The sequence below is a fragment of the Ochotona princeps genome, chromosome 1 (assembly GCF_030435755.1).
Source record: "Ochotona princeps isolate mOchPri1 chromosome 1, mOchPri1.hap1, whole genome shotgun sequence".
Taxonomy (NCBI): Eukaryota; Metazoa; Chordata; class Mammalia; order Lagomorpha; family Ochotonidae; genus Ochotona; species Ochotona princeps.
Window position 1 is genome coordinate 36121238 of NC_080832.1, and position 144179 is coordinate 36265416.

The 144179-nt window shown below is 39.6% G+C and overlaps 2 protein-coding genes and 1 pseudogene across 5 annotated transcripts; 2 read left to right on the forward strand and 1 right to left on the reverse strand.

Annotated features, from left to right (window-relative positions):
* Window positions 1-59521: 59521 nt before the first annotated feature.
* ECHDC1 (ethylmalonyl-CoA decarboxylase 1) lies at window positions 59522-88143 on the forward strand. The gene is made up of 7 exons (XM_058677379.1): window positions 59522-59544; window positions 60030-60251; window positions 67714-67856; window positions 69921-69973; window positions 72566-72646; window positions 86277-87489; window positions 87572-88143. Exons 2-6 carry the CDS (start codon window positions 60032-60034, stop codon window positions 86683-86685), a joined length of 906 nt encoding a protein of 301 aa, XP_058533362.1. The 5' UTR covers window positions 59522-59544; window positions 60030-60031; the 3' UTR covers window positions 86686-87489; window positions 87572-88143.
* Window positions 60346-61630, forward strand: LOC118758259 (large ribosomal subunit protein uL22-like; annotated as a pseudogene).
* A 657-nt stretch (window positions 88144-88800) lies between the features above and the next one.
* Window positions 88801-111208, reverse strand: RNF146 (ring finger protein 146). 4 transcript variants are annotated; one of them, XM_058677435.1, is made up of 4 exons: window positions 111057-111208; window positions 109042-109144; window positions 103301-103410; window positions 88801-90521 (listed from the first exon to the last, which is right to left on the reverse strand). In XM_058677435.1, coding segments are annotated over exons 3-4 (1050 nt in total). In that variant the 5' UTR covers window positions 103303-103410; window positions 109042-109144; window positions 111057-111208; the 3' UTR covers window positions 88801-89473. The 4 variants fall into 4 exon arrangements, with proteins under 4 accessions (XP_058533418.1, XP_004587284.3, XP_058533479.1 ...); XM_004587227.3 differs by lacking the exon at window positions 111057-111208 and adding an exon at window positions 110747-110841; XM_058677496.1 differs by lacking the exon at window positions 111057-111208 and adding an exon at window positions 110669-110798.
* Between the last annotated feature and the right edge of the window lie 32971 nt (window positions 111209-144179).

Genomic DNA, 144179 nt, shown 5'->3' on the forward strand with positions numbered 1-144179 from the left:
CTTGTGGCCTGGGAAAGCAGTCGAGGACGGCCCAAGGCCTTGGGACCCTGTGCCCACATGGGAGACATAGAGGAAGTTCCTGGCTCCTGGCTCCGGATTGGCACAGCACCGGCCATTGCGGTCACTTGGGGAGTGAATCATTGGACGGAAGATCTTCCTCTCTGTCTCTCCTCCTCTCTGTATATCTGACTTTCCAATAAAAAAATAATTTTAAAAAATTTTGCCTTATTAAGTAATGTTTTCACAATCATTTATGTCTCAAGTCCATTTTAGGAAGGAATAAACACATTCAAAGCAAAATCTAATTGAAATATAGATTTTAAAAGAATTAAACATTTGAGTCTTTGAAAATCAGAGTTAGAGTGAGAAACAAAGAGAGCAAAAGAGAAGGGGAGAAAGTGATAATTCGTCATTGGTTCACTCATCAAATTCTCACAACAGCTGGGGCTAGACCAAGTCAAAGCCTGGAGCCTGGAGATTCTTCCAGGTTTTCCGCTTGGGTGCAGAAGCCCAAAGACTTGGGCCATCTGACACTACTTTCTCAGGTTCATAAGCAAGGACCTGAAAAAGAAGTGGTGCAGCCCAACGTAAACAGGTGTCCATATGGGATGTCAGCACTGTAGGTTGTGGCTAAGTTACTGTGGTGTGGGTAGCCATGCAGTCAGGGCAGAGGGAGCAAGAGTATAACGAGTATGGCTCCCCAGTTAGTTTCTGGCTGTGTGGCAAGGCCCTATAGAATGTCTCTCTAATCACCTCATTGCTGCCTGACCCATGTACGGACACTTATCACCTCTCTGATTTTTCATGGAATTCTACTGAGGATGTTGTTGTTTTTCTGCAAATGTGAAAGGATTTCTGTAACTGGTATAATACCCAAAATTGATTTTATCAATCATGTTATAGCAAAAGAGACTTTAGCAACTTAAGACAATGGCATACAGCTAAAAGCATACAATAGTACAACTGAGTCCATATTGTTTCCAAACATCCTATTACGGGCCCACCTTTGTCCTGGAACTTACTCTAAGATATGTGATGTTCTTCTTAAGAAATGGCTTGATAATATCTTAGAATAGATGACAATCATGGAGGTACAGAGTTTGTTTATCATGCAGCCTCCAACTGCTACAACACACAGAATGATGCAATCATTTTGGCTTCTTAACATGTAAGCAAAATGTCTATGGGAGATAAATGTTGTGAGGAAAATGACTTGAAACTTCTACCTTATATTGGCATTTATATTTCAGGAAACAAAATAGTTTAAAAAGATAAAAAGTTTCTCGTGAAGGCTCTCCATTCATAGAAAGGCCGAGCTACCATGATCCTTACCACTGTCCTTTCACAAAAGAACAAATAACAATTGAATCAGTACTAGATGAAAGTGATGGTAATTAGTACATGATTGATTATAAGATTTAATAAAGAATCTAAGATATATGCCTTTATAAACTCTGTTCATTTGTAAGCTTTTTAATTTTGTATTATTGATATCCTAAGTAATTTTACTTTAAGTTTAGTGAATTTATTTTGGATATAAGTAAACTTCCTGTCACTAGATAACTGCATGTGCTGGCAAGCATGGAGTTCCTGGCTTCATCCAGGTGACTACAGGTTTGAATGAGTAATGGTTTGTTGACAATGTGTTTTTTTTTTAAGTAAAATAATAATAATTTTTTAGGATTATTTTTGTATTCTTTTAACCATGAAGCAAAAATGAAGCAATTGAATGTTGTGCAAAAGCTTGTGATGATTTCTGTATAAATAAAGAAGGCAATTTCTTTGAGTTGTCCATTAGGAACTTCATGCTATAGTGGTCCACATCTCTTCTTGTCTTCTTTCCTACCTAGTCACACATCCTTCCCAAGCTCCAAACTCACTGAGCTGGTCTCCAGCACGGTGTCACAGCACAAACCCCTTTAAAATATTTCTTGTTATAAAGAACAAAGGGAGATTTTCAGGGAGAAAAGTGACAGCAATGGTTGGAGCACTGCGGACTGGGGAGGGGGCTGACACAACATCGAAAGCACTCCGGAAGTAAGTCCACCATGATACTACCACTCTACATAAAGAAATGAGAGTAAGAGCCATGGGAAATGGCTACTTGAGTTTGACAGTCCAACAAAGGCGGTCTTCTTCAACACTGCTCTGGGACAGTAGGAGCCTTAGTGCTCCAGCGCTGCTGTCAGTGTGCTGACTGAGCTTGGTGTCTAGCTGAACTACCATAAGTGGGAGGAAATGAGTTAGCAATGTTAACCATCTCAGGTTAGACTTCTGAACCATAACAGCCAGGTGAAGAGAAAGGAAATGCAGAAAACTGTGGAAGATGTAAGTACTTCTCTTTTAACTATAGGGTAAATGATGTTATATTGTAGAATGTTGAAAAATTAATGGAATCACTTTTACATAGAAAAGCATTTTTGTATTTTCTACTCAAAATGTTTTTGGAAAGAGTTGTGAATACGGAAAATAAATTTTAAGAGACATAAACAAAATGATTTTTTAGCCCTTTAAACAATGTTTTATTATTTAGTGTCCAAATTGGAAAACTAAATTTTCCGCAAATAATAAGACAATATGTTTTGTATCTTCTAGTCGCTTACATTTCAAGCATATAGGCATCAATCTTTGCTTCAAATTTGTTTAATCTATTAACATGTTTTTAAGCAGTATGCTGTAAATGCTGATCTTTTTACTATATTTGTTGCTTTAAAATTATCATCCTTGGCATGGACATTTAAGTTACTGGTTAAGACACCTATTTCCCTCATCAGTGTTCAACACCCAGAGCCAACTGCTGCTAGACTACCATTTCCTAGAAGGAAGCAGGGATAGCTCAAGCAATTGGACTCCTACCATCCACATGAAAGACTGTTCCCAGACTCCAGCTTCAATCCTGCCTACCCTTCATGTCTTGCAAGCATTTGAAGAGTGAATCAGTACTTGGGAATATATATATAGCAAGATAGATAGATAGATAGATAGATAGATAGATAGATAGATAGATAGATAGATATGTAGCACCAGGACTTTGTCTGCTGCTTGGCATTCCAAGGTTATTATGTGTTCTGGTTTCTGATAAGCTTCCTTGTCCTCTGTCTATCAGGAATCACTTTCTGAACAGCCCAAGAATTCAGAAGAACAAACTTAAAAAAAAAACTATTTATTTATTTGAAAGGCAGAGTTACAGATGAACAGGAAAATACACAGAGAAAGATCTCCCTTCTGCAATTTTACTTCCAAAGTAACAGCCAGGGTGTGTGTGTGTGTATATATGTATGTATATGTATATATGCTGGACTTAACAGATAAGAATTAGGAATGTCCAGTAACATTTGCATTTCAGCTAAAAACAAGAAATGTTTCAGTATAAGTATGTTTCAAATGTTGTAAATATGTTTTCCATCACGGCTACTATTTTATTAATAATTATTTCATAATCATATTAGTGGGTTATTAACCAATAAAACACTACAATGTGAGCTATATATAGATGCTCCCAACCCAGAATCCACTACACATTTGCCTAGGACTGTTCTGGTTTGAGTATGATTTCTCAGTAATTATTAACCCCCTTTCTCACTTCAATAAATGTCCCACTTTAAACATTAAATTGTAGCAAATTTATGTACATCCTACATAAAACATACCTCAGAGCTTTCAAAGGAGCATTAGAAAATAAAAGAAAGAAAACCAGAAAGCAGAAACCAATGGAAGTGTTATCTAAAACTAACGATGAAGCGGATGCTTTGAAAAGCAGGGAGGGCTTTAAGTTGATCTCCATGGGTGGCTATAGCTCCTGGATATAGAAAAATGGTACTGATCTATTTGCCAGGCATATACCTCCAAACAACAGCTCGAAAGAAAACTGAACAGTGTCCAAGTCATCAACGTCTAAGTAATTTATTTGTAGGGCACAAAGGGACTTACAGCTTACAGTAAACCAATACTGTGTTTATAAACTGATTGGAGCTTTGAGATTCACCAAAAGATCAGATTTATTGCAGATCACAATTTATTCCTGAGCGTCCATCTTATTAGGACAACACAGAAAAGGCCTACAGCACTATGGATCTTTTCACCATAAATCAGTTCTTTTATTGAAATTCTCTGTCAGTCAAGTGTAAAGGCAATATAGGGACCAAAAGGAATCGGTGAAATTGCTCTTAGGGGAACCCACATTGTGATTTAGTGGGTTAGACCATTTCAAGTCCTGGCAGCTACATTTCTGATCCAACACCCTGCCAGTTCCCTGGGGAAAGGCAGAAGAGCGTGGACAGTGCTGGCAGACCCACAGGAAGCTACTAGCTTCTGGCTTCAACCCGGTTCAACCCTGGCTGTTACTTTGGAAGTAAAATTGCAGAAGGGAGATCTTTCTCTGTGTATCTTCCTGTTCATCTGTAACTCTGCCTTTCAAATAAATAAATAAATAGTTTTTTTTAAGTTTGTTCTAAATTCTTGAGCTGAGCAGAAAGTAATTCCTGAAAGACAGAGGACAAGGAAGCTTTTCAGAAACCAGAACACATAATAACCTTGGAATGCCAAGCAGCAGACCAAGTCCTTGTGCTATATCTCTTTCTTGCCTTCCTCTGGCCATAAACAACAGAACAAAGTGTCCCTAGCCTCAATGTTATATTTGCTGAGGTCAAGCTGACACTTCCATCCACAAATGTATGAAATGCCAAGTCTGCCCAGAAGATCAACACCCACCACGATGACAGATCACAAGCATGTGCAGACTGAGGAAATGAGAGCTTCCCCAATCCCACACCTAAGACGTATAAAAGCCCAGTGCTGTACACTGTGTGTGGCCATTTCCTTCACATGGTCAACGGCCATGTGCAAGTGGTCCTGGGCTGTCTCCCACCAGGAAGCAGTCCGTCTCTCTCTCTCTCTCTGTGTGTGTGTTCTGATTTATAGAATCCTTTGTTTACACTAAAGAATTCTCTCTCTCTCTCTTTTTCAGTTGTCTTTATATCACTTTCATCCTCTACCAATAGGCTGCTGCTCTCTTTTTCTCTGAGAGCTAACCTAGCCGGTAGGCCCTGGCTACCAACAATCAATGTTCTGTGCATTTCCTGGCGCATGGTGCGGGTCTGTAGCTCAAAAAGCTAGCACGAATGCTATACCAACTTTATGACAAAATTCAAAAGCAAGACACGTTTGGTAGAATAAGAATAATAGCATTCTGAAATGTCTTCAGTGCTTAAATATTTTGAAATGAATAGTGAAGCAGTATAACAAAAAGTTTCTCTTTCAATAATTATTTTCCAACTTTTGTTCCCACAGTTTTGAATATTTTAAGGATATGCAATATTTATTAGATCTTTAATGAACCTTCAACAACTTGGTATAGTTGATAATAATATTATCTTAGTTTATTTTATATTACTATAATGAAGCACTATAACTGGGATAATTAATATAATTATGATTCTGGAGGCTGGAAAATGCAATATCATGGTGTTGGCATCTAATGACAGCCTTCTTGTCATATCACCCCATGACATAAGCCAGAAGGACCAAGGAGGATAAAAGAAAGTTAACTTTCCATTAACAGACCTCTCAAGGTAACTACTCTACTCCTGGCTGGCTGGTAGAATCCTCATGACATAACCACCTTGTAAAGGTCACATCTCTCAATGTCACGGTACTGGAGAAGAGGACATTTCCAGCATATCAAATATAAGACACACATTCAAACCACAGGATGATGCATTATGATTAGAATTTATATGGACTATTTGACATCATTAAAAGGCAATCAATATGATACCAATTTATATTTATTAAGCCACTATGTACATCAATTTGGACATCATAGAAAGCTTGTATTTTGTCCTGAAATATTAATTTATACAAGAAAAAAATGTTCATGCCATGAATCACTTCAAATGTTAGCAGGTCAGTGAGTATTAATATTGTTATTATACAAATCAGATACAAAGAAATGGTCTACAACTTATGAGAGTTCAATTCATGATATTTTAATTTAATATGCAGAATAATCTTAAAATCATTGCTTTTAACATTAATAACAGTATTTACTAAACTCCATGAGTGATTACACATTTTATAATAAAATAGCCTTTGTGTTAGATGATTATGCCCAATAGTTGATTAACATAGGTGTTCTAAGCACATGAAAAGTAGGCTAGACCAAATCATGATTCTGGTAGGTTAGATGTGATAACCACAATTCTTTATTTATGATGAGTTTATCAGGATATAACATTACCATAAGTGAGGAACATCTATACATATATAGTTAGGGCAGATATTTTTTGACTAGTGATTAAATGTCCATTAATATGACTATGTCCCACATCAGAGCACCTAGATTTAATAATTCTTTCCAGTTCATGACTACATATTAGTCATGTGACTAATGCTGACCCTGGGAGGCAATAGTGATACTCAAATGACTGGGCTCCTACCACCCACATGGGGGACCTGAATTGAGGTCTTCAGTCACTTGGGATTAAGCCAGCAGAAGGGAGAGCTCTTCGTCTTTTACCCACATCTATTTCTCACACTCTCTTTTTTGGAAAAAAACACGTAACCAGAATGGAAACAACATACTAAGAAGACTAATAATATTGCTAATCACAGATGGTGTCCACATCCCAGTAAGCAGATGGAGGTTCTGCAGGGTTCAATTTGTCCTTATCCATTCTATGACCTGGAAGAAACAGATCCTCTGTACTCAGTCTGGCTAAAACCCCGGTGAGACTTCCAAAATACTCAAAAGGATAAATTTCTTTTAGATTAATTGAAACCATCAAAATTAATAGTTTCTTTGACAAGTCAAAACATCTGAAATAATATGCCCAATCATAATAAAATAGAGACTTAATTTGTGAGTATCTCATTCAATAAATATTTATCCAAGTCCTTGGATTTGAAGCTTCTTGCAAATGTTACCCAGGGAGGCAGGAAGTGATGGGTCTGGTATGTGGGTCCTTGTCACACACTGGGAGATCCATATTGAATCCTCATCTGCTGGTTTTTGCCTGACCCAGTCTTGGCCAAAACCTGGCTCAACCCTGGATGGTGTGGGCATTTGGAGATTAAAGTAAAAGATGGGATGTCTGTCTCTCTTTCAAATAAATTAGTTAAATAATTTTTAAAAATTGTGAGAAAGTGAGGGGATAAACTCTAGATGTTTGAGGGAATGGTGTTAGAGGAAAAGGGCATAGCAAGTGCAGATATTCTGAAGCAATAATGTGCCTAATATGTCTAGTGTGGCTAGAGAAGAGTGAGCAAGAGAGAACGGATTAGAGTTAGCATGGGTCATGCTGTGCATAGCCTTTGGGATATTTATAGATGTAAATAATTTTTTAAAGCCATTGTAGGTCTTTCAAGCAAAAGGATAGTATGAATTTCCATGTGCTTCAAAAATATTATACTGACTGCTACATTGAGAATTTGAAGAAAAAAACAACTAAAGAATTATTTTTGGCTCTCAAAACAAGAAGCCTATGATAGTACTACGTCTCAACTGAAAAAAAAAATTCCTTTTCCCCTTAGTCTACAAACATGTGATTTTAATCCATGCATACCCATGTGGATATGGGGAACTGATCATCTTCTATCAGTAACCTTTCCACCCTTTTGACACTTCTAACTCCTCATTAATACCATCAAAGAGTCAGCTGGTCTGGATTAGGCACTTCCTTTCCACACCAGAGACTGTCAGGAAGGAGTGGGCAATGGAGTCTTTTCATGGTCAAATGTAGGTTGAACTACTTGTTTCTCATCTGCCTCATAGTAAGAAAAATAGCAGTCTCCTCTCAAGGACAAATAAACAGTAATTCAGTAATAAAGCATACAGTTAGTTTGATAACTTTTGTAAAATGTTAAAATTCACTCATCAGAATAAAATACCAAATCCCAAACCTGGCCTCCAACTTTTCCTAAACAGATAGCTGGCCTTTCCCCCACTTTTTTTTTTTAATTTATCATGAATGCAGAACTTTAAGCTTCAGCCAAACCAAGCACTGCAGTCTGCTTTGCTCGCTCTTGTTGTTCAGCCTAAAAAGCTTCCCCATCTCACATTGTTCTTGGCCTGAATCACACCCAAGACAAAGCAAGTTGAAAGACAAGAATTTAGGATTTATAAGTGTATGGATTGAATAGGTAGCAGATGCCAGGCTGACCAATGTAAATCTTACTGTTGTAAAAGCGGAACAGGAGGCCTAGGTTCAGCTGAACCTCGCTCACGGCTGTGCTGTTTCCTGAATTCTCCCCCTTTACACGGAGTCACTAAAAGACTGATTACTAGAGTGTAGGCAGAAAAGTGAGGAGAAATACGAACCTAAACTGGCTATTTGAACAGGAACTACAGCAGAACCTGGCAACGTCAAACACTTGGACAGAATTTCCTCCTAAACTAAAGTCATAGCAAGTTTGAGACAGGATTCAAACAACTTCCTATAAAATTTGATTTCATGCTGTATGGGAATGTGTACGTATCTTATATAATCAGACATCAAACTTCTGAAAACCCTGAATTTGAAAGGAGTTGTAAATGACTTGTAGTCTATAAGATTGGGCCTTATTCGTTGCAGCATTGTTATGAATTACTGTAATTAATGCATGTAAAGGTAAAAACTACTCAAAATCTAGTTTCAATATTTTAGATCGCTTTCCTTTTTGAATTTGGAATTAGAATTTGGAAATAACATGGGGAATCAAAACACACAGGATGTGTGAACACAGAATAGGGTTTCAAGATCAATTACAAAGGAAAATAAAGTGAATTTCCTCCCCACCAAAGTGGAAAGTTTAGGGGAATGGTGATGAGACATCTATCTGGGGCAACTGCAAAGTGGAGAAAAAACCAGGGTCTGTGTATGCTTCTAAGAATGGGCTTGAACTATGACTAAGATGACATGGAATGAGGAAAATCAGAACCTAAGAAAAAAAGAAGAGAGGATATTCTCAGTATCTCTTGCACACATGCATATAAGGATACTTCAAAAAAACTAACGGAGGGGCCTCACCATGACATAGCAGGTTGGGCCTCCGCCTGCTTTCCCATGGGCACTGGTTCGAGGCCTGGCTGTTCCACTTCCAATCCAGCTACCTGTCAATGAAGTTGGGAAAGCTGCAGAAGATGGCCCAAATGCTCGAGTCTCAGCACTTTCACAGAGGAACGGGAATAATCTCTTGGCTCCTGGCTTCAGACTGAACAAGCCTCAGCTGTTTTGGCCATTTGGAGAGTGAACCAGCAGATGGAAGATCAGTTGATGGATCAATCCATCTATCTACTTATTTCTCTTCTCTCCCTCTCCCTCTCTGCCTTTCAAATAAAAACAAATGAATCTTTTAAAAATTGAAAATTCAGGAACAATTGAATTAAAAAAGCTTATTTTAGTGCAAAACTGTGGAAAATTCATGCACAAATTTTCTATCAAGTGCATTTTCCATGAATTTTTCAGGATTCCTTGTAAAAGAATCTCAACAGGCACAACATCTCATGTTTCTCATTCTTCTGTTTAATATATGTTGAGCGACTTCAAGGTGTTTACAATTAAATGGGAAGGCATACATTAAACCAGTAATTACATAGCTTATCATTTAATTATATTCTAGTAAAAGCTATAAAGAGAATGTACACGATGCTGGGAGCATATAACAGAGGTGCATGCCTAAACTAGGGCATCTGTAAAGGATTCCTTGAGAAAGTACTATTTAATTGCTTGAACATGCTGAGTAGGAGTTAGTTAAGCAAACGGATGGAAAAAGAGTCTTCCAGATGAAGTAATAATAAAACACAGACTCTAAGTTGGCAAGAAAATTAATAAGCCTTCAGAACTGAAAGCAGGTCAGTGTATCTGGAGCTGATCTAGGAAAAGTGCTAAATGTAGGGAAGCTGGGACTGTGCTTGGAGAACAGCCTACGATTTCAGTTCATCATGTGGGAGCTTGTCTTAAAATCATGGTTCACAATCCATTCTCAAATTTATCCATCTTTGTAGCCTGATACACCTTATCAGATATGTTTTCATTAATAAATAGACAATATTTTATTTTTAGAAAGATGTCTCTATGAAATCATGTAATAAAGATTAGATTAAGAAAAAATATTTGGTACTACACACAGGTTAAAATCAGTGACAAAAGCAAGATGATTACTAATAGCAGAAGGCAAAGAACTTAACATAATCAGATTTGATAGATGTATAGATTTAATAAGCAGCAGATGCTAGGCAGACCAATGTGAATTTTACTGTTATTCCATCATTTCAGTAAAACTTAATTGTGCAGTCAGTACCTGAATCTTTATTAACACACCCTAGGGATCACAGAAAACATTCTGATCATTATGTCTCTAATTTACAAATTTTATTACAGATCTCAGTGTTAATTTTTTAAAAATCTATGAAGTGTGATTAAACACACATATATACCAACACTTCATACTTTTAAAATTACAACATTTCATTTTTTCAGTGGCATATCAAGTGACAGGGAACATATCAGAACACCAGAATAAGACTTAATGTTTTAAGGTTAAAAAATGCAGTATCTTTAAATTTATCTCATCTGATAAAATAAAACACCTGATTGCAGGGTTGGAATCAAAAATTCACAAGCTTTTCCTGGAACCATTTGTTGCATTAGAAATCAAGGAAGTGCTCATCTTAAAGGACACAATAATTGACGTATGAAGAAATACCACAAGAGGCATCCTGAAGTGTTTTGCCCTTTAGCAATTTGTGTCCTAATATGAGGATAGAAATATCACTGACCAGAATAAGAATCACAAGCCTACAATGGAGACAGATGGAGAGGAAAAGACACTTGCATTGGGCTGGTTGATGACTGATAAACATGGAGTTGTAAAATTATCACCTTACCTGCCTCATCAATATTTATATTGATTTGGTCATGAATAATCAATATGTGCTAAATATGAAGTCTGATGAGGGAGATGAATTTGATAAATAGAATACTTCCAAGTCCTCAGGAAATCTATGATTTAATTCACAGTTGTAGAAGACAAGTTAATAAGCATATGGTAGAAAAATTAACTAACACATAGACCAGTGATCAAAGTAAGCATCACTATAGTGACCCAGGTGGATATTAGATGCTTCAAGAAATGACTCCTTAAGAAGCACACAGCATCACTTACAGGATTCTGACCAGCATGGCATTACTAGACTAGAGCTTTGAGCAAACATCAGGGGAACAGAGATTCAGATAATAGGAAAATGCAGAAATACAAAAAACTTTTTGAGATACATAATCTTATACTGGCTCCTTCTGTTATATGTATTATGAGAAACTGCCAAATTATGACATAGGTTATAGATTTGAAAATTTATGCATCAATGTTAAATTTCCTCAATTTAACAACTGTGGTATGGTTACACCAGGCAAATATTGTTGTTCTTACAGGACACTGGGGGCAAAGAGGTGCGATGCATTCAATCTGTCTTCAAAGGCTACAGAAAAAAAATGATTCGCTATATATTTGAGAGAATGACGATGTAAATATGGAAAAATGAAAAATTCATAGTAAAAGTCTGTGAGATCTCTGACATTTTCTTAAAAATTGCACAATTTGAAACTTTGAAAATAGTTTTTAAAGTACATGGCAGTTTATGTTACTTCATACAGACACATTTATAGACTTACAAACTACCACATCAAATCATCAGAAAACCTGTGGCAGAAATACTAGAATGCCGCATTTTACCAAGTGAAACCAGTCAGCCAAGTGCTGCCAAAAAAGTCTTCCTCTGAAAGATTGCATTATTCTTATGCAGCCATTGAATGTAAGGTGGATTTTGACTCTGTGACATCCATGAATTTTCACACACTTTCATAGCACAGAAGACCTTGCTCTGCCTTGTATTGGTCCCTGCCTGCCTTCCTGCATAAGTGAGAGTCACATGGTCTCATGTATAAAACCGTGTAGCTCTCACGTACCTAGATTCTTTGAAGATAATGTGTAATTTGCAAAATCCGTCTCACCCCGATTAGTGAGAGACTCTGTATTTTCACCAATACCAGAAGTCTTTCCTCTTGTCAAAAATTTTAAAAGAGGAACTCTGATGACCCAAGAATTCCCTTCTAGTTCTGAAATTACATGATTCTAACATTAGTTGTGGTAATGGAAAGTAGCAGGACACAATGTGCCATGTGGCAGCTAGTTAAAGTTACTAGTCTGTACCATGCAAAACGGATGTAAAAACTTTTGTAGTGACCTGAAAAACATCACATAGTCCTCATGTACTGCCTAGCCTGAATGTCACTGTGAGTATCAGGCTTTACTGAGCCAGAATGGCAGGCAGAACTGAGATAACCTAGTACATCCTAGTCTCAGTTCTTGAAGATTAAAAAAAAAAAAAAAAAGTAGTGAAGTGTTGTGGATTAGAAATTTTGTAAAGCAAAACCTGGAAATACCAAAATATGAACTTCCTCTGGAGAGAACAAATAGGAGTTTGCTATCTGTGTAATGTGAGGCAGGCAGCAAGACAGCCAATATATCCATTATAATGGGGTGGTGAGCGCATGCTATTAAATTGATGTGTTTTGATGTTTTTTATTTCAGTTTGGTTCATTCCAAATAATCTCTTTTCTCTAATTGAACTCATTACGGGCTCATGAATTATACAATGGCATCTTTTTTCCCAAGAGACTTCTGTGTTTCCTTTTTGTCACTCATGTGTTGGTTACTCAGTGGCACGTTTTTGTTTGTTTTTTTTTTTCACATGGAACTGTAATTTGTTGTTGATGTTGTTGTTGTTGTGGCTGTTCTAACTCATACCAGTTGTTGACTTTGTTTCATGGCTTCTCACTTACGGTAATATAGTGATGGAGTACTGGGTCTATCGTATACAGACGTGGGGGTACAATGGAACATGCATCCCTGCATCCAGACAAAAGAGGAAATCTCAGTGAAACTGTTGGACATGTGTAGAAAATGGGATGCTGGACTGTCTGACATTGTCTGTACCAACAATGTCGGGGTACACTTAAATAAGAGACTGATAGAATTATGATTCCTTATGAAGGACTACACTATTGTAGTAACATGGGGAAATTCTGTTGAGGGGTGGGATTTGTGGGGGAATCCCATCCTACATAAAATTGTACCACACAATTCAAAATTCAAAATAAAAATGTATTTTTAAAAAATTGAGCTATAATAGAGTTCTTTTGAATAAGTCCTGGGTCATATTTATTTTGACAGTGCCAACATGCCAATTAAAAAGAAAACTTTATAAGTGAATGGAAAATGTCTACCAATTTGATCATACACAGTCAACATGAATATATATTTGATTGAATGTTATACCACCATATAAAATTATTCTTGATTATTACACAGATCAGGCCTCAGACTGTCAGAGGTGAACTTTTCAGGGGATAATTAGGAGCTTTGGGGGTCAGGGGAATGGATGAATTGTTTGTGAGTTGGTCATCGTTCTTTTTACTCTGTGGCTCTAAAGTGACAGTAGGTAGACACCAAAATGGAGTACATATGGTATGGTGCCAATGAGTACATGTGGGTTCCAGGACAGCACATGCCGTATCATAGAAACAGCTACAGCGTTAGAGATTGTGCCCCTTTTTACCCAATACCGATTTAGTGTTCTGTTTCCCATTCAGTCACTTTAGTCCTGTTAAGGATGTTCTTAATCAAAGACAACGTCTGGCTTGCTCTCATTTTTCATAAAAAGGTATTTTGAGCTCACTTATTAATTCTAGTGGGTAAAACAATATCAAAATTTGCCTGATATGAATTAAACTCTAGAAGTGTTAATAAAGACTCTTTAAAAAAGAAAATGCATTAAATTATATAGTTTAAAGGCAGAGTGACAGAGAGGGAGGGAGAGAGATCTTCCATCTACTGGCCCACTCTTCAAATGCCTGCACTTCAGGGGCCAGACCCTGTGCAAGCCAGGATCTAGCAACAGATCCAGATCTCCCAAGTAAGAGATAGGTATAAAAAGACCTGAGGCATCAACTACAACCTCTTGGAACCTCAGCAGGAAGCTACATTAGAAGCAGAGTTGCTGGGACTTGAAACTGTATCCCAACATCTCAAGCAATGCAGTAACCTGTTGTGGCACAACACCCACCCCAGATTTTTTTTAATGAGATAACAAATATTAGTAATATATTCTCACACACACACACTGTCTCTCTCTTTCTCTCTTCAAAAAAAATTGTGGATAATGTTGATTAAACATAACTTCAACTTGGTGCAAAATATTTTTGAAAAATTAATTTTCAAATTAATTCACAATACACATTTTCTGTGAACTCTAAAAATCCTTTACATGTATGTATGTTAACTTCACTCTTCAACATTGTTTTAAAGATTTATTATTTATGTTGAAAAGCAGGATTACAGATAGAGAGGGTGAAAAAGGGAAGAGCCTCCAGTCACTGGTTCACTCCGAAATGGCTAAAATGGACAGGGCTGGGCCAGGTCAGAGTCAGGAGCCTGGAGCGCATCTGAGTCTCTCCTGGGTGCAGGGACCCGAGCATGTGGGCCATCCTCCACTGCTTTCCCAGGTGCAGTAGCAGGAATCTGGATCCCAGACTTGAACCAGCACCTTGTGGATGCAAGCATCCCAGGCAGAAGCCTAATCCTTTGTATCACAATGCCTGCCCCTCTTCAGCATTTTTTAAACTAAAACTTTTCTGTTTTAATAATGTGTGCCACTATGGCTCCAGAATACAGATATAATAACTGTTAATGTACTAATTTTCATTTGCTTCATACATCATCAGTAACTTCATGGTTAACTTGTGAATATTCAAAATGAATTTTAAATCAATTTTGCCAAAACGAAGACAGAAATCTTATAAAAATATTCATACATGGGAAGATGACCCAAAAAAAGAACAAAGACAAAACAATTAAAAAAAAAAAAGAAAAAGAAATAAAAAAAACAAAAAATACAAACAAAAACAATAACAAAAAACAAAAAAAAATTCATACATGGAAAGAAAAATCAATGCACACTTAGGTTCAATCTTAATGTTGCTACTTACTGGTTCCTTGCTTTGGAAATAAAGAGTTCAAGTCTCTGGATCTATTTCCTCTTCGCCTTAAAAATATGGAAACAATTTCTGTGGGAAAATGTCTTTCTAAAGATCCAATGTGATTACATGAGAAACTGCTACTCTGTGAGAGGTAAAACTGCCTTCAGTAAATGCTCCCTTCTTCCAGTGACCTCAGATTTTGTGAGACCTTCACTTTGTCCCTCTTCTTTTTGACATCAAGTAGAATAATAATTGTTCCTAAGCTATATTCATTATTCAGTATTGTCTTCAAAGTCTCACAAAGGAAACTGGTTTGGAAAAAAAAAGAATAAAGAAATCGGTTTGCAGTAGTGTGTCAAGCAGCTTTACCGAGAGAACACTGAGCTACTATGTTATCAATAACTTCGCACGCACCAGTTCACAAATGCAACCGAAGCTGTGAAGTTCTCATACTTGCACTGTACAGAATCTTGATGGAGTCCATGCAGTAGGTGTGAATAACACGAAGGTGTGAAGAGAACAGCTCCCTGACTGGCAGGGCCCGGGGAGCTACCAGCTGCTTAGCAGGGCTAAGTGGATTCATCTCTGACCACCTTGACGCAGTTTTCACTCCCCTTCGCATGGGCACTCAACCACCCCACTAAGAATTTTGTAATCTATTGAGGCATTGTCTGCCCCTGTGAGATGGCTTTTACAACCAATGTGAGCTTAAGAGTTAATGTTACTGAGGATGTCCTGGTGAGTGGGCCTTTAACTACACACAGGAGTATAATTAAGTCTGTGCTGTTTACCCATTGCCAGAAAATCTGGCCCAGATATTTATCATGCTTTCTAGGAAATGGCTTGATAAGAGGAACCCTAAAAGTTATCCTGTTACTGTGACCCTAAAGGTCATTCTGCTATGACAAAGAATATAGTTACTGTGACCCTGAAGGCCATCCTGCTATGAGGAAGAATATAGCTACTGTAACCCTGAAGCCTATCCTGCTAAGGCAAAAAATATAGTTACTGTGGTCTTATAGGTTAGCCTGTCCTTGCAATTCTTTAGAATATAGAAAATGTAGTTGTTTTAGTTGTTTTCATAAAATTTTAGCTAGAGGAAATATAGGGTGATTTCACTAATATCATAAAGATATATTTTTGATTATTGTTTGATCACTTATGAAGTTGTAGAGCCTGCAGTTGTAGAGCAATGTAATGTTCATAACTTTTTGTTTTAGATCTTCATGTTTTTTCTCTCTTGATGTATTTCTCCCATTTAGTGATAGATAAGTTGAATAAGAATTGTATTAGGAGTGTATTACTGCATAAGATGTGTGGTCTACTGAGAAACTCTTGGTTGCAACGTTGGAATGGATAATGCCTTGTTTAATACTGAAACAATTTGTAGAATTGTCTTTGGAAACACTCACTCATCCATTGTAGAGTTGAAACTTAAATAGAGTAACTTAGCTCATTGCTAACTGCAATTCTTTCCGCCGTTATTTCCCTTGCTTTAACAGACTGTGTGAGCTTACAGACCTAATGGCCAACTAATGTCAATAACCCCGATCCCCATGGACCAAGGTCCCAGGCCTTTTAACTCATACAAGATAGGGGTCTGGTTGACACAGGCGGCGCCTAGGTTATAGTCCAGACCTGAGGAGAGCAGATGAAGACTGACAAGCCAAGATAAGCAAGGAATATGGAATCCTTACTCAATCATTTCTCAAAAAGTTGTAAATTGTGCCCCCCTGAAGCTATGTCAGTATGCCCCTAAGAAAAAACTTTGTACTGCTTCTGTATAAATAAAGCGGACAGCTTTCTCGCTTGGTCCACTACGATCAAGGAATCTGGTGGTCCGTCTCCTTTCTTTCTCTTCACGCCTCATCCACGCACCCTTCCCGAGCTCCAAACCTCGGCCGGAGCTGGACTCCGGCAGAATCTCCTTTGAAGAAAATTTTTAGAGACTTGCCATGAAAAGTTGTTCTGGTCTCTGGCCAGGAGTTCAGTGAATCCTGTATCTTATTACTCAATTCTCTAATTAAGTGAGACTATTTCAAATGTGATTCATGAAGATTCCTTATAATGTGCTCTTTGCACAAGTTTTCCCTCCATCTAAATTATTTCTTAAAAATGATTTCTTTAATATAACTTGAAACTGCAGTATGAAGGGTATGCTGCTTTTGTCCAAATTGGCACACTCAAGGAAAGACCAACAGTGACTGAATGCACATGGTGAGGGAAGCAGGAAGAGAGGCTCCTTCCACTGTTGATGTATATAGTTCATGATACAGTTCCATAGCGACAGGGACTTTCCCTTCCACACTCCCCATTCCCCTCCACTGTTTGTGCCCACATTACAATAATAGTACAGTCCTTCAGTGACAATCACAAGTTCAACATTCTGCTATTCAAGTGTATCATGGCATTATAGGTACAGACAACATAGAAAGTCTAATATCCTATTGTCAAGATATATTTAACAGTTTTATCAGGGAGTCTTCCTTTTACTCAGGAGTAGATATGCATTTTTTGTCTAAATGTATGCATTATGTATGAGATAATACAGGTATGGGACTGATTTAACACCAAATCACATGGCTACTACGTATTGGATTATAGACAAGCATGTTAATGAAACACAATCAACCTCAAGGAAGTTAAAACCCTTAGGAGACACAAAGGAATGTCACAATGTAGATCTAACACCATCATCTAGTTCTGCAAGGAATATTCCTAAAATTTCTGTTACTACATGTTTATAAGCATATACATAATTACAAATCATTCATAAAACTTATTGTTGAACTTAGTTGGTATACTGGTATTATAAGCACAAACAAGGCTCTGAGAGTGAATTTCTGATTTATAGTTTAGGAAAACAAATAGTGTGGAACTTAAAAAAGTAAAGGTCAAAGATGTTGACCAAACATAAGTAAAAGTCCACTCAAAAGCAAAAACAGAGTGTGTTTTTCAAGGCAAGGGAAATTTTCATCTGAAAACAGAAGATTTAAGTCTTAAGTGGGCCAGACAGGGAGACATAGGACCTCAGAATGTAGACAACATGAGATATGTGAACTGTAATTATAGAGGTGAGGACATCTATAAATAAGATATCCATTTGGAATTTAATGTAATAAAATAAACTGGCTAAGGAAATGAAGTTGTTTTTCCTCAAATAATCAGAAATACACTTATCAAATGCTCCAGAAATTCCACTACTAGGTTTCTATCCAAAGGAAGTGAAAACAGAGTGTTGAACACACACCTACACTCCCATGCTCAATGTGGTACTATTTATATTTACCAAAATATTGAGTCAATCTAAGTGTTCACCAATCAATGAATGGATGAATGAAGTGCAGCTTACATATGGGGAAGAGAAGGAGAGTTCAAACTTTGTGGATAAGTTACACTTTTAATTCTATTTTTCCATGATTACTTGGAACTCCCTCCTCCCATACATAATGGAACATTATTCAGGTTTCAAAAAGAAGGAAATCATATAAATTCCAACAACATGGATGAAACTGAAAGATATTATGCTTAGTGAAATAAGCCAGACACAGCAAGACAAATATTTTATTAACTCATCATGTGTGGGATTTAAAATAAGTTGAGATTATACAGAATGAAATGATAGTTATTGTGGGCAGGAAGCAGAGGTGGGGAGCTGTTGGTCATTATCAAATTTCAGTTAGATGGAATAATTTCATTACATTTATTACAGAGCATGTAAATACAGTTAACAACGTATTATAACCTTTAAAAGTATTGAGTCTAGGTTTACAATGTTCTCATCATAATGCATACATATTTCAAAACATCAGATTTTACATGATATATATATAAATCTTATTTGTCAATTGAAAATAAATGTTTTTGCATTACACTGAAAAAAAAAAGGAAAAATAAGACGACTGCCTCTTTTTTTTTAAAAGGAGTCATTATTTTTTTAGCGTGAAAGGTAGATCTTGCAAGCAGACAGAAACAGGTCTTTCATCTGCTGCTTCACTTCCCAAATGGCTGCAACAGCCAGAGCTTAGCTGAGCTGAAGCTGGGAGTCAGGAGCTTCTTTCCCATCTCCCACGTGGGTACAAGGTACCAAGGACTTAGGTCATCCTCCAGTGCCTTTTCAGGCCCTAAGCAGAGAGCTGGATAAGAAGTGTAGCATCCAGAACACAAGGTTGGTGTCATCGGCATTTAGCTATATCTGAAGAGCCCACTTGGAATGCCCATATCTCAAGTCAAATGAGGACCCTGTGAGGCAGCAGGTGATGGCGCAAGTATTTGGGCCACTATTACCTATGTGGGAGACCTGGACTGAGTTCACAGCTCCTGGCTTGAGCCTGGTGGAATCCCAGCCATTGCAGACATTTGGTGAGTGAGTGAACAGATGAGAGCTCTGTTCGCTTCACAGGTTCTCATACAAGAGTTTGATTCTATTAACAGACATGAATCCTGTGGTTTTCAAAATGGTTAATGTTTTTATTATTTCCCCCTCTCCTTTTTTTCTTCTGTTTGATGTGAAATATGCGTGTGTATAAGGTTTGACTAAATGATTAGAACTGATCTAAAGAATGTAACTACTGTTGAGGAATACAGGGAGTGGCCTCCGTAAGCTATGTTGTTTCCTGCTTCAGATGACAAAGTACTTGACTGCGATTAATTAATGGGTTCTTCCTTGCAGAAGAGGAGGGTACTCGTCATGGAAAACTACTTTTACCCAGGCTGTATTGGTCTTTCTTATCTGTCTCGTTACTGCATGCATTCTAATAGCTGTGATACTTTTGGCACCTCCTGAAATTATTTCCAATAAAACGTTATGCAATGCACCTTGCTAACTCATGGTGAGAAGCATTTTATTTGAACTATTACATTAAGTTAAATGATGACCACAACGGGATCTTTCCATAGACATAAAGACTGGGCTCAATTCTCAATGGGAACTTATAAGCAAAAAGAAGGGTGAAGGCCAGGGTTAGAAAATTACTACAAGAAAGTACTAAGGGGCATGGACGAGTCTGTCTCAATCAATCTAACAGGGTTCTTATTGAAGATATTCCAAAGTAACAAAGCATCTGGAGGGGGTGGAGGTTGAAGCACCAGTTTAGCTAACAAGGTCTACTGGATATGAAAGATGACAGATAATTGGTGAGCTGACTTATCAGTTTTATTTACTAAAACTATATTTTACAAAACATCACCTGGCTGGGAATAGGAGAAAGTTCAGGAGCTTAATATTAGCAAAGGATTATTATTATAGGATTCATAAGTCTTCTTTTCTAAAGAGCTAGCAACACTGAAAATTAAGGGAATATAAACACAGTGTTTGTAAGAAATTCCTTTTCAACATAGCCACAGCTGTTTGGTGCATCTCTGAGGTCTGGGCCAAACTGGTAATCAGAAGAGAGAATCGGGTGACTGGGAATTAAATTAGTTGAGTTCTTTAAATGACAGGGAGAATCCAGACAAAATGTTCCATAGTTTCTGGGTTCCTGGATATGTCTTGCTCCATCCCTTATTTCATCCTTTTTTGATCTTGTGTGATATGTCTATGGTCTTCCAACAAATTATCTATCTTGTTTAGACTAGACATAAATGGTTCTCATTGCTCCATGCTAAAATGATTTCATAAATGCTCTTATTACTGAGAATATATTGCTAAATAAAGGCACATTCTTAAAGTTGCATGGCTGAGATAGCATGCTTTGTTGGTGAAAATTTAAAGCAATAATTGTGTGTTTCCCCATAAGTACTTTTGGGTTTTCCACAAGACTGCAAACCTTAGACAGGCAACATTACTGATCTGCAGACCACTGACTCCTATGCACTTACCAAAGAGCCAATATTGTAACCATGTTAAGTTCTTTGAAGAAGTCTAGGAACTTATCATTAACAATTCAGTCATTTAATGAGCATGCTTTTAGCAACTTTGGTGTACCATAGATAGGGAAGTATTTGATTGTTGACACTATTATAATAATAATAAAAAAGTAAGTAAATGATCATAAAGGTGGATACAGAAGCAGAGATGGCAGGGAGAAGGTGGTTGGCATGGTGGTTAAGCCAACACTCTGATGTCTTCATTACATTTCAAAGGCCACTCTCAATGCAGCTTCCTGCTAACTCACAGTGGAGGGAGGGAGAACAGCAGTGACAGCTCAAACAGTTGGGGCCTTGTTATCTCTGTAGAAACCTCAGATTGAATTTCTGACTCCTGGCTTCCACCTAGTCCACCCCCGACTTTTGGAGGTATTCAGGGAGTGAACCAGTAAATGGCATATTTCTCTTACTTGCCTGCAATTCAAATAAATAAAAATAAGCAAGAGGAATAGAATAGTGATGGCACATATAGAAGCTAAAATCCACACTATTCAGCAGAGCTTACAAGACTCATGGTTACAGAGTCTTTTCCTCTTTTAGACTCTTTCCTGCTATATCATGCAATCCATGTTCCAACCTAACTAAGCATCTGAAACTTCTGCAAAATTTTCTTTTCTATTCCTTGCATTGAAACGTAAGCCTTCTTTCTTCAGAATCAATGATACTACATATTTCCAGATAATATTTTTGGAGGAAAAAAAACCTAGATTTTACATTCCCTTTCTTTCTGACCTTTTATTTTTGCCTTTTGAAAAATGTATCAATTTATATGATTTTTCACATTGCATATTAAAATCTATTATTTGTTCAGCAATTGTTCTCATCTCACAAGAATTGAAATCATTTGACTTCTTCAGAAAAATGTCTTGAAATGATTTGAAATGATGTGAAGTTATTGGTAGTAAACAGTTTTTCTATTGTAAATGTCTTAGTTTTTGTTAGTCTTTTCTAAGATTCATTTTATATAATTGATGAGCAGAGTGACAGAGGGGAAGGAAGATACACACCCAGCAAGAGAGAGAGAGAGAAAATGATCTCATCTGCTGGTCCATTGAATAAATGGTTATAATGCTAACTGCTGGGCTGGGTTAAGTTAGGAGCCAGTAGCCAGGGACTCCATCCAGGTTTTTAAGTGGCTGGCAGGGCCTGAGTATTTGGGCCATCTTCTGATGATGGATCAGAAGCAGAGCAGCCAAGACAAACTGGTCGTCCACTCTGGGATGCTGACATGGTATTCACCATAAACTTTGGTCTTGCATTTACACACTTTGCAATCCCTGAGAAACTCAGTCTCAAAGTACATGAAGCACCATTTTTTTTAAAGATGTATTTGTTTTTATTGCAAAGTCAGATATACAGAGAGAGGAGGAGAGACAGAGAGGAAGATCTTCCACCCAATGATTTGCTCTCCAAGTGACCACAACGGCTGGAGCTGTGCCAATCCGAAGCCAGGAGCCAGGAACTCTTCTGGGTCTCTCATGCTACATCATTTTTTGTTTTTAATTTAGCTGTTGTTTAAAAAAGATTCTAAAATGCTGCCAACACTTAAGAGATAAAAAGCATTTTTCTATTGATAATGTCATTATTACCTTATTTGTAAAATCATGAAAATATTTTAGCTCTTTATCATTGCAAAATGAACTTTTTACACAAGGGGTTAAATCATTTCTGATTCACAAGTATTTATTATAGGTGTATGATGTCCCCATTTGTACTAGACACTATGATTTGTAACAAAGTGATTAATAAGCTCAAAATAAGAAATTAGCAATTAAAAATAAACAACCTGAATACAGTTCTAAGTATGCCCTTGTGAGTTACATGTAAACTAAACAGATGGATTTCTGTACATACATTGTGTAAAATATCAACCTGAGGGTAGTTGTTCAGGGTAGTACTTAAGACACTATGTTTGGGTCTTGTGCTGTGGCATACCAGGTAAAACCACTGCCTTGCACTGCCAGTATCTTATACAAGCTCCAGCTCAAACCCTGGCTTCCTGATTTTCAAACCAGCTTCCTGCAAATGTGCCTGGGAAAGCAACAGAGGATGGCTCAACCGCTAGGACCCCTGCACCCACGTGGAGACCCAGACGCAGCTCTAGGCTCATGGTTTCAGAATGGCCCACCTCCTGCCATTGCAGCGATTTGAAGAGTGAAGCAGTGGGTGAAAGATATCTATATTTCCCTCTCTTTTTCTCTCTCTTCCTCTCTCTCTCCTTCCATCTCTCCCTTTCTGCCTCCCTGTATGTTGAACTCTTTGTTTAATGCCACTGTGTGTTTCCCCCACATTGCATATCTGAGTTCCCAGGTTACAAGTTTCAGTTCCATTTCTGATTTCTGCTTTCTGAGAATGTGCGCTCTGAGAGGCAGCAGATGCCGGCTGAGGCGCTTGGGTCCTTGCCACCTACATAGGAATCCCAAATTGAATTCCAAGGCCCTGAACTTGGATCCAGCTGAGCCCAGAAGCATTTGTGGGTGGAGAGCAGATGAAGCAGAAAACGTGCCAAGGAGAGTGAAGATGGAGAGCAGTGTCCTTGAGAAGAGTATCAGTGAACAGAGGCTAGAGCCAAAAGGAGGAAGAGTGAGCAGCAGCATGGTCATGGTTAAGAGCACCAGTTCTGCAGTTGCATAACTAAAGTCAAACAGGCTGATGAACAGAGGACCTTAAACTTTGTTTCTAAAATATAAAGAATAATATATTTCACTTAATAAATTTTCAAAGGAGGCAGAGGTTGTTTTCTGCTTGTGTTTTGCTGCATATTAAAAGGAGTTTTTACATTCACCAAGACAAAAACACTTTGTGATTATATACAGATTGCACATGAGACCATTAAAATGGTCCCGCTTAAATTGGGTGTGAGGTCCAGGGGCAAACGTTGTGAGGCAATTCTCCCTCGACCACCATCTCACTGCCCCATGATTGCATGTACACTGTTTGCAAGGAAGCTTTTCATATATCAGTCAACCAATAACACCTTCAAGTTAGCAACAAAAGAATTGCCTAGCCATTTCCTAATTGGTTAGAGAATACCAATGGGAAATGACTTCTCTAGGTTCCCACCCCGACAAGAAGGAGGCAGAGAACTCTTAAAATGCCAAGGCACTTCTGTCTCCTTTGGGAGACACCTATCTCCAGGGTCTCTCCAAGGAGGTGCTTTCCACTTCCTTCCTCTTTTCACATTCATTTGTTCACAAACAAATCTTACTCTGTCCGCAACAGATTCCTGACTTCTTATTTCTATCCTAAACTAAGCAAAGAACCCACAGTGCTTTGCTGATCCCAGCACAGACACACGGTCTTTACAAATAAAGTTTATCAAACTACTAAGTTTTCTTTTATGGAATCATGTTTTTAAAAATCTCAAGGGAAACATTTTTAAATCATAGATGATGAGTGCAGCAGAGGAAAAGTCGCCCTGAAGTCCATCATTTTGATTACAGAGATCAACCCTAAATGCAAAAGCATTCTAGTCTGCCAAGACTCATTGTTCCAAATACATATGGCCATGAGGTCAAGAGGCCATGAAAAGAAACTGGCTTTCCTAGCAAAACGAGTTGGTGGCTGCTTAGGTAACATTGCCTCAATGATAAATGAAAGGCTGCACTTCACCATCCCCCCCCAAAAAAAACTCATCCGTAGACTGAATCCTGAGGCCTTTTACAGAAAAAAAAAAAGAGAAATTTATTTCTAAAAAGAGGAATTTCAAGTAAAAATACTCTGTGCAACTTAAGGAGTAGACTTAAATTCATGTAATTTTAATTAATGTTGTTGTTTCTATCATGTTAGTCCACTTCTGATTTAATGAGTTTAATTATAAAGCACAACTTTACTCAGAGAAAAATTTGTATAATATATCTAGTGTGGAGTAGCACTAAACATCTGGTATCACTGATTTTCTTATCTGTCTATAACAATATGTCCATGAGTAGAAATTAAATTGCAACCTCAATATCTTAATTAAAATAATACAAAATGTTTAGCTCTAAAGACAATGGTTTCCGGTTTCTAATAAATATCACTGCTTAGATTTAAAGGGCTTCAAACTATTATAGCAGGATAAAAGGTCACATGAGAAGGAATCAAAAGTGGGTTTAGTTTTAGAATTCATGTCTATTGCTGTTAAAAAAAGTAAGAGCCACAATTGGCAACTAAGACTATGAAGCTTTCAAACAGATTCTTTTCTGCTTAAAAGAGTCTCCTCTATGCCAAAGAAGTAAAGGTAGAATTCACCAGTAGTGGCAGAAAGAGAACTTGGCAAGTTAGGGTAGCACATGGTTATCCATTCATTTGACAACCCTGTCTTCATAAGACAAATCTAGCCTACAGTTTTATGAGTAACATCTGTAGTTTATTTAAATAGTACAGACTCTAAACACAAGTTAATAATTGTTTCTAAATGTAACAAATACACCCAGAAAAGAAATTAAAAGAATGAGACAAATATGATCATGTATGGGTGGTAGAATCTAAATGTGTTGACCCTTCCCAGAATACAAGTTGGAACCAATTATAAAATGCCTTTGCTCAGTGAACAGTATTGTAGCAGGGGTTAAGTTTCCACTGAAGACATCCCTATCCCAAATCAGAACGCTTGTTGCAGTCTCACTTTATTTCAACCAACTTCCTACAAATGTATACCTGAAAGCGAGGATATACCAGGACCCTGCCACCTAGGTGCATGACATGGCCTCCTGGCTATAGCCTGGCCTAGACCTGCCTATTGCAGACATTTGGAGAACAAACTAACACATGAAACATGTCTCCCTATTTCTGTGTCTTCTTTCTCTGTCTCTTTGTCTTTGCTGTTCTGCCTTTCACATAACTAAAATATATAAAATAAATAAATGAAAATGCATTCTTTAAAAAGTTTACTCAGAATATTTTGATACTTCTACCTATCTAAGGCATTGCTTAGAGACTGTGTTTTAAAGATTATATTGATGTATTTTTCAGTGCTATTCATGAGAACAAGAATTAACTCTCTGACATAAGCCATACCATTTCTACTTCATGAAATATTATAGAGCTAGTAACAATGTTTTGAAGCTTTTGACTTTTTAATGTTCATTTTGTTCATCAGTACGAAAGGGAGAAAATAAGAGTTATAGATACAAAAGGAAACAGAGAGAAAAGAGGGGAGACAGAGATCGGGGGTGGTGATCGATTTTCCATCTGTTGATTCACTCCTCAGATGACCGCAACAGCTGGAGCTGAGCCAGGCATAAGCCAAGAGCCAGACCTTCATCTGGGTCTCCAATACGGTGGTAAGAGCCCTAACATTTGAGACATTTTCCCACTGATTTCCCAGTCATTAGCAAGGAGCTGGGGCATGAGCAAGTGTTCATATGGAAATGCTACCCCAGAGATCTTTGATTTTATGGTTCACTTCACAAATGCATACAGGAGTCAGGACTGGGCCAATTTGAAGCCAAGAGTCTAGAACTGCATGTAGCTCTTCCTCATGGGTGGCAGTAACCCAAGCACTCGAGTCATCAGCAGCAACCTCCCAGAATCCATCAACAGGAAGCTGGATTGGAAGTAGAGTAGCCAGGACTCAAGTCAGTACTCTGATGTGGATATGGGTGTCAGGTACCAGCTTGACCCACTGTGCCACAATAGCTACCCCCTACACTACATTTAAGGGTTAGTAGGTAAAGCTTTTTTAAAAAAAGATTTATTTATTTTTTATTACAAAGTCAGATATACAGAGAGGAGGAGAGACAGAGAGGAAGATCCTCCGTCCAAGACCACAATGGCCAATGCTGTGCCGATCCGGAGCCAAGAGCCAGGAACCTCCTCCAGGTCTCTCACGCAGGTGCAGGGTCCCAAAGCTTTGGGCCATCCTCGACTGCTTTCCCAGGCTGCAAGCAGGGAGCTAGATGGGAAGTAGAGCTGCCAGGGTTAGAACCGGTGCCCATGGGCCTGGCGCAGTCGCCTAGTGGCTAAAGTCATCGCCTTGAACGCGCCAGGATCCCATATGGGCACCGGTTCTCATCCCAGCAGCTCCACTTCCCATCCAGCTCCCTGCTTGTGGCCTGGGAAAGCAGTCGAGGATGGCCCAAAGTTTTGGGATCATGCACCCACGTGGGAGACCTGGAAGAGGTTCCTGGTTCCCAGCTTTGGATCGGCACAGCTCCAGTCGTTGCGGTCACTTGGAGAGCAAATCATTGGACGGAAGATCTTCCTCTCTGTCTCTCCTCCTCTCTGTATATCTGACTTTGTAATAAAAATAAATAAATCTTTCAAAAATCAAACAAAAAAGATCCGGCGCCCATATGGGATCCCGGCGCGTTCAAGGCGAGGACTTTGGCTGCTAGGCCATGGCGCTGGGCCCAAGTTTTTGCAAATTAGTAAAAATTTCCATAAATGGGACCAAACTCTAAGTTGATGAAAGAGAAAATTAAGGAAGTAGTAGGATTTACTTTTTATGGCCAGACAACAATAGCTGCTATATTTACTGATGAATCAGTTTTAATCCTGTCCATTAAGTCCATTTAGAATGAACCTGTCCTTGCTTAATTACTTTGCAAAATTTGAAGCCAGCTATTCTCCTCAATATTAACTTCTGCACAATTAATGCTCTGTTCCCATACCATATTCTATGTGTCATTTTCAACACCCATTTAATGAGGATTATAAATAATGATTTATATGTGCAAGTTACTGCTTTAAATGCTTGACAATTATGAGATATGGTATTTGCACATCTGGTATCCAGAGGCTTCAAGGGAAAAATAACTTATATATGCGGGATATATGAAGGGAAGACTAAAAGAGGAAGGGCTGAAGTAGGGAAGGGAGGAAGGAAAGAAGAGAAGAGAAGAGAAAAGGAAAGAAGATGGATGGCGGGTAGGAGGAAAGACAGGAGGAAAGAAGAAAGTGAAGATGAAGGAAGGAAGGAAGGAAGGAAGGAAGGAGCAAAGAGGGAGAAAATGGATGGAAACAAAAAGGGACAGGCTTTGTGGCGACTCCAAGTGGAGAATTAATACTGAGTCCTGTTCTTCCATCTTGCACAAAGTAGGACCCCTGAAAGACTTTGCTTTCAGTATGATAAGTCAGGCAAAGTTATATCCTCAAAATAAACATGTCTAACTTAACAAGTGAAGAAAACAATGTCCCTTGAGAATTTATAAACACAAGCATGATTCAAGCAGTTTTAGAAATTTAATTTAAACCATAAAGGAATGTCAAGCCTTGAAATAGCATTTTTCTTCCTTTGGAGGATCCTGGGTATCTTGTAAAACATTCCACCTAAAGGAAATCACTTTAATCCAGCTCATAAGACATCAAGTGACAAAGTCAGGCCAAATGTGACCTTATACCACAGAATTACAGAACTCACAGTTTTTTTTTGTAGTTGTTGTTTTTGTTGTTTGAATAACTGAACAAGCAGAAATAAACACAAAGGTACCAAGTAGCTAATTATGCTTCCAAATATAGGATGATATGAACATTTTTAAAAACAAGTTGTAAAAATTAAAAATGAAATGATTGAATTTGAAAGAACTCAATTTTGGGAAGGCATTATGGTGCAGTGGGTTCAGTGGCCATTTGTGATGCCTGAATCCCATTATTGGAGTGTGGAATCTACTCCCAGTTACTTTAATTTTGATCCCAGTTTCTACATTTGCACTCTGAGAGGCAGTATTAATGGCCCAGATATTTGTTTACACCTCTGCCACTGACTGTGAGATTGGATGGAATTCCAATCTCCTGACTCTAGCTAGGCCAGGCCAGTTCAGCCTATTCCAAGCATTTGCAATATGAACCAGAAAAAACAAAGACGTGTACGTGTGTGTGTGTGTGTGTGTGTGTGTGTGTGTGTGTGTTTGGAGGCAAGGGGACATGTATCTCCATCATCCTACTTTTCACTCAGTGAACAAAAACTAACTTAAAAATTTTAAGCATTAAGTATTTATAAGAATAGTTGTGAGCTAGAAAAATAAACCTGAATTTGTCTTCAGGAATAAAGAACAAATTTTGTGGCTTTTCATTTAAGGGGATATATAGTAACTCTGTAATGGAGACTATCATATCCAGATGTGAGGATACAATGCAGTATGCATCTCTACTTAAAGACAAAGATGGACTCCCAATGAAACTGTTTGCTCTATCTGGACAATAGGATGCCGGACTCTCTGCCATTGTCCATGCCCACAATGATGGACATTTGACTGTTTATAAAGAAATGTATTATAGTAACAATATAGGGGAACCCAGTGAGCAGGGAAGAAATTGGGGAGGGGATAAGGGAAATCCCAGGGCCTAAGAAACTATATCATAAAATGATAATAATAACAATAATAATAGCAATAATGAAAAGAAGTAAAAAATTGAGAAAGAACTATGAAGAGGGCTTGGTGCAATGGTTCAGTCACTAAATTCTGACCTTGCATGCTCTGGGATCCCATTTGGGTGCCAGTTCATGATGCTCCACCCCATCCAGCTCCCTGCTTGTGACCTGGAAAAGCAGTCAAGGATGACCCAAAGCCTTGGACCCTGCACCCACATGCAAGAAGCTCCTGGCTCCTGATTGGCTCAGCTCTGGCCATTGTGGTCACAGGGGAGTGAATCAGCTGACAGAAGAGCAATCTTTTCTCTTTCTCCCTCTACATCTGCCTTCCCAACAAAAATAATAAATAAATCTTTAACAAATAAAATAAAAAGATCTATGAAGAATAGAATTAGAAAAATGTTTATATATTCACATTTATTTAATGTGTGTATTTAGTCCTAGAAGAAGTTTCCAGAAGAAGAGAAAGAAGCAGTATTCGAGAGACAATGGGAGATATATTTTATAAATAATAAAAGATAAATTCTTATAATCAGAAAAAATGCTTCCATATCATAGAAAAAATAAAGATCAAACAGATGATGTTACAAGCAGTTCATAAATCAAAAGATATTGCCTATTCAGAATAGGTAGACTTGCTGCACATGTCTCATTCTGACCTCAGAAGCCAGAAATTTTTCAAAGTATTAATATACTTTAAATTCATTCTATAGTCATATTCACACTCATTCAAGAATATGAACAATATAAAATAATTTTGTAGCAAAAACTATGAAAAATATTAGTTCTTTGCCAGTAATCCCTCAACAAAAGAAATTCTAAAATCGTATTTCAGAAAAAAGAAAATGGTAACAGAATAATGGCCCCAAAGGAAAGAAGATACGATGATCAGGAAATTGATAAAATTCAAAGCTCTAAAATACAAAACTAGGAAATCCAGAAAAATGCCATGCATAAAAAGCATGAAATAACTACAAAGCTAGGAGGATATTAGAGATAAGGAAAATATATCAAAGTGAGCTCCTGCAACATTTTCCTTCCCAGAGGTCTGTCAACTCAACAACTGACACAACTGTGGTTCAGCAAGCAGGGGCAGGTGAAAGTGTGAAAAAGCAAGCAGGGGTTTCACTCTCAGAAGCCTCTAAAGAGAGATTTACATTTCTGACTGCCAAAGTGCCAAGATTTGGACATTCTAGATCACAAAGACAAAGGAAACTCACTCTCCTCAGCAGATTCGCTTGTTTACAATCAGCATGAAGCCAAGAGACAAGAGGACAAGAAAAAACATTTCCAAAATGTTCCTATAGTGGTCTCAGCAGATTCAGGGGACAAAACGGAACCCAGAATCCCACTAAAGGTTACAGCCATAGTGAAGTCCCCTTAGGCTCCCGCAGGCACTCAGTTCAATAATACAGATTGGTTAGGAACAGCTCAGCCCTCATGATGACTGAAAACCAGCTTTGATCCAGCTCAATTCCAAATGGGTTTAAAGTGATCTATTCTTGTCTATCAAGTCCTGGAGGAAAATCAGATTAGCAAGAGACACATTATCTTTTTAAAATTTTACACACTTTTTGTATTTAATCAAAATTATCAAATATGTCAGGAAATAAGTATAGATGAGCAAAGCCAGAGTGAGAAAAAATTGACATGTACAAAGGGGACTAAAATTTGGAATTTTGAGTTTAAATTTTAAGAGATCTGTAATTGATATATCAAGAATCTCACTGGAGAGCTAAACTATTAAAAATGAAGTCTCTATAATTTGAAATATAATGATTAAGAGTATGAAGTTAATAGGTGGGAAGTTGAACAGTAGCTTTTAAAAAGAACTCATAAAACAGAAGAATAAGGATATGAAGAGAATAAAGAACAAACGAATTCTTAAAAAGCACCAGAAAGAAATAGATAACATTAATGTAATCAGACTTAAATGTAATCTGAGTCCTAAGAGAAAGAAAAAAAATTGTACAGTGCAGACTGAGAATCTTCAAAGCTGTAAAAAAATGTCATCAGCTCATGGTTATCAATTACTTTAAAACAAAAGTAGGAAAATATAAAGAAAATGACAGAAAAATATCTGAAGAAAAAGACAAAGTAATAATCTTCAAAAATATCAGAAAAGCACTGTTACCTTCAAAATACCAATAATTCACTCACACTAACCTCTCAGCAATGACGAAAGTCACAGACGATGGAATGACATGCTTCAATTTCTGGAAGAAAAATAAAATATTAAATTATATATCTAGAAAAATAACAATGAAAAGTAAATATTCCAACAGTCACATATCCAAATAAAATGTAACAGAATATGCTACAAGAGGATTCATGCTATTAGAATGAAAAGAAAACTCGTAAATTTCTTACAAAATTGATTTCAGATGGAAAGTGAGGTAAATAAAAATAAGTAAAATTTAATCACCAGTTCTCATCCCCAGATGATCAGAGTACCTCTAAGGGTTTTAAAGCACACTTGCTTCTTCAAGCCTGAGACTTAAAAAGAATACTTATCTCCTGCAGCTATGGAAAAGACATAGAGGTAGGAAGTGGAAAAAGCACAGACTAAGTTTTAAATAAAATGCTTTCCTTTTTTATCTGAGCTCCCATAAAACTACCCACTGCAAAACAGCCCAAAATCTGTGATAGCCCAAATAAACATGCATGCATGCATACATACATATATTATTCTGTTAAATAAATATTCCTTAAAAGTTTAGTGAGACTATTTTGAATCCTGTGGAAATATGTATGCACTCTTCAATTGTGTAGTTATGTAAGAATGTCACTGTTTTTCAGCTTTCTTTTCATTTTCTTCTCTTCAGCTTTGCAAAATATGTCAATATTAAATATAAAATCAATGTCATTCTAACAATCATCTTTCCTACTGAGCAGATAAACATTAATATTGGATTTCTCTTCCTTGAGGTGAAGATTTATATCCTACAACTTCACAATTAAAAAAAAAAAAAGAAGCTTCATGGTACCATGAGTCACCAGTTCATAACATGTTTTTATTTTCATTGAAAAAACAAACACACAACGGACTACAAGTGTATTCTGAGAAGCATTCCATGCTGAAGGCCTAAGAATCAGAACTGTGCTTCCTAGGCCCCCACTCCCCACCTCCTCAGCAAATGAGCTATGCACTGAGTGGTACTGCTGAGAACGGTCTCTGGGCTGTGAGGTAAGCTCCTCTGAACTCCCTGGACACCCTGTGCATGACAGCTACAAGACTTTCCACACAGACAAAAGAAAATTAAAAGCATGCTGCTTATTGAAATAAAGCAGAACACAGCTCCCTCACCCACTTGGCTAAAGACAGTGGTCCAAGACATGTTGACTCCACAATCCACAGCCAGTCAAGGGTGCCAGAAGGAACCAAAGCCTGCCACACAAACCAGGTCCAAATCAAGTCATAAGTCCTATAAAAAGGAAATTGATATTTGCTGTAGTCAATAGCACATTTTTTAAAAGGTCATTTAAATGTTTCAGATAAAAAGTTTGAAAAGTTTCCTCTGACTTGGCTTAAAAGCACACTTTATCCAATTTTTTCTCCCTTTTTCACTTTCAGTCATGGCTACATAAACCTGCCAGAGTTACAAATGCATCTTACTTTATTATTCCTTGGCTTTACTAAATATGGGAACATCAGAGAAACAGGTCCTTAAAAGAAGCAAATGTTCTTGCTGTTGAGGGGTGAGCAGGGCTGCCCTTCCCTTTTCTATTGCTTATATGGTGTTACAGGTCTTCCATAAGCAAGTATGTGCAACAGAAAAGTAAAAACTTGCTAGCTCCAGTGCATACTGGAAAATGAACTATAGGACAAAATGCACTTTCTCCACAAGAAATATTTTACCCTGAGAATGAGATCCTGGATACATGATGATATTAAATTAAATTTTCAGATTGCTATAATGACTATTATTTTGTCTTCCGAATTAGTTATTGCATAACAACATTTTGAAAGTAATGTGGGCTTCTCTTATATCCTTGACTAAGATGCTCAAATTTTATGGGAGAAATAGTCACTGGGATACTGTATGTACCTAGGAAAAAAAGGGAGTGATCAATGCTCTACGACCTCAGAGGAGGAAATAGTCATTGCCTGGAAGGTTAGGGAAAGAATCTCTTGGCATCAAAAAAATAAAATCTTCCTTTTCTCCCTTTTTAATTCTATCTATACTACTACCTATACCCCCAAGAAACATGACATCTCTCTTTCTCTCTTAAAATGTTATATGTTTGAAAGACAGAGGGAAATCTCCCATCTGCTACTTATTTCCTAGAACACCTACAACAACCCTGGTCAGACTTGAGCTAAAGGTTGAAGCCAGGGAAACAATGCACATGTCCCACCCGAAGCATGGGGCACAGGAACAACGCTGTCTTTCAGGAATTGTCTTAGCAGGAACCTGGAGCCAGGAATTGGTCACTGAATCCAGGAACCCCAATATGGGGCATGCACATCTTTAAAATATTTATTTGAAAGTTTTGCAGAGAGAGGAGAGAGAAACAAAGTCAGACTTCATTTGGTTTATTTCTGATTCTGTATATATATCTTTTTTTAAGATTTATTTATTTTTATTACAAAGTCAGATATACAGAGAGGAAGATCTTCCGTCTGATGATTCACTCCCCAAGTGACCACAATGGCCAGTGCTGTGCCGATCCGGAGCCAAGAGCCAGGAACCTCCTCCAGGTCTCCCACACAGGTGCAGGATCCCAAAGCTTTGGGCCATCCTCGACTGCTTTCCCAGGCTGCAAGCAGGGAGCTGGATGGGAAGTGGAGCTGCTGGGATGACGACCTCTGCCCATATGGGATCCTGGCGCGTTCAAGGCGAGAATTTTAGCCACTAGACCACTCTGCAGGGCCCCGTACATGTATCTTTGAGAGTTAGCTATCTCATGGTGGGCTTGTCAAGTTTATTTTACATAATTTTTCTTTGTTTCTTTTAATTGCTTGATAACCATTTTTACTTTAGCTATTTGGCCAGGTGTTACCTTTTTCTGGTGCTTGGATGATGACTTGGATGAGGTGTATCAGCAAGCATAGAATAATGACAGCTTGGCTTTGTCTGCTATTTCAGCTCATTGCCCTTAGCAGCAAGTAGAAGTGAGGAAGTGACTGAGACAAACTGATGAGAGAAAAATTTTATTATAGGTTTTATTTATCCACCCATTCACCCAAAAGATAATTATCAAGAGAATGTCCTGATTATTAAAGCAATTTTCTGCCAACCACTGCACCATTTAGAGATGAACGAGCCATATGTAGTCTCTGCCTTTATGCAACTTAGAGGCATGGTAGTCTAGTGGCTAAAGTCCTCGCTTTGGATGTGCTGGGATCCCATATGGGCACCGGTTCATGTCTCGGAGGCCCTGCTTCCCAGCCATCTCCCTGCTTGTGCTGAGAAGGTAGTTGAGGACAGCCCAAGGCCTTGGGACCCTGCACTCACATGGGAGACTGGGAAGAAGCTCCTGACTCCTGGCTTCAGATTGGCTCAGCTCTGGCTGTGGTGGCCAGTTGGGGAGGGTATCAGCAGATGGAAGATCTTCTTACCTCTCCTTCTCTCTGTATATTTGACTTTCCAGTAAAAATAAATAAATCATTAAAAAAAAGAGTTCTGGAAAAATAACATGTATTAACCATGCAGATAACCAGAAACATACTTTAAAAGTATAAAGTGTTATGGGTGTGTATCAGGACCTAATCAGGAATACAAAACAAAGCTCACTTGAGTACCTAACCCAGGGGTGCTGTATTACAGAGAATGGTTCCAGAAGAAGTGAAAGACTGAAGTCCACAGGAAGAGAGTGATGCCAGCCAGAAACATGGGAACTCTTTCTTACTGCAAGACAAAGGGACAAAACAAAGACCTGCGGGATGAGAGCGCTGCAGCTGTGGTCACCTTGTGGGAGTGGCACCTCGTCAAGAAACACAGCTGCTTTCAGTTACAACAGTGTTGGCACAGAGGTAGGGAAATGTCTTGGCTTCCATTTTCCACCCGCTTTTGTAACTGTCATTGGCTGAAAATCAACTGGCATGGGAGTTTGTTCTTTCGCAATATAGAGCAGACTGTCCCGACCTGCAGGACAGGATGCTCAAACCCTGAGGGTGGACTGGGAATGCCGGGATGCTAGCCCCGGGCTGCTGGCCCAAGAAACACACAGACACTCGTACTTGGTGGAAAAGAGTGCCTCATCTCTTTATTTTACTCCTCATATATATACCTTCTTTCTCTAGAGGAGGAGGAGAAGGGGAGGGGTTTCCTGGGAGTAATTATCTTCATTGAAGCAGGGAAGGAACTAATCATCTATATTGAAACAGGGGAGGAACTAATCATCTATATTGAAACAGGGGAGGAACTAATTATTTGAACAGGAACAAGGGTGGAGGTTCTATTCTGCTTGCTCTACAGAGGATGCTCTGGCCTAATATCCTGCTTGCTGTGGCCTGTGGCTCCTAACAGCAGACCAAGAAGGTGATTTGGCAGTAAAGTGACCCAGGGCTCACACAATGAATATAAAATTCACTTTTTATGAATCCAACCAAGTATTAGAAATATGACGGAGTAAACTCACTACTTACTCCCCATCGACCACATGGTGAGAAGACATTGCTGGCAGGCAGTTTTAACAAACTTCCTCTTTCACTCAGACAAAAACCTGAACAAAAAAAAAAGAGGGATGAAACTTAAGAAACTCTAAAATGGAGGAAATTGGATATATTAAACATTCACTTACACTCAAATCATTTGACATGAAAAAGTGGTGTCAAGAGTGGCTGGCAATATTGTAGATTTGATAAAGCTGCAGCCTGCAATGTTGGCAACCCATGTGGGTGGCAGTTCATGCACCAGCTGCTCCATTTCTGATCCAGCTCCCTGATAATGGCCTGGGAAAAATAACAGAAGATGGTTCGAGTGCTTTGGCTCCTGTCACCCATCTGAGAGACACAAACTAGGCTCCTGCTTTCAGCCTGGCTCAGCACAGGCTGTTGCGTCATCTGAGGAGAGAACTAATACATGGAAGATGTCCATCTCTGATGTCATAAAAATCTTTCAAATAAATAAATTATCTTTTTTAAAAAGGTTTATTTATTCTTATTGGAAAGGCAGATATACAGAGAGGAGGAGAGACAGAGAGGAAGATCTTCCGTCCAATGGTTCACTCCCCAAACGGCCACAACTGCTGGAGTTGAGCCAATCCAAAGCCAGCAGCCTCTTCTGGGTCTCCCACACGAGTGCAGGGTCCCAAGTCTTTGGGCCGTCCTCGACTGCTTTCCCAGGCCACAAGCAGGGAGCTGGATGGGAAGCGGGGCTGCTGTGATTAGAACCAGCGCCCATATGGGATCCTGGCGCTTTAAAGGCGAGGAATTTAACCACTACACTATTGCGCCAGGCCAAATAAATCATCTTTAAAAAGAAAAGGTGACAGAAAAAAACAAGGTTCAAGTTCAAATAAAGTGAAATAAGGGTTCACTTGTTTCTGCTCTCATTCTATAATGCCTTGTGAGGATCAGCTAAAGTGTTCTAAGCATTCCATATGAATACAAGAGAAACCAGATGGCTCAGGCATTATGGTGTAGTGGGCTTAGTTTTTGACTTACCATGCTGATATCGTATATCATATGGCTTGTTCCCAGCCCTGACTGAACTGTTTTAGATCTAGCTTCCTGCTAATATACCCGAGAAGGCAATAAATGATGAACTAACCAGTGGGCTGGCCCTGTCACCCACATGGAGGATGCTGAAGGGGCTCCAGACTCCTGGCTTCAGCCTAGCACAGAATTAGTTGTTGTCGACATTGGGTGAGTGAACCAATGAATGGACTCTGTTTCTCTGCCTTTCAAACAATAAATAAATCTTTTAGAAAAGAAACATAATAATTGTCAAAGCACTTTTAAAAAAAACTACAATGTTTGGGTTCAAATTTTTATGCTTTGTATTTATAAACTGTGGTATTTTTGCTAAAATATTTAGTCAAACTCTAAATTCTTCATCCACAAAATGAAGTTAATAATGTCTCCTCTGACATTTTCTGTGAGAATATCCATGTAATGGAAACTTGCCGGAGACCTGCTCCGGCTGACTGAGAGCTTGCAAAGGATGCATGGATCAGCAAGACGATAAGAAGAAGAGATAAGACATGGACCACTATGGCTTGATGCTCATCTTGGACAACTCAGAAAAGTTGCCTTCTTACACACAAATCATCACAAGCTTTTGCACAATATCCGGTTGTTTCATTTTTACATCATGATTTAAAAAATATAAAAAATCCTAAAAAATATTATTTACTTTAAAGAAAACATTTTCGGCAAACCATTACTCATTGAAACCTGCAGTCACCTGGCTGAAGCCAGGAACTCCACGGTTGGCAGCGCATGCAGTTACATAGTGACAAGTAGTTTACTTATACTCAAAATCAATTTTTACTAAACACTAACTAATATTGCTTAAAATATTAAGAGTACAGAACTAAAAGATCATAAATGAAAGGATTTTATAAAAGCATATAACATAGATTCTTAGCTAAATCTTGTAATCAAATCATGCATTAATTACCGTCACCTTCACTTAGTGCTGATTCAATTGTTTTTTGTTCTTTTGTTAAAGGGCAGTGAAAGGGATCAAGGCAACTCAGCCAATCTACAAACAGAGGGCCTTTACAAGAAACTTCCTTTTATCTTATAAACTGTTTTCTTTCCCTAAATATAAGTGCCAGTATAAGATAGAAGTTTTTATAAACTGTTTTCTTTCCCTAATATATAAGTGCCAGCATAAGATTGAGATTTTAAGCCATTTTGAGGGGGTTCACATTTGTTTCCCTTTAGAAGATGCCCCATATACTTTTGCTTTCTGTGGTGAGAAACTAAAATGCATCATATCATGTGTTGTAACAGTTCAAGGCGCATGGTAAACAAACTCTTTGTACCTCCATGATTGCCATCAGTTGCAAGATATTATCAAGCCATTTCTTAAGGAAAACATTACTTTTACTAGGGCAAATTCCAGGACAAAAGTGGGCACATAACAGGATATTTGGAAACACAGTGGGCTCAAGTTGTACTATTGTGTACTTTAGCTGTGTGTCATAGCCTTACATCGCTAAAGATGTTTTTATCATAACATGATTGATCAATTTGAACTGTCATACCAGATACAGGAATCACTTCACATTAGCAGAAAAACAACAACACCACCCTCAGGAGAATTCTATGAGACATCAGAGGTGATTGAGTGTCCATACAATGGGCTGAGGCAGCAATGAGGTGACCAGAGACGTTCCGCCGGGCCTTGCCTCGCTGCTAGAAACTCCTCGTAGCCTTGCTAACCAAGGAGCAGTGCTCATCACACACCCATGCCATCCAACCCAACTGCATGGCTCCCCACAGGGTTGGTGCAATGGCTCAGCGAACTGATCCTCCACCTGTAGCGCTGGCATCCCATACGGACACCAGTTCATGTCCCAGCTGCTCCACTTCCCATCCAGCTCCCTGCTGTGGCCTGGGAAAGCAGTAGAGGATGACCCAAACTGTTCAAATTCTGCAACTATGTGTGGGAACAGAAAGAAGCTGCTGGCTCCTGATCAGCTCAGCACTGGCCTTTGCAGTCACTTGGGGCATGAACCAGCAGATGGAAGATCTTTTTCTTTGTCTCTCCTTCTCTGTAAATCTACCTTCCCAATAACAATACATAAAAAAAAAGCTGGGTGTAATAGTAGAGAATGTTTATTTTGTATATCAAAGAGGCTGAGGGAGAAGTTGGAAATGGGATGGGGAATGAAAATTAGAAAACCAAAATGTAACAGAAATTGTGGCTACATGATAGATTTAGAATTTAATTCTAAATAAAATCTTTTCTGGAATATTGGTGGCCAGTATAGATATAAAGTTGTACCAAAACATTTTAGGGAAATTATTATTATTAAAATTTAATATAGGAAAGAAAACGTTGCTTCTTGAGATTGAAAACTATCTTGAGGGACTGTGTTGTAGCACAGCATATTAAACTTCCCCTGCAATGCAGATTTCCCCTAAGAGCATCAGATAAGAGTTTAGGCTTCCCCATCTTCCACCCAGCTCCCTGCTCAAGCAACTGGGAAGGTACTGGAAGATGGCCCAAGTCCTTGGGTGCCTGTCACCCACAATACAACAGTATAGTATAGTAGCTTCAGTATAGTATAGTATCAGACACTGAGGTGATTTGGGATAAATCAGTACATAGAAGATCAGTTTCTCTCTCTCTCTCACTTTCTCTCTCTCTCTCTCTCTTTCTCTCTCTCTCTCTTTCTCTCTCTCTCTGCTTTTCCAGTAAATACATTTGAAGCGAGCAAGCAAGGAATCTTCAGCCAATCATTCACAAGGAGTAGATAATGGAAGTCCAGAATGCTAAACAAGATAGAGGTTACAGAAAGAAAATAATACAGGTGGGCCAAGTATGGTAGTAGGAGAATAATTACAACTGAAGTTGTATTTTATGAAAATCTAGATGATTTAAAAAATGAACATCAGGTATTTGTTGATTGAGTCAACCATCAAAGTTCCTCTACGTATTGACATACTACAGTACATTGTCAGTTTCTGGTTTACAAGATGTAAAACATGTGGCACGCAGGCCATACAGGTCTGTGAAGTCATCTCATTAATTTCTGCCAAGTCAAAACCTAGAAATCTACAGCAGGCTAATCCTTAAGATGGCAAGTTAGTATGGGAAGCAAATTAAGTTAAATATACCCAAGTGGCTCTTAGTTTATCCAATGGTAACTGCAATAGAAGGGATAGTCATACTAAGTTGTACATATAGGTACTTTGAAATGTGATATATATATAGATGAATAATCAGAATATTAATGGAGGTGAAAAGAAATGAGGAAGTTTAGATTTTTGTGAAAGCAAGCTCTTTTTAGATATATGGAGAGTAAGTGCCAGGTACCTTGGCCCTACACCTCATATCTACCTTTTTTCTTCTCCGAACATTTAAGTATCTAATTAAAAAGAGAGATTTGATTATTTCATTTGAAAATCAGAGTTACAGAGAGAGAGAGAGAGAGGTCTTCCATTTGATGAATCACTCCCCAAATAGCTGTAATGGCAAGTGCTTGGACTATCTGAAACCAGGAGCTTTTTGCAGGTCTCCCACATGGGTGCAGGGGACCAAGGACTTAAGCTATCCTCTGTGGCTTTCCCAAGCCATAAGCAGGAAGCAGGTTCAAAGTGGAGCAACTGGGACACAAATTGGCACCCATATGGATGCCAGTAACTCAGGCAGAGGATTAGCCTGAGGCACCACTATGCTAGCCCCTAAATATCTTCCTTTGGATTTAGTCTGAAAGTCTATTCCAGTTTTTCAGGGCTAATTACAAATGTAAACATATGGGTATCAAAGGGAACTGCTGTAACTGAAATACAAATATTAACAGAATTATGTACTGCCTAACACCACTGAACACAAGTCAATAAAGAGCCTCATCTGACTTCATTTAAACTCCTGACACTATGGGTGTACAGGCTCTGCTTAAGCGGGAGCTGAAAAAGAGTGTCATTTTCTGTTAGCATCCATAGTCACAGTACTGAAACAACAGAACTTTATGTGTGTGTGTCACACCTTTCCTGAATTTTCAAAAATCATCAAGCTTTTTCCCTCTCCCAAATTCCTGAAGTGCTTTGGAATTTTTTTGGAAAGATTATATCTTTTCCCCCCACACCTCTCAACCTGTTGTTTAATTCTTTGTAAACAGGCAAGTAACAAAACATGATAAAAGACATGGAAATAACACATTCTACTTTCAATCTATTTAAGGAAGAAACTATCATAGAGCTACACAAAAATGTACATGACCTTGGAAGACTGAAGTGCCACAAATCCATAAACAAGGAACAGATAATAAATAATAATCTTAGCACCCTTATCACTCTACAGACAGCTCTCCAAGATCAATGTTCAATCAACTTACTTTCCTTTTCTACAACACATGATGGCTTCAGATGGCTTAAGTAGTCCGAATCACAACAAACCGGAATTATGTAATCCTAACTATTTCTTTCTATCAGGCCACACTGTGCTCTCATTTTTTCTCTTCCTCTCATACCCAACTCTGTACCCAAATATTTGGTATGCAAGTCCCCTGGCACATTGCTTTCTGTGCTAGAAATATCTCCTTTATTACTTAAACCTGATTTACAACAATTCTATCAAAATATCTGCACTAGGGGACTAGATCAAACCTTTGCATGTTTTTCAGCAGCAAAAATCCATGTGCTTCAGACAGCTCCAACTCCCTTGTAATTCTATGACAGAGCGCGTAACTATCCCTTCTAGCCAACAGGCAAGGATGACAAATCCTTGACCACCCTTGCTCAGGAATTCTCTAGAAAGAACTTATCATCATAAACATGTATTAGGCGCATCTCCAAATATCCTGAAGGCATTCCTTTGAATGGAACTGTCAGAGATGAGGCCCCGCTCCCAGTGTGGGAGAATGAGACTCTAATGTGAATACCTGGCAGCCAACACACACAAGTGCCCCAGTCACATTCACCCCAACTCTACCTTCCCTATCTGTGCTTCCCTCACTCCTGGAAAATGGCCAAATTACCTCTGCACCAATTGGAAGGATGTTTTTTTTTTTTTTTAATGTCACTGCTTTTATGCCCCGCACTGATCTCTGACAGCACCTCCTCCTCAAAAGACGCTAATCCTACACAGCTTTCCCTTCAAGCTATTTCCCAAAGTGCTACTTCTGTGCGTTATGAAGTAGATGTCGGCACAGCACACTGACACACTGAGCTTTATAAAGAGCACATCACACTCAGGGCACAAAGGAAGTATTCAGCTTTTAAAAGCAGAAAATATTTTTCCCTCAGCATATGGCATATCAGAAAAGGAATGGCCGCAGATCTTTCCCAAACTCCCTTCCTTTTTCGCTATTCCCCCAAACTGCATTCCTGCCTTCTCCTCCTTCCCAGGTTCACAGAGAGCGAAGAAACGAAGCCAGGTCCTGTGACTACCTTCCCAGGGCGGAAAATTCAAAGCTGGAGGAGTAAATGCGCGCCGTGCGGAGAGCAGTGGCAGCCCGCCAGCGGAGGGCACCAAGGCGCAACTTAGTCCGGGAAATGGGATGTCTCGTGGCCAGGGCGGGACTTCCGGGGTCACTGAAGACCTTCAGGGATCAGGGTGGGCGCGCTGGGAGGAGAAGGAGCAGGTGCTGAGCAGGGCGCGGGCGCGGGGAAACCTGAGGCTCTCCTTGGAGCCGCGAGGGGACTCCGAGGAGCGGAAAGGGTACGCGGAGGGACAAAATGGGGGTCCCCGGGGAGGGTCCCGGGAAAGCGGAAGGGGAAGTCACTGCCGCAGCCTGCTGAACACTGTGTCCGTAGGGCTGCCGTTCGGGTAGCGTGGAGTCAAGCCCTGAAGTGTCGGCGCGGAGCTCTAGCGCTGTCCCCGAGAGAATCCCAGGCTGCAGGCCCTCCCGCTCCGCTGCCCTGCCCGGTCCCTGCGCGAGGCTCGCCGCCCTCTGCTGGCCGAGAGGACTCGGGGCCCAGCGCCGCCGGCCGCTGTCGCCAGGTGAAGGAGGGCGCGGGCTAAAACCAGGGAAAGCTTGGCAAAGAACCTGGGAAAACGGTGACGCTGTCTTCGTGAGGACAAGGAGGCTGGCTGTGAACGCGCCTACTATGAGTTAGGCGATATTCCCCAGGGCCTCCAAAATAGTGTTTTTATGAGTTGTATTTTCTTGCGTGAGGAAGACATTTTTTTGTTTCTTGCAGACAGCTTTCACCAACAAAGTGAATCGATTCAGTTCTGGTGTGGGTTCTATCACTATAGACTGTTTTGAGCTGTAACAATCCTTTCAATTCCTAAGACGCTCCAGGATCATAAGTATAGGAGCTTCAATCACGTTGGGCTGTTAGTTACTTGAGAGAATATTTCAATCATCACTTCTCATTTCCTCATCCGAGAGCCTGCTTTTTAATAGCCAGCCACTGCTGTAGATGCTAGAGATAAAATGTATTGGCAGGAGTCACAAGCGGGAGTTTTGGTTTGAAACACTGGGCCGTGTCCTGAAAGAGGTAACTTTCCCCAAGTTTATTATTGCGCGGGGAGTGGCCTTGCGAAATCCAGGGCAGGGAGGGGCGTGGTAACAAAACAGCTCATATTTTCTTGAGGTCTCATTGGGTTCTGAGCTGAAAGATGAGTGAATAATAATCAGCTGGGTTACAGGCAGTGCCCAGCCTTCCAGCGAGGGGGAAGAGTTTGTGAAGAGGCGCTTGCAACCACGGGTGAGTGGAGGAGTCAGAGGAGAGCAGGAGATGCTTTTGTTGATAGGCTTAAGTCTTTGTGTGGAATTTAGTCTTGGACGAAATTTTAACTGCCATTTGCTGTTTGCTGGGTTCCAAGTACTGCCAGTGACCTCTGGCAGCTAAATCTAATGGGAAAATTAGACTAAAGAAATAATTAGGGTGAAGTTGTTAATGAAGGCTTGATAAGGGGGATGGAGGTGAGCAGAAAGTAAGAGGACTTTGGTGAGTTAACTCGGGGGGAAATATTAGTGTTGACAGGGGTCTGTGTCGCACATGCAAAGGCCTGAACTAATGAGAACCCCCTGGCGGGTTTGAGGAGCTCCATATGTGCCTGTTGGTTCAATGAAGAAATGTGTGAGTGGTATACAGTATGACTTGAAGCATGATTTATCTGATGACAGCCCAAAACCTATCCATATTTTGTCAACCTAGAATCAAATTAAGATGATTATTCCTTGTTTGCTACCTACTGTAGATTAATCATTTTTTAATAATTTATTTATTTTTTTGGAAAGTCATATAGACAGAGAGAAGGATCTTCCATCTGTTGGTTCATTCACCAAGTGGCCACAATGGATGGAACTTAGCCTAAACGAAGTCAGGAGCCAGGAGCTTCTTCTGGGTCTCCCACGTGGGTGCAGGGTCCTTAGGCATTGAGCCATCCTCTACTGCTTTCCTAGGCCACCAGCAGGAAACTGGAAGGAAAGTGGGACAGCCAGGTTGCGAGCCAAAATCCCAGTGCATGCAAGACAAGGACTTTAACCACTAGCTTGCCACACTGAACCCAGGCTAATCAATTTCTTATTAAGCATGTTTGTGTTTACTCTGTGAGTTAACTGATTTCAACATAAGGTAAAAACAGGAAAGGAGCTCTAAGAGAAATCTAGCTTGTTGCCTGTTTCCTGGGGATAAATATGTCTGCTCATGTTTTCATTGCTTTGTCTTTGGTCTCAGGTGCCCATGAAGTTTCTCCTTGTTTCTCCCTTGCTAGTGACTTGGCAGGAAATGCCCTCATCCCAATAGCATGTGCTTTGTGGTGGGACAGCATGGCATTCTCCAGGCAAATTTTAAACACTTTTGTCCTAAGGGAAGTTCATAAAATTGTAAATGCTTCAAAACTTTGCTTTTTAATACTGGAATAAATCCAAGATACTACCTGTGTATGTAGAACCTGGATATTGGGTTTTACTTGTTTGTGGTTTATGTGAGCTTCAAGTTGGCTTAAGCCTTATACCTCAGCACTGAATTCCTATCTACTTATTCCTTGAATTTAGATTATGGTTGAAGGTAAACCTAATAAACCATTATTAACTTTCTGGACTGGATTCCTAAACTTAGAGCCGGCAAATCTTGCAGGCTTATGTGGTGTCTTTGAGTTTTTCTAACACTTCTGTAGTAGAAAAAAGGACATATAAAAGAGAAAAATGGATCATTTGTACAGGAACAGAAAGAGAGAAGAAAGAGAGCCAATGCAGAATAGTGAAAAGGTTGTATATGAAATTGCGGTATAAACCTTTCTGCTAAAGTCAGCATTTCCAAGCTAGGTTAATGGTTTCTAATGAGACAAAATATTATAAAAATATTTAGATGATGAGCTAATTTAGGATAATAAACTATAATCTGATATTGTGCATACCAGTTGTCCTACTATGAGATATTGGAAAGAATATATTAAGACAGACACCTCATGAATGAGAGCAGAATGTATTTTTCTGACAAATTTATTATCCCTCACTAATATTTAAAAATGGTTTGGGTTTGCATTTGGTAGAGAGCTTAGTTGACTACTTGATCCACATCCCATATCAAAGTGCTTCATTTGAATCCTGGCTCCTCCAGTTCTGATCCTGATTCCTTCTAATGATGTGGGATAAGGTGTACTAATCTGTAGTACTGGCTCTTGTCCCATATAGAGGCAAGCATTCTAAGTGCAGACACATGTAAGGGGCACAAGTGATAGCAAATTTCATTTGAAGGGTGAGAAAGCAAATGTATTTGCAAGCAGGAGCTTGGCTTGTTCCATGTAGATATCCATCAGAGTGAATAGCAGGTCAGATGACTACCTGAAGAGAAGGAGGGTGGAGGAAGAGAGACCAAGACAATCTGCGTAGCACCTCCAGCAATGAGAGAGAGCGAGTGAGAGTGAGAGCAAGAGAGAAGGCCCCCCATTGCTGGCCTCTTTTATGAGGCAGCATTTCATGCCCCTGCAGGCATGAAACTACCTGGGAATTTTATGCTACCTTCACAAGTTCCACAAGGGGCTTAATAGCCATATTTTCCTGGTGCCCATCCTAAGTCCCAGATAAGGCAGATACATCCCAGGAAAGGGGTGTTTGACATGCAGGAGAGAATTACGTATAGGAGCATGCAACTTGCAAGTCAGCAGATGTGTGTCGTTGCCTCCTTATTCCTGCATTACTAATACACACCCTGAAAGGCAGACTATAATGATCTGAGTACTCAGTGCCCACCACCCACCTAGGAGAAGAGAACGTAGCTCTGTCTTCATCCTGGCTCATCTGGCTGCTGTGGCATTCAGGAAGTAAACTGGCAGCTGGCATGTGTTTCTCTCTAGATGGTTTGGTTTGGTTTGATTTGTTTCCCAAAAGCTTAGGGTAGGCATTTAGCTTAATAAAATGCTTGTGTTCCATAGTAAAGAAATTGAGGGGTTTGGCATTTCTATCCGGCTCTTGGCTTCCGCTTCCTGCTAACGCAGATCTGTATGGCAACAGTGCTGGTTCAAGTAGCTGAGTTCCAGCCTTTTGTTGGGAGACCTTGGCTTAAGCCTTGCCCAGTCCTAGCCACTGTGAGACTTGTGGGGTAAATCAGCTAATGGGAGCGTTCCTCTCTAAATCCTATCCTTCTCCCACTTCTCCCTCTCTCTGCTCTCAAATAAATACTTCTTGAAATTCTAACAATTTTTAAAGGCTTTACTCTTATTTTCTGATGCAATGCCATGTTAATGTTCCAAAACAGAAGATTACATAAAAATATAAGCAATTTTCTTTTCTCAAAATAATCCTCTGTTCCTTTAACAGCCTTCTTCATTTTTATTTCTGAAGTCATGATCTTCATATAGAAAATTAGGGTTTCTGCTCTAAATGATTTCTTCATCATTTAATTGATTCTGTCTGAGAAGAAAACTTTGTGCTTGATTCTGTCCTGGGGGAAATCATACACAGAGTAACAAGCTGCAAAAATGCAAGCTCTTAAGAAAAACCAGAACAAAAACTACCAATTTATTAAAGACCTTGCATATCTAGAATATTCTTTTAAGTCTTTTTACAGTAGTCAAGACTCACAAGTCTCTTGAATGTACAAGAAAATACTTTAGACATAGACTTTGGGTTTTTTTTGTTTTTTTTTTTTAAAGATTTATTTATTTTATTACAAAGTCAGATATACAGAGAGGAGAGGCAGAGAGGAAGATCTTCTGTCCGATGATTCACTCCCCAAGTGAGCCGCAACGGCCGGTGCTGCACCGATCCAATGCCAGGAACCAGGAACCTCTTCCGGGTCTCCCACGTGGGTGCAGTGTCCCAATGCATTGGGCCGTCCTCAACTGCCTTCCCAGGCCACAAGCAGGGAGCTGGATGAGAAGTGGAGTTGCCGGGACTAGAACCGGTGCCCATATGGGATCCCGGCGCGTTCAAGGCGAGGACTTCAGCCACTAGGCCACGCCGCCAGGCCCTAGACATAGACTTTGTGATGAAATAGTTGTGATAATGAAAATGTAAATGATTAGTCTCTATATTACTACTTTTAAAAAAGTAATATTTGCTTTGGATTTGATATTAATATTTGATATTTGATAATAATATTTGCTCTGCATTTGCTTGGAAACGCAGAGGCAGTAGCACTAAGCATTTTTAGGGCTATTTTCCAGAGAAAATGCGCTCTGAAGGTCAGCTCAGCTCATACAGCAGAGAGACTGACAGAATCAGACATGTAGTACACCCCTGAGTATTTCTTTCAGAGGACGGTCGTGCTCTGCTTTTTAAGACAGGGTTTCTTTTTAATAGATCTTTATATTCTTCTTATATATTTTACATTCTATTTATGTATGTTACAACTACTTCTCATTATTTTCTTAAGACTTGTAGAACTACATGATACATAACATGGTCAACCTTGTATATGTATCAGTCACCTTCATTTCCTATAAAGTTTTATATTTACAAAATAAAAAATTGTTTCATTTCTGGGTTTCTAAGAAATATTCATATCTGAGGTATGTGGCTATAAACATGTGAGAGTACCATACTGGGAAAGAGAAGCTAACACTGTTAAGGAGAAACAGAGAGATCACCCATCCACTGTTCACTCCCCATGTGGCTGCAGTAACCAGAGTTAGACCAGGCCAAATCAACATCATCTTCCAGGTGTCCAGTGTAGGCTGCAGGGGCTCAGGGGCTCAGGCTATATTCCATGGCTTTTCCCCAGCAATGGCTGGAGCTGGATCGTAAGTGGAACAGCCAGGATACTTACCCATGTAGGATGCTATTTTTACAAGTTTTACCTGTTGTGCCCCAGTGCCAACCCTAGTAACTGGGTTTTTTAAATGTACATAGGGGTAGCATTTGACTTGATGTTTGAGACACTGCTTGGAACCCCACCAGGGACATGTGCACCTTTTGTAGGAGTGCTGGGTTTGCATTTGCTTTAATCCTCGTTCCAGCTTCCTGGGAGTGTGCACTTTGAGAGGCACCAAATGATGCTGTGAGTGCTTGGGTCTCGTAGCCAGGTCGCGAGCATGGGTGGGGTTCTGGACTGCTCTCTAGGTTAGTCCAACCCTGACTGTCACAGCGATGTGGGAACAGCACCAGTGAATAGGAGTCATCACAGGCATTGTCTCTTTAAAAAAAACAAGTTTTAGTGTACGTATTCATTTGAAGGAAAGTCGGGAGAACTTCAATTGAGGGCTTTGTAATTTTTTTAAGTTTGACAATAAGTACATCACTCTAGATCAAGAGTGGGGAACTTCCCACTTGCAGGCTTTATAGTGCAGGGGGAAATCATTTGGTCTGGCCCTGCTAAAGCAGATGGGACTCAAAATTCAAGAAATCTATAGTAAGCTAATTTTTAAGTTGATAATTTTGTGTGACCTGTGAGTTGTGCTATAATAGCAAAAAGCTTCCCATTCATGAAGGTAAGCTTTTTTTTATTAATTACATTGCATTATGTGACACAGTTTCATAGGCTCTGGGATTCCCCCAACTCCTCCCCGTACCCTCCCCCCATGGTGGATTCCTCCACCTTGTTGCAGTATTACAGTTCAAATTCAGTCAAGATTCTTTCATTGCAAGCATATACCAAGCATAGAGTCCAGCATCTTATTGTCCAGATAAGTTCAATGGTTTCTTGGAGAGACCATCTCTAGTCTGAAGGTAGGGCTGGCAGAATATCATCCTGACCAATTAAAAGCCACAACATAACATCAACAACAATTTATGACTTTATGGAATTATTTGACATGGTATTGAGTAACCAATATGTTTAAAAATGCAATTTCTTAACCACATCCTGTGACTACTTCATTGACATTTCAATTTTAGTTTATATACAACCGGTTTCTGTACACCTTAAAATGGCTATACAATACTATTCGGCTGTCTCATGTCTATTTTCATTTTAGTATTTAGCAGTTTATAGTGTTGAAGCATAATTTTGCTGAACTTGGCAGATTTTAGGATAGTCTAAATTGGCTTATAACTCTAACAAGATCTATGTCAACAGTTGAGGTGCAGAACAGTTTTAGGAGGGGTGTGCAGAAAAATCTTTAATAGAAGGTAAGCTTTTTTGACTTATTTGTTTGCAAGGCAGAGTGGCAAAAAGAGACAGAGTTCTTTTGTCCATTGGCTTATTGCCTAAGTGGCCATGATGGTTGGGGCTAGACCAGGCTGAAGTGAGGAGTCCCATGTGGGTTCAGAGGCTCAAGTTCTTGGGCCGTCTTCTGCCACATTCCCATTCACTTTAGCAGGCAGCTGGATAAGAAGTAGAGCAACCGGGACTAAAATCAGTGCTCTGATGTGGAATCTAACATCTGGAGCAGTGGTTTAACCCACTTTAGCACAACAGTGGCCCAAATTGTAAAATAGGAATGCCTTGCTCTGTTTTGTGCTGCTACAACAGCCCAAATACCTGAATGGGTAATTTATAAAGAACAGAAATTTATCTCATTGTTTTAGAGACTGGGAAGTCCAAGATTATAGTGTTAGAGACTCAAAGTTACCATCTGCTTCCAAAAGCCTTCCTAAAAGGTGTCCTCTGCAGAGAGAAGCTGTGTTATCCCATTGGCAAAAGTGAAAAGGCTAGAGGAGCAAAGTTCCTCCTGCGTCAGGCCCTTTTTTAAGGACACCTAATCCCATTCTTAAGGGTGGAGCTGTCATGACTCGGTCATATCCAGAAAGTCGCACCTTCTCATGCTATTGCGTTGCGCATTAAATTTCACTTTGAGTTTTGGAGTAGACAAAAAAAAACCTCATACCAAAATTAGTTCTTATCTCCTTTATTTTCTGAACCTGTTTTGAGAAAGGAATTACGATTCTATAATTTTTATGCTGTAGTGGATTAGCAATTTTTTTTGAAGAAGTAATGCTCTGAAAAATATAAAACTGGAATGTTTTTTAAATGTATTGCTTTGTATGGGCCCGGCACCGTGGCCTAGCGGCTAAAGTCCTCGCCTTGAACGCCCCGGGATCCCATATGGGCGCCGGTTCTAATCCAGGCAGCTCCACTTCCCATCCAGCTCCCTGCTTGTGGCCTGGGAAAGCAGTCAAGGACGGCCCAATGCTTTGGGACCCTGCACCCGCGCGGGAGACCCGGAAGAGGTTCCTGGTTCCCGGCTTTGGATCGGAGCGCACCTGCTGTGGCAGCTCACTTGTGGAGTGAATCATCGGATGGAAGATCTTCCTCTCTGTCTCTCCTCCTCTCTGTATATCCGGCTTTCCAATAATAATAAAATCTTAAAAAAAAAAAAAATGTATTGCCCTGTAGCAGTAACTTGGCCACAAGGAAACGCACTGAAGAATTCTCGGTCTCAGTTTGTTGCTAGTTACTCACCAGCAGAGTTGGATTGCTGCTTACCTTTTGTTGTAATTCTGCTTAGGATTTTTAAAATTAGAATGCAGAAAAATGGAGTATCTTAAGCTGATGCCCAGGTTTCGTGTCTTTGGATCTATTTTTACCTTTGGATAGTCTTCACATTAGAAAAAGTTAGCAGTAGGAAAAAAAATCCTTAGAAGTTAGGGTAGTATTTCAGATTTAAAGCAAATCTCTAATACAGCTAAATAAAAGGACTTTATTTTCAATTAGATACAGGTGTTCAGTATCAAAATTGATCTCACATGCTTGGAGATCCCAAATTTGCAGGTGCTCTGACGCCTTTATATAAAATGCTGTAATGTTCGCATATAACCTGTGCACATCCTCTTGCATACTTTAAATCATCTTTAGCTTACATACAAGTTAATGATATATAGACAGCTTACCTACCACATAAAGAATATGTGAAGAGTTATTACTGTATTATTTATGGAATAATGAAAACTATCTGCACATGCTTAACACAGATGCAGTATTTTTCTGAATATTTTTGATGCTCATTGAGTGAAACCTGAGTGAAAAACCCATGGATACGGGGGCAGGGGACTGTATTTGAATTCTTTTTTTTATGTGTGCATAAAGTATCCAAGGAACTGATCATTTCCATTGTAAAGGTGCTTTTTTCCCCACTCTGAATTAACTAGCAAAGAGGATGTGTCTGTAAGAATTCAGTAAATACCCATTGAATTACTACTGAACAGCCTCTTATCAAATGCCCTGTGCATATGTTTATGCACTTAAATCCCATTGTAAGAATTCATTCTCTTAAGAACCTAAATGCACTGTAATCTGCTAACTGGTACATATGCCAAAAAATGAATCAGCTCCTTTTTTTAGGTTGTGACTATGTATAACCTATATACATAATATATAAAAGAGCATCAACTTGTTTGAAATTATTTATTTTAATTGATATTGTAGTTACATATTTAGAATTTTGTCTAAAATTCAACTGGTGGGTTGGTTCAGCTGGCTAATCCTCTACCTCCAAGCACTAGCATCCCATATGGATGCTGGTTCATGTCCTGGGTGCTCCGCTTTCCATCCCCCTCCCTGTTTATGGCCTGGAAAACCTGCAGAGGAAGGCAAAAGTCTTGCTATCCTATACCCACTTTGGGATACCTCAAAGAACCTCCTGGATCCTGGCTTCAAATTAGCTCAGCTCTGATCATTGCAGCCATTTGGGGAGTAAACCAGTGGATTTAATATCTTTCTCTCTCTCTCTCCCCATCTCTATATATCTGCCTTTCCAATAAAAATAAATAATAAGTCTTTAAAAGTTTGTCTTTAAAATGAAGAAGACTTCAGAACTCCTTTTAAATGATACTTTTTTTATATCTCCTTATTTTTCACACAGATTTCATGTAGAGAGCTGGCTCTAGAGATAGTGAAAGGAGAGTTAGAAAATAAAGGCTGCTGTTGGGAGACTGAAGGCTCATAACCCTGAACTGAGTATATAAACCCTACTGCAAAGTAAATATATCCTGACATGAGAGTATAGATTTGGCTTGCTAATTTGTGTCAAGCTCAGTTGTTAGTCATTTCTTTATAACTTCTGAAATTTTTAATTTTGCTTTCTTTCATTAGTGAAGAGACATTGAGACACTTTGATATTTGCATTTTCAGTGATAACTTGAGACATATTCTGCCTCAGTTGTAGGCAGCTAAGTTGTCTTGTACCTAGGCAAGTATTAGACTGCGGAGAGAAGAGCTGCCAGTGGGCATTCTGGACCTGGTTAATCCCAAATTTGTGTTAATTATACCAGAATGCCAGAATAGTTGCTTAATTTTATTATTTTTTAATGATATGTGGGAGTGGTGGGGAACAAGAGGCACATCTTGCCACCCAGGTCCCCCCAAGCAAAGCAGATTGCCTAGGGAAAGGGGTCGGTCTGGGGACCTATTAGAGTGGGAACAGTTGAGGGCATGTTTGACAGGAGAGGAAAAGACTTCTGGGGTTTTCCATTCACCAGGCCACTGCCCTTGCAAGTGGGTGAGGGAGCTGAGATGGAGCAGTTTGCACTTGATCTTAGCCAAAAGGCCGAGAAGCGATTGAGATGGAGCAGCATATAGGGGAGAAACTCGAGAGCATGTCTGCATCAGGCGAAGGCACCTACCCAAGTGGGAGACCTGGGCTGGCCTAATGATGTTGCCTACTGCCCACCGGCACACTTGGGCTGGGGGTCATGCCTGGCTGAACTGGGCTGCAGTGCCTACCCCAGAGTGTAGGAGCAAGGGTAGACCACTTCAGGCTGTTCATGATGAGTGCCAGAACTCAAGAGACCAGAACTGGGTGCATATTCTATGGGGGAATTTGTGGATTCACCTCTGTGAGAGTGTAACACCTACTAGTTTGTACAGAGAACTTACGTGACAATGGGCCTAGCCAGGGTGGACCACAGAACTCACCTGAGAAGAACCACTTGGCGCTCGAGGGGAACTTGGAAAACTCCCCTACTAGGCCACAGCTAGCACTGGAGAGCAGAAGAGCCAGTGCTGGGGGTAGGCCAGCCAGACAAGGTGGCAGCATTTGTGTGGAGTAGATCTTGGGACAGGACCAACTGGGCCAGGCTGCAGCATCTGTTGGCATGCATGAGAGCTAAGACAGGGTGTGGGTTAGGCCTGACTGGACTAGACCGCAGCACGTGCCAGCAAGAGCTGATACTGCAGGTAGGCCATGGTAGGTTGGGTCAAAGCACCCACCAGCAGTGCAAGATCCAGGGCTGGGACTGAACCTGGTAGGTGAACTCCAGGGATTCCTATACGGGACTGCAGCTCCCATTGGTGAATGCAAGAACCAGGACTGTGGGCAGACCAAGGTAGGCAAGGCTGAGCACCCATGAGCATATGTGTGGGGTGGGAGTGGGCTGGGCTGGACTCCAGCACCCGCTGATGGTTGCAAGTGCCAGGATGGGTATGGGACAGACTAGGCTAGGCAGTGACTCCTGCTGGATCACCTGAGAACTGTATCTGGGGGAGGGCCAGGCTGGGCTAGGCTGTAACACACATCAGTGAGAGCCAGAATTGGTGTGGGCCTGTTGAGTTAGTCTGCAGCACCCACCAATGTGTGCCAGGACTGAGATCCAGCTTTGTCGGTCTCTGCAGCAACAGCACCCACCAGCACACACAAGATCTGTTGTGGGAACGAGACTGGTGGCGAACTTCCTTGCTAAGCCACAGCATCTGCTGTTGAGTTCAGGCCAGACCAGGCTGGGCTGTAATACCTGCTGGCTTATGTGTGAGCCAGGTGTGGGGACAGGCCAGACAAGGTCAGTCCGTAGCACACACTGGCATGAGTGACAGCCAGGATGGGGTGTACACCATGCCTGGTAACATAAGGGCTGTGGGCTAGCAGTATACCTGGCTGGGCTGGGCTACAACACATATTGTCAAAGGTCAGAAGTGAGAGTGGGCCATCTCAGACTGGGCTGTAGTGCCTGCTGGCATGTACAAGACCAAGAGCTGGGAGTGGGCATGGTAGGAGAACCTCCACAACTCCACTGCTGGGTTGCTGCTTCCACAGGTAAGCATGAGAGTTGAGACTGGGGACTGGCCATGTTGGACTGGGCTGTCACAGCCACTGGCATGAGAGCCAAAATGAGAGTAGGCCACTAGGTGGACTCTGTCAGCCAATAGACCTTGGGAAGATTTTTCTCTACCCTGGCACAGTGAAGCCAACAATGTCTTATAAGTATCCAAACCTCTCAGGTAACACCCTTGGAACACTCTACCCAACCTTGGGGTCTCTAGGCAATCACCAAATGACTGCCCCACCTCCAGGTGCTGAGGTAGTCTGACATCAAGAAGTAGCCACCTCCTCTCCTATGGACACCGGAGGAGGGGGGACTTGAAATGTGTCCTACCTACCTTCTTCCATACCTGACCCTTCCTACAATAATCAGAGGCCTACAAGGGCATGCCTTCTTCTCAACTATATAAACAATATTAAGAAAATTTAAAAAATAAAAAGCAGTCTGCAAAGTTGTGTTTATTTTTTTCTATACACTTTATATTTGTTAGTAGGCAGTAATATTTTTTAAGTCCTGCCATACCCAATTTGCATACATCTGAATCTTTATCAAATTATTTCTTTATCATTTATCATTTATATTAATCTTTATCAAATTATTTCTCCTTTAGATTCATGCTCAGCTCCTGAAGGACCCTCTTATTTTAAATCAAGTCATTTTCTTTGAGAATATCTAGATGTATTTATATTTCTAGAAGTATAGATTCATTGTAAATATGTAGTCACTAAAACTGACAGTGCAGTTATGTGTACTGAAGGACAAAAAAGCCCTCAATAAAAGGATCCTTGTTCATGATCATTTTGCTTTCTTTTAAAGAGAAAGTTTCCTTAAATGAAGTAGCTCATTTTCTAATGATGGTAGTAACAAGTGACCTTAATTTTGTAACTGCCTTCCTTCATTGATTTTATTCCCTTCTGTGAAAATGCAAATGAATCTTTGAACTATGCTCTAGTTTTGGAAAATGGACCAACCAATTATAACAGACAGCAATGTATAAGATAAGGCAAATGTAGGGGAAATTGGCCAAGAATGAAGATTAATATATGCAAGGAAATTATTTCAAGCCAGTGTTTAAAAATTAAACAATTTATTATTTGGGGTTATAATAGTATTTTTTGACAGTTTGAAATTCCATACCATTCTTTAGCATCACATTATCTTACTGTGCAATCTTATATATTACCAATAAAGTACCGACTACACTAATTTAGAAACTGGAAACACCTGTAATATAAACCTAAAATCAGACAACATCCAAGTATCAGTTACCTTAACTGTATCATTTTCTAATTTAGTAAGGTAGGACTGGTGATGGAATGGGAGGATATTGGATAGGTTACAGATACTCCATGAATTTTGGAAAAGGACTCTGAAATAAGCAACAGGTAGAGGTGTTAACTTTAAGTATATAGATAATTTCATTTTGCAGTTTTTAGGATTTGACCTCTTGGTTACTTGTTTTGTTAATCATGTTGACTCCGACCAGTATTAAGCATAATCATGAATCAATGAGTTCTAGTTCTTGAATCAATGAGTTCAGCTACACGCAGCTGGTCACTTTTTTAGAGAGAGGGAAGATACAAATTAAATCCACAATTAAAACCATTAAAGGAAAGAATATGATGATTGAAAGCAGGTCCTGTCACAGCCAGGACAGCAAATAAGAGCACCTTTGTTCTTGGAAAAATAGCATCAAGTTCTTATTTGTGGACGTTGTTCTCTGAGAAATGAGCACCTTTCTACCTTTTTTTTTTTTTGATGCTTCTAAACCATCTAAACTATATATTTAGCCCATTAAGTCACAATTATCTAATATTAGTTACGTTTTATGTAGTTACCCTGAAGAGGCTTAAGAAATATCTTGGTCTCATCAATATTATATTTATAAATGAATTTAAGGAATTAAATATTAAGCACAGTTCCCGAGTTCACAGAGTATAACTCTTAGTTATGCAGTGCTGAGGCACTGAAGAGCACATCACTGAATGTAAAGCAACTTAAGAGGAAAAGAGGTGATATCATATTATAACCTTTATGTTGTGTAATACCATTTATATCTTACATAATATAGACATTTGAAAAATTATAAACTGAACTTGTAGCATTCCATTTGGCTTCTTGATTTTTCTATTTCCTTAATGTCCCGACCTGCAGGACACAACGCTCAAACCCTTTGGGTGGACTGGGAATGCCGGGATGCTAGCCCCAGGCTGCTGGCCCCAGAAACACAGGGACATTCGTACTTGGTGGAAAAGAGTGCCTCTCTCTCTATTTTTACTCCTCATACATATACCTTCTTCTCTAGGGGAGGGGGAAAAAGGGAGGGGCTTCCTGGGAGTAATTATCTTCATTGAAGCAGGGAAGGAACTAATCATCTATATTGAAACGGGAGGAACTAATTATTTGAACAGGAACAAGGGTGGAGGTTCTATTCTGCTTGCTCTACAGAGGATGTTTTGGCCTAATATCCTGCTTGCTGTAGCCCTGCTTGCAGGCTTTTGCAATGCAACAGGCTGTCAGGTAGGTCAAGTCTAAGGCCCATAAGTCTGTGGCTCCTAACACCTTAACCCCATTTTGTTTTATTAACCACTTAATAAGTAGCCATGTACTGAGTACTGTGCTACACAGATGTGACAGAAGATGTGTGCTTCAGAGAAGTTCTTGAGAAGTATCTTTCCCACTGAAAAACACAGATGAAAAGCAAAATAATCTGCAGAATCCATTTAAATGGAATAATATTATTACACTATATTAGACTAGTATAAATATAAAACTAATTATAACGTGGGTCTTGGGAATTTGGTATTCAAAGATGAACTGGGGATTTACCAGATATGGAAGGAAGGAAAGAACTTATAAGCAGAAATTAGTAATACAAAGTACCTGGTAAGTTTGCAGGACTTTTGTTATTTGGTACCCAGTACAGATTGTATGTAGAGTTGTTATGAGAGAAGAAATTCGGGGATTAGATAAGAATCAAATCTAAAAAGCTTTGGACCTGATCAATTTGGTAGTAGAGATCTGCTTAAAAATCTTAAATTTCAATTGCCTTAGTTGATAGACACATGACTTTAAGAAGCAATGTGAAACTAGTGGATGATTGCTTAGGCTGTTCCAAATGAATCTAGTGGAGTATGAACTGCATTAGCATTAGTAGGAGCGGAAGATAAAGGATGATACATTATGTTAGAGGTTCATTGCTTATAAGAGGTGAAGGAGGGAAGGAGATTTAGGTTGGGCTATAGATTTTCTGATGTGGATCTATGTGTTGAGGATATTGTCAGTATTTAAGATTTTTAAAAAGCAGTAGATTTTAGTACAAGTATGAACTCATGTTTAGGCAATAAATTTGAGACACTTGTAATATATCTAGAAAATATATTTCTGGTAGGCAATAATGGGTTAGTGTATAAGGTTTGAGTTAGAGAAAGAAATGTAGGATTTGTCTTAGGAAAACTAGACTGAGAGTAAAATATCTTCAATAACTCAGTACCAGGAAAGCAGATAAATGGAAAAAAGTGAACAAGAAGCTTGAAATCATTTCCAGAAAATGATAGGCAAATGTTTATCATAAACATAAGAAAGTGGGGCTTATTATCATTAGACATTATATGCATACAAAATTAAATCGCAATGAGAACCCACCAGTTAGGATGTCTAAAATGGGAAGGAAAGGGTGAAAAACTAATAGCAAGTGATGGCAGTGTTGTGGAGCAACCGGAACAGTCACTGTCTTTGACAGGATCTTCTAAAGTTGAACAAATGGACAAGTCATATGTTATGACTGGTGACGTGTGTGTGTGTGTGTGTGTGTGCATATGCACATGCTTGTGTGAATGTACCCGTGTGGTGAGTTGTGGGGATTTGTATCTTATGCTATGATCAGTTTGAATCTATGAATGGTTTAAAACACTACTTGCAAAATTCTTCAGTGATTAAGAATTAGTAGAAGCTTTTTGCAGTTCCGCTTCTGGTTAGATAGCCATCAGAAAAAACATACATTAACCAAAAGACACATGCTAAAACATTTGCAGCTACTCAATTTATAATGTCAAAAGCTACACACGGGCAGGCATTGTACAACAGATTAAGCTGCCTCACGGATGCCTATAGCCCATATAAGAATGCCTGGATCAAGTCTTGCCTCTGTTTCTGATTTAGCTTCCTAATATTGCAACCACTGGGAAGCAATAAATAATGACTCAACTAGTAGTGTCTTTGTCACCCATATGAAAAGAAAAGAAAACCTGAAACAACCCAAATGTCTCTGTGGTATATTCTTAAAAAAAGAAAAAGATCTATTTGTTTATTATTGAAAAGTCAGATTTACAGAGGAGAGACAGAGAGAAAGATCTTCCATTTGCTGGTTCACTCCCCAAATGACTACAACAGCTGGAGCTGAGAGCATCTGATGCTGGGTGCTGGGAGCTTATTTGGGTGCTGGATCCCAAAGGGTTGACCCATTCTCGACTGCTTTCCCAGGCTACGAGCAGAGAGCTGGATGGGAAGTGGATCAGCCAGGATATGAACCTGCCCCCCTATGGGATCCTGGTTCATGCAAGAGGAGGACTTTAGCCACTAGGCTACTGTGCCAGGCCTTCTGTGATATATTCTTAGAATATGACAATGAGACTAACATTCTATTCGGACTCTAATTACACACAATAAATAGAAATGTATATCAAAAATATAAAGTTTAAACCAGACACAAAAGGATATATATCATGCCATAGTTGTAAAGCTCAAATGCAATCTAACTGATTTTGGCTACTAGACATGAAGGTAGAGAGTAACCTTGTTTGAAAGGTAGTGACTGGGCCCGGCGGCGTGGCCTAGCGGCTAAAGTCCTCGCCTTGAACGCCCTGGGATCCCATATGGGCGCCGGTTCTAATCCCGGCAGCTCCACTTCCCATCAAGCTCCCTGCTTGTGGCCTGGGAAAGCAGTTGAGGACGGCCCAAAGCCTTGGGACCCTGCACCTGCGTGGGAGACCCGGAAGAGTTCCTGGTTCCCGGCTTCAGACCGGCCCGTTGCGGCTCACTTGGGGAGTGAATCAGCGGATGGAAGTTCTTCCTCTCTGTCTCTCCTCCTCTCTGTATATCCGGCTTTCCAATAATAAAAAAAAAAAAAAAAGAAAGGTAATGACTGAAAGTGACACAATGGTACTTTTCAGGCTTAGATTGGGTAGTTTCATAATTTGGATACCATTTACTAGAAGTGCTAACCTTGTCTCAATTCATTGAGGTGTAACATGTACTTTTCTGAATGTGCATTCTATATAAACAGCAAAAACAAGATGTAATTACTCAGGAGGTACACATGCCTGTGTGCGTGCGCCCCAAGAGCTTGAGGAACACAGAACCCAACGTGCATTCCTGCTCTCCTTTTTCCTCAGGACTCTTTCCAGCTGTAGTCTGACAGAACCTAAGGAGGTAAGACTAATGCGGATACTAGGCTTTGTGTTAGAGAGCAGGATTGCCCTTGAAGCATTTCTGCTTACAGACTAGTACAGGGCACACTTGGAGTAAATTGTCCTTATATTTTAGAAACTAAGAGTTGAAGGACAAACAAGTTCTATGAAGAGAACTACTATCTAGAGACAGGAGATGCTGCTGCCTGATGTGAAACAACAGCTGCTGCTTCTTTTTTTTTTAACCTTTCTAAAGTAGTAAATCCCAGTAAGTGCCCTTCAGTTGTTCCCTCTCTTTGATTAACTGAAATGATGTGGCTTGTGAATTATTTCATTTCAGGAGAGAACAAATAAGGAATGCCATACTGGTTGTCTCCTAAAGGAATGTTTTTACAAGTAGGGAGAGGAAAAACTCCCCATTCAACAAAAGTGTCCATTATTTCAGCCCATTTCCCATAACACTAAAAAAGTGAGTGTCAGCTAATTTGCATAGCCTATCTTTTCCAGAAATGGCAAACAGCCTTTTGAAGACATCATCGCTGTCTATGCGGACCAAATTGCTACATCAAACAGGAGTGTCACTTTATAATACATCTCATGGATTCCATGAAGAGGAAGTAAAAAAAAAACTTCAGGAATTTCCTGGTGGATCTGTTGACCTCCAGAAAGAAGACAATGGCATTGGGATTCTTACTCTGAACAACCCAAGTAAATTGAACGCTTTCTCAGGTATCAGTGATCTTTGATTTCATAGATCAAGAATGAAATTGTATCAACAGGTATCTGCCAGAATTCTTAAAACCCATGATACTTTTTGTAGAACATGGGGGAAGAAAAACCCACTAAAAGTCTGTAATGTGAACCAGGAGCATTTTTACTATGAGTATTTTAAAGTTTTCTGAAAACTAGTTATATTTCAAAATAAGTCTAAAACCTAACTATAATTCAAAATAAAACTAAAACCTGACTATATTTCAAAATGAAACTCCCTCTCCTACCAGTTTAGGAGAGACTTACAATACGTCCCACTTACCTGAATCAGCTGGCCAGCCTCCCGGGACGACCGACCCTTCGTCGTATCCTCTCTTTCTCAATCTCGGTGGGACCTCCAGATGTTGGCAACGCCCACGTCGCCACGTACCCCTAGCCAAGCGGAGGGACTAGGGTTACAAAAAAGACAACAAGAAAACACGCAGTACACCGAATGCCGATCGATGATAGATTGATCTTTATTGCAACTCCAGGCTTTCTTTTATTCTCTGCCTAGCTCCTCCCAGTGTTTATCCAGTCCTCAAGTGGCCACCCTAAATCCTTCGAGTTCCTCCCAGTAGTGGCCACCCTAAATCCCTTGAGCTCCTCCCAGTGTTTATCCAATCCCTTGGCAGATAACTTGACAAATAGGAAGCAGGAACTTGTGGTTAAGCCAGTGGCTAGATGTATCAGGCCAAAATTGCCAATCCTGTTACCCTCTGAGAAACAAGCTAAGCTGTGGAGTTAATCCTTGGGAGACCGGGGCATGCAATTCATGATCACAGATGTTGACTGAAAGGAAAGTTTCACTTCCTGTAAGAGCCTTTAGATGATCGGTCTAAGTGTGTTCAGTACTCACTTGATGCAGACAAGCCCACAAAATCGTAGAAACTAACTCCCGAGATAGTGCCCAGACCATCAAGGGCATCCATGTACAAAAAGTGAGGAAATATGTGAATGATGTCACATTGAAGACACGGCACGCACCAATAGATAGTTACAATGCTGGATTTGATAGGTGTGCCCAGGCCAGGGGTTGGACAAAGGATCTGTGGCCCAAAAAGAGAGCTGGATTTCTTTTACACATGCTTAAAATTGCCAGAAGTAATGCTGAATATCAGAGTGCTGGTGTAGATTCTCTGATTCATTGAACACATCCAAAGGAATAAACACCCAAGATGCACAGCAATATCTACAGAGATCATGGTTGGATTAACCCAAACAGGAGCTCTCTGTGCTCTGCTGAGGTGATCCTCACTGACAAGGAAAAGATTGTTCCTAAGCCAGAAGAGGAAGTGGCACAGAGGAAGATATCCCAGAAGAAGCTAGGGAAATAAAAACTAATGCCTTGGGAATAAATTCAACATAAGAAAAAATGGTAAACTCAGGCAAAAAAAGAAAAAAAGAAACTTAGGTTCATGGTGGTTATTTTTGCAATTGGAATGTAGTTGCCATTTTACCAACCTAAATGTATTTGCTTTTAGCTAATGCCACTGGGAAACGAGGGGAGGAAAGTTCCAAAAAAATTTTTTTTCTTAAGATTTATTTTATCAGAAAGGCAAATTACAGACAGCAAAGGAGAAACCGAGGGATATCTTCCATCCTCTAGTTTACTCACCAAATAGCTGCAGCAGCCAAAACTGGGCCAGTGCAAAGCTGGAAGCCAGAAGTATCTTCTGGGTCTCCCTTATGGATGCAGAGACCCAAGGACTTCAGCCAGTCTCCATTACTTTCCCAGATAGGGAGCTGGTTCAGAAGTAGAGCAGCCAGGACTCGAACTGGTGCTGCCTGCAGAGGCTTAGCCTGCTGTGCCACCCCTCAAATATTTCCTAAGACTGAACAGAAACGCCTTTACATTAAAATGATTCCTTAAAAAAAAAAAAGATTTATTTAATTCAATTGCAAAGGCAGATACAGAGAAAAGGAGCTACAGAAAGAGGGCCTTCCATCCGCTGGTTCACTCCCTAAAGGGCCATAATGACTGGAGCAAGCCAATCTGAATCCAGGAGCCAGGAGCTTCTTCCAGGTCTTCCACATAAGTGTAGGAGTCCAAGTACCTGGATCATCATGTGCTGATTTTCTAGGCCAAAAGCAGGAATCTGGGTGGGAAGTGGAGCATCCAGTACACAAATTGGTACCCATGTGGGATGCCAGCACATTGTAGGTAGAGGATTAGCATGTTGACCTGCCACTCCAGCCCATGAAATGATGCTTTAAGTTTTTATAATTGAGATGAGAGGACTATCATTTATTACTAATGAAAGGTTTCATTTGCTGTTCAAGATTCTTAGCCTGTGAGAATTCTGTGTCTCAGAAACTTGAAGATTCAGGACATATAGTAATTTGTAGTTTTTGCCAAAGCTCTCATGAAATTATATCACACTTAATGAATAATGCTGATTGCCATTCACATTTCAAAGTAATTGCAATTATCTCTTCTAGTTATAATTATGGATAAAATAAGGTATAAATTATATTCTCTAGTAGTCCAGTTTTGAAATATTGCATTCAAAACATCCAAATAAATTTTTATGTATCTGCTGTATATAAAATAATATCTATAGGTCATAATTCAGTAGACTGTACATTTTGTAAATTTTTGGTGGTATGTCTTGAGCTGTTTCTCAGTACCAATGCTGAGCACGAGAAATATAATGCAAAACGCTAAGGTGAGCCACATATGTAACTTTAAATGTTTCAGTAAACATAGTTTTAAAAAATGAAATAGCTAGAATTGATTATAATGATAATATTGCAGTTAAATCAGTGTATCCAGCACATCATTCCAACTTGTCACTCCTGTGAAAACCTACCCTTTGCCTTTTCACACTAAGTGTATGAGATCTGATGTTCATTTTATGCTCAGTGCTGTGTCAGTTTGAGATAACCACACTTCGGATGTTTAACAGTTACATGGGACTGATGGTCACTTTTATGGACAGTGTAGCTCCATACTTTAAATTGGTTCCGGAAAAAAAATCTTAAATTAGCCCAGGGAAAGTAATTTTAGAGGAACAAAAAAGGGTTAAATTTGACAAATCATTTTAGATGTTACTGAATAGTTGCAAATAATTTTTTCAAATGTAAACATAATTTGATGTATTATGTATAAAGCTAGTAAAGCTACAGCTGCTCTGGTTCGGGTAATAATGTTTATTTGGTGGGGTTGAAAGAGGTGACCTAGGTCCTCAGGTTACTTATTTAAAAACCACCTTAAGGTCCTTGAGTTTAAGATTAAAAAGTTGTATAGATTTTTTTTATACTCAAGCTCAAAATAAGTCTCTTTTAGAAGTTTAAATATGGGCCAGGCGTGATAAGGTAGTGGTTAAAATCCTCACCTGCACGTGCCAGGATCCCATGTGGTTGCTGGTTCTGATCCCGGCAGCCCTGCTTCCCATCCAGCTCCCTGCTGTGGCCTGGGAAAGCAGTTGAGGATGGCCCAAAGCTTTGGGACCCTGTACCCACGTGGGAGACCTGGAGGAGGTTCCTGGTTCCCGGCTCCTGATCGGCATAGCACCAACATTTGTGGTCACTTGGGGAGTGAGTCATTGGATGGAGAATCTTCCTCTCTGTCTCTCCTCCTCTGTGTATATCCGACTTTGCAGTAAGGGTGGATACATCTAAAAAAAAAAAAAAAGAATAAGTTTAAATATTGGGCCTGCACAGTGCTTAACTGGCTAATCCTCCATGTCCAAGCATGGCATCCTCTATGGGTGCTAGTTCGTGTCCCAGCTGCTCCACTTCTGATCCAGCTCCCTGCTTGTGGCCTGGGAAAGCAGTGGAGGAGGGTCCACTCCTTGGGACCCTGCACTCTTGTCAGATAAGAAACTCCTGGTTCCTGGCTTCCGATCAGCACAGCTGCAACTACTGTGACCATTTGGGTAGTGAGCCAACAGCTGGAAGATCTTTGTCTCTCCTCTTCTTTCTAAATCTGTCCTTAAAAACAAAAAGAAAAGAAAAGGAATTTTAAAGAAAATGCATTTAAATATTACAAATGATTGAAGCTCTGCATTTACTTATGCAAATTTATTCTTACTCTAAAGGTATGGGTTCTTTGTTTTCCCACCTAACTGTAAGCATTTACAAACAAGAACTATATTTCTCCAGTGCCCTGTAGCAGGTACTTCGGAAGGATTACAACTTTAAGTAGGGTGTAATTATCCATTAGAAAGAGAAACTGCATTAGTGGTTTGTGAGTTAATAGCATTAATTTAACACTGTGGATCCAATTTACTGATTGCCTCAAAAATGACAAAGAAAGTAATAGTTCCTGCCATGTGGGATTTAATTCCAGGGACATTTAGATACCTTTTGGGGCCTGTTTAGCAAGCAACCTTGAAAACACAGTATGCGTTTGTTTCCTTTTCTTCTTCTCCTTCTGCTCCTCCTCTCCCTCCTCCCTGTCCTCCTCCTCCTCTTCTCAGCCAATTACATCTCCTTGTTTGTGAACTTTACATTGTTTTCTAAAGCATTTCCCAGAGGAAAATAAATTCATCATACTGAGAACATTAGGAACTTTATGAACTTGAAGTATCTAAACATCCCTGAAAATTATTGATTCTGAAGGATGGTCCCTGATGTAATCATTTTAAATCTGTCTACTGTAAACATGCTTTGACATAATTTTGCAATGATATCAGGATGGGCCCAGCGGCATGGCCTAGCGGCTAAAGTTCTCGCCTTGAAAGCACCAGGATCCCATGTGGGCGCCGGTTCTCATCTCGGCAGCCCCACTTCCCATCCAGCTCCCTGCTTGTGGCTTGGGAAAGCAGTTGAGGATGGCCCAAGGCTTTTGGGACCCTGCATCCGTATGGGAGACCTGGAAGAGGTTCCAGGTTCCCAGCTTCGGATCAGCGCACCACCAGCCGTTGCGGTCACTTGGGGAGTAAATCATCAGACGGAAGATCTTCCTCTCTGTCTCTCCTCTTCTCTGTATATCTGACTTTGTAATAAAAATAAATAAATCTCAAAAAAAAAAAAGATAACACACCAACCTTTAAATTGTAGGCCCATGTTAGTAGGCCTGTGATGCGCTGATAGCATGCCTCAGGCCCAGCACAATTTGTCAGGACACAAATACAACGTGTCCGTTCCTGGACTAATAGCTTGTTACACTGGTTCAGCGTGAGTAGGGTAGGAATTTTAAATTGATCCTCATGATACTATACTCATGAAATTTGTTCAGCCTGTTGACTGAGACAAGTTGAGACTTAGATAAATCTGAAATCAGATCTATGCTATATCTTTAAGTAACCATTTTCTTATTTCCATATTGTGTTTTTTTCATTCCAAGTTTCTATTTAGGGACTATATAATATATTCCTATTTTTCTTGCTAATCATATATTTATAAGATTTTAAAGTTTTTGTTAATATAAAGAAAATAGGTTCATGCCTTCCATAGGCACATATCCCTTGCTGACCTGCTTCCCCTATACTGCTTCCTCCCCTTCTCTCTCAGCAACAGTTTTTACACAGTCTTAATTTTAATCCATTCTATATACACGGTCTTAATTCACCAATAATCATAATTTCCACAAGTAAAAACAAGAATGCCACAAGACCACATTTCCACTAGAGTATAAACATGGGCTAAAATTGACAGTTCAACCCAAAGCAGCCATTTCATTCCTACACTTTTTTGTGTGTGCTGTATATTAGCTTCCTAACATCAGAGAAAACCCATGATATCTGTCTCTTTGAAACTACTTCAATTGCTAAGAATAATGGTTTCCAGGTATACCTATTTGGTTGCAAAAGACAATATTTTATTATTTTTAAAAGTATTTATTTGAAAGGCAGATTTACAGAGAGAGAGCGAGAGACTCTGACTCCATCTGCTGGTCACTCTCCAAATGGTCACAATGCAGGGGCTAGACCAGGCGAAAGCCAAGAGCCAGAGGATTCTTCCAGATCCCCCATACGGATAGGGGCCTCAAAGACTTGGGCCATCCTCCAGCACTTTCAAAGGCGTTTTAGCAGGGAGCTGGTTTGGCAGTGAACGGTCAGGTGTCAGAGTATCACCCATATGGATGCAGCGTTGCAGGCAGCAATCCAACCTCTACCCCAGTGCTGACGCCACTTGCATGAAATCTTTAAAAATATATATTTTTATTAGAAAAGATAAACAGAGAGGATGATCTTTCGTCCATTGATTCTCTCCGCAAGTGACAGCAACAGCTGGAGCTGAGCCAATCCAAAGCCAGGAGTCAGGAACCTCCTCTGGGTCTCCCACGTGGGTGCAGGGTCCCAAGGCTTTGGGCCATCCTCGACTGCTTTTACAGGCCACAAGCAGGGAGCTTGATGGGAAACAGGGCTGCCAGGATGTGAACTGGCGCCCATATGGGATCTCGGCGCATTCAAGGTGAGGACATTTTATTATTATTATTAATTACATTGCATTATGTGACACAGTCCCAAATGTACTGGGATTCCCCCCACCCCTCCCCAAACCCTCCCCCAATGGTGGATTCCTCCACCTTGCTGCATTACCACAGTTCAAAATCAGTTGAGATTCTTTCATTGCAAGTGTATACCAAGCATAGAGTCCAGCATCTCATTGCCCAGACAAATTCAATAGCTTGTTGGGGAGAACATCTCTGGTCTGAAGGTAGAGCTGGCAGAGCACCATCCCTATCAACTAAAAGTCCCAACATAACATCAGCAACAATTTACAACGTCGTGGAATTAATTGACATAGTATTGAGCAACCAACATGTTAAAAAAATGCAAGTTCTTAACATAGTTAGATAGGATAGTATTACAGTATAGCAGTTTAGGCTGCTGCTTTGGAAAGTCAGATATACAGAGAGGAGGAGAGACAGAGAGAAAGATCTTCTGTCTGATGATTCACTCCCCAAGTGAGCGCAATGGCCAGAGCTGCACTGATTTGAAGCCAGGAGCCAGGAACCTCTTCCAGGTCTCCCACACGGGTGCAGAGTCCCATTGCTTTAGGCCGTCCTCAACTGCTTTCCCAGGCCACAAGCAGGGAGCTGGATGAGGAGCAGGGCCCAAATGAGATCCTGGTGCATTCAAGGGTAGGGTTTTAGCCACTAGGTCACGGCGCTTCTAGGCTGCTGCTTTGGATGTCCACATCTCATAGTGGAGTGCCAGTTCTAGTCCTGACACCTCCGATTCTATTCCAGCTTCCTTTTCATGCATCATGGGAGGCAGTAGATAATGGCATGAGTATTTGTTCTTGGGGTGAGGGAAGGGAGAGAGAGAGAGAAGGAAGAACACTAGAAGAGAAGAACAATGGTATATACTGATTGACTCTCCAAGTGTCTGCCATCACTGGAGCTAGGCTGAGCCACATCCCAGAGCTCGTCTCCCACATGGGTGGCAGGATCTCAATTACATACGTTGCTGTGCATTTTTATGAATTCCTAAATTATTTCTTGTTTTTTATGTCCCAGCAGTTTCTTCTTCTTCCTCCCTGGCAGGTGTTATGATGCTACAACTCCTAGAAAAAGTCATTGAATTAGAAAATTGGACAGAGGGGAAAGGCCTCATTGTCCGTGGGGCAAAAAACACGTTTTCTTCAGGATCGGATCTGAATGCTGTGAAAGCACTGGCCACCCCAGAGGCAAGTGTTTTATATTATGCATTAATCTTACATGCTTCTCAGACATCTGTGGATGAAACATTTCTATTTTATCATATGATTATTTTTTAATTTTAATTTTTGTTTTTCATCATATGGGTCCGTAGGCACAGGGATTTCCCCTTCTCCATTATTGCAATAGTACAGTCCTTCACCAACAGTGACAACTCCATCTTCCTGGTATTTATATATATCATGACCTTGTAGATATAAGACAATGGTAGAAACTCTAGCATTCGATGTATTTAAAGTTTCGTTGGAAGTCCTTTTATTCAGGAGTAGAAATGTATACTGCAACGTATGTTCACTTCCCGGAATTCTAGTCTGCATTATACAGTTCATCTATGAGAATATATGTGTATACATGTTTACTTACATGTCTATTTATTTGTATTTTGTATGAAGGTTTCCTTATATCAGAGTGAACATAAGATATTTGTCCTTTCTGCACCCAGAATCCATCAGACCATTAGAGGAAAACACAGGTAGCACTCTTTAAGATACAGACATTGGTAAAGGCTTTTTAAAAAGTCACATCAAGTATAGGTAGGCAATGCCAAAATAAACAAATGGGATTAGGTCAAACTAATAAGCTTCTGTACCTCAAAAGAATTAACAGTCAAAGAAGCCACCAATAGAATGAGAGGAAATCTTTGTACACTAAGGAACTGGTAGGGACTAATGCCAGAATTTACAAAGAGTTTCAGGAGCTCAGCAACAGCAAAGCAAACAACACTGTCAAGAAATGGGCAAAGGAAATGAGCAGGCGTTTTTCAAAGGAAGAAATTTAAATGGCTAATAGACAAATGAAAAAATGCTTAGGTTCCCTAGCTATCAGGGAAACACAAATAAAAGCCTTAGTGAGGGCTTACCCAACTCCAGTAAGAATGGCCTTCCTTTGAAAATCTACAAACAACACCTGCTGAGGAAGATGTGGAGAGAAAGTTACCCTACTCAAATGGTGGGAGTGCAGCCTAGTACAGCCACTGTGGAAGTCAGTATGGAGTATGCTCAAACAAATGAAAATTGACCTAGCATCAAGCCCTTGAGGGAAAACTCTTACAAAAAGTTGGAGTGTGGCAGAATTGTGAATTGAAGAGTCAAAGATAATAATAAAAAATTTAACCTTGTTGGCTATCAGTTCAGAACTCAAATTTGTTGTGTTTTACAGAATAAATGTATTCATCGTTTTGGCTCTTGTAACTATCCTTTAGTTCAACTAGGATAGATTTCTTTTTGTTCTTCATTGCTTTTGAAAAAGAAACTGAAGTCCACACTTACGGTTTGATGAATTTCTTTTTTAGTTTGAAACACTAGGATTTAAGTCAAAACTAAGGTTTTGTGTGTGTGTGTGTGTGTGTGTGTGTGTGTGTGTGTGATCCCTAGTTGTTTTTGCATTGCCGAGAAATGGGAACATGCCTACCACATTTCAGCACTTAACATATAAACAGTAAAGTTGTCTCAGTGGATGAGGTGTCCAAGAAATAAAGAATCATGGATTGGATTTGGGGTCATACATGCATTTAGGGAATCAACTAACAAGCTAAAAAAATAAAAAATAAAAAATAAAAATAAAACCAACTTGAACTACTTTCCAGAAATGTGTAATTTGTGGAGATAAAAATCCAAAATGTCAAGCTTAACATAACTGTCCTCTTCCTCCCTTCCTCTTCGGGCATTTATCTTCTTAGGAGGTAGCAGATGGCAGGTTTTCTGTGTCTCCGTAGAATCCCCAGAGCAGGATTGCACCTTGTTCTGGGGGAATTTGAAGTGACTCTGACTCCTGTGTCTTTGTTAGTGCCTCCTGCAAAGCTGAGCTCAAGGAACACTTCATGTCAGTGGTGAAATATGGCGTTGTTGGGATTCCACACAGCATTGAAGAGTTTTAGATGAAAATCCCATTAACTAAACAAACAAACAAAACCAAAAACAAATCATGAAACAACTTTTGGTTTCATGATTTTATTAAAACTTGAATTAAAAAAATAATTTCTAGGTAATATATTTGTGTTTTACCTTTGTGTTCATGCATATTTTTATTTGTAGGAGGGAGTGGCCTTATGTATGTTCATGCAAAACACATTAACAAGATTAGTGAGGTAATGTATTTTATTTTTTTAAAACAAGATTTGTTTTTGTTGGAAAGGCGGGGTTGCAGATAAAAGGAGAGAGAGAAAGAGAGAGAGAATCTTTTCCCTATGTTCACTTCCCAAATGGCCATAACAGTTGGAGCTGGACTGATCCAAAGCCTGTAGCCAGGAATTTCCTCTGGTTTTCCCACACGGGTGCAGGGGCCCAAAGACTTGAGCTGATTTCCCAAGCTGTAAGAGGGAGCTGGACTGGAAATAGAGCAGCTGGGACATGAATCTGCGCCCATAAGAAATGCTAGCACTGCAGGCAGAGGATTAGTGTGCTAAGACATTGCACTGGCCTCTAATTTTAAAAATAGTTTTGTAAGACTCAACAATGCATCTTAATTTTTCAATTTTTTCACTTAAAAAGTAACAGCTGATTTTCAATTTATATTTAGCCTAATATGAGCTACTTTGTTGTACTATTGGAGGTAGTCATTTAATTAAATAATAGCACAAAATATTTTTTAAAGAGAAGAAATGAGAAATAAAAACAATTTAAGACAGAATGCTTTTCCCCCAAAAGCTTACATAACTAGCTACATGAAGGAGTACACATTGAGAAAGTTAAGTGGTTATATTAGGACAGAATAAAGATACTAATCAGGAGTTGAACCATGAAGTTTACTTTGTATTGGAAATCAGTAGGATGTGTATTGGAATGGTCTGTGACCAGCAGAAAGAAAAAGAGCCAGGGATTGGAGAAGGTCTTTGTAGCTTTCTTAAGCAGATGGGTCTAATGTGCACCTGGGTGGGGAGAAACAGGGAAAGCATAGTTCCTGGCATGCCTAGCATTTGGGTTCTAAGGGGTGGCAATTTTTGGCTGAGTAGCGTTCTATTTTCATATTCCAAATGTAAAAAAAATGAAGAATTATGAAAGCTATGAAAATCATACATTTTCAAGCATACTTATTACTTGGACATTATAATATCTTTAGTAGTATCATATCTCAGAGTCCCAAAATAATAGAATCCTAAAAATGCCATTCTAATATACCTTTGTTATTGGTTTAGCTCATGTCCACCGCATTTTTTTTATTACATTTGGCTTTTTTAGCTGAACATGTAGAATTATTTTTAAAGAAATAATCCCACCTGCTTTGGAAAATATTTATTAAGAATATTTCAGTTAAGGCCCAGCGCGGTGGCCCAATGGCTAAATCCTCATCTTGCATGCACCAGGATCCCATATGAGACACAGGTCAAGTCCTGGTTACTATACTTCTTTCCAGCTCCCTACTTGTGGCCTGGGAGAGCAGTAGAGGATGGACCAAAACCTTGGGACCCTGCAGCCACATGGGAAACCTGAAAGAAGCTCCTGGTTCCTGCCTTCAGAGTAGCTCAGCTCTAGCCTTTTCAGTCGCTTGGGGAATTAACCAGGAGATGGATGATCTTTCTATCTCTCAGCTCTGTAAATCTACCTTTCTAATAATAATAACAATAACAAATAAACCTTTAAAACAAATATATTCCAGTTACTCTTAGACCTGTATTTTTGAACTTCATTAGAACTTAGGGGGAAAAAAAATCCCATGGTTTTGATACATTTTAGACCACATTTTTAACTGATCTTCATGAACAGAAAACATAAGAGATTTATTTTGCCAGAAAAGTGTGTTTCTATATAGAATTACCCAGTGGTTTATTTCAAGCAATGATGAAAGATTTTTGCTGGGAACCTTAGAGCGTACTTTTAGAGCTCTGTCTTCTATAATATATTTCCTCCCATTGGAAACTCTTAGTTGATGTCAGCTGACAGTGCTACATCGAATTATTCCCATTGCCAGGAATAACTCAATGAAGTTGCAGGACATTGAAGTTGCTGGCATTGTGACACACTGCTTACATCCTCCTGCTGGTGCAGTGTCAAAACCAGCATCCCCTGCAGGTATTGGTTTAAGTCCTAGCTTCTTGTCTACTGATGCAGCTCTCCACCAGTGCTCATGAGAAAGCAGCAGAAGAGGTCCAAGTGCTTAGGCCCCTGCCACCCACGTGGGAGACCTGGATGGAGGTCCTAGCTCCTGATCTTGACCTGGCCCAGCCCTAACTCTTTGGACCATTGTGGGAAGTGAGCCAGTAAATTAAAAGATTCTCTCTCCCCCCCTCCTTCTTCCCTTCCCTTTCTCCTTAATTATTTTCTCTCTCCCCCTGACTTTGTCTTTCTCCCTGTCCCCCTCTCATTCCCTGAGTCTCTTACTGTCCCTTTCTCTCTTTGTAATTCTATCTTAAAAAAAAATCAGTAAACCTTAGAAATTGAAGAGCTGTAAGTTACCAAAGATATCTATTTATTTGAAAATTACACTATGACTACAGTTTAAACTTACAGTTAATTTTTTAATGAAACTGTCATTCAAAGAGGTATTTTGATAAATCTTCTTAGCATTTTGATATATTGATTATGTCTTACTAGAAAGGTTCAAAGTGTTGCTACCCTTTGATGTGTTACTGGAAATACTACAATTATGTTGTACCTGGTAAATATAAAGAGTTTTAAAACTGATGTTTGTAAATTAGTACTGAAATTAAAATACTAATGTCTACTTTTTCTTAAATATGCAGACTTCCTTTAATCAGTGTTGCACTGGTTCAAGGTCGAGCATTGGGCGGAGGAGCAGAATTTACAACAGCATGTGATTTCCGGTATGATGAAAATTGCATTATTTTTGCCCAAATTAATTACTATATACTCTATTTTACTTTTGCTTTCATATCAATTTTATTTCACAGATTCTTAAATAGGAACTTTTTGTTATTAGAGTAGGTGCTTTGAGTCTGGTGTAATTACCATGCAATTTGAAAAATTAAGAAATAGCAATGTTTCTGAATACACTATATCCAAATTAACTGAACCTTATAAAAAAGCTAAGCAAATCTATGAAGATGTTTAAATTCTTTAAAGTCCAAAAGAATTTTTCAAATAAAAGTAAATATCTTTTTAAAAAAATAAACAACAACAAAGAAAAAGAGAATGGAAAATGACAGACTGCAATAGCCTTCCTTTTGCCAATACAACATCTTCTGAGATCCATTTCACATCTTCCCTCTACTATCATTTATAGAAACTCTATGGTGCTTTGGAACTCACTTGGGAATAAAGTTATTTGGGACCAATAACTTCAGTCTCTAGAGTTATTTTCTGTATTCTATAATGATGCTACTTAGAAAAGACATTTGTTAAACTCTAATGCTCTACATGTGCTTGAAACCGTTTTCTCAATTCCATGAGCAAGACCTACCAGCGCAATATCAGGAGACCAGTACTCCATAATCCCTGGAGACACAAACCTGAGCCTCTTCATAATGCCAAAGTAGCATAAAGAGCACAATTAGAGGGCGGGGTAAAGTGTCTCAGTTTGTTGATCCATGAAACCAAATTACCTTCCATAAACATTGATATGAAGTTTAAAGGACTGTGTGGATGCTGTATTTGCCAGGTCAAGCATTATAAAGTCTGGAACTGAGCAGGAAGCTTGATGTTGAAAACTGAAGAAGGAAACTCCCAATCGATATAGTGCGTTTATCAGAGAAACTTGCATACAAGACATCAGCCCAGGGCAACCAGCAGTTCAGGCATAGCTGCAGCCTGATTTATTCTACACAGAGTAGAAGACACAAGCCTTTGGACTTTAGTAAATTAAGAGGGGGCTGAGGGTTGGAGTTCATATTACAATGTTCCTTTACTATTTGGTAATAGCACCCAGACCAGCTTCCGAGAACAAGTAAAAACTCAAGATGACAGGATTTGCTGTCACGTAACATAATAACAATTAGATTTTCACATGCTTAACCTACTTAACCTAAGGGACACGTTGGTATAAACATAATATTATTGCTTAATGTCTTAAGATTACCCTCTACTCCTATCTTTTTCACATGGCAGATTTTTCAACTATTTCCAGTTTGGGATGTTTTTAAACTTCAGGGCTCACTAGCCTGAGTTCTTATTTTTTCTATTCTTTGTAAGTTGATTCTGGCTGACAAAAATCTTGTAGTTATCCACAGGAAACTTGTAACTCTCACTTTGAAACACTAAAGAGAAAGGCATTCTGCTGTGGCATGTAGTATTCTGGATGTTTCAAGACATCCTGCATGGTACCTCAACCATTTCAGAAAGTAACTTTATTGAAGTATAGATTAATTGTATAGTGTAAGTGAATTTTGAGGAACATAAATACCCATTTGACTACCTCCACAATCAAAATACAAAATATTTGTATCACTCATAAATACTTGCATAATAGCACTTCTGAGTCACCTTCTGTTCCTTGTTCAAAGAAACACTAGTCACTTTCTCACTTTTAAATGAGTTTTTCTGTCTTTCAACATTTTATATAAATGTTTTCATACAATACAGACTTTTGTGTCATGTTTCTTGAATTCAGTAGAATTACTCTGAGATTCATTCTTGTGGTAATACTTTATTAATTTTGAGATTTGTCTACATTATTGCATCTCAGTGTTTTTGTGTTTTGTTTTTCAATAGTATTCCTTTTTATACTTACATAGCACAGTAGGTATCATATTGATGGATGTATGTTCTCTTTCCAGTTGGGAACTCTTATGTTGAAGTTACTGTGAATATATGTGTATAAGATTTTATACATACAAGGACATAGGCTTCATTTCTTTTGACAAAAAGCCCCCAAAGTAGAAGCACTAGGCAATATGATATGTGCCTAGTTTGAACTAAGAAAATGGCTTCTTTTTTAAAATCTAACTTAACTTTTAATATTATTTACATAGTTGAAAGGGATGCACAGCCATGTGGGTCTCTGAGTGGGGATGGCTGAGATGTGGAGGAAGGTAGGTGGGACAAATGTTACAATTATTTTTCTCCTATTTCCCCAGAGAGGGAAGGGGAGGGGGGCACTCCTTGCTGTTGAACTAGAAGCAGTCATTTTATGCGACCTTAGAGATCCTCATGTGGGGAAGAGTATTCTGAGAGTGTTTCTTGCATGATTTTCATAGTTCTGAGATGTCTGCAGCTACTTGTTGGAGCAGGGTTGAGAATATCTTTCCAAGGTCTGCTGGCTGGCCACATCCATCTTAGTCGTCCAACCTCTTCTACTTTCTATGCTCTAATGAGACAGTCACTGTCATCTTCTGGCCTACAGGAGCTGGCTGTCATGTCCCCTCTGTGGGCATGAAATCCACTTCACAGGCATCAGCAACTGAGGAGGTCCAGTACAAGATATGGACTCTATGGTTATAGCACATGCATTGTGATTTTCCCTGTGGCTGGGATTTGAGTCCAGCCATTTAGTGAGGAATTGCCCAAGAAACTTTGCCTGGGGTAACTTTACACTCGATTCTTGTGTGTACCGACCAGTGCAGGGTCAGGTTTTGTCTGTCACCCACACCAGCCAACACACATACCAGTGGATGCAGCTGCCTGGTTAGTTCTGCCTCCAGCCCGATTTCATGTGAACTCGTGGGTATTGTAGCCTAACCCAGCCCAATCTGCCACAGGCCTGGTCTGTGCATATACCACCGGGAGCTGTGCCCTAACAGTGGAGAACCCTAATTTCCCTATCAGGGACACTCCCTGCTCTAAATCTCACATGTGTTGGCAGGTGCCACCACCCTATCTGGAGTCTACTTGGCACCTACCCTTAGTCTTGACCTTTGCATGTGCCAGTGGGTACTGTAGCCTGGGTGAGTTCCATGGTCCAGCCTGGCTCAAAATGTCACCACCCCAGCTCTGCACAAACCAGCAGGTGTTATAGTCCCACAGAGGTGAGCCCACAGGTCTCCTATAGAATCTGCCCCAGATCTAGTTTTCTTGCATTCTGCTGGGTGCTGTGACCCACCCAGCCTGATGTTGCCCACCTCCTGCTCTGACACTTGCAGGCAGGTACTGCAGCGTAGCCGAGGCAGGCATATCCCCCTGCCTGGTTTTTGTGATGCTATTTAGCCCAGCCTAGGGCTCCCACATGGTCAGGTGCCTTGGCCTGACCCAGTCATGTCCTCCAATTTCTCCCCTCTAAACCATTCCATCTCAATTCCCTTGCTACCAGCAAGTGCAGTGGTCCCATCCATGGAGATGCCAGAATTCATTCCTTCCCTGTCAAACATACCCTCAGCCTCTCCCACTCCCTGCGTAATCTGCGGGTCCCCTGCCTGGGGCCAGGTTGGCATGTCCTGGCCTGGTATTCCCTGCCTTTCCCACATATCTTTAAAACATAGTAAAAATAGAATAGACTACTATGCTGGCACACTGGTATAGTTAATACAAAATTGACATTAACCAGGTTCAGAGTGCCTGCCAGCTATCGACTGCCTTTCTGCCAACTGTGTAACATTTGCCTACATACAAGGCAGCCTAGCCAGTTGCCTACAGCTGGGAAGAAATTGATTTTTTAAACCTTTACTAGGTGGGTTGTAGAATTTTACTCTGCAATCAACAATAGATAAAAAATACAGCTGTGCCACATATATGCCAACTAATGATACTAAATCTTTTCTTTAATATTTAGACATTTGATTGATGGGAACCCTTGTGGAATCTCCATCTCTTCAATTGCCTTGATAATTAGTAGTGTTGAGCATCTTACCGTATGCTCATTAGTCATTTGTTTAAAAAGGAATATAGATTTCAAACACCAATAAAGAAGATTCTTTATTGATTGATTTATTCTTTATTGGTGCTTGAAATTCATATTCTTTTTTAAACAATTGATTTGTGTTATTATTGAATTATAAAAGTTGCTTATAAATTCTGTGTAAAATTCCTTTAAGTCAAATATAGTACACTTTTTGTTATATATAAAAAAATTGTGATTATTTTTTCCCCTTCCATGATTTTTTTTGTTTTTAGTGTCTTTAAAGAGAAATTTTAATTTTTAAAATGTTTCAGCTTCTAATAATCATGTCTAATCTCCATATGTTTTACAGCTTCTCCGTATGTTCACAATATTATTACAAAACCAAGAAATTTAAATTGATATGAGACTACTCCATATGCCTAAAGGAAGTTTTTTGAGTTATCATACCAATGCCCTTTTTCTGGGCAAGGATCCAATTAGGAATCCATTTTGTTAATATAGATATCTCAAATTTTTCGGCTAATATTTTTCTGTAATTCCAACAAGACTGTAATGTTTTGTATGGCTTCATAAGATAAAGATTAAATACTTTTTATCAACTTTACAAAATGGATTCTTTTTTTTTCAAGATTTATTTATTTTTATTACAAAGTCAGATATATACAGAGAGGAGGACAGATAGAGAGGAAGATCTTCCGTCTGATGATTCACTCCCCAAGTGGCCACAACGGCTGGTGCTGCGCCGATCCAAAGCCGGGAGCCAGGAACTTCCTCCAGGTCTCCCACACGGGGTGCAGGGTCCCAAGGCTTTGGGCTGTCCTCGACTGCTTTCCCAGGCCACAAGCAGGGAGCTGGATGGAAGGGGAGCAGTTGGGATTAGAACCGGTGCCCATATGGGATCCCGGCACGTTCAAGGCGAGGGCTTTAGCCACTAGGTGACTGTGCCGGGCCCACAAAATGTATTCTTATGGTAGTAAAATAGTATGATAAAAGATTAAGCTACTCTATGCAAAGGAGTAAATTTTTGTGGTTTTTTTTCAAATTTTTGATTCATGTTTCAATTTATGAAGGTATGCCTTTTGTACTCAAATAATAGGAATTTTGGGATACTTTTTAGTATATAGGACAATTTATAAAAACTCAGGCTTACTAGATTCTTGTAAACAATGAAAATAATTGGTCAGTGCATGTTATAGTGCCCTCTGCTGGCATCAGCACAGATTGCATTAGGATGCTACTGTGTTTCTCTGTGAGTTCACAATCGTCATTGGCTTTAGATATATTACTTTAAGAAATAATTTATATGAGGGATTAAACCCATCATCACTTTGCCCTGAAATGCATGTAGTGATATATTAGACTTTAATATATATACATGTATAGTTTTAAGAATTATGTATTTATGTAATTTGTTAAGTTCTGATATATATGTAAGTGCCTTACTATATTGAAAAGCTCTCTACATAAAAGTAAGTAAAAAAGAGACTTTACAGATCATTTGGAGAACATGAAAACTCTCTAATTTGAAATGTGCAAGTCGTTTCTAAACCACTTATGAAACTTTCCCATCTTTCTTTTTTTTTTTTTTTTAAGATTTATTCATTTTATTACAGCCAGATATACACAGAGGAGGAGAGACAGAGAGGAAGATCTTCCGTCCGATGATTCACTCCCCAAGTGAGCCGCAACGGGCCGATGCGCGCCGATCCGAAGCCGGGAACCTGGAACCTCTTCCGGGTCTCCCACGCGGGTGCAGGGCCCCAAAGCTTTGGGCCGTCCTCAACTGCTTTCCCAGGCCACAAGCAGGGAGCTGGATGGGAAGTGGGGCTGCCTGGATTAGAACCGGCGCCCATATGGGATCCCGGGGCGTTCAAGGCGAGGACTTTAGCCGCTAGGCCACGGTGCCGGGCCCTTTCCCATCTTTCTTCACATTTATTCCTTTTCTGTGCCTGAGTATAAGTAGGTTTTAGGGAAAAAAAAGAAAAGCAAAATAGGAAAATAAACAACTTAATCTTCCAGTACTGTTAGTTTATCACGATATGCTGTTGTATAAATTAGGAGTGTAATGTGTCTGGAGTCATTAGATAATTTATTTTCTTTGTTATGAGGTATCTGAAAGTACTGCTGTCTGTCAGATGTTTCCAGTAATTTTACCAATGCTCTTATAGGGTAGCTTGCCAAAGGGAACATGTTTAATTGTGGACCAACTTTTCTGGAACTGTTGTCTCTTTCATAATTTTTAGCATCCGCTTTTGTCAGGCATATTCATTATGGTTCCATTTTTCTAGTCTTTTTCCGTATTTTGCTAATTACTATCCATAACCAGTTGCTGTCATACTCTCCTTTATCTTCCATGGCCGCACACTCTGCAGTTTCAGTGACTTGCAGTCAGTTGTGGCTTGAAAATATTGAGTGGTGATTTTCATTTCAAATGCATAAATTTTAAAATACATGCCACTCTGTCTGGCATGATAATGTCTCATGACATTTTACTGTGTCCTCTTGTCCAGCAAATCCACCGTCTCTGCCACATGGCTGTAAATCCTGACGGCCATCTCCATTATCAGTCATGTTATAACGCAGAAATATTGCTCAAGTGACATTTATCTTACCCCAGAGTGACCACAACATGCAAGAGTAGTGGTGCTGGCAGTCTTATCACTGTATGGTTTTAGAGTTCTATTTTATTACTCTTTATTACTAATATCTACTCTAATAAATTTTACCATAGATGTAAGTCTATATAAAGGAGAAAAACATAGTACCTATAAAGTTCAATATTCAGGCAGCCCCTTGGGCTGTTGTAACCTCTCAGCCTCGGAAAAGGGGAAGCATTTATAGAAAAGTAACAGGATCGACAAGGTGATGAAACTGATCGTAGAATGCTGAACAGCACTGTTAAACATCACTCCTTTGTAAAAACTGCATACCAAGAATAACGACCGTTCTTTAAAGTCAGAGGCTAGTAAAAAGGATTGTGTATTGAATGAAATACAGTCCTAGCGCCAGTTACAAGGAAGTGACAAGTTAATACAAGTTTCTCTAGCTGATTTCCCTTTAACTTTATCAGTTCCTTTCAGTTATCATCCACCATCAATTGCTTTCATTGTATTCTAAGAATATATATGTGTGTGTGTGGTGTCTGGTGTATATACATATATACATATATATACACACACACACACACACACACACACACATTCATTCCAAGGAATGCCAGGATTCTTCATAGTATTCTGCATAACAGATAAATTCCTTCTTTAAGCATATATTTAGATACTTTGTATCTTGGTTAAGTTTAGAGAAGTTACCTAAAATTTACTCAGTGACATTGTCATCAATGTACTCAATGACGCTCCACATTCCTACAACCAACTAACCTTTGAAAAATTAGCTAAAAAGAGAGAACAGTCCCTTCAACAAATGGTTTTGGTAAAATTAGAACTCCACTTGCAGAAATATGAAACAACACTGTTACCTTACATCTTATATAAAAATCAACTCACAGTGCATTAAGGTTCAGATAGATATAGACTTCTTAGATAAGATCCCAGAATCATAGGCAATAAAACCAAAAATAGAGAAAGGGGAGTACATCAAGCTAAGAAGCTTAATCACAGCAACGAAACAAAGTGACCAGGCAGCCAACAGAATGAGAGAAAATAATTGTAAACTATACATTTAATGAAGAATTAATTTCCAGAATATAAGGAGCTCAGAAACTCAACAATAACAAAACAAACAATACAGTTAGGAATTGGGCAAGGGGCATGAACATTTTTCTTTCTTTTTTTACTTGAAAGGCAGATATACAGAGAGGAGGAGAGACAGAAAGGAAGATCTTCCATCTGATGATTCACTCCCTTAGCAGCACGAACAGCCGGCCGGAGTTGAGCAGATCTGTAGCCAGGAGCCAGGAGCCTCCTCTAGGTCTCCCACGTGGTTGGCAGGGTACCAAGGCTTTGGGCCATCCTTAACTGCTTTCCCAGGCCACAAGCAGGGAGCTGGATGGGCTGCCAGGAGTAGAACAAGCACCCATATGGGATCCTGGTGCATTCAAGGCGAGGACTTCAACCCCTAGGTTACCGTGCCGGGCCCGCATGAACGTTTTTCAAAGGATGAGATTCAAATGGCCAACAGACATATGAAAAAATGCTCAGAATTGAGTAAATATCAGAGAAATGCAAATAAAAAAGCACAGTGAAGTTTTTGCCACATCCCAGGTAGAATGGCCATCATGCAAATTTGCAAATAAATGTTCATAAGGATGTGGAGAATAAGGTACCCTAATACACTGTTTGTGGGAATGTGAAGTAGTGCAACCATTACGTATATGTATCTGTTATCTCATAAGATGGAGCAAAAGGAGCAAACCTATCCGAGAATGATAAGAATCTTTTGTTTTTTAAGTAAATACAACGTTTAAAAAGCACATTGAATTCATAATGATATTCCCTTCCTCATGTCCTATATCCACTTTCCTTCTGTCTTTCCTATTGTCACTATTTTTTAGTTATTGCAATAACATTTTAAGTGTGCATTACAGCAAAAAAGAAAAGTTTTTTTTTTTTTTTACCAAAGTAGTACAAGATTGGGCATATTCAGGGTGGTATGATTGTGAACAATATGTCAACAAATAAAGAGGTTAATGAGTCAAAAAGATGTTAGATTAATGGAAATACAGACCATGGGTACAAGCACTAATTGAATGGGAAAATGACCTTTTCACTCAAACAGTAATACTTATTCATTGGTTTGACGAAGGTATAAAACAATATTTTACAAAACTATTTGTAGTGATATTGATCCATACAGACATTCCTCTCTTTTATGATTGTTTTTGAAATTTTAGCTTCCATATGTAAGACAGAAGATGCAGTATTTCTCATTCCGGGTCTCATTCTGGGTCTGGCTTATTCCATTCAACATGATGTTATCCAGTGGAATGCAAGTCTTTGCAAATGGTAGAATTTCATTCTGTTTTGTAGCTGAACGACATTTTAGTGTGTAAATACACCATACTTTATTCATTGGATGATGGACACGGGGCTGATTAAATTCTGGCTGTTGTGAACAGTGCTGCTGTGAATGTGATGGTGCAGGTAACTGATTCATTGTGTTTGAATCTTTTGGGTGTATACCCAGTGGTAGGGCTGCTGGGTCCGATGGCAAGTCTGTGTAGTTTTTTAGAAGTCTCCATATTGCTTTCTACAGTGGCTGCACCAGTTTACATTCCCAGCAATAGTGTGCGTTTTCCTCTCTGTAGCTCCTCTCCAGCATTTGTTACTCTGCATTTTGGAGTTCTGACATTCTGAGAGACAAGACGATACCTCACCAAGGTTTTGACTTGGCACTTCCCTGGTGACTAGTGATTTTCAGCACTTTTTCATATATTTATCAGCCATATGTATTTTTTTTTTAAGTTCTTTGCCCATTTCTCAGCTGAACTGGTTGTTTTTCTGTTGTTGAATTATTTTTATTTATGTTTTTATTGGAAAGTTAGAATTATAGAGAGGAGGACAGAGAGGAAGATCTTCCATCCAATTCACTCCCCAAGTGGCCGCAATGGCTGGAGCTGAGTCAATCCGAAGGCAGGAGCCAGGAGCCTCTTCTGGGTCTCTCGCAAGGCTACAGGGTCCAAAGACCGTGGGCTGTCCTCAACTGTTTTCCCAGGCTACAAGCAGGGAGCTGGATGGGAATCAGGGTTGCTGCAACATGAACTGGCACCCAGATGAGATCCTGACACATGCAAAGCAAGGACTTTAGCCACCAGGCTACCACGCTGGACCCCAATCTCATTGCTTTTTGTGGATCTGTTTTGTTGTCTATATCTCCCTGATGTAATCATGGTATGTTATATGAATAAAAGAAAGTATCTGTGTCTTCAGTTTCTCAGTGTATTAGCATATAATTATTCATGGTAATTTCTTATTTGTGTATCAGTGGTATCTACTGTAATTCTTTCATTTGTAATTTTATTTGAGTTTTTATCTCTTTCTTTGTTAGTCTGGCTAGACGTTTATCTATTTATCTTCTCAAAAAACAACTTTGTTTTTTGTTTATTTTCACTTGTGTTCTGATTTATTTCTTGGTTTAGTTTGTCTTTTTTTTCTTATTTTTCTAAGTATTCAAGATGTATTATTAAATCTTTCATTTAAGATATTCCTGTTATTATTTTTTTATGTTAGTACTTGATGCTATAAATTTCCCTCCTAACACTGCTTTTGTTGTATCTTGTAAGGCTAGTCTGGTGGTGGTGAATTTTGTCTTTTTGTTTTTTGTTTCTGTGGAGTTTTTCTTTGTTTTATTGCTTATCTGGAAAATATTTCTGTTCACTTTTAAAGGATAAGTAACGTTGTTGAGTAGCAGGGTTTTTCTTTTAAGACCTTGAATATATCATCCTCCTCTATTCTAGCTGGTTGAATTTCTGCTAAAAAATGTGATGTTAATCTAACTGGTTCTTTTGTATGTAACTTGATGCTTTTAGTTATCTCTACTATTCTCCCCTTTAACTTTTGACAATTCAAGGAAAGTACCCATTGCAGAAGCCTTCCTTAGTTGAATCTGCTCAGGGTTCTTTGAGCTTCTGTATCTTGATGTCCATGTCTCTTTCAAGACCTGGGAAATGTTCAACTGTTATTTCATTCAGCAGGTGCTCAACAACTATTTCCTTTTCTGCTTCAGGAATACCTATGATATGGATCTTTGGTTGAGTAATGGTACCCCCATATTTCACATAGACTGTCTTCATTCTTTAATCTTTATTTTTGTCTGGGTTATTTCATAATTCTTGTCTTCGAGGTCAGAAATTCTTTCTTCCACTTGATCTGTTCTGCTATTAAACCCTGAATTTATTTTCTATTCCTCTAATTGAATATTTAATCTCCCAAATGTCTATTTTGTTTTTCTTAATGAATTCTATTCTCTTAGTAATATTTTCACTCATGTCACATATTGATTTACTCAGTCTTTAGTGTGTCATTCTCCTGCATCTTGTTGAGTTTCCTTGTGATCATTATTTTGAATTCTACATGTGCCATTTCATAGATTTCTTTTAGTTTAGGATGTAATTCTAGATTACTGCGTTCTTTTGAAGGTGTCACGCTATTTTGCTTCTTCCTGTCTCCTGCGTCCCTAAGTTGATGTCAGCCCATCTAGTGTACATGCAGGTAGAACCTTCTTTGCCAACTGGGTGAAATCCAGTGGCACCAAGAAATTTAGAAAAACTGTTATAGTCTTCGTGTTACAGGGCATAGTGGGGTTATTACTCGGATCTCACAGGGTGGTCTGCTTCTGGTGGTAGCCTCCAGGAGCTAAGGCAAGTCTCTGGCCTCCGTAGAGTGATACATAGCTCTGGGGGTGATGCCTAAAACAGTTCCAGTTTCAGGATGCAGAGATGTGTCCTTTGCCCCACACATGACCCTGACTACAATGCGGGTAAGAGAACAAAGACAGGCTGTGGGGCTTTCTGCTGCTGAGCACGACACTGCTGTTGAGGGACGGAAGGAAAGCTAACCAACTCAGCTTTCCTGCCGCAGTCCAGCAGTGGCTCAGACCCTAGTCAGTTCTCCAGAAGTAAAAGTGTGTGACTGTGGAATTCCCTCTCTTTGAGCAGAGGGATGCAGTGGTTTCCTCCTACCTTGAAATGGTAAGATGGTGACTCACAGCCAGCAGCTTTCTGCCTGCTGGCTTGCTGCAGTGGGGTCGCTGTCTTCCTCCTGTTGTCCGCTAAGTTTTCTTTGGGATTTTTTTGTTTTATTTTTGCTTCCAAGCCAAAAAATTGCCATCATTTGGACTTCTTAAAATGTAGTGTTTCCTTTGTTCTTTTCATATTCCAGGGCAGTTTAAAAAATGTGGCTATACCCTATTTAGCCATCCTGGATTGCTGCAGAATCTTCTTTAGAAGCCAAGAATCCCAAATGTAAACACGGTTACAACACATTAAGTCACTCTTTGTTGTACGAACTCACCTGTGTTACACCAAAATTAAGTCTTTAAAGTCTTAAATTATGTTCAATTGATCCTGTATGCATTTATTCCTGACACAATCCTTTTCTTCCTTGTTGGTGTAACTTTAAGCCAACATCAGTGTTCAAAGCAGTAGTTAATTTAGACAGATTTAATGGATTTCATTAGAAGCTTTACAGGATTCAATTGAATCTTAAAAAATTCTTCTCTGAACACTATTATACATCCTACCTGCAAATTCTGTTCCTTAATGCTTAACATTGTTTTCTATTCATCATAACAAGGCCATTCTCTAACAATTTTGGACCAAGATTCTTATTCTTTCCTCCTTCTCATTTAAAAATTATCCAATGAAAGTTTCTATTTTTTGTGATCGTCTCTAGAAGCAATTGTTCAGAATTGTAACACATTTTTCTTTGTAGAATTTATTCACTGAAGGGAATTTTCCCAGTGGATAAAAGATTTCTGTGAGAAACTCTATTGGAATATTTCTCCTGACTAAATGGGCAAAGAATTCAGTCCTTTTTGGTGGTAATAACAAACGAAATCAACCTGCAGTTGAACATTTATTTTAGAAAGCTAAAAAAAAATCATTTTAGTAGTTTGAAAGACATGATTTTTCATAAAAATTAAAGTTCTGACATTTCAATCCAAATTAAATTAACATAATGAAAGCTTGTTATTGAGGCAGTCAGTCCAAATATATAGGTATTGTTCCTAAACAGTATAGTTACATATTAGGTTATTGATAGTTGTCAAATATTTAACTAGCAAATATTAAACCTTTCATTGTTTCCACATATTTTTTTCTTACATTAACTCCTGTTTATTGTACCACATTGCTTTTTAATCACTCTGTCCATCAAAATGCAACTATTTGGATAAAATGAACCTCTACTATAGAAAATCACTATTTATCAGTATAACACTAATCATTGTCAAATTTCTTACTGGTATCCTTGCTTCCATCTTAGTCTAGCCAAACGTCTGTATGAGTCATGAGGTTAAGAAGGAGCCCATACAGTGAGCTGGGTTTATAGCCTAGGTTTAAATCCTGGCTGTAGGGGCCGGAATCGGTCATATTGGGTAAAGCTACCACCTGCGGTGCCAGCATCCCAATATGGGTGTAAGTTTGAGCTGCAACTGCCCCACTTCTGGTCCAAGTCCCTGCTGATGGCCTGGGAGAAGCAAAAAAAGTTGGTCCAGTGTATAAGGCGCTGCCAGACAAATGGGAGACCTGGAATAATCTGGCTTCAGCCTGGCCCCACCCTGGCCATTGTGGTCATTTGAAGAATGATCCAGGGAATGCAAGAGTTCTGCTTAGGGTCTGTTGCCTGTTTCTCATCTATAAATTGAAGATATTAACTTACCTCACATAGCTATTTTGGGGATCAGGGAAAGTTTATTAAATATGACAGCTACTAAATAGTTTTCAGAGGTAGGCTCTGCTCAAGATGCCTGGTACTGAGTCGCATTTTTGCTTCCAATCCAACTTATGTGCATCCTGGGGACACAGATCATGGGACAAAACTTGGACTCCTACCTTTAGCTGCTTTCCCACACACATTAGGAGGTAGTTGGATAGGAAGTGGAGCAGCCTGGACTTGAACCAGCAGTGCTTAAACCACTATGACACAATACCAACTATATTTCTTTTAGATCTTAGATGATTTTTCATCAGATCATGAATGGGTATTACGCTGCTTATAGTATATTTGTGTATTTACAAAGACTTTTTTTCTTTCTTTCTTTTGCAGGTTAATGACTCCAGACAGTGAGATCAGATTTGTCCATAAGGAGATGGGCATAATACCAAGCTGGGGTGGTACTTCCCGGCTTGTTCAAATAATTGGCAGTAGACAAGCTCTCAAAGTGTTAAGTGGAGCCCTCAGACTGGATCCACAAAAAGCTTTAAATATAGGAATGGTTGAAGAGGTCCTGCAGTCTTCAGATGAAGTGAAATCTCTAGAAGAGGCACAAGAGTGGCTTAAACAGTTTACCAGTGGGCCACCAGAAGTAATTAGAGCTTTAAAGAAATCTGTTTGTTCAGGCAAAGAACTTTATTTCGAAGACGCATTACAGAATGAAAGAGATCTTTTAGGAACACTGTGGGGTGGAAGTGCAAATTTAGAGGCTATTGCCAGGAAAAAAAAATTTAAAAATTAGTTTTTCTAAAATTTGAATGTACTGTTAAGTAAAGCTGCAATGATTAGTATGTTTGGACACTAAATGCTTTTGAATATGAACATCCCAATTACTTTTACACTATTAGTCTTTAAAATAATTTTTCAATGCCTGTACTCAGTAGCCTTGTTGTCACTATCTATTCATTTAGGCGTTTAAGAAATACTATGCGATATTCAGCTAATATGTATACCACTTAGGGGCTTAGAGATTACATGTCAAGTTCCGTAATAGTTCTTCGTTTGTAGCTGAGTTGTTAAACACAAAATCTTTTCCTGTGATTATCATGAAATTTGTGTGTGCTTACCTGGAAATAATTTATGAAAAGTAACTTGAGTCTTATAGGTGAAGAATCAAAGTGAGGAGAAACTGGAGGACAAGAAAATGATAGCTGTCATTTCCTTCCTTTTGCAAAGGGACTAAGTCACAGGAAATGGCCCTTCACTTTGAAAAACGATTTGGCCCACTATCCTCTAATGGATTTGGAGCCTTACTTACTTGATCCTTTCAATGACGAGTTTTCCATTTTGAAGTGGAAGCTATGATAAGCAAAGTGAGCTGACACCACACATTAATTTGCGCTCCAAGAATCTTAAGTTAGTAACGTGCACTATTGCTGCTGTGTCCTGACGGCTCATTCATGAAGCATCCTGAAGTATACGTTTGCTTTATGCTGCAGATTTCAATTTGAATTTTTAAAAGCTAGCTTTTTTTATATATAACTAGGTTTGAATAATAAATCTAGTTACGTAAGTTTTAAAATGACTGTGTTGGTAATATACCTTAGTAAAAGTAGATGTCATAGGGGGCCTCGTATGATAGCCTTATGGCTAAAGACTCACCTTGCATGCTCCAGGAACCCACATAGGTGCTGGTTCATGTCCTGGTTGCTCCACTTTCCATCCAGCCCCAATTAAGGCCTGGGAAAGTAGTAGAGGCTGGCCCAACGCCTTGAGACCCTGCATCCTTGTGGGAGACCCAGAAGAAACTCCTGACTCCTGGCTTTGGATCAGCTCAGCTCCGCCCATTACAGCCACTTCGGGAATGACCCTGCGGATGGAAGATCTTTGTCTCTCCTCTCTGTAGATCTGCCTTTGTAATAAAAATAAATAAATCTTTAAAAAAATGTCATAGCGCTGGTGCCGTGGCACAGCATACTAGGCTCCGCCTGCAAAACCAGTATCCCAAATAGGCTCTGGTTCATGTCCTGTTGCTCCACTTCCAATCCAGCTTCCTACTAATGGCCTAGGAAAGTAGCAGTGGATGATGGCTCAAACTCTGTGAGACCCCGTACTCATGTGAAAGACCCAGATGGAGTCCCAGGCTTTGGACTGTTTCAGCGATGACCATTATGACCATTTGGGAGTACACCAGCAAATGGAGGATCTCTCTCTCCTTTCTGTAACTCAGTTTTTCAAATAAAATAAGAAATACACATCATAGAATTGTCACAATTCTAACTTATCATAGAGGTGAAATTTAAAAGCAATGGCTATTTTTCATTTGCAGTTTTTATTATAGAAATCTGTAGTTCACATTTGAGAATTATATTAGAAATTATTTGTATAAGTTTTATCAATACGATTGTATTTTTTTTTTGCTAGGAAAATATTGTAGAGAAAATTCATGTTACTTTGATTCATGTTACTTTGTTTAAAACAAGTCAAGATTACAAAGTTAACACAGTACTTTCTACTTAGCCATAAAAATAAACTGTCCCCAAAAGAGGTCTGCCATATGGCACTTTGTTAAGTGAATTCTTTCCGACTAATTGTATTTTTTAGTAGATCTGCGTGTAAACCAGTTTTTGACTAATAAAACAATGACTGATGAGGAAAATATAAATAATTATGGTACTAGTTATCGGCTAAGTTTGCGTATATCATAGGCTTTAGGTTTATTCTCACACACATTTCTCCCATTTATACTGCCTGCAGATTCTGCTTAAGTATATTCCCTATGAGGAAATCAGACTTTTCTGAGTAGGTGACTATTATAATTCGTATACAACCAATTTAAACCATTTTTAGTGACATTTGCCCACAAACATCAATATATTTCCATCCAACTTCTAGATTAAAACCAGAGACAAAAAAATTTTGATAAATTCTAGTATTTATTAAATTATGTCTTATAATCAAAAAGAAAAATGCAGACCAAGAGAAATTTCAAACTACAAAGACTAGACAACAAAGCTTATGGGAATAAATGCCATAAAATGTGTTACAAAGATTATGAAACATAAGTGATTAGCTTTATTTCTTTACATTTCCATTTTTCAGTAACTTTACTATAAAATGGTTGTTATTCATCTATTTTAAAATCCCAAATTCATATCTACTCTCATATTCAGTTTCCTGCTCATCATATCAAACATCTCATGGTGCCAAATTTTAGTAATAGTTTTATGCCAATCCATGCAGAAAAATAAGACAAATGAATCAGATGACGACCATTAATGCACAGTTAATACACACACTGGCCAAAAAACAAAACCTAAAACTTAAAAAAAAAAAAAAAAAAAAATCTAAAAACAGACGTCAAGATAACTCAGTTATTACTAAACAGCTCTCAACTATTAACACTCAAGCTCGTTACATTAAATAAATTTCTCAACAGACAGGTTAGACATTTAAATTCAGAACTATCCTTCCCATACCCCATCCCACCCCAACTCCCAAAATGCACTACGAGGGATGAGTATAATGTTATGTGGGCAGAAATTTACAGATAACCATTTCAACCTTAAGCAAGGAGCTGAAGATTTTATTTACACTTCAGTTACTGTGCACTGTCCATCAGGCCTTCTAGATCTGACACTGACCGACACTGTCCCACCCCCTGCTACTGAACGATCGGCAACTGTCTGGTTTGCATTAGGAACCAAAAGTCTCTGTTGGGTCAAAGAGTGCTGAGCAATAACTGCAGAAACATCCTCACTCTCACTGGCATCGGATTCAGTGTCTTCAATGGAGGTGTCCGGTACCCTGCCTGAAGAAGGGGATTCATGATCTTCTTCTCCTTCCCCTCTGTGACTCCTTTCAGCTATGCTGTCGCCACTGAGCTGTAAATGAGCAAAAGAGTCTTCCAGAGAAGTGCTAGCATCAGGAGATGGTGTCGTAGGGCTTGTTAACTGCCCATCTACTGAAGTTACGGGACTTACGGAAGATGACACTGGAGGCTGAACGGAAGCTCCACTCTGGGCTGCCACGCTGTCCGCTCCATCAGCAGAGCTCTCTCTGGCTAGGTTTACGGTGCTAGTGTCACAGTCCAGCCTAAGTCCAGCTACTCCCTTCTTTGGTATATCTATTATATCTCGCTTAATCTTCCTGCGACGTCCATGTTCATTCCTCCTATATTGAACCATATTTTCAAGATCAGCAACATACAGAAACCCAGCAATTAACATTTCCGTGTTCTTTTTACCTTTGGAAAAAGCATCTTCCAGTTCTCTACTAGTGCGCTCATCATACTGCCACCACCCATTTCTTCCTTCATAATACCACGCGTATTCACCATTTCCTCTACTTGCTGCCTTGAGTTCCTCTGGTGATAGCAAGGTTGGCTTGTCAAGGAAATCCTCAGGAATTTCTTGTCGGCAAAGCGCACATCTTTTTCCAAGCCATGAAGCTCCCTTTACACACAGATAGCAGAAAACATGTTTACAGGGCAGACTGACTGGGTGAACACAAGTTTGAAGACAAATGGCACATTCAGGGACGGTGAGAGAAGGTGCAGTATTCGAACAGGACTCATTTGCTTTCCTGTTTGTAGGAAGCATGTTTATTGAGTGATCAATTTCACCACAGCCAGCCATCCTAAAAAAATAAGAAAAGATTTTTAATGCTGTTTAAGCTCCTATAATGCTATCAAAACTCCAGAAAGCATTCATTAAGCGTATTATGCAAACCACATACCAAACAATGGGGATACAAATATAAAAATAAGAAGAAAAAAACAAGCAGAAAATCTTTTTGGTTTCTATTTTTTTTATCATTAGTTTTGATCTGTAGTGGGTAACAAGGTACATAAATGTTAAACCAAACCAAAACATCCCTGTTTGTTATAAATACACAGACACGCCTATACCTATACATGTATATGTATAAAGCATAGATTTTAAATAAATACACTATTTCTATTTGGACACAGAATTTATAAGACATCTAAATACAAAGATTTAGAAATACAATCAATTCTATATTGACTTTACAGTCAACCTGGAAGGTAATTGGAAAAACAAAATCATAATTCAGATTGCAATTACAGAAATAACTTGGGAGACAGAACATCAGTGTGTTTCACAAATACTGCCATGTATTTACACATCTTACGTATTTTATTAAACAAGCAGATAAGTATGAAATTAAGATGAAAGTCTTAAAAGTTCCCTGTCCCTGGAGTATATATAAAAACCATTGGTTTAACCAGTAATTTCAGTCGCATTTGCCCATCTCTTGTCCCTGAAATGGGTAGACACCTTTGTCTGTGCTTCTAAAGCCTATGTTCTCAATCTACTTTTAAAATGATCTCATCTATACTCTTGGCTTTAGTTATGACCAAAGTAGAAATAACATACTGCCATCACTTGCCCAAACCTCTTTTTCTTTGGCCATGGTGTTTCCAATTGCCTATCTTAGACTATAACCATGATCTACTCTTTTTTATTTGTTTGATAAAAGCCCCATAGTGGGCCAATGTGGTGGCCTAGCGGCTAAAGTCCTTGCCTTGAACGCCGCGGGATCCCATACGGGCGCCGGTTCTAACTCCAGCAGCTCCACTTCCCATCCAGCTCCTTGCTTGTGGCCTGGGAAAGTGATTGAGGACGGCCCAAAGCCTTGGGACCCTGGAGACCTGGAGGAAATTTCCTGACTCCTGGCTTTGGATCAGCACAGCACGCAGTCATTTGGGGAGTGACTCATGGGGTAGAAGTTCTTGCTCTCTGTCTCTCTTCCTCTCTGTATGTCTGACTTTGCAATAAAAATAAATAAATCTTTTTAAAAAAGCACTAATTAACACTATCTATCAGCATCTTATAACCAAATACCCAGTTTAGCAACTGTCTCCTATACCTCTCTAAAATACTGATCAATTTTTGAATCCCTAATATCTCCTGAATCTACTATTTACCATCCTTCCCTGGCTATCAAGTAAAAAATTGTTTATTTGATTACTGCATATACTGTTTGGTCCAGGCATATCCTCTTACTGTAACTTGGTTTTAGGATGTAGATTAAACAGGCCTTAATACACCCTGCCTGATCTGACCCTCATCTCCTATCAACTCTCCCATTGTTAGTCTGCTAATGGTCCTGACCACTACCTTCCAACTAGGCTTGCTTTATGCAAACACTACTTGCCTTCTGGAAGTTACTCCCCATCTCGGAGCCCCTGGAGCAAGCCTCCAGGAGTAGGTCAGCCCATTCCACTAATTTCTTATCAAAGAATCCTCATTCCTTATCAAACTGCCAGGCACATTTACTTGTATCATTTTTTTGTTAATTTCAGCCTTCCCCACAAACTAATGTGCTTTGTAAAGGCAAGAACAGGTCACTTTTTGCTCACTGCTGTTTGTACTGCTGTGTTTATATACAGAATCTGACAAATAGAGGATGTTAAATTATTTGCTGAAAAATTTGTTTTTTTCCAGCAGCTTCCACCTGCTATGGCCTGCATCCCGTATGGGCACTAGACTGTGTCTTGGCTCTCTGCTTGTGTCCTGGAAAAGCAGCGCTGGATGGCCAGAGTCCTGACCCCTGCACTTGAGTAGGAGACCTGGAACAAGTTCCTGGCTCCTAATTTTGAATCTGCTTGGATCCAGCCACTGAAGTCAATTGGGGTGTGAACCAGCAGATGGAAGGCCTTTCTGTATCTCAACCCCGCATTTTAAAAATCTGTCTTCCCAATGAAAACACCTAAATCTTTAAAATAAAAGCTTCTTCAGACAATAATGTGAATATGACATCATAAAATGGAGAGTGACTTTTATTTTACTTTAAACAACACTAAGTGAAACCACCTGACATAACTTTATTTAACCATGTACTTACACATCCTGAGAATGTATAAAAATTCTACCAATGAACTTGCAGATCAGCCCTAAAGTAGCATAATGACAGACTGACTAAATAATGAAAAGCTACAGCCAGCCACAGGGGAACATGTAACCTGAATTAAGGCAGCTGCTATGTTGTTAAAGCAACACTAGACAAGGAACCTCAAATCGTATGTCTTAATCTCCGTTGTTAATTACATGCTCTTCAGCACTCAGTTAAATCTTAAATTTCCCTATCTGCCAGAGTTTATAAAGCTTAGGCTTACAAAAAAACATTTCGTAAATGACTAAAGCCCCAGAAGATGACAACCCATGAAAGACCAGGAAAAAAAACGGCATGCATATCAAAGGTGTTCTGAAGCAGAGAGAAAAAAAAGAAAAGTATGATTTGTCAAAGTTCTAATTAAACACCGATAATATTTGGAACTTTTGCCTAATCAACTCAGTCAAGCACCTAGTAAATGCCTATCATGGTTCACACACACTACTGGGTATCTGATGGGTGAAAGGATGAAACAGCCACACCGCTAGTCTACCATGGAAACATGCATGCCTCTTGATAATGAAAACAAAATATTCCAACACATCCCAACACCTGTGTCACCATGAGGGGCCTTGGAAGTAGACCTGCGCAAGAGATGTGCAAAGCACTGAACCACATAAGCAAGGGGACAACAGGAGGAGACGCTATTTTCATTAAAAACTGCTAACTGCTACTTAGAAAGGAGTCATAATCTCTGCCAACTAATTTTTTTGGATTAAAATACAGAGTATTTATTTATAATCGTTGTAAGGCTTTTTTTTTTGTCTAAGATTAAGCATAGAAAATGAGAAGAGTAACTTTAAAAGGAACAATGAATTGTTAGCACAAATCAAAATTTGAAAAACAGTATTATACTTTCAATACACCAAATTTACTTTCGTAACATTCTTTTACAGCTTCTTTTCTATGTCCTTTACCTTCAGTTGACAAGGTTCAAAGTTGTAGAAGAGGTGTTTTGTTTTTGTTTTTAAAGATTGGACTTATCTAGAAAAGGCTGAAACAATCTCAATGAAAGGCCTAATTTTAAATTCTGTTGCAACTTCAGAGTTCCAATTAACTTCTTTACCAAAAGCTCTAGATTAATAGAAACTCAGCAAAGTGTAATTTTTGCCTAACTCATGATAAGTTCCAAATAAACCAAATATTTTTTCTTAATATCAGTCAGGCACTGCAGGAGTTTCAAAATAGCTTAAGATCCCTTCAAAGATCTACTAATAAAAAAATTAAGAAATTGCTTTTCACCAATTTGTAAAAATAATACCAACATTTTACATAGATACATACATAAATCTCTAAGCACCTACGATCACAGAGAACTTTAACAAATTTAAATTATAAAGATATCTAACATGTCACTTAGACCAATGCCGTATTTCTATATGCACAATTTGAAACATGTTGTACTTGCTTTAAGTAAAAGACCAACTGTCAATTTTCCATTAGATGCGGTTAGTTTATCTACAAAGCAAAGCTTTCAACCTAAAAATTTTTTCTCCAAGCCACTTAACAAGATCAATATTTTGTACTTTTACTATTTTATGTATGAATCAATCTAAGCATATAATTTCAAAATGGGAAAGGCAATTATAACTATTCCAGGAGATAGCATAAACTGCAAACACAACACATTTGAAAAACAAAAAAAGCAGTTTTTTCAGGGCAAGCATTTTGAATTTCTCAGAAAATGAAGTAAAGCTGACTTCACTTTACAAATATCAGATAGCTAGAGGCCCGATGAAAACACAAATATCAATCTATTGTAACCATCAACAAAGCAATGGCGAGACATACACAACAATATCTCATCTACAATTCCAAATGAGGCACATACTTTATATCAGGTGTATGACAAAGCAACTCAAACCCCCTAGCCTACCTATAAGACATCCTTCACTGCATTATAGTCTCCATTTCACAGCTTTAATCATCTTAAATATGTAAGAGGCTAAAGATATGCAAAACATCCAACGAGAACTTTGTAAAGAATTAGTGCTAAGCAAAGAGAGGTTTCCCTTATTTAATAACTATTTAAGAAACTAAAGTATTAACTCTGAACAAGATTTATTTTCACATTACTAGATTGAGAATCAACAGATAAAAATTCGAAGCAAAGTTAGTCCAACTCTGCTAATAAGCAGAGTAGAACACTCATTTTCTAAGACTTTTTAGAAAATAAACCCATACAATCTTTTATTCATAAATCCCATTGTTCCCACAGGTAAACTACTTAAGTATTTCTGCAGGGGAAATAATAAGACTCCATAAGATGAAACATTGAGGGGTATAAGCAAAGCAGGTGGGAAATCTCCAAACATTTAGATTTTATTGAATCTTTGAGACATTTAGTTAAAGGAAGGACAAAATCACTGCAAACACAAAAGATACTTAGCAAGACACAGCACTGGAAGCCTTTTCAGCCAGGAATGCAAATTTTAAACACTGAAAATCAGACTTTTCTAAGCTTTGGGTGCATGCTCAGGGGTTTGGTATAGCAGCCAGCCACTCAGGATGCTCATAAGCCATGTCAGCGTGCCTGGGTTTGAATTTCAGTTCTTCCAATTCCAGCTTCCTGCTATCTTGCACCCTGAGAGGCAGCAAGTATTTGGGTCCCTGCCATAAACAAGGGACATTCAATCCCCAGTATATAGAATATCTCTGTCTCTCTTCTCCTTTTAACAAGGTACAAATTTCAAACAAAAAGGACCCAATTACAAGCCTAGTATGCTTATTACAAGAATAGAATTCCTCCAAAACTCAGCTCATTCACACTAGAAGGTTCATGTTTAATGTTAAAAACATAACTTTAAAAATTAAAGTGTAAATTATTATTCCCTAGTCCAAAGACAAAATTCTTTTCATATTGCAGTCTGTTGAAAAAAAAAATGAAATAAATGATGGCTATCTGTTGATGCCTGTTTACTAAATCAAAACAAAAATGCTACTTAACAACTCATGCTAAGTAAATGAGCTTCAAATCCAGGAGATCTGACCTCAGAGTTCATACTCTTGATAGCTATACTGTCTCCAAAATAATTATGGTTATCTAAATTTAAGAATCACTGTAGATAACTTCAGAAAAGATCAGTTTCAAGAAGTTAGTACAAATGCCACAGACCGGTAATGGAGCAGAATTTATACAACCTGCCTCAGGGGCCCTGTCACTTCCAGTACTTACTTTTGTTATTTTTCATTTCTAAACTATCTGAACATCTACCATACCATGGCACTAGGAAAGAAATGAATACTTCCTGTCAAAATTGAGGGCAGACAATTTAATGAACCCAAGCCTTATGACAGGCTCTACAGACGTGAGGGTCCACAAAGGAACGGATGGTTTCCTACAGCAAACAAGACACACTTTGAAGGGATAACTCATGTTTCCAACAGGAGATGTTGCCAAGACCTTGTCATTCTGTTATTTTGAGTATAGACATTTACTGTAAATTCCAAGGCTCTTTAAACATTTTTAGGTCACAGCCCTGTTAAAGACTTTGATAAAACATTAGGTGAGATTTTCAAAGGAACTGAAAGATCTCTCTCGAGTGCATAAAAAAAGGCCCATTTTACACCAAGAAGTAAAAGTTGCTTAGCAATGTTCAAAGTAATTTTCAGGACCAAATGATCTTGAAGAGCTGTTTGTAGGTGTCTAGCAGTAGAAAAGACAAGTGGGCAAAAAGGAAACTAGAATTAATACATACTCAAGTGTAAGACAATGAGAGTGAAAGACTGACATAAGGTTCCAACAGTACAATTTAAACAATACGGAAGAAACAGAAATGAGATAATGTGGTTAATTATGTTTAATGGTGGACTATTCACCAACAGTCAGAATTTATTAAATCTTCAACATATTTATAACTCCCTAGGTGGAAAAAATAGATGCCATTTGAATCTAAACTGGCAAGTCACTAACTTACACAGAACTTCATGACAGAAGCCAAGGGAAGAGGTATTTATACAAGAAGGACCAAGTAAGGAGAAGGCTTACAAAAGATATTCTGATGAAAATGACATACAGATACATCAAAATGTCCTATAAATAACTTGTCAATGTTTAAATTTCTTTTTCATTCTGTTTGTGAGGAAGAGAAAATGGCAGATGTACCACCCACTGGCCTAATATTCAAATGCCCAAAACAGCCAGGAATCGACCAAAGCCAGGATCCAAAATTAAATACAGGTTTATTACCTAGGTAGCAGAGACCCAACCACTGGGTCATCACTTGAGTCAGCACCTGCCACCTCCAAGGATACATGCCATTAGGAAAACTGGGGTCGGGGCACAGCCAGAATTTAATTACAGGCACTCTAACTAGTGCCTTACCCCTTATCTGCTGGATCATTTATGCACCCCTCAAAAACTTTTTACTCAGCCAAAACATCTTTACTTCTCTATACCACCATAGTCTGTTAGAAAACTTTTCCAAATTCCACCTTTAAAAATATCTTAATTCACCTGTAATTGAGAAACTAAATAACAGAAATAAATCCTAAAAATCTATCTTTAATCTGACTTATCATTTCTCCTCGTTCAGACTGGGATAGATATTTGATGTACTCACAACTAATCCATCAAAAATATTAGCACTGGTCCCCAAATCTTCCAAGACATTGGGCAATATTTTCTAACCCTAAATTTCAACACCAATTAATGTACTGAATCTATCTGATCCCACTGAACTATGTATTAACCATTTATTATTTTCCTAAAACTTTATATTCTTCACTTCAACTACAGCATTCTTTCCCAATTCATTCTCTTACGTTCTTTAGCTTTGTTTAAATATGACTACCAGTATTTCTCAAGGATCCATGGATGGTCCCACTTCCATATTATATTATATGCCACAAAATTTCACTATTTCATACCTAAGGCTAAATGACTCCAAAATCCAACATCCACAACTGTTCCACCTAACAATGTTTCCAGTACTGTATTCAAAGTTTATGCTCAAAATTTTCCTTGCACCTAGAATAACATAACGTAACATCAACTAAATATAACTAAACTAACCTAGAATTAACATAAACAAACAACCAAACAAAAAACCCTTACTTTCCTGAACCTGCATCCTTGTCCTTTGCTCTCTATCTTGGCTAAAACCTGGACCAATAACTGTTAGGAGTATAACTTAGATTACTCATTTATTAGATTCAAATGGCATCTATTATTTTCCACCTAGAGAAATTATAAGTATTTTGAAGTCTTATCAAATTCTGAATCTTGGTAAACAGTGCCATCATTAAACATCGGTAACCAAATGCTTTCATTTCTGTTTATTTAGTATTGTTTAAATTGTACTGTCTCCCTATTCCTTGGTGACATCTCTCTTCAATGACAGAATGTATGTCCCTGCATTCCCAAAGCTTACAGCTCTCAAACACATTCACTTGTGCAAATACCAACCTTACTTCCCTCTTTATTTTCCCCTTAGTTCGAAATGTTGAATTAGTCTTTCAAGTCTCCTATTGTCCACATAATCTAAGTCCCTAAGCACTGACTTCAAAGACACAGATACAGCCTTAATGGTAAACAGACTTAATTAAAATGCAATGATAAAGAGACTTCATTAAAATCCAGCACTATCCATTATTCTCAGAGTGCCGAGACCTAGGTCAGCATTTCCCAAACTTGTCTAAAGTTAAGAATTAGCTAGTGTGCTCTCCCGGAAATCTCTATCAAGGGTTCTAGCTTAGAGTCTAGGAAATCTTTTTAAAAACAAGAATTCCAAAGGATTATTCCAAGAAACTTGGCAAACACTTGGCAAGTGACTTAGGCCTCTAATTGTGCCTTTAAAACTTATCTATTTACTTTATGGCATTGTGATGAAAAAGGAGGGAAGAGGGGTAGAGGGCAAGAATCTCCAAGTACTGACTCATTTCCCAAACACCTACAAGAGTTCAGGTCAGATGAGGATGATTCCAGAAGCCAGGAAGTTCCCCAGCTGTTGTAGGACCCAACCCTTTTGGTCATGGTCTGCTGCATCTCAGGTACACTAGGAAACTGGATCAGACTCATGGAATACCAGGCACTAGAGTTAGACCCTCTAAAATGGGGGAACTAGGAATCTCAAGCAAGGGCTGAACTCACTGCACTACTAAGCCCATCCCTCTCACTCTGCCTCATCAACAAAAATGAGGCTATCACTTCATACAAAATAACTCATGTTAATAATCCAAGCAAAACACTAGAAGTACAGTGTGTGCTAAACATCCATTCTTACTTCAAAGTTTCTTCCTCCCACCCTACTTCCCCACAAACTCCTGCTCCCCGAATCCCCCCTAAAATGCCTCACACGTTCAGGCAGCTGCAGCACTCTTCATTTCCTTGGCTTGAAATACAATTTCTATTTTTTCTTAAGCTGTGGAAATTCTATTCAATCTTAAAGCCAAGCTAAAGTTCTGTTCATTCTGAACCCTTCAGATGGAACTGATCTCTTCCTCGTCTAAGCATGACATATGTCCCATGGGTTCATGGTTCATTATTCCCACATTTCATGTTAATGTGTCTCACTATTAGGCCACAATAAATTTCCTGATAACCAGGACCCAGATTACCTCACCTATAAGATTTTTTAAAATACTGATAGGTAGAGGTATGAATAAATGATAGAGGTAGGAAAAATGATAGATTTGTCTCAATTAAGAATAATAATTCTCAGTGCATGCCTATTGTTGGTCACATTCTCAACAGTAGGAATGGTAGTCTCATGAGTCAGGAGTATACAATCAGAGGAACCACACTGCTGAAGCAGATCTCAAGCAATAGCATCTACAGGGTCAATGTTTGGTCCAGGTCCAAGAATTCAAACACTATAATCATCAAGACTCAAAGACTTAATAAAAACATAATTTAAACTTTTCTAAGTGCCATCAACTTGGATAATGTTCATATGAATTTAGGAGGTACAAATATAATACTGATCATGGAATATGTTTATTGGTAATAAAGTTCAGCATGAGCAACTTTGAGGTCATATAACACTTTAAAGTACATAAGAGGAAGAAAAAACTAGCTAACTCACCATAAAAGTCAATCAATCTAAAAGACAGAATGTACTAAATTTTTAAGAAATCAATTATGGTATGAAAACATTGCTTTAATTTCATGAAAATAGCTTCTGGTAACCAGTAGTTTTATAGGCCAAGTTTTTATTTACAGAAACTGACATTATCTTATTTACCTTGACTACTTAAACACATTTCTATGTAAAGAGAAATCAGAACCCCAAAGACCTGGAACTCCTCCAGCCTCCTATAAGCTAATTCACAGCAATCACTTCTTGAAGATACTTTTTTCCTACAGCAAAGTTTTAGAATTCTATATTGATGATAATTACAGCAAAACTATTAAGCCAAAGTTTATGCAAGTCAATAAATAGGCCTGTTTCCTATTATTAAAAATAAATATGATGCTTTATTTACTGTACCCTTAACTGTAGCTTTGAAAAAACTACATGTACCAGGACAGGGGCAGGGGTTGCTAAACAGAAAGGCATCTTCCAGTATGTGTGTGGGCTGGATAGTAGGCTGGTTGGGTCGAACTAGGCTTCAATGTCCCTTGACAAGTACCAGAGCTTAATGGGAGGTGGGACATACTGAACAAGCCTGTGGTACATACTCGCATGCAGTGGGAACTAGGGAAGGGAGCAGGCCTGGTGGGGGTTATGGAGAGTCGCCCCAACTAGGCTGCAGCTCCCACTGGTTTGCGTGAGGACCGAGTATGAAGTGGGTAGGATCGAGCTGGACCACAACACCCATTGGTCCAAGTGGAAGACAGGGCTGGAAATAGAACTGACCCAGCGGAGACCGGTCACATTAAGCAGGGCCATGACATTAACAAACACACTAGAGAACCATATCTGGGGGAAGATTTTGTGGGGGATGTGTGGGCCAAACCCTATGGAAATTCTAGCCCCACAGGTTACTTCAAGAGATGGAGTCGTGGTGGACTAAGCTAGGTGTGAACGGGGAGCCTGCCATCGATCACAGATTGGAGAACCGATGGCAGTCTGGACTGGTCAAGGCAGCAGCACCCGAATGTGCATCCTGTATAGGGTGTGGGTGGGCCAGGCTGCTACGTTCACCAGCTCATGCAAGGCTAAGGGGAGGGCCGGACTGCACCGAGCACTGGCCTAAAGCCCAGTGGCATGTATGAGAACTAGGTCTGGGAGTGGGTCAAGTGGAGGATCTTGGGAAGCTCCCTTGGCGAGTCATAGCTCCCACCAGTGAACAGGTGGTCCGGACCTGGGGGTCGGACAGGCTGGGCAAAGTAGCTCCAACAGCTCATCCATGTATGGAAAGGCGATGGAACGGGAGCACCGGGAAGTACTGAGCAAACCTTAGCCCACAAGTAAGACTGGAAACCAGGATAAGGCACAGGACATGCCCAGCTAGGTTCTTGCATCAACTGGTCTGTGTGAGTCATGGACGCTGAGCCACAGTGTCTAAGGCAGGGGTCGCGACAGGTGACAGGCTGTGCCAAGCTGAGTCAGAGCAACCACTGGCATGCTGAACACTGGCTGGGAACAAGCCCAGTTGGGGAGCTAAAGGGACACCCTAGCTGAGTTGAGGTTCCCACCAAGGGGTGCAAGAGCTGGAATGGGGCTGTGTTCTGGTCAGGATACAGTTGTAGTCTCCCTTGGCACAACAAGACGCACCAGGCTGGGCCAGACTGCAACACATTCTGGTGTTCTGGAGGACCAGGGTAGATGTGGGAAGGACTAGGCTAGGTCTCAACTCCAACTGAACCATGTATGAGCTATATGTGTGTATGGACGATCCGTGGCTGGGTTGAAACATTAAACAGCAAGGACCAGAATGGGTTGAACGCCAGTTAAGAAAACAGGAGGTGAACTGAGTAGGGCTGGCTCATGGACCCCCTGGTATGCACGAAATCTGGCATTAGGAGGGGTTCCAATGGAGGAGCCTGGGAAACTCCTCTGGCAGGACACAGACCCTGCAGGTAAGTGCAAGAAGCATGACAGGAAACAGCCCAGAAGAGGCCATGGAAAGTTTCCCACTGGCATACATTTGGCATGGGTCGGGGGGCAGACCAGGCTGAATCAGTTCACGTCATCCACTGGCAAATCCGAACACCGGAATAGAGTGTGGGTTGAGCCAAGTTTGGTCGCGACAAAAGCAGTGCACAACATGGAATGCCAAGGTGAGGTTGCCTGTGCCAGATGTAACCGCAGCACCCAACCAGCACACGTGAGAATCAGGAAGGGAGGGGGCAGAGTCGGCAGGGGAATAAAGGGTGGTTCCCTTGCTGAACAGCTACTCCCACTGGAGAGCGTGAGCTGGGATGGGGGTAGACCAGACTAGGCAAGGCCACAACACCTGTGCGCCTCATGTGGACTACATCAGGGAAAAGCCAGACTGGGCTGATTATTCCTATTTGTGCAAGCCTAAATTAGAGTGGGTGAGGGTTGTTGGGGCTTAGCCACAGCATCACATGGCAGAAGGTGGCACTGGGGGCTAGTTCTGTCAAGTTAAACCACAGACCCACCTGGAGAGTGCATAATCTGGGAGTGGGAGTGGCGTGGGAGGGAAATAGTGGGCTCCTCCCTCTTGGGTTACCACCCCCCACTGGAGGGCACGAAAACTAGGACAGGGGCTGGGGTGGCTTGAGAGACACCCAACAACATCTGTGAAGGCTGGATAGTTGAGCTGGTTAGATGGAACAAGGTTTTAATACCCACTGACATGTATGAGAGCAGAGGGGATGTGGGACAGACTGGACTAGTCTGCCACACATACTGGCAAACCAGAATAGGGGGCGGGCCTGGTGGGGGTTATTGTGGGTCGCTCCGACTAGGCTGCAGCTCCCACTGGTTTATGTGAGGGCCGAGTATGTGCGGCAGAACCAGGCTGGACTGCAACACCCATTGGTTCCAGTGGAAGTCGGGGCTGAAAACAGAACCAACCCAGCAACTGCAACCACCAGCTGATAGGGGCAATGGACTGTGCTGGGCCCTGCACTTGCTAGTACATACAAGAATCTGGTCTGGAAACACCTCAGACAAAGTTTCTTTGCGGATCCCCTCAATCGAGCTGCCGGACTCAGAACCTTAACCATCAAAAGATGGAGGACAGAACAAGTCAATCAACCACCTCAGCTATATGTTGGCAATGAAAATACTGGGCAAACGCAGACTCTATGACGGACTATGTCAATCAGGGGGTTCTCCAACGACCTCATTGTGCTTGGAGTGGTGAGAGTGGCAGCAATTCAGAACTGCTGACCTATCAAAACCACTTGAGCAAGACCCTCGGAGCATGCCCCACATCTGGGACCTGGAGTGGGTGGGAGAGTGGGTGGGGCTTCTCCCTTAAAATCCCCTTTTACATCAGATATATTAAGGAAACAATACAGAACTAATTGTTTTGCCCATCTTCCTGTACTGCTTGAACCTTTTTATCTTAATTATGTCAAGATTGTCAAAATAAATAAATAAATAATTTAAAAAAGAAAAGAAAAAACCACATAAACTTACATTTCTATTATAAAACCCACGGATGTCTTCCACAAAAACAAAACATCTTCTTCACAAGGAGTCAGTCAGTTTGCAATTTTTTCTTTTCCACTGCTTGTTCATTCTTCATGCTGAAAAATAAAATTCAACATCAACCTCTTTACATACTATACGCACAAACCCAAACATTCCCAAGGAAGCTAATAAAAAACCTTTACCAAAGCTGCAGCTCACAAGTTACACAAACACACCCCAGTTGTGTTTCTACTCTTTAGCACATTCAAAATTGGAAATCAAAAAAGCAATTCGATCTGAATTACAAGGGCTCTAATTATGAAAATAATCTTGTAATGAAAAAGAAAAAGCTGAAGAATTCATATTTACCAATGTCAAATCTTAGCACAAAGCTGTATTACCAACATACTGGAACAAATATAAGAACAGGCAAGTATACAAATGAAACAGGAACTTCAGTCCAGAAATATTCCCACACATCTATTGTACGAGAATTTTCAAAATGTTGTCAAACTCTTTCAAGGGTAAAGAATTGTCTCTTCAACAAACGTTGCTGGGAAAAGTGGATTTACCATGAAAAATCATAACATTACACACCTGCCTTATATCATATTAAATTAACTTAAGATGGATCAATGATCTATAACCACAAAATTCATAGAGGAAAACATTAGTACATATTTTCATGGTTTGGGTTTGGCAATAAATCTCTAGATGACACTAAAAGTATATGACAAATCATAACATAAAATTGGATATTATTAAAATTTAACACTTGTGCAAAGGCCATTGTCAAGAAACTAAACAAAATATAGGACAGGAGAAAATCTTTGCAAAGCACGTGTATGATAAGGCTCTAACATACAGAAAGAATTATAGCCTACCAACAAAAAGACAAACCAATTAAAAAATAGGCAAAGGGACAAACATTTCTCCAGAGAAGACACACAAAGAGCAAGCACCAAAAGATGCTTACTATTAATTGTTAGGGAAATGCAAATGAAAATCACAATGACAGCTCTATTTGGTTGGTTATGATCTTTTAAAAAGGGAAATTAAGTGTTGGTAAACAGAAACCAGACCCTCTAACACTACTGGAGGGAATCTAAAATGGCACAGCTGCTGCTGGACAATCATTTGGTTTTCACCAAAAAAATCAACCACTGTAACACAGCAGCGTGGGGCTGGCACTGTGGTGCAAGGCAGGCCATTACTGAGCCCAAAATCCCACCTAGGAACTGGTTTTTGTGGTGACTGCTCTGTGTCTGATCCTGACCCCTCCTGGTGTACCTGGTGAGATGGTCCAGGCCTGCTGAGGTCTTGGACACACCTTCAGGTGGGCAGAACCAGCATTGCCCACCCATTTCCTGAGTAAGAGACCACCAATGGGGAACATCTTACCTGTGGTTTCTCCGCCCAGCAAGGAGAGGTCAGGAAGTGCTTAAAATTCCAAGACCATTCCTCAAATCTTGAAGTCTCTCTCTCCTTCTCCTTTCCAGAGGCACCCCACCTCCCAGTTTTCTCTCCGGAGGTGCTTTCCCCTTCCCCCTCTCTTCCCTGCTCACCTGGTCCTTTCACAAATAAACTTTTCTGTCTGCAACAGATTCCCAGCTTTTTATTTCTATACTAAGCTGAGGAAAGAACCCACCGGGCATTTCTGGTAACACCTGGGAGGGTAACAGAAGATGGCCCAAGTACTTGAGGCACTGCCACCCACCTGGGAGACTGGAATGAAGCTCCTGGTTCCTATCTAGCCTAGTTCAAGCTACTGCAGCCACCTAGCAGGTGATCCAGCAAGGAAGCTCTCTCTGTCTCTCTCCCTTTTTCTGTAACTCCGCCTTTCAAATAAATGAAATAAATCTTTAAAAAAAGTAAATAAGTAAAACAGTCTATTACTCAGTATAAAAAGGAATAAAGTTCTGATATGTACTGTAACATGGATGAAACTTGAGAACTTGTATTAAGTGAAATAAAGCAGATACAAAGAAGTAAATGCATGATTCCACTTATATGAAATATCAAAAACCTAGAAACAGAAAGAACATTACACACTATCAGAGGTTGGGAAAAGAGACTAAGCTATTATTGCCTAACATGTATTTCTTGAGAATGATAAAAAAAATGTTGCAGAAATGCACACCAGTGATAGCTGCATAATTAATCATAATGAATTGAGTACTCACAAATGGTTACAACAGCATATTTTATGCTTACATTGTGCAATAAACATTACGTCAAACAATTTTTTCATGAACATAGTAACAATAAAAAAGTATCCCATCTTTCGGATTGAATGTATTCATCATCACTACCTTCCTACATGGTGAAATTTGTAAAGGCAATCTCATCACACTAATCAGGACTTCTCTGTATGGAGGTATCTGTGCACACAAGTTATAGTCTTCAAGCCAACCTTCTCTCAAAATGCCTCTCATCCAGGAAATTCAGAGGCACAATCCAGAACAGCATCTTAGGCATTCTTCAAAAAACATTTAGCATTTTCTTCTCCCATATTACCAGATCCACTGAAGGAGGCACACAAAACTACACAGTACTTGCTTAAAACCAGGCACACAAAACTAAACCCCTATCTCACAATAAACAACACCGAGAACCAGAGAACTCTCAAAATTGACTCAAAGTTACCCGGTTTTTTGTTTTACTCTGACTTTAGATAATACAGAACTCCACTGTTTCTGCCAGCTTTTTCCCCTCTCCCTTCTAAGTACCTACCACTTCAATGCATCATGAGCACCTCCCACTTTCCTCCTGCAGTCTTTTCAAAACAGGTCTGTGTTACACATCGCCATCCACTCCCTACTGACATGTATGAAGAGGCCCTCTATTTTGTGAATATCACCCCTACTGCTTTCCTACTTACTCTTAGAAGTCTCTACCGCTGACTGCAATAGACACATTCCACAACCCCCTTCAGCTGCTTTCTCAACTTTCAAGTTTTATTTCGTCTCACCTTTTCACTACTGATCATCATCTTCACTGTAACTTCTGACATTACTGTGAGCCAGTTTAAATAATTGTTAAAATGAACCACTGAGGGCCCAGCAAGATAGCTTAATGGCTAAATCCTCCCCTTGCATGTGCCGGGATCTCATATGGGCAGGGGTTCATGTCCTAGCTGCTCCACTTTCCATTTCTGCCCTTGCAATAAAAATAAATAAATCTTAAAAACAAACAAAAATCTTGAAGAAGCTGTAAGATGTCAATTTTCGTTAATTTGAACTTGCAAGATGGAAAAAATCACTTTTAGAAACAGCATTAAACAATCAAATGCATGCACTCACATGAACTCTAACTGCAAACAAAAGACCACATGGGAAGATGCAAAAGATATTAATTAGGGGCCCAACAGAAGATCTTTCTGTGTCTCCTCTTGGTAAATCTGCCTTTCCAATAAAATAAATCTTAAAAAAAAGAGAGAGAGGGTCCAGCATGGTAGCCTAGCAGCTAAAGTCCTGCCTTGCATGCGCCAGGATCCCCTTGGCCAGCAGTTCTAATCCCGCAGCCCCACTTTCCATCCAGCTTTCTGCTTGTGGTCTGGGAAAGCAGTTGAGGATGAGCTAAAGCCTTGGGACCCTGCACCAGTGTGGGAGAACAACAAGCAACTCTAGGCTCCTGGCTTCAGATCAGCTCAGCTCCAGCCGTAGTGGCCACTTGGGGAATGAATCATCAAAGGGAAGATCTTTGTATATCTGCCTTTCCAATAAAAATAAATAAATCTCAAAAAAAAAAAAATCCAAAAACAAGCCCACATGAGTTCCACCAACCTTTTTCTCCCAGTAGAGAGAAGCTCTTTTGCTAGGAAGAACTATCAGCACTATCCAGCTTCCATGCAATACAGTTTTTTTCCTGACTAAAGACACCCTACCTTTTTGGAGCATCACTCAAATATCAAGCTATTCTTATTTAACCACAATTCTAAGAGAGCTCTTTTCTCCACAACTTCCTGCTAGGATTGTTGATGGTCTACTTTGCTATGTTAAACTGTTAGAACACACTATTCAATCGTTGTAATCTGTTACTCGAAAAATACTTTGAAGGCTAAATTTCCTAGTGAAATTCAAAAAATCTTTAAATGTTTTGAATCTATATTTCAACTTTGACAATTGAATACTTTTTACTCCTATGAAATACACAGAAAAACATTCCAATTTCTAAGCCCTCCTTATTTATCTTAAATCTATTCTACTCCCCTCCATTCACTCATTCATGTTTTGCATAAATATTTTTATTGAAATCTAAGTTTAAGCATAAAGGTATCCAACAAAACTAAAACAAAGTAAAATCAAAGGAATGCACAAAAAATTTTTCAAACTCCATCTCCCTCATATGTATGTGAACATCCAAGTAAGTTGTTAAGAGTTGAAATAAGGATAAAGTAACAAATATGAAAAGCAAAGGCTTTGCTACATAAACACCAGAAGACATTTTTAAGAACTCCAATTAATCCAAGAATGAAGAAATGAGTGAAACTATTTAACATATATCTGATTTTAAAATGATAGCAATATTCTTGTATTTACTCTTTGAAATGCACATCTCATTCCAGACAGGCCATAGATCACATGACCAACAGCTCCACAGGGCTACCAGCTATCTTTCTGAGCAAGGAAGACAGAGCAAGCAGTAAGAACCATGACGCTGACAGAGAGGCAGGCATTACTCAGAAACAGTATATGAAGAAGTCCTCAGAAAACTGTATAATCTGAAACCAAAGATGTTTTCAAATGCGGGAGAGGTGGTAGCCAGGAAAAGAAATACCAATACTTTTATTTTAACCAAGAGGAGGACATAAGACAGAATGGTGCAATTTAACTACAAGCCAGCATTCATCTAAAAATAATTCATACATAGTTCCTGCTACAATAAATGACTTGCAAATTATACACCAAGTTCAATAAAATGATCCATTATGAAAGTAACAACAACAAAAAACAGATCGGAAACTAAATTAGGTATCTAGTCTACTAACAATACTAGAAAAAACACTGACAGCAGGAAATGTTCTATGTAAAAGTCTAGATGTGACAGAAAAAAAATCCTTCAAACGTTCCAACTTTCAGTACATATATCATAAAAAGTAAAGATAAATAAGAGAGGAGGAGGATATCTGAGCCACATCTTGGTATTTCTGTAGAAGCAGCCACAAACTGAAACACACAACTAAATGGCCTAATGTTTCCTCTTTCATTCTTCATAACTTTCTAGTAAAAAATTAACTCACAAAAGTCTTAATTGTAGACTCATTTAAACTAAATGCAGTTCAATATTTTTTTTCAAGAATTAACTTCTCTTATTATACCTGTTCCTTTTAAAAACAGTTTGGGTCTTCTTACTAATTTCATAACCTCCACACTTAAGCATTAAAGCTTCAAATTTTCCTTGCAAAAAGTGGGCTGGCTTTACATTACACTTCAATCAAAATCAAACCAATACGGGCTTAATCCCTGGAAACATGTAAGTTTCATGGCCAGCCACTACTTTGTGATTAAGAAAGGCTCCACTGCTTCTCAACTGTGTGACCTTGTCGTCAAGTCATGACTTCCACGTCTGCATTTCATCCTACTCTTTAAATCTGTACGTCCAAATTACAAATACTTAATTAACAGGTATTTAACAGCAGGTTTGATTTTAACTACCTCAAAGGTAATAGGCCATGAACACTACATACGATTTATAAATAAACACACACAGTTGTACCCCGTTAACAAGTTGGTATCTATACTCACAAAGATTCTGCCTAATCCAGCATGGTGCTTCAAACTGGAGACTCTTCTCACAAGGTGACCAGTTAAGAAAATCGAAAAGGCTCAGCACCTTCCAACGGCAGCACTGTGGAAAACAAACACAACAAATAAAACACACTCAACTCCCCAAATGACAAGTTGTCAGGTATTTAATACATGAAACAACAGTTGGATGTATATAGTTAACACAAAACACAATATTCTCCAAAATATCACTATTTCAGAAAAAAACTATCTCCTTAAGTCAGAAAATTATTCTGGATCCTTCTAAAAATGATTCTAGTTTCTTATGACAATCCAAAGCATGTTACCATCTGACCCATCTCCTAAAAAAAAAGCATTCTATTTTTTTCTTTCTCTTCTCTTTTGGCCAGCTATTTGGATCAAGTTTTCCTACTACCTTCTTAAGAACCAGCAAATCACAAAATCCTTCAAACGTTTATGTATATGTTCATTTGCCCACAACTTCTATAGATCCATTTAACACAAGATACACAAGACCAAAACAAATGTTGCTATAATTTATTTTCAGAGTGCTATTCACTCCGCAGATTTTTTTTTACATACATTCATTTCTATTTATTTTTACATTTTTGTAGACATCTTGTAGGGCTTCCTGACTGGCCTTCCCCTTCCTCCAGCCTTCAGGTGACTTTTCCCTGACCTATTTTCATGCATTTTCGGAACACCCACACTCTGAATACCAGCTGTATTTGCTAGTCAAAAAAAAAAAAAAAAAAAAAAAAAATTAACATCACATATCCTGTCTGTGAGGGCCATTTTCTATGTGTGTCCTAAGATGCTTTCTAAACTCTAAATACAGATGCACTTAGTAAAATGTCCTATGCCTTCCAAATTCTGTAATGACACGCTGCATTCAATGCCAACGACATACATCCACTTCCCACTGGACCTGCACACACAATTCCGGGTTGGGGTGGAGCGGGGTGGTTAAGGGCCCCTGGCACCCGAAATGTCAATCATAGGAAGAACAAAGCGTTTTCCATCCTTTCTCGGTTCTCTTCTACCTTCAGTTCCACACAGTTTCAAGATATACACATATGAAACTCAGAGAAACACAAAAAACACAGAACAAAACAATGAACATCACAAACAAAATTCTGGTCTCAAGAACGTGTTAGTGTAAGCCTAGCAGTTCTGGACCTGCTACGTGCGGAAAAGGTTCCCTTGCGCCTCTAAAAACAATGTTTCCGTCTTTCCCAGGAAACAAAACAGAGACCCTAAGCAAGCCCAGCACTCTCGGACTGCCTGGACCTCCGCAGCCGGCCACCAGAACAGAGCCGGGGCTGTGGAGGCGCCCGGAGGTCTCGGAGCTCGCCCGGGGGCCCCAAGCCACCACGGCCACCAGAGCAAACCAGACAGTGCAGCGCCAGCTCTCACCACGACAAGGTGGAACAACAGGCAAGACCCAGACACCGAGCAAAAGGAGAAGCAAAGCAGGCAACGCGTGAACAGCAACCCAAGACGCTCGGCATCAGACACATCACCGGGACTCCATGTCCTGGCTCCGAGCTGACCCCCAGTCCCGGGGTGTGGGACTGCACAAGCGGAACACAGCCTGACACCCCTGCCGAGGAGGAGGAGGGACCTGGCGGCCACCAAAGACGCCGACGCGGACCCGGTGGAGGAGGCTGCGCAGTAATGGCCGCTGCCCTGCCTCTCGCACCTCGGCCCAGGCCAGCAGCGGCCTCGCTACGGCAGGGACTGCGGCCCCACGGCCACGCAGAGGCCGTCACAGTCCAATTGCCTGCGACAACAGCCTCGGCGGGGACGCCGCCCAGACCCGTCCGCCACAGCCGCGGCCGCGCCGGCCAAGGGCGTCCATCTACGAACCGGGTCCTGACCCCGCCGCCGCCGCCCCTCTCTGGGCCAGCGGGCAGGCCGAGCCCGGCGCCGAGCCTCCGCCCCCCGCGCCGGGATCCCGAGCGGCCGGCCCCCCGCCACGGCCTCCGCCAGGGCTGAGTCGGGATTCCCACCTCGCTGGCCGCAACCCCGGCCACCTCGCCGTCTTTTCTCTTCAGCCTTGGCACCCGCAGCGGCCGGGGACGCGCGCGGCCGTCACGTGACCGCCCGGCGCGTCGCGGGGGCGGGGCCGCGCGAACCGGAAGCCGCGTCTCGCCCTCGCAGAGCTCGCGCCCGCCCGGCTGCCCGGGTCCGGTTCGTCTGTTTTCTGCGGAAGGGATGGTGGAGATTCCCGGTGACCGCTGTGTTTTGCCTCACTTGCGTTGGGGACCAGAGGCCTTGGCAGCGTGCAGGCCCTTGGGGGAAGTAAGACGTAAGCACTGCCAGCAGGTGGTGCTGCTCCAAACTCCATGTTTGCCACCCCAGAGAAGCCCTGGGCAGAGACCTTCCTGAAAAAGTTCCTCCTTTTCTGCTAAGAAATGAAGAGAGGCGTTACGGGGTGAGGTAAAGAAATGTTGTAGGGTCCGTTCTTTTTGTGAATGATTGAGCAGTTTAACCAGAGGGAAAGAAACTAGATGTTACAGTGCTTTGGGACCCAATCTGAGTAGAGTTAAATATAAGAAGCTGGAGGAAGAAGTTAAGTCAGCCTAGGAATCAAATTAAACGGGCAAAATGAGTTGTGGACACGAGGTATTAAACCTCAAAACACAGGAGTTATCCCATTTAACACATGCATTGCCTTTTTTTTATACTGAGTAAATTTGCTAGATTTACAGTAAAACCAAGAATGGGAAAACGCCTTTTATCTGTAATAGTATATATTCAAAATTTGATTACAATATCTTATTTATGAGGATGTTGCATTTTTGAGATTATTCCATGCAAGATTGGGAAGTTTTTGTGTCCAAAAACTCTACATTTTCTTTTACATAGAAATCCACATTTTCTTTTATTCCTTTGAAACTTAAAGATTCTATTCGTATTCTGGGCACTCAGAAACTTTGTGGGAAATTTGCATTTCCAAAGACTCTTATTTTTTGAGATGTACTTATTATTTTCACTGGGAAGGCAGAGATATACAGAGAGAAGGAGACACAGAAAGACCCTCCTTCCGTTGGTTCACTCCCTAAGTGGCCACAAGGGCCGGAACTCAGCTGATCTGAAGCCAGGAATGAGGATCTTCCTCTGGATTTGCCATACGGGTGCAGGGTCCCAAGGCTTTGGGCCATTCTCGATTGCTTTCTCAGGCCACAAGCAGGGAGCTGAACGGGATATGGAGCAGCAGGCATATGAACTAGTACCCACAAAGGATCCTGACGCGTGCAACGCCAGGATTTAGCCACGAGGCCATTGTGCCAGCCGCTAAGGGCTCTTCCAAAACCGCTTTGATACCCATATCTAACCCATATCTTTGAAGGTCACATCTTGTTGAGGAATGTTTTCCCATGTTAACATTACTTTTTTCTTTTTTGGAAATTTTCTGAGTATAGAAATAACAATGATAAGGTGAATGTACTCCAACCTTAATTTATAAGTTCATCAATGTATGTTGCAAGTTATCATCTGGCTTTCCATCCGTTTACAAGACAAGAAAGGATCAACAAGGCTTGCTCAAAACCATCCTTCCAGATTTCAGCTGCTGCCTCACACAAACAATCCTCAAATAACTTGTCCCCCCTTTCCTTTCTAAATCCGTTTTCAATTCTTCAGTTTCTTGTTTTTATGTCCCACATCTATTGTGCAATCAGTATGCTGGCTCTACTCTCACAGTACATCCAGGTTCATGTCTGCTCTGATCTACGTAAGTCATGTTTGGATTATTCAAGTAGACCAGGGGACTGCCTTGTTTCTGTTGCCATAGCTTTCCTACTGAATATATTCTTAACCCAGACACTAAAGTTAACCTATTCAAAAGGAAGTGAAGGACCTGGAACAACAGCTTAGTGGCTAAATCCTCACCTTGCATGTGCCATTATCCCATATGGGCACCAGTTCATGTCCTGGCTGCTCCACTCCCCATCCAGCTCCCAGCCTGTGGGACAGGAAAGCAGTAGAGGATGGCCCGAAGGCTTATGACCCTGCACCGTGAGAGACCCAGGAGAAGCTCCTGCTCTTGGTTTTGGACCTGCCATAGCAACCATTTGGGATGTGAACCAGTGAATGGAAGATCTTTCTCTTTGTACTTTCTTCTCTCAGTAAATATGCATTTCCAGAAAAAATAAATAAATCTTAAAAAAGTGAGATTATTCTGCTCCTCTGTTCAAAGTCTCCCTTAGTTTCCCAATACAAAGTAAAAATCAAAGTCCTTATAAGGGTTTAAGGTCTTCCCCTTAATATCTGGCTGCACACACCCCTCAATCAACCTCGTTTTCCTAGGAGACTCTACCCAAGTGTCTTCAGTAATCCTTCCCTCTGCTCCAAATGCCGCTCTCTTGCTCTCTCTGTCCTGAAATCTCACTATTTTCCGTCTTGACATTGCTTGTTCCAATGTTTCCTGTGTTCCCTTTAACTTTCCTAATATGTCACAATTCAATGGATGATTTGTTTTCTTTTGTATCTGGAGTGCCACAAATAGTGCCTGACACATTTAGATAGGTTCCCTTTTGTGTTGAATGAATAAACATGACAAAGTGAACCTGTTTATGTTAAAACTATGTAGAGGAACTGTATGTTTCGAGTGCCATTCATTCCCTTTCCACCAACATTCAAGATAGTGATAAATGTCTGCTTCTTCAATAATACAAAATGGCACCTCTCAACCTTGTTAAAGATACTTTTAAAAAGTAGCCGGTCTCCAATAATTGTCAAGTGCCCATATTATCAAATTAGCACCTCTCGATGTTGGTTAGAATATTTTTTTACTGTCTGGTTTCCAGTAATTGTTAGGTGCCCATTTCTTTAAATTATTTACTAAAAGAAAAAGAGCATAACATATTAAAGATATAAGGCTACTTCCCAAAATAAACAATTCAGAGATTTTTGTTTTGGTGGAAAAAGATGGAAATTCAGGCACAGTTTTCTCATAGCAAGAATCTTTTACAAACTTTTAAGAAAATTTTATTTATTTTTGTTGAAAAGAAAGAGTTATTGTCTGAGAAGGATGGAGAGATCTTCCATCCACTGGTTTGTTCCCCAAATGGACACAGCAGCCTGAGCTGAGCAGGTTTGAAGCCAGGAGCTTCTTTGGAGTTCCCATGTGGGTGCAGGGATCAGGCTCCACTGTTTTCCCAAGCCATAAACAGAACTGTATCCTAACTAGAGCAGCCAAGATTCAAAGTGATGTCCACATGGGATGCCAGTGCTAAAGGTGGAAGGTTAGCTTGCTACACTACTACAGCAGCACCTTTTCGTGAACTTTTCAAAGACCGTTTATACGCATGAATATCAAAAAGGCTTTCACACACAAAGAAGTCTGTTAATTCTGTCATGAAATTTTCAAGACCTCTTGATGCTATGAATTGACTCTTTTGATTTATTAAATCAAAGATATAACTGCTAGGAATTGTCCACTATTTATAACCTTCTATCTACTTCCCACAAGGTCATAAAATACTTCTGTGATTATCACCCATTTTTCCTCAGTGCCTGCTTTCCCAAAATACCCCCCATCCCAAAATTAGCATTAGGTGAGAGAAAGAGAGAAATTCATTATTCTTGTGCAGGAGTGCTTTCCTGGGAAGTCATAGAGATGAGGGTCTATGCAGACAGAACCCAAGACATGATGAAGATCCCAAAGGGCCTAGTTTAGATTCTTCTCCAGGCCATAGTGGCTTCCATGGTCTCTATAACTTTGGCCCACTCATCTTGACATGCCCTTCTGCATAGCCTGGAAAAGAGCATGGCTACCATGCTGATTTAGGGTCTTCTAAAGGCACTCATTGACTGCACCCATCTCCTCAGGTCGTGGAAGAAGTGGTCCCAGCCCATGATTGGAAATAGAAACCCAGAGCGAGGTAGGATGGGAAGACACGCAGATACACACTGAGCAGACAGTTAAGGCAGCCATTATTTCAGTGGGTTGATTCTGAGGAATCTGGGGTGTTCATGCTTGTCCAGAAATAAGGAGAGAACCACAGAAATGGTTTTGACTGGTCCTAGGAACAGGAGATGGGTAAGAAGTGGTTCCTAGAATTGTAATCAAAACAGAGATAGGAGGGGAGGCTGCAAGCAGCGGAGTCCAGGGCACTGATTGGTTTAAATGCTGGTGAGGCAAGAGGCACAGGCCTGTACACAGCCGGCAGCGCTGCTTAACGTAGTTGTACTTCAATATTTCAGGGTCAAAAGTGAACTTTTCATTTCATTTACTATTTGAAGACTTCCATGAAAGTTTGCATGAGGTAGTTATTACATGTTAATGGTGAAAGATATTTTAAAAGCTTTTGACATAACGAGCCTGAGGCTTCATTTTTACAGGGTTTTCTAGTGACCCCAGAAGAACCTTGTGATCCTTGCCCAGGATCTTGGCTTTGTGATGGATGATATTAGGACGTTAGTTGACTGGCTCAGTCCCTATGTCTCGTTCAACCGTATGGCGGTGTCTTCCTAAAGCCATAAAATGTACACTGTAGCCATAGATAAAATGTAGAAACAGAGATGAGAATTTGGGTCATATCTCTCTTTAATCTGTGCATTAAAGAGATTTGCGAAAATGCAAAATGTCATTCATTTAATCAGTATTTTTGAGGAATGTGATTTTTCATTAATATATACTTACATTAATATTTCACAGTCAATTATTTTCAAGTCAATTAACATTTTCAAAAATTTGACATTTGCATTAATTGAAGACTTTTCTGTTAGAAATAAGATGCTTTCTAGAACTTATTACTTCCCCATGGACTAGCTACTTTTCTCCAATATTTATGTGTATCCTTTCCAGATTTTTCCATAAGTTTGTGCCACCCCGTAGGTATGTTTAAAATCCATATGTATATAATCTCCTTTATCCTCAAGCAGTTTTGAAGCTTAATTGAGAGCATAAAGTTCACAGACTTGGGTTAATTGTTAGGTAATTCACTGCCTTCACATAAGGATTTGCTGTTACTGTCTTTGACAGCATAACCACTGTGTCACTTCTCCTCTGTTACTGGAGCAAACCATCATGAATAGTCTCATCCTGTCCTGCAATGGGGCTTCCCTGAGAATGGCCCTTACCCTAGTCTAGTATTCTATAGTGTCTAAGCAGTTAGGGTCTGACGTTTCTTAATTCTCCTTTCCATAGGAAGCCAGCGTGGTACAGGCAGGTGTCTGTTGTTAACATTAAATGATCTTTGTAGTAATATGGCCTTGTAATTTAAAATTCAGGAATCTGTTAGCTTTTTTTTTTTTTTGGACTTAAGATATTTCTAAACTGATGTTGAGTGCTCACTACCAAGGCCTCATTAAAGGTTAGTCTTCTACACATTCTCTAGAAAGAGGATCAATGGATTTGGAAGCAGAAGCAACAGGTTGCCTTTTCCCCCCTATATCTGGGTAGGTACCCTAGGGGAAACAACTTCATTTAGCATCACAGATTGAAAGGTGTTTCTAAGACTGGGAGGACAAGGCCTGGGGCTGTAATAAGGACTTTCTTTAATTTCTTCTACTTCACGAATTTCTTCTGGCTACCATAGAATGGGGTCAGGTTCTCCATCTAACAAGTTGTTCTAGACCCTTTTGCTTTTGAGCGTAGGAGCCAATCAACAATCTGCAACAATCCTTTTTATTTTTGGAAAAGGCACACTCAGTAAGTCTGATATATTCTCTGGGTGAATTTATCATTTTCCTTCATTTTGAAGACTAGTGAGTTTTTCTTTCCAGAAGTTAAGCAAGTTTATAAATGTCTCTGATACTTTATTCCCCTTCTTTCCTGTGATTATATTATCTTCAAATTTTAGTGATTGAGTTTCTGTAGAAGTTTGGAACTCTCCCAAATCTTTTTCTAACACTTGATCAAATAGGTTTGGGGTTTCTGTAAAGTGTTGTGGAAACCGTGATGTTGTTTCTTCCAATTTCATGATTTTACCATTCAAAAGTAAATCAAAACCAAACCAAACAACAACAGCTACCATGCAAAAGAGGCTTAAGGTTTGGCACTATTGGCTTGCAGGCCTGGACAATTTGATTTTTAGCTATTAAGTCCTTCATTAATCTATTGGACCAATATGGTTTCTTAAATGGGAGAACTTTTTTTTTTTTGGTATTATATGGTGACATGTAAGTTCCAGTATGACATCTCTTATTAATTCCTCGATTGCTGATTCTAAAACCATATTTTCTTCAACATGAACAATGTGTTGTCTCCCATAAACTTTCTATCCTGTTTTTAAAATTTGTAATGTAATTTTCTATCTTCCCGAGTACTCTCTCTTACTCACACTAGGAAATCACTATCTATTTCCTCCTTAGTTAGGATATCCGTTCATACTTTTTTTTTTTGGCCCCTTATCTACCTGTAATCCTAAACCAAATCTCACAATCAGGTTTCATTACAGATTAATTCCTGTTTCAGGTATGTATGAAAAATGATCTCTAAATTTGTTTTGATTAGCATTAAAAAATATTGGAACTTAGAATTATCTCCCTTTTATTCCCTAAGCCGTCAAGTTTTATTTGGAGAATTCTGTGGCCTTCTGCTGATTTTTCACAGAAGGAGTAGCTACAGTATCAGCCAAAAATGTCATCTCCCCTTCTGGTCCCACCATTAGGTTTATCAAGGGCTGTTAGTAAGACCTACTCAGAAGGACCCCAAATTTCAATGCTTTTCATAAAAATTCATGAGAGGTATTACCTTTTCTTCTTTATTCCATTCTGGGCATCCTCTCTTGAATTGTCTCATCTTCCCACACCTGCAACACCCACTTGCATGTTCCGTATCTCCCCTTTGTGTCCTGCCTAACCATTTGTTGAAATTTGGTATCTCCCCATCCTTCATGAAGCAGATTATGATTCTTTCATAAATTATCTATTCTGCAATGGAAATCATGACTTTTCCTTTTTGTTTTTGTTTTTTTTCTCTTCCTATGAAAACTTTCTGCACTTGCCTTAGTAGTTTCTCAATTGGTTTATCATCTACCCATCAATCTTTTGTAGTTTCTATATGATAGCAGGCAGTTTTTAATTATGGAATCAAATTTTTAAAAAGATTTACTTTATTTTTATTTGAAAGACAGAGAGACAGAAAGAAATCTTCAGTCTTCTGGTTCACTCCCCAAGTGGCTTTTCAGTCAGAGCTGGGTTTTTTTTTTTTTTTTTTTTTAATTTATTTATTTATTTATTTTTCTTTAATATTCATTTATTCATTAATTACATTGCATTACATGACACAATTTCATAGGTACTGGGATTCCCCCCCCTTCACCCCAAACCCTTCCCCCATCATGAATTCCTTCACCTTGATGCATAACCACAGCTCAAGTTCCGTTGAGATTCCCTAATTAAAAGTTTACACCATACAGAGTCCAGCATCCCACTTGTCCAGTTCAAGTTCAACGGCCTCTTAGGGAGGCCCTCTCAGGTTTGTAGGCAGAGCCAGCAGAGCGTCACCTCGATCAATTAGAAGCTCCAACATATCATCAGCAACAGTCCAGGTACGATGAGGCTGGTGCAGAGTTCACTGATTGACATAGTCCGTCTTAGGGTTTCCCCTTGTCCAGTTTTTCGCTACAAGCATAAAGCTGAGGTGGTTGATTCATCTACTCCATTTTCCATCTTTTTTTGATTAATGCTTTGATTCCTCCATTTTGTTCAGGGGAATCCCCCTAAAAAAAACTTTGAGGCATTCCCAGTCCAGGCTCCTACATGTACTACTAGTAAGCACAGTGCCCGCCACCGTCCATCACTCCGATCAGCTGCTGGTTTTAACCCCTGGATTGGTTCTCTTCTGAGCCCCGACCTCTATTGGAACCAATGAGTATCGCATCTCTCCCCGGCTCTGCCCATCACACTCTCGTCCCTCACGTAAACCAGTGGGAGGAGTGCTGGTCGGGTGTTGCATTCCCTACTAGCACAGGCCATTTCACCTTGGCATTTTGTGTTTTGTACTTTTTTTTAAAAGCCAGGAGCCAAGGAGTTTCTTCCAGATGTCCCATGTGGGAATAAGGGCCCAAGCTTTTAAGCCATCTTTTGCTGCTTTTCCATGGATAAGCAAGGACCTTTTCCTAAAGTGGAGCAGCCAGAACTTGAACTGGTTCCCATATTGGATGCCAGCTATATAGGTAAAATCTTAGCTTACTGTTCTTGTCCCACTTGGTCCTCTGAATCTTGTCCAGAGTATTTTTGCTATTTGATCTCTAGGGCTCGATAGAAAAGTGGGGTAGGGGTGGTCCCCTCTTTTTCCTGTTAAACTTTAAATACCTTGGAAATATTTTGTGAGCTGACAGCAGAGTCTCTGTTCTCTTTAAGTATTAGCTCTTTGAGATCTCACATTTGTGCTCTGCCGTAGGACCACTGTTATTTCACTCAAGATCAGTATTTGGAAATTTTATTTGATCGACAAGATTCCCACTCAGGAGGATGTGCTTTTTCCCAAATGGCCATGGCTGCCTTCCTAACCATTTCACTCTTCTCCCCTGTGAACAGAACCATTTGACCTCAGTACTGGTCCTATAGGAACTTCCTGAAGAGGGAATATACTAGATGTTGGTGGTTTGGGGACAAGAGGGAAAGGAAAAGGGAAGTTTTCTAGCTCTTTTTTCATATGCTGTGCGACATTTCTTAAATTAGGTTGATGATTTGTGGGGACTATTGATTAGATTTTCTTATTTCTTAAGATGCCCTGATAGTTATACTTTTGCTCTTTGAGTTTCTTGTCCACCCTAAGAGACACACAGAAGGGCAGACATGATGAGGAATCACAAGGCTTTTCTTTGGGACCCATCTACACTTCAAGCAAAAATAGAGGATTCAACTCCTCTTTACAGCACAGTAGCAGAAAATTCTTGGACAAATTTTGCTTCAGGTTTGATTGATACATAATTGACATTATTTATTGGGTACACTGTGGTATTTTCATACATGTATACATTGTATAATAATCAAATTGCAATAACTAGCGTATTTACAGTCTAAATCATTCATCTTGTCTTTGTGGTGAGAACATTAAAATCCTCTCTTCTGTCCATTTTGAAATATACACTATGTTCTTGTTAGCTGTAGTTGCACTACTATGCAATAGCCCACCATCATTTATTCCTTCCTCCTATATAATTCTAGCACTGCATCCATTGACTAACCTTCCACATGACCCTACCTACTTCTCCTTCCCACCATCTCATAAGGAACATCCTGCCTTGGCTTCTAGGAGATCATCCCTTTTAATGCTATGCTTGTGAATGAATGAGAAAAATTGGAATATTAGTTTTTAAGTGCCTGGCTGATTTCTCCTAATGTATGATCCTCTAGATTAATCCATGTTGTCACAAAAGAGTTTTTTTTCATTTTTTAAAGGTTGAATAGTATTCTATTATGTATATGTATAATATTTTCTTTCAGTATTTATCTGTTAGTGGAAATTTAGGTCAATTGCATATCTAGATTTGTGTGTGTGTGTGTAAATAATGCTCTAGTAAACAGTGAAACCCATGTGTCTCTTTAGTAATCTGATTTTATTTCCATAGACTAGATACTCAGTAGTGGCATTACTATGGATGAAAATAGTTGTTGTTGTTTTTAATTTTTCAAAGAGACAATTTTGTTCCAGCCATTCCGCAAAATTATATGAAGTGCATATATTTTGTCCAAGACACAAATTCAGAAAACTAATGTGGAAACAAGATTTTAGAATAGTTCCATATATATATATATATATATATATATATATATATATATATATATATATTTAAAAAATTAAGTTCATTTAAAAAATCTTCACCCAAAGACAAACCTCAGTAGTTTAACCAGTCATTTCTACAAAACATTTATAGAAGTTGTAAGAACATAATAATATTTTCTTTCAGAAAATAGAGAAGGATCAAATGCATCTTATCATGCTACTTAGGTTAACTAACTACACAGAAACTTTGGGCCCTGGTAGCTTCCTTTCTGGCTCCTGCAACTTAGTTAATTGAATGTTTTATACTTCGTGCAGAAACTGTGCTGCAAAGCTCTTAAGCTGATCAGAAGATGAGAGCTTTAAAACCCCTTGGCACAGTGGCTCCTGAAATGCAGCAGGATCTGCTTCTCCAAACTTGGCCAATAAAAACTCTTCCTAATGTCCTACACTTGTGTTCAGCATGATCTTTCTCACTTTCCTCAATAGAGCCAAAGTGAATGTTGTCTATTCAGCCAAAACCCAATACATGGCCATCAGAAAGTTTTTTCTATGAAAATTGCTCAGTAAAGTTGGTAGAATCAACTGACCCACTAGATGCACAAAAGACAATGAAGGACTCAAAAAATACAAACTGTTGGATTGGCACAGTGGCACATCGGGTTAATCTTCTGCCTTGTGGTACCAGGGCAGGCTCATGTTTTGGCTGCTCTGCTTCCAATTCAGCTCTCTAATTATGCCCTGGGAAAGCAGTAGAGGATGGTCTAAGTCCTTGGAACTCTGTACCCACATGGGAGACTTAGAAGAAGCCCCTGCCTCCAAGCCTCATATCAGCTAAGCTCTGGCCTTTGCATCAATTTGGGGAGTGAATCAGAAGATGGAAGATTTTGTCTCTTCTTCTCTCTGTGTAAAATCTGCTTTTCAAATAAAAATGAATCTTAAAAAAAAGATAAAGATGTTAGGTTACATGATGCCATTAAAGGAACGCATTTTAAAATGCCTGAAAAGAAATTCAAAATAGTTATTTTAAGGAAATTTGATGAAGTACAAAGAATGCCAGCCGTGTAACATTAGGAAAACAATCCATACTTTGTTGACAAATTCAGCAGAAACACAAACTATACAGAACAATCTATCAGGGATCTTGGAACTGAAGAACTCAACAAGCGAAATAAAAATGATTTAAGGGCCTCAGTTGTAGAATTGAGCGGGGAGAAGAAAACATTTCTGAGTCCAAAGATAGGCTTTGAAAAAGTCAGCCAAAGAAGGAAAAAAGAACAAAGCAAGAATGAAACTCCTGGGAAAACACTGAGTAAACATTCACGTTATAGATGTGCAGGGAAAGAGACAGAAAAATACTTGTAATGTATTCAATTAAATGACTGCTGAAAACTTTCTAAATCTTGGGAAAGATATGAATATCCACATTGAGGAAGCCTCGTGTATCTATAATATAAACCAAAGATGATTTTTCAGCTATAACTGAAAAGTTGGTGATGACCAGATTAGCTGTCGGTCCTTTAGGTGGGGCAGATTCCCCGGACATTCTGGGTGTGACATATTGGACTGGCTGGTGTGAGAACACATCTCTGTGTGTAGTGTGAAGACAGAGTCATCCTACAGGCACAGGCAAGTGATTCTCAGCAGGGTTGCAGCAAAGCAGGATGCTAGAATCTGATTGTTGTGCAGGTATCTCCATAAGGCCACTGTGGCAGATATGCTCATGAGACCTGCACAACAGTTTCCCAGGCATGAGGGTAATAACACGGCCAATCCTCTTATTTCTCAATGCCTCTAGAGGCTGGGTTTGTGGGCATGGATTGCTGAATTCCTTCCTGGAGCTGCAGGAGGATGTCCAGAGCCTCTCCAATGCCGTCTCAGGTTTACTCAGAAGCTGCTCCTTAGATGACTCTTGTGATGGTGGGTGAGTGAATGGGAGGGCTCATCTGTCTCCCTGGATCTCCTGGGACAAGTCTCTGGGATAGCTGTCCAGTTAGTTCCCAGAGCCAGTGGTGTTTAGTAGGTCATGTGGTTGTTTCCAGAAAAGCAGAGAGTGGGTAAGCACAACTAACTTTTTCTGGGGACCTTTTCAGGCCTAGCTGCTGGGGGCAGCGTGTAGCTTAGATTCTTCCCATGGCCAAAGAAGGGTAGGCTGAGAACCCTGTTTATTTCACCATGCTAGGTCTATGGAACTGCTGGAAGCGGTTTCTTCATAGGATGATGGGCGGACGATGTCACGAGACAGCTCTATGAAGGCCAACTTTGGGTAGTGTCACATGGGCTGGACTCAATACAGCAGTGTGGTAATCAATGAGCTCCCAAGCATGGTGCGAGGCTTGAGTAAAGGGAGCCAGGAATCTTCTACTTCCCCTTTGCTACTGGACAGAATCCCCCTTGGTTCAAAGATGATCTCCAGATATGAAATAAGCAAATGTTATATGCTTATCCTTTCTTTGTAAGACCATTGTGTATCTTCTCCATCTGCAAAATCTGAGCATGTGCTCACCTTCCTCTGCCGGAGTCCAGCTCCAGCCTGGGTTTCGGAACTCGGGAAGGGTGCGTGGATGAGGCGCAGAAAGAAAGAGACGGACTACTAGGTTTCCATGATGATAGTGGATGACGCAGTAAAGCTGTCTGCTTTATTTATACAGAACCAGTCAAATTCTGGGTCAGGCTTTCCATGTCCTGGTCAAGTGGGTGTTTCTAAGGACAACCCTGCCATCTGCTTTATCCGAAAACAATAGAAATTCCTGCTACAATTCTTATCCTACAACCTAATCTTGTATCACAAAGAAAAGGAGAACCTAAAGATTAAGGAAAGAATGAAACCCTAAATACAGGTCCCTTGATTAGCATAAGGTCAATGGGGACGGCCAAGGTGTATAGTAAATAAAAATAACAAGCAGTCAAAAAAAAAAAAAAACAGTAGGAATAATAGAAGGCCCTTTTGTAAGACATTATCATTGACATTAATCTCCAAGTTCACATTGTGTAAAAAGCCAGTCTCACAGTAGCAAAAATGCCTGGACAGATTAGAATTTTTCCGCAGGGTGGCCCGGTATCCATGCAAAGGAAGGTGGAGCTGCATCCAGGTGGCTGTAGATATCCGCCGGGCCCTGCCTCAGCGGGAGGTTCCTTGTGGCCCTGCCAGCATGGAACAATGTCTTCACACCCTCGTGTCCCCCACATCCACTGCACGGACCCCAACATTCCTCCTCTCGCACCCCCTTCACTGCAGTGCTTCCCACAGGCTGTGCTGTCCAAGGCAGGTGGTAGTAGTGCTGGGAGCATTGCCTTCGCAGCCTGGTTAGTCAGTGCCAGGGGCTCAGTCTGTGGGAGCTGGCCACGGTTCAGGTGCAGAGGGGTTTCTTCCTGGCAGTTGTTTCCACCATGATGGGTCCTGGATCAAGTTTGGTACTAGGGATGGATTTAATTTCCTCTCCCTCTAAAACATAGCAGGTGTTTATTTTTACCATAAGGCTCTGGAAGTTGCCGGAGAGGTGACACGAGCAATTCTTTCCTTTCTTCCTCAGCGCATGTCTCTTAGTATGCTGAACATGGGCTGTCTGGTCTCTTGCCAGACTTTTTGGTTTTTAGTGTGTTCATAGATGTTCAAATTGTTGTCTTTGTCGGAAGAAGATTGGTGGAGAATTTAGTGCCTTTTACATGGATTTTCCGTGGCTCTCTTGTGATTCCTTGTCATAATGTGTCAGTTTCAGTGTTACTTATAAGAGAGGTGTTTTTTTTTTCTTGCTGCCTAGCAGTGGTTTTTTTTTTACCTGCTTCAGCATGTCATTTTCTGTGATATTACAGTCTTAATTTTGCCAGCTCACTTATCATTATTGTGTTAAAATTATTTTCAGCTTATTATCTTCTGAGAACATAATTTCCCTGTGTTTCTTTTTCCTTAATGCATGTAGAACACAGATTCATAGTAGGTAACAATGACAGTCTGAAGGAAATCTTAAAAATGGTTTAGGAAAACACAAATGGCTAATGCCAGCCTGCTTGAGAAAACAGCAAATGATGTGGTCTCTGGCACCCCTGTAGAATGCACAATAGGATTCTGAGCTCCTGGCTTTGGCCTCATTCAACACTGTTGTTGCAGGCATTTGGGGAATAAAGAAGTGGATATAAGAATCCCTTTCTCTCCCTTTCAATCCTCTCTCTCTCTGAAAGTCTGCCTTTCAAATAAGTAATTTTTTTTAAAATCGGGAAATTAGGGCCCAGTGCAGTAGCTTAGTGCCTGAAGTCCTCACTTTACATGTGCCGGGAATCCCATATGGGCGCTAGTTCTAGTCCTGCAGTTCCACTTCCCATCCTGCTCCCTGCTTGTGGCCTGGGGGAGCGGCCAAGGACGGCCCAAACCTTGGGACCCTGCACCCTTGTGGGAGACCTGGAGGAGGTTCCAGGCTCCTGGCTTCGGAATGACGCAGCTCTGGCTGTTGCGGCCACTTGGGGAGTGAATCAACAGACAGAAGATCTTCCTCTCTGTCTCTCCTCCCCTCTGTATGTCTGCCTTTCTAAAAAACAAACAAAAAAACCAAAAAAACCCTCTAACCATTACTTTTAAAAAATGAAGAAATTATATCCAATAGTTACAGAATTACCTCAAAAATGTTTTAACAGTTTACTGCTTTCAAGCTTTTAAATTAAATGTTTTAAACAGTTTACTGCTTTCAAGCTTTTAAATTAAACTCTGGATATTAAATAGAATGTTTGATAGCTCAGAAATGATAACCAGTTGCTTAATAATAAGCTCAAAACACAAATAGTTTTTTTAAAATTTCTTAGAACCTAAGGAAATTTAAGTCAAATATTTAGATACAAAAATCAACATATAAATGTATATTGATATCCCTGTGTTATTAGTAACAATAAGGCAACCGTACTTTAGTCAAATCTCAAAGAATAATATTGTTGGATAAGTTTATTCTTAAATTTACCTAACTGCACAGTAAATAATTAACAAGAAAACTGAAAAACTATAGCAATGATGGGATGTTGATTTTGAAATAGATGAGGATACTTTGTTTCACAATTGTTAAAATGTTTTCAAAAATAAATAATAGTTAAAATTAATTTATGATTATGAAAATAATGTGAAATTGGTAGAATATGCCCATCAGTGAAAAGCTAATTTATTAGCCTTTGGGCAGAAAGAATAAGATCTTTAACAAGAAAGATCATGTCTTTCAACAGACAATTTTGGGGAAAATTGTGTACTGGGAGAAGAGTATATTGCCTTCAACTTTTACATTACATCTCAAAGGCATAGCAACTGGTCATCTTTGCACTAAAGTGGGACCAGAAATCCATCCTGATTTTGCATGGTATTTTAAGTTTCACATCAAAATACAAATGCTTTAAGAAAACTCTGAAAGAGAAAGTAAATGAAAAGTTAGAGCAACGCTAGACCCATGCTCCCAGATGGCAGCATTTGGCAACAACAGGGAAGTGGCAGGCCCTGTGATGCTCCACAACTTGGCACAATCCTTCGACCTCCTGTGTAATGCCAGTTGGTCCCACACAGCTATATGAAAAGCTGCACTTTTGTAATCATTTAATATTACAAACTTCAGGTGGATACTTAGATATAATAGAAAAAGCCATGAAATAAATTAGAAGAAAATACAGTTGGATATTTAACTGATTCTTAGTATAGGCCTATGCATTGTAAACTTTTAGGCTATTTATATTCTTTTATCATAGCCTCAAAGGTGAGAAACGGATGAGGATTATCTACTTCCCAGTAGATTTGTCAATAGGCTGCAAAGAAAGTAATTCTCAGATCAAATTTTGCCATCCACGTGACTGTTACAAAGTGGATGTGCACACACACACACACACACACACGAATATTATGAGGCATCAGATATGGGTGCTGACCTTAAATGAACAAGATATAGGGATTTTGTTCATGTGAAAAATGTCTTTGAAATTTTAATCATGTGTATATATGCATATCAAATACCACTAAATTTACAAATAAGAACCCGCTTCACCAAATAAAATCCATATTCTCTTATTCAAAAAAAGTAATGGCAGTGATTAGAAATACATTAGCTGCAAAGTTTGTCATCTGTGCAATGCAGTCTTTTTGATTAAATGGCATTTGATCTGTGATTATTGATTTCTAGTCGGTTTCTGTGTGGGGATATTTGGGGGGAACACACAAATCAATCATTGTGCAATTCAAGTAGCTCATTAATACTAGCATGCTCTCTGTTCCAGAATGTTAAAAACCAAGTTGTAGATGTGGTGTTGGTCTCTTGTTGGAAATCACTTCCAAAGCATAAAAGAAATAGAAAGTATAGAGGAAATTATGTTAAGTATATTAGAAGCCATAAAAGTAATAAGTTTCTGTGTATCAAAAACACCTGAAGTTAAAAAAGAATTAAAAATGTTGGAAAATATTAGTAGACAATATTTCTCAGGTAGGATATATATTATATCTTATGTCATAGAAAATACAATGTTGGGCCTAGCACACTGGCTCAACTGGCTAATCCTCCACCTCCACGCATGGCGTCACAGATGAGTGCAGGTTTGTGTCCTTCATGCTCCTCTAGCTATCTAGATCGCTGCTTATAGCCTGGGAAAGCAGTGCAGAATGGCTCAGGCTCAGTGTCTTGGGATCCTGCACCTACATGGGATATCTAGAAGAAGTTCCTGGTTCCTAGCATCAAATTGACTCTGCTCTGGCCATTGAGGCCCATTGGGGAATGGACCAACAGGTGGAGGATCTTTCTTTCCTTGTCTCTGTAAATCTGCTTTACCAATAAAAACAAAAAAAATTTTTTTAAAGAAATACAATGCTAATTGCTGTATTATGCATTTCTGTTTTCCTCTTAGTATTTTTAAATGTTAATTTAATGTGGAAGAATGGCCAAATAGGCTTTCACTAAACAGTGTGTGTGTGTGTGTGTGTGTGTGTGTGTGTGTGTGTGTGTGGTGCTCTGGAGTAAGCATTTTCCCTAAATCCAGTGTGGTATGCAGCTATTGATGTTCATACTCTTATGTGTTTCTCTGTTGGACTTTTCTTGTCACCACTGATGAAGCCATATCTCATCCATAGATAAAGATTATTTCGCTTGCAATCTAAATGACTGTTTTTAGGTGAGGAGCAGGTCAGTTTATGATCATACTCACTATTTTCAATTCACCATCTACCACTGACTCAGATGAGGAGTCTTCCTTGCCATACCACAACCACATTCATATGGATACTAACATATCCACAAGAGACAGTATGAAAATAGTTTATTTTTCTTCATAGTTGTTGCTTGTATACTTGTCAGAAGTTCCCAAAGCCACCCCAGGCTGAAACAGCTCTAGAACAATATCCTGGTGTCACTGTAAGGATCCCAACCTGAGAAAGTGAAGACCTTCCTTCTGTCAGACCCAAGTTCTGGATTTTGGTTTATAATCAACTTCTTTCTGGAATGATTCATCTTGAGAAGCTTTTTTTCTTTTATCAAAAAAGAATGAAATTTCGCCAAAGTTCAACTGACAGTTGCAACATTCTCTACATTGGTACATTTCCTAAAATCTGTGTTTTCGGTCGTGCAAAGGACATCTGTTATTTTTGCCTACCAGAAATCAATTTCTCCTCTTTTTGAGATGGTGCCTTCAACTTACACTGAAAAAGCTGCTCTTTAACTATCAGATATAGCTATGAAACTGTCAATCAAGATATCTTCATTTTTCCTGGCCAAAGCATGATCATGTGACACAGGCTGTATCAATCCAGTACCTTGCTCTCCTTGGAATTTGTAGCTCATGTGAAATGCAGAAAAAGGGGAAAGACAAGTTAGTGCTAATTAAGACCACTTGGCTGAGGGTGACAATTAGTTTTCAGTCTTCCAGAGTTCCTTTTGTCCCTGACTGTCCTTGGCTCAATCTGACACTGCAAAGAAGTTTCCTCTGTTCTTTAATCGTCCTATACATTTCTGCGTTTTTGTTAAGCTTGGCTGACCCCTATGTCTTGTACTTAAGACATCTAAAATGATGTAAGTTCTACCCATGATTACAATCTTAGGTAAAAATGTTCTTTATGTAAACTCCTTAATTTGGGGTTTCACCCATCAATCAGGATAGAAGTGAAAGTTGATCCTACCATCTTGGTATACTTTTCTCACAAAATGCTGGTTGTGCTCAAAAGGTATAGAAAAGATCAAATCATACCTAGAATGTGATTACTGATGTCAAATGACTGTCAGTACTCACTAAAATTACAGCATTTTATTGTTTCCATTTGGAAGCACTCTGGCACCTTGATGGAAAGAGAGGTGAGTAGCAATTAAAATCCAGTTGTGTTGGGATTCAGTTTTTCCTTCATGTTGCTACCTGGCAGGAATCAGTCTTAATCATGGCTAAAATTTCTGACTTCTTGTGTAAAAAACTGAATTTATCTTTGAAAAGGTCACTTCCTTGTTTTTCATTAGGTATTTATTTCTTAGAAATATATATAATTTTTTAATTTAGAGAAAAGATTTAATTCATTTCATAGCTAGACTTCTAAATAGTTAAACATACTTCCCTCTTTCCCCTTTGCCCATTTGTCTCATTTACCTTTTTCCTTAATTTTTGCAATGTTATAATTTCAATACCTTCTGCAGTCACTGACTTAACTCACCACTAACCATACTATTCAACAAATAAAAAGTATGAAGACCACAATTCCACAGGAATATAGGTAAGGGTTAAAAATGACAATCAGTCATTTCCCAAAGTGACCATTTGATTCTTACGTATGTTTTGGTGTTATGTTAATAGCTGCCATAATCAGAGTATTTTGGAGACAAATTTATTTCAGTAAGCATAAGGATCTACAGTTGCATCCATTTCATTGCAAAAGGCAGGATTTCATTCTTTTCTAAGGCTTTTAATATTTCATAGATAATATATACATATATGCCATTTTTCTTTATCCAGCCAACTGTTGATGGACCTTGGTTTGATTCCATAGCTGAGTTATTGGTTATTGAGCTGCGATGAGCATGGCAGCACACATAACTCTTACATATGATGATTCCTTTTTGTTTAGAATTCCCAAGAGTGAGATGTCTGGGTCAGATGGTAGATCTATTCTCAGTTCTCTGAGGAATCTTAGCACTAGTTCCCATATGGTTGTACTAATTTACATGATAATCAACAGTAGATCAGGATACATCCTCTCCAGAATGTATTGCTTTTTTTTTTTTTTTTTTTTTTTTTGGTTCTACCCAATCTAACTAGGTTGAGGTAAAATCTCATTGTGGTTCTTATTTGCATTTACCTAGTGATTCTTGGAAGTTTTTCATAGAAATCATTTTTAGCCATACAGATATAGGGCTAAAAGCTACTCATATTATTATAATTGAAAAAGCTATTTTAATATTTATGTAATACATGCTTAATCTTACATAACTTTAGAAATATTTTAAAGTCTGTGAACAATTTTATTAGGACTGCATTGAATTATTTAGGATTGATAGATTAGTTTGGAAGACAGATCCCAATATTGGGATTTACCCATGCTAACTCGGTATTTTTTATTTATTTTAAATTGAAGTTTAATTAGATGTTTTATATGTATTTGTGATATCTGGCAATTCTGACTTAGAAATGTTGGTAGAAAGTATTGAAGCATTGTTCTGATAACCATGCTGTACTCTTGGGCTATTACTAAATAATTACAGTTATTTTTCTTACTTGGTTAGATGCATTCTGAAGTAACCACTTTATTTAATTGGAGAATCAGATATACAGAAAAGAAGAGAGACAGAGAGGAAGATGGATTTTCTGCCCAATGATTCATTCCCCAAAGTGGCTGCAATAGGCAGTGCTGTGCCAATCCAAAGCCAGGAGCCAGGAGCCTCTTCTGGATCTTCACACAGGTGCAGGGTCCTAAGGCTTTGGGCTGTCCTCAACTGCTTTCCCAGGCCACAAGCAGGGAGCTAGATGGGAAGCAGCGTCACCGGGACACTAACCAGTGCTCATATGGGATCCTGGTACCTGCGAAGCAAGGACTTTAGCTGGCAGGCTACCACACCGGGCCCAGTGACTAAATTTTTAAAGTTTCTATAAATGATATATTGTCATTGCTGAGGAACCCTAGTGACTACAAAGGAGTCTCATAACTAAAAATCTGTTTAATCTATTAACTTGTGTACAAAATATTTTAAACTTTTATCTTCACAAACAACATCAGCTAATAGGAATAACCTTATATTAGTAACTCTTTTGCCAGGAGTTAAAAGGGAATATATGCAGTTAATGAGAGCCACAGGGGAAGTAAAGAACCATGTGTTTGTAGGATAGCCTTTGAAAAAATGACCAATATTTAGAGAATATAATGAATCTCCTACCACTAAGTAACTGTCAGAAACTGTACGCTGGTGCCATACCACACCACACCATACCACAAGGCAGCACTTCTCAAGTGCTTACTAACTGACCAGGTTAGCACAGCCTCCTTTAATTGGTCAGGTCAGCAAGATTTCACTGTCACATCTCTCAAGTGGTTAGCAAGGTAATATCCTTCTTGATCGGCAGCCATGGCTGCTTCCCATGAGAAGCACCAAAACCATACAGACCCCTGATGTATCAAAACTACGTAGAAGAATTCATCAATTGACGTGTACTAACCTTGTTAGCTCCCAGACCTAACTGGAACTCTCTCTTGGGTCCCCTCTTGGTTAGCATAAGATTTTACTTCTCCATAAACATTTCTCAATAAAAATTTTCACTTTTGCTCACACACCTTCATTGTCTATGTCATCTTTATTTAATGCTGTGGGACAAGAAACAACTCTAATTCGTGTAACACTTTCTAATTTTTTTGCTGCATGGACACCACAAAGCAGCATTGCCAAGATGATAATGAACAGCAGTGACAATAGCAGATATTCTCATTGTGTTTCTAATTTAAACTTGTTTATAATTTCATGAATAATATTGTTTATTCAATATTTTCAGTAGCTAGTTTTGGCAGCTTAATATCTGTACATTTCTTGTGTGCCAAGACTTTATGACTCTCTTATGATTTGATATATAACTCATAAAGAATATTTGATGTTCCTATAGAGACTGTCATCTGGTGTTTCTGTTTTAGTTTGTTAATGTGGTACATTACGCGAATGTTCCCAGTTTAGATGTTGTATACACCCATGTGATATCCCCATTTTAATCATGATAGCCCCCCCCCCACACCCATACACACAAGCATTTGTGGCTTCCCACTTACTAATATTTGCTTAAAATATTTATTGTATTTTATATGATGCTATTTTCCTTTAAAATGGTATTTTCATCTGATTCTTTGTAACCATATTGGCCTCTTAAAATGAGATCATTTGAGGGCAATTTCTTTTTCTATCCTTTAAGCTGATTTGTATAATTTGGACTTGACCTTTTCCTTGAAGTGGTAATTCTCAAACTTCAGCATGCATCTCTATGTATATTCCTTGGCCTCACACCCAGAGTTTCTAATTTAGTAGGTATGAAGTCAAACTCACAATTTACATTTCTAACAAGTTCCCAGGTGATGCTGACGCTTTTATTCTGGGGACTAGAATTTCACTGCTTTAAAACTTGGCAAGACTCCTTTCAAAACTCTGATGAGGCTAACATGTTGGTTTGTTATGTTAAATAATGGGTAAATTTTAAACTATTCAATCATTCATTTTATCCAAATTTCATATGCGTTAATAGTTATTCAGAACATTTTCTCAGAATATTTTAAGTTTTTATTTCATTGTGTCCTAGTTTTAATCTCAATGTTATTTATTTGTGATCTTGTCAGTAGAGTACTAAGCTTTTTGTCTGTGCATCAGCCACCAAGTGTGAATTTCATGGAATGGTGTAGTTGAATTCAAATCAGCAATGGCATGAAAATTAACACCATAGGAACCAGACACTTCTACAAACAAGAGCCCACCTCAGATATGTATCCAAATAATATTATCTCTAATATTATCTCTTTTTTTTCTTACTCCATTCCACACTTCTTTCTTGCCTATCTTTCTGCCTTTTTCCTAACACACTTTTAAAATTTTGTTTTATTAGTTTTTTTCTTAAAGTTTGTTTATTGTCTTGTATTTAAAAGACATATTTATTTATTTATTAAAGATTTACTTTATTTTTATTGGAAAATCAGATCTACACAGAGGAGGAGAGGCAGAGCGGAGGATCTTCTGTCTGTTGATTCACTCCCCAAGTGGCCACAACAGCTGGAGCTGACTTGATTTGAAGCCAGGAGACAGGAAATCCTCTGGGTCTCCCACACGTGTGCAGGGTCCCAAGGCATTGGACTGTCCTTGACTGCCTTCCACAAGCAGGGAACTGGATGTGAAGCAGGCTGATGGGATTAGAACTTGTGCCCTTATGGGATCCCAGCACGTTCAAGGTGAGAACTTTAGTCACTAGGCTACCACGCCGAGCCCAAAAAAGATTTATTTTTATTGAAAGACACAATTACAGAGGAAAGGAGAGACAAGTAAAGGAAAAATTTTTATTTGCTGATTAACTCCCCAAATGGTGGCAACAGCAGGAGCTGAGTCAGGAGCCAGGAGGTTCTTCCTGGTCTCCCCCATGAGTGCAAGGACCCAAGTGCTTGGACTATCCTCTGCTGCTTTCCCAGGCCATAAGCAGGGAATTGGATTAGCCATGAATTGAATCGGTGCCCATATGGAATAAAGGTGGAGGATTAGTCTGTTGAGCCACAGTACTGGCCACTATTTATCCTATTTTTAAAGTTCTTGACTAGACTCAAGCCAGCCTGCAGTGCTGCAGGCCAGCATGCTGGCATTGCATGCTGGCAGACTGGGCCTGGGGACCCACATGCATGCTTGGGTCCTAGGTAGGACAACAGGTCCCCACGACAACATTCTGACTCACTGTAAGACCAGGTTCAGAAATCTGCATGCTTGTGGGTATAGGGACTGTGGATTGCTTAGAAAAGGGGATGTGGGGATGTGTGGGAGGAGGCACCACTGAGGCAGAACATCACAGGTGAGAAAGGACTTCTAGGGGATCAGCCAGGCCATTGCACTTTCCAGGACTGATACCTGGTAGTCTGGAAGAGGGAAACTGGATGACCTGTTTGGGTCAGCTCAATGTACCCACTTATATAGGAGACCTGAGATAGGCTAGTTGGCATCAACTACTGCCCTGTAACACACATGAAAGCTAGGGCTGGGATATAAGAGCTAAGCCATTGTTTCTGCCAGTGAGTGTTGGGTAGGGAGTGCACCATATTAGGCTTGGCACTAACTGGCTCATGAAAGAACAGTGGGGGAATATTAAGTGGGGGATTTTTAGGCTCATCCCTTTGAGACTATAATATCCACTGGTTTGCTTGAAAGCTGGGTGTGGTGATGGGCCAAACTAGGCATGACTATGGAATTCACCAGCATTCATGGGAACTGGAGTTAGGAACAAGCCAGTCTGGTTCAGGCTGTGGTACCCACAGGTGCACTGAAGAATTGGACATGGGCAAGCCAGGTTACAACATCTGCCAGTACTCCCATTGGGCAGATTAATCTGGATGGGTGCCTAGCACCCATTGGCAAATGTGAGATCTGAGTCTGGGAGTGGGAATGTTGGGGGAACTTGGGGAATTCTCATACTGGGCTATAGCCCCTGCTGGTGAGCATGTGAGTCAGGGTTGGATGTGCTCCCGGGTGGGGAGGAAGGCTGCTCCACTTGTTAGCAGAAGTGTTGGTTGGCTTGGGGAATGGACCAGGCAGGGCCAGGTACAACCCTAGCACACTGGCATGCACAGGATGAGCCAGATGGGGTGCAGGCCCTACCGGGTTAAGCTATCACACCTATCAGTTTGCATGAAAGCCAGGGAAGGGGGGCACGCTGGGCAGAGCTAGGCTGTAGCACCCACCAGCGAGAATTGGAACTGTGGGTAGGCCAGACCAGGCTGTAGCATTCTATGACAAGGGCCAAGATGGGCAGAAGTCCAAGCAAGACTCAGCTACAGTACTCATCTGCATATTTTTATATGGGTCAAGTTTGTGGGTAGGCCAGACTGGGCCAGTCTGCAACACCTGCTGAAACGTTCGAGAGTCATGATTGGACACGGGCCAGATTGGGTTCAGATAAAACACCTGCTAGTTCATATTAGGGCCAGTACTGGGGTCTGGTAGAGCTAGGTTATGCTTCAGCATCCCCCAAGCCTGAGCTGTGCCTGGAGGCAGATTGGATAGAGCAAGGCTGCAACACCCCCTGGCAAATGCCAATGAGAGAATGGACATGTTAGATGGGGCTGCAGCACCACCAGCCATATGTAAGGCCCCAGGCTGACAGTGATCCCGGTGTGGGAGTTTGGGGGGTCTCCCTGCTATACCACTGCTTCTACTGGTGAGCAGGAGAGCTGGGACTAGGAATGGGCTGGACTGGGCAAGGCTGCAACAACCATTGGCCTACATGTGAGCTGGATTTGGGGGAAGGCTGGGTTAGGCCAGGTCATTGCATCCACTAGTGCATGCAAGAACAGGATAAGTGCTTATTGGCCAGGCTTTGCTGCTGCATCTCTTGGGAAGTGCTGGTACAGGATGCAAGTCATTGCAGACTGCGTCACAGTACGCCTTAGAAAGTGCAAGATCTGGGGCTGGGACTGGGCCTAGTATGGAAACTGTGGGCACTCTTCTGCTGGGCTGCAGCTCCTGCTGATATGCAACAAGCCAGGGCTGGGGCCACACCAGAGGGGACAAGATTTAGACCCCAATAAGCATATGTTGGATTAGATCATGGGGTACGGTGGGCTCAACTAAGCAGCAGTACCCATAGGTATATATGAAAAGACTACAGGAAAAAATGAAAGTCTGCGATTTTATTGTTATTACACTTTTCACGAGTTTAAAATACATTAGTTGAAGGTGGACTCTGTTACTGATATACATTGTCAGCCCTAAAGAATAATAAACAATGAAATAAGAAAGAATAAACAATAAGTCATTAAAGTGACATTAAAAAATGCTCCTCAATTCAAAATAAGGCATAAAAACAGAACTAAAATGGAAATTAAGAAGAAAATAGATGACCTTAGATTTTAGCTTATACATCAGATTAATGATTATATTAAATGTAAATGGTCTAACATATCACTTACAAGTTAGAGATGGTGAAGAATGATTTTTTAAGTATGTCCAATTCTATGTTGTAACAAGAAGTAACATTTAAATGGAAGGATGTTTTGTTAAAAATAAAGCCTGTGGAGGGCCCTGCGTGGTAGCTTAGTGGCTAAAATCCTCACCTTCATGTACTGTGATCCCATATGGGTGCCAGTTCTAATACCAGCAGCTCCACTTCCACCCAGCTCCCTGTTTGTGGTCTGGGAAAGCAGTAGAGAACGTCCCAAAGCCTTGGGACCCTGTATCCCAAGCAAAGAAAACAAAACATGTATCAAAAAACTATTAAACAATGACTTACCTACACACAAAAATTTCAGATACATTTAACAATTCTATCCCTAAAATGTGTTACATGGATAATACATCATGACTGAGGGTTTATTTTTAGGAGTTTATTCCTCTAGTAGTTAAAATGTGATCATTTTCATTTGTTTTAATTTGAAAGGTGACAGAGATCAGTCTCCATCCTCTGGTTCACTCTGAATGCCTGGCACAGGCAGGGCTCAGTTTGGGTCTGCCATCTAGGTGGCAGGATACAACACATTTGAACCATCATCTACTGCCTCCCAGGGTGCACATTAGCAGGAAACTGTATCAGAAACAGAGAAGCCAGGACTTAAACCATGTACTCTGACACAAAATTGAAGTCCTGATTGGCATCTCAATTACTACACTAAATGCCCGACCTGTAACTGAGTTTTAATGCTGCCGTGCAAGGATGAATTAATGGAAAAGAAAGCATACATTCATTATAAGTTGTATTGAAAACTTCTCACAAGGAACACTAGCAAAATCTTACATGTGTTCCTGATAAATTTTCAGCAAAAAATAATTAGTCTCAACTTGAAAAAAGAGCATCTATTAAAACCTACAGTTAATGAAATTCTTAGCGGAGAAAAATTATTTTCCTTCTATGGTCAGAAAAAAGATGTAAACTCTTTTCAAATTGATCTTTGTAAGGAAGGACTTTATCATGAGTGTTGAATTTCTGCAGTGAAATTTCCTGTGTGTGTTACTGTGCATCTGTATGTAAGGCTTTGGGAAGAGATAAAGAGAAAAGTCATAACCTTTCCAGGAGCTAAAACCCCACCACCTCTCCTTTCTTCCTCTCTGATAGTTTTTGTTTTTGTTGTTGCTGTTCTTTGTTTGTTTTTGTTAACTTGACAATTCTTTTTTTTTTTTTTAATTTATTTTTATTACAAAGTCAGATATACAGAGAGGAGGAGAGACAGAGAGGAAGATCTTCCGTCCGATGAATCACTCCCCAAGTGAGCCGCAACGGGCCGGTGCTGAGCCGATCCGATGCTGGGAACCAGGAACCTCTTCCAGGTCTCCCACGCGGGTGCAGGCTTGTGGCTTTCCCAAGCAGGGAGCTGGATGGGAAGTGGAGCTGCCGGGATTAGAACTGGCGCCCATATGGGATCCCGGGGCTTTCAAGGCGAGGACTTTAGCCGCTAGGCCAAGCCGCTGGGCCCTAATTTGACAATTCTTAACAAACAGTATTTTTGAAGCAAATGCTACTTATTCTCAGTTCAAATTCTGCTTAGTTTTAATTCAAAGATTTTTAGTTTAATACAAAATGTTTGTTTAAGAATGTTAAGGTGAAAATATCTCAGACCTAGAACCAAAAGTTCTAACTCTGTTCATGGTTTTTCCAGTTAGATAAGGTGTAGTCAGTCTCTTGTTCAATGAATAAAAAGTGAAGTTAGCAAACTCCTAAATTGTCTTTTAGATTATTTATTTATTTTTATTTTTTTTTTAAAGATTTATTCATTTTATTACAGCCAGATATACACAGAGGAGAGACAGAGAGGAAGATCTTCCGTCCGATGATTCACTCCCCAAGTGAGCCGCAACGGGCCGATGCGCGCCGATCCGAAGCCGGGAACCTGGAACCTCTTCCGGGTATCCCACGCGGGTGCAGGGTCCCAATGCATTGGGCCGTCCTCAACTGCTTTCCCAGGCCACAGGCAGGGAGCTGGATGGGAAGTGGAGCTGCCGGGACTAGAACCGGCGCCCATATGGGATCCCGGGGCTTTCAAGGCGAGGACTTTAGCCGCTAGGCCAAGCCGCTGGGCCCTAACTTGACAATTCTTAACAAACAGTATTTTTGAAGCAAATGCTACTTATTCTCAGTTCAAATTCTGCTTAGTTTTAATTCAAAGATTTTTAGTTTAATACAAAATGTTTGTTTAAGAATGTTAAGGTGAAAATATCTCAGACCTAGAACCAAAAGTTCTAACTCTGTTCATGGTTCTTCCAGTTAGATAAGGTGTAGTCAGTCTCTTGTTCAATGAATAAAAAGTGAAGTTAGCAAACTCCTAAATTGTCTTTTAGATTTTTTATTTTATAAATATCTATATTACTTCTCAAACTTTTGCATACATCAGAATCATCAGGAAAGTTTGCTAAAGCATCAGTTCCTGGCTCCTTTTTTTTTAGGAGATTCTCACATAGTGTAGTTCTGGGGTGAAGACAGAGAATTGGCATTTCTAATAAGCTTCTGGTTTCTGTGCTGCTGCAGGCCACACTGGAGCTGCACTGACCTCAAATTTAACTTATACTAGTTGTGATTCTATTTTAAGACACTTGTATTTTTGGATTGAACTCAGAAGCAAGATTAAATGTTAAAAATTAAAACATTTGTGCAGATGTAAAAGCTAGTGTTTATTCTGTTTTATCACCTGTGTTTAAGTGTATGATTGAATCATGAGTATGCATTAGTAAATTAAATCTCTTTTACTGAGTAATTTTTTGCATAGAAAATCTTTGGGTTAATACTTTGGGAATCAAGGTCAGGATCTTTAATTTGATGTGGACAATTCATTACCAGGGGACAGTTCATTACCAAGTGGAGGAGACAGGTTTAAATACACCTCTTAAATGAAATATCAGGTGTTTCCTTTGGCAGTATACAACCCCCCCAAAAAAATTAAAATAGATATTAAGCAAAAAAGCATATTTTTGCCCAGCAGGTTAAGCTGCCACTGGGATGCAGACAGCCCGTGTTGGAATGCATAGGGTTGAATTCTATCCTTGCTTTCCATCCAGTTTCCTGCTATGAGGAAGCAGGAAACCCAAGAGACAGCAATGGTCACTCAAGCATTTAGATTCCTACCAACCCATGTAGAAGATCCAGATGGATCTCCTAGTTTCTAGCATCAGCCTCGTCCGCCCTGGTTGCTACAGCCATTAAAAGACTGTATCTCTCTCTCCTTTTTGCTCTCTCTCTCTCTCTGTGTGCCTTTGTCTTTCAAATAAAATAATGAAATAAACTTCAAAATAGTGTAAAAATAGAAATGCTGCACTGAAAAAATTTATAAAAAGTAATATGAAGATATAATCTTAATATTTTTCTATTTTCAAAGTCAGATAATGTTGGAACTTGCTTTTGAGACACTGTATGCAGTTTAAAGTATTTTTACATTTAGGTTTAATGAGACTAATTAATAATAATTGCTACCTAGAGAATATACTTGGTCATAATAGCTGTCATTACAACCATGAAAAATTTACTTTTAAGTCTGTTTTTAGAAAGATTCATTTAATTTTCTTGGAAAAGCAGATTTACAGAGAACGAGAGACAGAGTAAGATCTTCCATGCATTGGTTCACTCCTCAAATGGCTACAATGGCTGGGGCCAAGCCAATACAAAGCATTGGGCCAGGAGTTTCCTCTGGGTCTCCCCTTTGGGAGCAGGGGCTCAAGGCCCTGAACCATCCTCCTCTGCTTTCTCAGGCCATTAACACTGAGCCAAGTGGGAAGTGGAGAGCCAGGGCATGAATTGGCGCCCATATGGGATGCTGGCACTTGCAGGCTGAGGGTTAGCCAATTGAGCCATCATACCAGCCCCACTTCTAAGCCTATTAAGTAAAGTTCCATTCATTTCTAACTCCTTTCTATTTTTATTAACAGTGTTTTCTGAAGTATGATATTCATGAAAAATAAATGAATTAAACACTAATTTCAACTCAGACACCAACAGAATGAAATCCACAATAGAATGAATAGTTTCTGCAAATATTGAGGTCTTAGAAAAAATATATGTTTAAAAACAAAATAATTTTTTTGAAAATTGTAAGTTACCATGTGCCTTCAGATTTAATGGAAATATAAAAGCATATGCATTACGATTGAATATTATTTAGTTTGCTTTAGAAATTAAGCTTTTAGAAAAAAGATTTAACCAACTTATGAGTTGCCACAACAGCTTTTTTCTTTTCCTAATATTCCAGTAGCTTACTTGGATTTTATTATAGGTTCTGTGAGATCTATACATTCGCTAGTGTTTAGTGGGTATCATGCTCCAGCCACTTAATACAAATCTTATTGATTATTCCAACAATCCTAGATTGTTATCACTGCTAACTTCACAATCAATGTGGCTTAAATAGATGATGCGTCTTGCAAATGGTATAGCAGTCCCTTGCTTGGTTTCACAGTGAATGTTGGGACCACATCACTTATTTAGTATTAAGCTCTACTATTTTGTTGTCTACAATCAATTTTCTTACACTGAACATGTATTTACTTCTATCTTTCTGTGTGTCTCTTTTGCTTTTAAAAATGCATTTAGTTAGAAACATTTGGAACTTCAAGAAAAAATTCCAACTTTCTTTTTTGTGATTACAGAACAGTATCCAGTTAACAATATATTTGTTTCAGGTGTTATCAGAAACAGCTGAAGATGAAAAACTACCATCTCCATGTACAAGAGTACTTTGAGAAGTTCATGGAAAATGGAATTGATAAGCTAATATTGTAGTACAAAGATTTTGAAATCCATGCATACAGGGAATCTCAAAAATGTTCAAACTTATTATGCAACAAGTTAAGCCATTGCTTGCAACACTGACATTCCATATCTGAAACCATTTCAAGTTCTGCTCTAGACTTCTGGTGCAGCTTCCCTCAAAGACTGTGCAAAGGCGACAGATAATACACCAAATGCTTGGGTCTTCACCCCTTGTGTGGGAAACCCTGATGGAATTGCTGGCTCCTAGCTTCAGCCTGGTCCAGCCCTGAAAAACACACACATGTTTGGTATGACTTAGGCAGGTCACACTCTCTCCTTCTGTGTTACTTTGCCTTTCAAAACATCAAATATTTTAAAATAAATGTTCATGGAAAGTGCCATTTTGTGAAAAAAAATTATAAACTTCAGCTTTTGTAAAACTTACTTTTTAATTGTATTTTCCCACATATGCTATTAAGTATTCTTGCTTCATTATTTTGTGTCATGCACCAAGAAAAACCTGTTTTAAAATTTTTCTCCACTTTAGAGCTCCCATTCTGTTCTAGACAAAGTTAGTGGCTGCTGAAAATATCAGTGGATAGGGCTCTTTAAAAACTAATTTGATTGCATGAAACATACAAAAAGGACACTATGTAGTTTAAAAACAAATCTTATATTGCCAGAAATTTCAGTTAGTTTAGAAGGAGTTCTATCTGACCCTCAGTTTCAGGAGAAGAGGGTAAATGCTTTAAGGACGAGAAAAAAACAAAAACTAAGTTGGAACCAATTTGTTTTTATCACCACATTCTTCTTCTTCTTCATTAACCTCTTTATCTTCATCTTCCCTCTCTTCCTTGTTTTTGTAATTTTTTCAGCCTTGATGACTTGTATTTTTGGTGCAACAGAGTTTCCATTAGAACATAAAAGAGCAATCTCCCTTTTGTACTGGTCCTTCAGCTTACTGTCCCTGCCACGCCATCCCAACCCCTCCAGGAGGATTTCAACCACAGTGGTGTTATTCCACAGCTTGCCCATCTCTGCAACATCACCAATGGAGAAGCTAGACTATTCTCTTTGGATTTTTTGGGTGATGTGGAACAGGAAAAGGGCTGCAGAAGGCCCTCTGAGTATATGGGTATGATTGAACTTTGTTTTTCTCCCTTTATGGAGAATCTAGGTTTACATTTCCTTGTTATACCATGCATTGTCTGCTTGCCACATCTTCAATTTCCTCTTTGTGGGTAGCCATGGTCTTCTACCTCTCTGAATACTTCTTGCTGTCCAAAGCGTCAAGATGCTTCCTCTTGTGCTGCTTCTAGGAAGATTGCACAAAGAATGTATGTAACTACTTTTTGGACCTTGGGTGGTTCTTCTTGTCCTGTTTTTAGTTATTTTTCTCAGTGAGGCACAGAGTTGCTCAGTTCCTACCCTACTCCCACTTGCTCTGAAGCAGCATGCATTGTAACGGCTGTGAGAGCAAGGGTAAGAGGCAGCCTCTTCCCATTCTTACTCTATACAATCACTTTCCATCTGTCTTTTAATCAGCAAATGCAATAGAAAAGTTACCCCATCTGGAGTATGTACAAGTCATAGATTGTGTACACTCGGATATTGACAGATGAGTGATGCTTCAGAAACACTGAGAAAAATGGAATGTGCTACATCTTACTTCTAAAATATGATCTTACAAGTGAAATGAGACAGCTATCTGGGCAGTCCAGACAGCATGTGTAAAGTAAACATGTAATCATGGTCATAAAGAGAACCTCTGTACCATCTGGTACAGAACATTTAGTTAGTTCCAAATATAAGCACAGAGTTGTGTGACTATCACTGTTATCAAAACCTCAGTTTCTCTAATTGTCTCAGGGGCATTTTCTGTTCTTAAGCTCTGGCTTCCCATAATGTTTTCTCTTAGGAACACTCTGGAAATGTTCCTAGCTTGAGCTTTTGCTAGCTTCTCAAACATCTGTGTATCACTTTCTAATCTCTGCTAGAATGATGTAGCAGATAAACAGCACCCACATGCTCTTTACCGCTCTTTTTCAGGAGGTGCAACATATTTGCCCTGCCTTTGAGGCTGGGATGTTATTACTGTTTTGACATCTCCTGGCCAGTGTAGGTGGCAATTGTACTTTTAGATCTTCATGTTAGGAGACTGACAGTTTCTGCTCAGTCTGCTAAATTACCAAGACACAAAATAGGAAATCAGGCCACCCTGCTGGGCTTGGGGAGAGGAACAGGATGTGGACAGATTCAAATGGGTCTTGCTGAGCCTCCCCTTGCAATTGAACATAGCAAGGTGCAAAGAAACCTCAGACTCAGCTCAGCGAAAACTGCTGAGTCAGCATTCCAAGTTGTCTATGTCCAAACTCCTGACTCACAAACTGATGACGTGTGCTAAAATGTGTACTGTTTCAAGCCATTAAGTTTGGGATTTTGTACATCAGTGGATAATGGATGCTCTGAATCTTGGACTTATTTAATCTTACGAGAGAGCTGATGTTATTTCTATTCTCTTGTTCCTTGGAGATGGATAGGTGCTTTTACAGCAAACTGCTATAGCCACTTCTTCTATATTTAAAGAATTCCTACTTGAACTCCAGTCTAAGACCTTTTCACTGCCCCTCCTGTTCTCCTGGCATGCCGCTGAGTTACAGTCTCATCTTTCTGCCTTGGTTTGTGTAATGGTCTGTTTTGGAAAGTATCCATACCCATTTTCTTGTATAGGATTTTTCACTTTGATTATCTTACAATGTGACTCTGTATATGAACTTTCCCAGTGCTTCTGTGCAGTGTGGGATTCGCTGTTGTCACCTTTTCACTTAATGGTTTACCTTTATGGATCACCCAGATTTTGCGCATTCAGTTTGTTTTTCTTTCTTGCTTGCTTTTTCTGCTTCGTTCTCCTAATTTCCCTTACTCTCTCCTAGGGATGTACTTATGCATCATAATAGATTAGAATACAAGCACTGAGCCTGGCACCAACTCTTTCTACCACTACCTGTATGATGACCTTTGACAAGTTTCATAATATCTAAATGTTGCAGTTTTTCCGTCCAATATACAAAGACAGCAATAGTTCCAAAGTTGTAGACTTGGTTGTGATGCGGTCAATACACTAATAATACTTACATATATAAATGCAGGGGCATATTTATGTAGGCACACCAGCATGTCTATGCATTAGAATGATAATTGGAATAGAAAGTGTCCTATAAACTTTAGACATTATTATTAGTTCTGATTATCGGTAGTTCTTTGTCTCTAGCTCTTCTACCCTGATCTTCGCTTTTCACATTTCCCTAGAGTGTAACTAATTTGGAAATTTTATTATCTTCTGAGGAAATTAAATAATCCAATAGTCTAATTAATAATTTAAAAAGTTATATCGATTCTGGTATATTTCTCTCTCTTCAAGTTACCCAATTGATGTAAAAAAATTTAAACTTGCATGGACATTACCGTTTTAATTATTGTTTGAATAAAGTTAACTCTGAAACTCAGGCAGATATCTGAATCTATAAATCGAATATAAAATTTAATGTAAAAGATATTTATTTTTTAAAGATTTATTTATTTTTAT

Excerpts from the sequence above, each read along its gene's own strand:
- ECHDC1 (XM_058677379.1), top strand. The coding sequence starts at position 60,032 with ATGGCAAACAGCCTTTTGAAGACATCATCGCTGTCTATGCGGACCAAA. Across the intron at positions 67,857-69,920 it reads AAGCACTGGCCACCCCAGAG|GAGGGAGTGGCCTTATGTAT; the intron begins GCAAGTGTTTTA and ends TTTTATTTGTAG. Across the intron at positions 72,647-86,276 it reads ACAACAGCATGTGATTTCCG|GTTAATGACTCCAGACAGTG; the intron begins GTATGATGAAAA and ends TTTCTTTTGCAG.